The 104,647-nt window shown below is 57.3% G+C and overlaps 3 protein-coding genes and 1 long non-coding RNA gene across 8 annotated transcripts; 2 read left to right on the top strand and 2 right to left on the bottom strand.

Moving 5' to 3' along the window:
* Positions 1–8,262: 8,262 nt before the first annotated feature.
* On the top strand, positions 8,263–15,225 carry HCRTR1 (hypocretin receptor 1). Its single transcript, XM_039233441.1, has 7 exons — positions 8,263–8,467; positions 8,688–8,866; positions 9,976–10,219; positions 10,655–10,770; positions 12,110–12,336; positions 13,334–13,455; positions 15,035–15,225. The coding sequence occupies exons 1-7, from the start codon at positions 8,263–8,265 to the stop codon at positions 15,223–15,225; spliced, it is 1,284 nt and encodes a 427-aa protein (XP_039089372.1).
* A 2,885-nt stretch (positions 15,226–18,110) lies between these two features.
* On the bottom strand, positions 18,111–33,531 carry PEF1 (penta-EF-hand domain containing 1). Its single transcript, XM_039233670.1, has 5 exons — positions 33,455–33,531; positions 24,501–24,804; positions 21,344–21,499; positions 20,756–20,899; positions 18,111–19,137 (listed from the first exon to the last, which is right to left on the bottom strand). Exons 1-5 carry the CDS (start codon positions 33,476–33,478, stop codon positions 18,908–18,910), a joined length of 858 nt encoding a protein of 285 aa, XP_039089601.1. The 5' UTR covers positions 33,479–33,531; the 3' UTR covers positions 18,111–18,907.
* A 126-nt stretch (positions 33,532–33,657) lies between these two features.
* On the top strand, positions 33,658–47,713 carry LOC120232779. Its single transcript, XR_005528643.1, has 3 exons — positions 33,658–33,767; positions 39,488–39,625; positions 47,029–47,713. It is a non-coding gene; the product is annotated as an uncharacterized LOC120232779 (long non-coding RNA).
* On the bottom strand, positions 39,981–89,924 carry COL16A1 (collagen type XVI alpha 1 chain). 5 transcript variants are annotated; one of them, XM_039233635.1, is made up of 72 exons: positions 89,713–89,924; positions 87,828–87,934; positions 85,820–85,894; positions 85,594–85,711; positions 84,688–84,811; positions 84,101–84,367; positions 83,404–83,484; positions 83,111–83,236; positions 82,265–82,318; positions 81,940–81,966; positions 81,363–81,398; positions 80,365–80,391; positions 79,207–79,269; positions 78,877–78,918; positions 78,725–78,769; positions 78,590–78,625; positions 78,110–78,172; positions 77,752–77,796; positions 77,571–77,666; positions 77,270–77,308; positions 76,649–76,693; positions 76,451–76,486; positions 75,872–75,982; positions 75,428–75,463; positions 75,139–75,174; positions 74,951–75,061; positions 74,547–74,591; positions 72,740–72,775; positions 72,536–72,580; positions 72,119–72,250; positions 71,337–71,372; positions 71,032–71,139; positions 70,590–70,712; positions 69,878–69,931; positions 69,616–69,657; positions 69,278–69,313; positions 69,138–69,191; positions 68,898–68,966; positions 66,764–66,808; positions 66,646–66,672; positions 65,836–65,895; positions 65,599–65,646; positions 65,412–65,465; positions 62,162–62,215; positions 61,899–61,931; positions 59,888–60,004; positions 59,753–59,794; positions 59,576–59,662; positions 58,727–58,771; positions 57,863–57,907; positions 56,076–56,129; positions 55,444–55,497; positions 54,856–54,909; positions 53,245–53,289; positions 53,077–53,130; positions 52,713–52,748; positions 52,303–52,365; positions 50,108–50,179; positions 49,856–49,909; positions 49,230–49,274; positions 48,994–49,038; positions 48,601–48,654; positions 48,088–48,141; positions 46,021–46,071; positions 45,593–45,682; positions 44,172–44,207; positions 43,565–43,609; positions 42,476–42,664; positions 42,038–42,104; positions 41,164–41,340; positions 40,912–40,989; positions 39,981–40,363 (listed from the first exon to the last, which is right to left on the bottom strand). In XM_039233635.1, exons 2-72 carry the CDS (start codon positions 87,898–87,900, stop codon positions 40,161–40,163), a joined length of 4,869 nt encoding a protein of 1,622 aa, XP_039089566.1. In that variant the 5' UTR covers positions 87,901–87,934; positions 89,713–89,924; the 3' UTR covers positions 39,981–40,160. The 5 variants fall into 5 exon arrangements, with proteins under 5 accessions (XP_039089566.1, XP_039089572.1, XP_039089581.1 ...); XM_039233641.1 differs by having other exon boundaries at positions 89,733–89,924; XM_039233650.1 differs by lacking the exon at positions 57,863–57,907.
* Positions 89,925–104,647: the final 14,723 nt, after the last annotated feature.

The following is a 104,647-nucleotide window of genomic DNA, read 5'->3' as shown; positions in this document are numbered from 1 at the left end:
ATTAGAGCCTGTGCTCGTGACCATGATACTCTTCTACCCTGGCAGTGCTCTGGCTTCCTAACGACTGCAGAGCCAGCTGACCAGCGCTGGATGGGCTGCGGAGAATAAACATCCATCTTCTAAGGCGCTGTCACTTGGGAGTCTTTTCCAGGGGCTGTAGTTTTTTTTTTTTTTTTTTTTTTTTGTTCTAAAGAAAAATATTAGGAGTACCTGGGTGGCTCAGTTAGTTGAGTGCTCAATTCTTTTTTTTTTTTTCTACACATTTAAAAAAAATTTTTTTCCTTACAAATAGTTGATTGTCAAGTTGGTTTCCATATAACACCCAGTGCTCATCCCCACAAGTGCCTTCCTCCATGCCCATCTCCCCCCTCCCCCCCACATCCATCAGTCCTCAGTTTGTTTCTCAGCATTCAAGAGCCTCTCATGGTTTGCCTTCTCTCCCTTTTCCCCACCATTTCCCCCCTTCTTCTCCCCCATGGTCCTCTGTTAAGTTCCTCCTAATCCTCCTATACGTGCAAAGATATGATATTTGTCCTTCTCTGCCTGACTTATTTCGCTCAGCATAACACCCTCAAGGTCCATCCATGTTGCTACACATGGCCAGATTTCATTGTTTCTCATTGCCATGTAGTATTCCATGGTATAGATAAACCACATCTTCTTGATCCATTCATCTGTTGATGGACACTTAGGCTCTTTCCATGTTTTAGCTATTGTGGAGAGTGCTGCTATGAACATTGGGGTACATGTGCTCCTATGCCTCAGCATTTCTGTATCCCTTGGGTAAATTCCTAGCAGTGCTATTGCTGGGTCATAGGGGAGTTCTATTGTTAGTTTCCTGAGGAACCTCCACACTGTTTTCCAGAGGGGCTGTACCAGTTTACATTCCCACCAACAGTGTAGGAGGGTGCCCGTTTCTCCACATCCTCGCCAGCATCTAGAGTTCTCTGATTTGCTCATTTTAGCCACTCTGACTGGCGTGAGGTGGTATCTCAGTGTGGTTTTGATTTGTATTTCCCTGATGAGGAGGGATGCTGAGCATCGTTTCATGTGTCTGTTGGCCATCTGGATGTCCTCTTTGGAGAAGTGTCTGTTCATATCTTCTGCCCATTTCTTCACTGGGTTGTTTGTTTTTCGGGTGTGGAGTTTGGTGAGTTCCTTATAGATTTTGGATATTAACCCTTTATCTGATATGTCATTTGCAACTATCTTTTCCCATTCCGTTGGTTGCCTATTAGTTTTGTAGGTTGTTTCCTTTGCTGTGCAGAAACTTTTAATTTTGATGAGGTCCCAATCGTTTATTTTTGCTCTTGATTCCCTTGCTTTTGGGGATGTGTCAAGTAAGAAGTTGCTACAGTGGAGGCCAAGGAGGTTGTTTCCTGCTTTCTCCTCTAGGGTGTTGATAGTTTCCTGTCTCACGTTCAGGTCCTTTATCCATTTTGAGTTTATTTTTGTGCATGGTGTGAGAAAATGATCTAGTTTCATTCTTCCGCATGTTGCTGTCCAGTTCTCCCAACACCATCTGTTAAAAAGGCTGTCTCTTTTCCATTGGATATTCTTTCCTGCTTTGTCAAAGATCAGGGGCTGTATTCTAAGACCAGAGTCAATAGCTACAGTATATCATTTAAAATAATGATTTTGCTTTATCTCATTCCTACTGATTTGAGCCTATTATGAGAAAAATGTACTTCTTTTTAGTTTTGAATGTGTTTAAGTTGGAGGGCATGGATATCAATCAATCCACATCACAACCCTGCTTAAACCCTTCGGGAATCCCACTGCCTTTGGGATGAAGTCCAAACCCCTCATCCTAGGCTCAGGTCAGCTTTTCTTTCTGCTATACTTCTGTTTCTTGCTGTTCTTCTTCACGGGAGAACCCTTGGACCCCATGAGCATTGACTGTGGATCCAGAACAGACCTTGGGCCATGTCTGTCCCTCACTTGTGCTCATGTTATCCCCTCTCCCTGGAATCCTATCCTTTCTTCCTCTACCCATTCCCTTTTTTTTTTTTTAATGTTTATTTATTTTTGAGAGACAGAGAGAGACAGCAGGGGAGGGGCAGAAACGAAGACACAGAATCCGAAGCAGGCTCCAGGCTCTGAGATATAAGCACATAGCCCGACGCAGGGCTCAAACCCACGAACCTTGAGATCATGATCTGAGTCAAAGTTTGACGCTTAACTGACTGAGCCACAAGGCGCCCCAATATTAAATTATTTTTAGATACTCTGTACGGATGTGTGAGTCTCTGTCTCGCTGGTACCTAGCGAAGGCTGCTCTGCCCCTCTGCCTGTCCCCAGTGAATCCTTACGCGACTCTGCAGGGCAAAGCTTCCTGTTGCCCCTGAACTCGTGAAACAGGGCCCAGAGAGGCGGTATTAGTTTCCTTCAGCTGCTATAACAGATTATTGCCAATTTAGCGGCTTAAAACAATGCAACTTTTCTTCCTAGAGGCAAGAAGTCCAAAATGAGTCTAACAGCAAGGAATTGGGGGGGGGGGGAATAAAAGCAAGGAATTGGGAGGGCTGAACTCCTCTGGAGGCTCTAGGGGAGAACCCGTTCCTTGCCTTTGCCAGCGTCCAGAGGCCGCTCGCCTTCCTTGGTTTGGGGTCCCTCCCTGTGCCTGTGTCACCCCTACCTCTGCTCCATCAGCACATCCTTTTCTGACCCTTCCGCCTCCTCATTATGAGGACACCTGTGATTCTGTGGGGCCCACCTGGATAACCTAGGATAACTTCCCTATCTCAGGATCCTGAATTTAGTCTCATCTGGAAAGTCCCTTTTGTCTTGTAATGTGTCACAGGTGCCTGGACTAGGATGTGGACATCTTTGGGGGCCGCTGCCCAGCCTGACACAGAAGTGGAGTGACTAGTCCTGGATCACACCACAGTAAGCAGCAGAGCTCGGAGTCTGACCCAAGCCTTTCTGGCTTCGAAGCCTGTGCTTCTAACCACATTGCAACGCGAGACCTCAACAGACTGGGAGGGGGTGCATTTATCTCTGGGTTCATGTGCACTATCTGTCGGTCCCAGTCCTATCCCGTTCCCCCACCCCGACTCCACAGGCTCCCATTCTAATGCATTTGACACCCCCCCTTTTGTTCACATGGGGGGCTCCGCAGCCTAACTAGCAGGGCCCCCATCTTGGCAACTTACTTGCTACCAGTGTTTGTTGAGTGAATATATGAGTGAATGACCAGAGACTTCTGTCTATGGCCCCTTCCCTTTTGCCCCTGCCCTAGCTTGAAGATGCTCTGTAGCTTGTGAAGTCACCAAGGATGCCTGGCCCTGGGCCCTGGGGCCCCTGCTCTCTCAGTGGATGTCCGCCCCCTTCAAGCCACCCAAACCCTTGAAGGAGGGCCAGCCCTTCCTGTGAAAAAGAGGCACAATTAAGCACCTGGTCTGGAGATGGAGGCCTTGAGGTCCCTGGGTCCTCCCCGGGGGCACGGCACTTTGCCCGGAGCTTCCAGAGGTTGATGCTATTGGACCTGAGGACTGAACACCACAGCCTCCTCAGGGGCCTGCCGGACTCAGCCCTCAGAATCTGCAATTCGGGGCCCACAGCCCCGCCCTTGCTGGCCCACCTCTCACCCCTGCACCCACTGCTGCTTGTTGTCTGATCTCTATTCTTCTAAGAGGCCCCTCTGCCCTGCCCAGAGTGTTCCCAGGCACAGCCCAGGCCGGTGGCAGCATTAGCAAGTCGGAAACCCAATTACATTTCGATTATTCTAGTCCTAGCCCAGCAGAGGTTACTGTAAGTCACACTGGAATTGAGAGGGATGGGGAGGCAGACCTGGGGCCGGTGCCCGAGGATAGCACTTAAAGATGTATGTGACAGGGACCCGTGGCTCGGAGGGTCAGGATTAGATCAACAAGGGCAGCGATCGCTGGTTCCAGGAAAGAGGTCATGTGGCCACCAGTTGACAGACAGCCCAGGCAAAGCAAAGGCTTCTAGCTGGCCCTCCGTGGTCAGAGGAGCTGCCAGGGCTGAGTGCACAGCCTGGAGATGGAGGACATGAGGTCCCTGGGTGCCTATGCTTGGCCAGGAGCTCCCAGAGGCCAGGGCTATTGGGCTCAAGGACCCAACCACCACAGCCCAGAGCATCGCTGGCCCCTCCTGGTACCCCACGGTTTTCTCTGCCCAGGGGTCTCGCCCTCATGCCCACCTCAGCCAAACAACAAGCCCCTCCTCGGGCCATGGCTGAGGGAGCCAGACTCAGGACCAGAGGGGCCTGGGGGCCCAGAGCCTCCTCCCCGACCAGGGTCTGATAGGAAGAAGTATTGTTGCCTCGGGGAAAGAAGGAACCACTCGTGACCCTTCCTCCTGGAGGGCACCTCTCTGGGGCACCCAAGGATGAAGGGGGGTTGGCATCTGGGATCCCTTTTAAGGGGAGATGGGACTGGCTTTGTGAGCCTGAATTCCCATCCCCGACTCCTTCCCCACACCGACACCCCCCCCCCAGGGATAATGGTTTGGGGAGCCCCTTGCTCACTCCGGCCCGGCGTGTCTGGGAGGCCCTGGATTACGGTACGGCATCCCGAGCTTTGGGCAGGGTTCTAAGCCTGGGCCGTGCAGGGCTCCGCCGGTGCAGACACGCGTGGGTCTCTACCTGCCGCATTACCAGCTGCACCTTGTCGTTCGCTGTGCTGGCGTTTGAGTGTCCCCGCACGATCTGCCTCCCACCCCATCCCGTGTCATGGCTCCTCCCCAGCTCTTCCACAGCAAGCAATCACAGCTCTAGATGGGGGGAGGCAGCGTGGGGGATGAGATGAGTCATCGCTGTGGGGGCAGACATCCCGCCCCACACACGCGCAGTCAGGGTGCTGCAGACACAAAGGCACGCCCACACTCACATTCCCACGCTCACGGGGGCACGTGCCAGGAGGCCGGTGTTCGTCAAAGCCACAGCTGCACATTGAGACACAGAGAGACAGACATCCCCTACACACACACACACACACACACACACACACACTCCTCATGGACACAACCGCCAATACACACAAAGTTAGCCTCTTACAGACACATCCCATCCAGGTGATCTCCCGCCCCTGTCGCGTCATCAGCCCAGAGCCTGTCCTACGCTCACACACACACTCAGAGACACAAACACACACACAGTCACACATTACGTTCTTCAGACATGCACTCACAGCCCTAACTTCTAAATACAGAAACACACACACACACACGCATTAGTGCACATGCAGTCACACACACACACACACACACACACACACACGTGTGCACTCGCACCAGGCTCTTCTGTCTCGAGTCCCCTCATCCATTCCCCTGCTTCTGTCAGCACCCCATGCAGGCAAGACAGAGTGGGGCAACCACAGGGGCGCTATGACCTGACACCCGCCCTGCACAGAGGCGGCGCTGTGCCATGGGGTCAGCCTCACAGAGGTCGGCTTCCCTTCTCCTGTTCAGGAGAGGCGGAGGTCACTGGCCTGTCCCCCACGTTGCTCCAGCTCCCCTCTCACGCCCTAATGGCCCAGCTCCAGCTCCTCTGAGAAAGGGCCTTGGCTGCCACAGGGAAGATGGAGGTTTCATCTCTGAAATCACCTCCAAGGAGGGAAGGAGTGTGAGTCTCCGAAGGTGAGAGAGAAAGGTGGGATCTGACGCGTTAGGAAGGTCCTGTCCTGAGGCAGGGCACGGCCACGGTGGCCGCCTGATGCCCAGGGAGTCACCGGTCACCTACCTGTGGTTCCCGGAAGGCCCACCCTCCACACCTCTGCACCTGCCCTTTCCTCTACGTGGGATCCTCTCTGTGGCCACCACAGCCCTCCTTGCAAGGTTGCCTTCTCATTTTTCGGTCCCCGTGTTCTGGCTCTAGGAAGTCTGTCCTGGTGCCCCGGCTGAATCAGTCTGTCCTTCTGGTCTCCTCACAGCAATCCTTGTGCTATAGCCACTTGCTGTCCTGTGAGCCTCCCACCCCCAGCCAGCCTGGGCGCCTCTGTCCCGCAGGAGCTGGGTAAACCCAGAGAGGATCACAAGCCTGAACCCCATCTCTGCCTCTGCTGTGTGGCCTCGAGCGAGTCACTGACCCCAGTGAGTCCAGGGTCCTCATCTGGAAAATGGGGACAATAGCAACCATCTCCCCGGAATGGGTCTGAAGAATAAGTGAGATGGCACACGGTGGGGCCTACGTATTATTGCAGCTCCTTGGCTAGCACACAGCTTAGTAAATGTTTGTTGAATTAGTCAGCCCCTCTGGCTTCCCACCTCCTGCCCCCACCTACCATCCATCTTGGGAGGGGGGAAAGTAGGTACGAAAGAAAAGGATCGGGTGCAGATAAGAACCGGGGGAAAGGGGGCACGCTGGGAGATGGGCGAGCAGGGCCTCTGGCCTCGCCGGGCGCTCGCTGCAGCAGCCGCAGCAGCCGGAGCCTGGCGGGAGGCGGTGCAGGCACCGGCTCTCACTCCTGCGACCCACCTGTGCCATCCTCCTCGTGAGCTAGGTGAGGCGGCGCTGGCATCCGCCTCCGCGCCGGGGCCCCCCAGGCCGCCCGGGGCCCGCCAGCACACAGTAGGTGCGCTCTGAACGACCGGGGACCGGAGACGTACATGCCGACTGAACGCGAACCTATGAATGAACGGATGGACGCATGAATGGAGGTGGGATGGAAGCAAGAAGCGGCAGACAGGGAGGAACGAGCGTCTCCCCCGCCCTCCCGGTCTCCGGCTGAGCGACGTGAAGCCGAGCCCGGCTGGGGGCTCCCCTCCCCGCCGGCCCCTCCCGCCCGGCCTCCCCCCTCCCCGCCCTCCCCGCGGCGCGCAGCCCGGAGGAGCCCGCGCCCAGCCAGAGCCCGCGTTGGAGCCGCGGCTCGCGCCCAGCAGAGCGAGCCCAAGCCGCGCAGCCTTGGGAGGGGGCTTTCCCGGACCCCTCCCCCGGCCCTGGCCCCTGGAGCCCGGCCTTCGCGGCAGGGAGGCGGAGTCCCCGGTGCAAAGTCCGGGGACAAGCAGCCGAGGACGCCAGGGTCCCGGAGCCAACAGGTGCGGGGCTTGGGGGATCCCCAGGCCCGGGGTAGGGGTTCCAGAGGACCCTCCGCGGGAGCCAGGAGTCTCGGGGCAAAACCTGGGTGCTGGGAGGCAGGGTCCCCAGTAGGCACTGCCCTCCTCCCGGCAGGCTTCTGCAGAACCCTTAGCGACCTCGCTCCCCCGCCTGTTCCCCGCAGCCTCCCTCAGCCCCCGAGGTGCAGGGAGGTCCCGCTGAGGGAGTGGGTCCGCCGGCTCTGGGAGGGGGTCCAAAGGAGTCCCCTCGCCCTCCCCCAGCCGTCTCCCGGGACCGGCAACCCTCCTACACACGTCCGGGGTCGTCCCTGCCCAGTCTTGGGAAGGAGGGGTCTGAGCGAAAGAGGAGGGGCGGGGAGCGAGGCCCGATTTATGAATGGAGAGAGCGGCCTGCGCGCCGGCCCAGCGACCCCTGGCGGCCATCGGGGCGCATCGCGGGCCCGGGGGTCTGAGGGGCCTGGCCACCGAACCTGGGGCTCGTCTCTGGCTTCCAGGGAGGTCGTCAGTTCCTCCCTACACCTGTCCCCTGTGTGTGTATCCGGCCCGGGAGGGTCCAGGTCTGGCCGGCGGGCCCTGGGTCTCTAACGCCTCCCTTGCCCATTTTTTCAACCAAAAATCCAGGCCTGTGAACTGACTCAGGAGAGAACATTTGCAATCGGGATGGCTTCCCCTCCCAAATCTATGGTGTTTGGTGGATTCAGACAGACCTGGGGTAGTAGCTTGGTGACCTTGAGCAAGGGGCTCAACCTCTCTGAGCTTCTGCAAAGCAGGGTTCTCCAATGGTAGCCAGAGGCGACCCTGAAGCCAGCTCCCCTGGCCAGGGGTGGCGGCGGGGGTAGAGGGGGTGGGGTAAAGCACTGGGTGTGCAGTAGACCTCACAACGCCTCACCGCGGCCCTGTGAGGTAGGTAGTTATTACTCCTTTGGATAGATGAGGAAACCGAGGCTGAAAGGGATGACGTAAGTTACCCCCAGAGCAACTTGAATGGAATTGAGATGCGAGCTACCTGTCTTTCTCAGGCTGCTGTAACCTGACGGCACTATGCAAATTAAGAGGGAGCTTATATGCAAATTGCCAGTCACACTCCCAATGTTCTTTCTTCTTTCCTCCCCTCCTTCCTTCAGGAGGTTTGAGGCTGGGACCCCAGAGACCTGGGTGCCAGGGAAGTGGGCCGAGGCCTGACTGGGAGCTCCACTCCCTCTGCAGAGCCCAGGATGCGCCTCGCCCGCAGCAGCTCCTGAGCCCATGGAACCCTCGGCCACCCCGGGGGCCCAGACAGGGACCCCCACTGGTGGTGGGGGACTGTCACCGTCACCGGTGCCTCCTGACTACGAAGACGAGTTCCTGCGCTATCTGTGGCGGGACTACCTGTACCCGAAGCAGTACGAGTGGGTCCTCATCGCTGCCTACGTGGCTGTGTTCCTCGTGGCCCTGGTGGGCAACACCCTGGGTAGGGGTTTAGGTTCCCACGGTGGTGCTGTGGATTTCCCCTGGGGACTGGCAGGGGTCCTGGGCCTGGCTTCTCTCTCTTTCCCTACCCACTCTCCCCTTGGCTGGGTAGTTTGGGGGATGGGCAGTGCGGGGGCGGGGCTAAGACATGGGCTAGAATGGGCATGGCTCTGCCCCTGGCTTCACCTCCTTTTCTTCCCCCCTCCCCACCTGCCCTGCAGTCTGCCTGGCTGTGTGGAGGAACCACCACATGAGGACAGTCACCAACTACTTCATCGTCAACCTGTCCCTGGCTGACGTGCTGGTGACAGCCATCTGCCTGCCCGCCAGCCTGCTGGTAGACATCACCGAGTCCTGGCTCTTCGGTCACGCCCTCTGCAAGGTCATCCCGTATCTACAGGTGAGCTCTGCCCCAGTGCTGCCCACCACCCCTCTGTCACCCCAAGCGCAAAAACCATGGCCTTGCATAGACCTCAGTGATCCTCAGACTTGCCTTTCAGACAGGACACGGTGGCTCAGTTCTTCTGCAGTGTCATCCTCTACTCTCAGCAAGGGCAGGCCATGAGACTTGACACTTGAGGACACAGACACAGCCACACACACTCCCCCTCCCGGTCACAGCTGCACACCCGCACGCACACAGCCACGTGTGGACGCATGTGCAGTCACCTCCAGGTACCTGGGGACACAGTGGAGGCGAGAGGCACAAGCCCATGGTGACAGACGCAAATGCACACTGAGCCTGTTTGTTGATTTCAAGGGGGTAGATTTGAGGGGTTCGCTGGAAAGTGTCCCACCTCTCCCACCATCCCTGGCCAGGGCCTTCCCTCCCCCAGCGGCCGGAATCAGGATGTCCACATGGGGTGGGTGGGGTGGAAAGATGGCTGGCCAAAGGCTAGAATGGCCCTTCAGTTGGATCCCTGGACCCTCTCCCTGTACCCCAGAGGGCGGAGGGGGGCTCTCCTGGGGGCAGTGCCCACCTCCACCTCTGGCCTAGACTCATGTGCCTCCCAGGATGAGGCTCTTTCCTAACAGCCTGGGGAAGGGACAGCATCCCCTCCGGGCAGAGAGAAACACCTCTCTAATTTCCATTGTTTGGAGGTTTTCCACTCAACTGATTAGCCCCGGCAACCCTGAGAATAAAGACAGGGCGGGGAGGGGGAGGGGTTGTGGTGAGGACATTCACCTCGGGCAAATTACTTAACCTTTCTGGGCCTCCGTGTAGTCCTCTGTAACGTGGGGGATGAGGGTATACACCATGGGGTTGCTGTGAGGATAAAGAGTGCAGTTTCTGTAAGTGTAAGGTATTGCTCATAGCAGGGGAGTACCCAGCGAGGGCCAGCTCTCCACCTGGCCTTTTTCCATCTGTGATTTCATGGATTCTCACAAGAACCCTGCCAGGTGGATGACATATTCCCGCAGGCCCCCTGGCTGCCTGGTGTTTCGGGGCATGAGCCCATGTCTGGGGGTGGCCCTCAAGAGGACTGACATCCTGTCCCCGTGGGGCAGGCCGTGTCTGTGTCAGTGGCAGTGCTGACTCTCAGCTTCATCGCTCTGGACCGCTGGTATGCCATCTGCCACCCGCTGTTGTTCAAGAGCACCGCCCGGCGTGCCCGTGGCTCCATCCTGGGTATCTGGGCCGTGTCGCTGGCCGTCATGGTGCCCCAGGCCGCTGTCATGGAGTGCAGCAGTGTGCTGCCTGAGCTGGCCAACCGCACCCGGCTCTTCTCTGTCTGCGACGAACACTGGGCAGGTAATGGCGGGAGCCTTGAGCAGACATCCCAGACGTGGGCACCTCTGGGGCCCATGCCCCCAGGGCAGGTGTCTGTCCGTGTACTGGGGTGGGCACTCCCAGGGTGGGTAGCTCCCAAAAAAAAGGTCGCCCTAGGGCAGCCTTCTACTGGCTACCCTCCCGGGGTGGGTAACGCCTCAATGGATGCCATGGAACAGCCACCTACCAGGGATACCTCCAGGGTGGGGACCTTCTTGAGTCTAGACATCTGCTAGGGGTCCCTCCAGACACCTCCAGGCTGGGCAACTCTAGGGTCCCTCTGCCATGGTGTCTGCATGAGGCCCAGCTGCTTGCTTGTGCTCCGTGGCTCTAGTTGGGGGGAGGGTGGCATTGCGAAGCAGGATGAGCTGACACTCCCACAATGGGTCCAGCCCTTTTATCTCTTGACTCCTACAGATGACCTCTATCCCAAGATCTACCACAGCTGCTTCTTCATTGTCACCTACCTGGCCCCGCTGGGCCTCATGGCCATGGCCTATTTCCAGATCTTCCGCAAGCTCTGGGGTCGCCAGGTGAGGCCTGCCCTGGTATCACTGTCTGGGCTGGGAGGGGAAAGGGGTACTGGTCTAAGGGAATAGACAGTCCTCTGCCTTCAGAACATGCCATCCTGGCTGCAACCAGAGAGAGGCAAGGCCTAGGGACATGTCAAGGTCAAGACCAAAGTGCTAGTGCCTCCCCTGGATCCGAATAGTGACTGACTGATCTCAGTTTCAGTATCGAATACTTAATAATCGCTCTGGTATCAACAGCTACCGTTTGTTTCTTGCACCCTCTTAACCATCACATGTTATCCCCAACTTAATATGTGAGAAAATGGAGACCCAGAGAGGCAAAGTAACTTCTCCCAAATCCCTCAGCCAGCGAGTAAAAGACCAGTTAGTGGCCTTCCAGCGCGCAGCTCGGCGCCAGCACCACTGTGGTTTTGCCAGATTGGGCACTTTGCTCACAGTGTCTTCATAACTATCTAAAGTGACCAACAGCAGGTTGTGGAGTGGGGCGTGGGGGAGGGAATCGCTCAGAGGTTCCTGGCACCAGCAGGACTAAGTTCTGGGTCCCGTGTTTGGGCAACGAGAGGATACAGACCAGAATACCACCAGCCTGCCGTCCACCAGCACTTACCATTCCCCGCCCCAATAGCTCTGAGTCAGGATGGCGAGAGTCACTGTGCTCACCTAACGGACGAGAAAACTCAGACTCAGAGAAGGACAGTGAGTTGCACAAGGAAGGTTGTATAGCCCATGAGTGGCTGAGCTGGCCCAACACTCAAGTTTCCTGAGCTCTAGCCCTACGCCCCTCTGTTGGGAGGTGATCCAGGTGTCAGTGGTGTGAGGCTTCAGGCATATCTGTGGCGGCTCCAGGAGGCTCCATCACAGGCTTCTGGGCACGGACCTAGGCAGGGACAGTGCTCTGAGGTCCAGGCCATTGGAGCCGCCCACTTGATTGCACCTTGCCCGGGCCTCCCCACAGTCAGGCACAGGCCAGGGGGAGGCACAACTCACCCCACGCCCCTACCCCACCATGAGAGCTGAAGATCTAGAGTCTTCTGCCTCTCTGAGTTTCGGTTGTGTCATCTTTTAACGAAGGGCCAGTGACACCGTCCCAAAAGGCATGTTGTGGGTGGGCTCACCATGAGCTAATGGAAAAAGAAAGTGCTTTGTTCGCCCTCCAGTCCAGAGTGCTGGTCTTCATCATGAATATTAGGTTTCTTCCAACTGCAAGGATTTGTTCCCTTCCCCCTCCTGCACCCTGCCCCAGGGTCCACCCTGCGGGGGCGGCACACAACCCAGCAAAGGGGAAGGACCTTCCCTGGAAGCCCCGCCCACCGCGGCCATCTCTGTGTGTGCTGGACAGATCCCTGGCACCACCTCGGCCCTGGTGAGGAACTGGAAGCGACCCTCAGACCAGTCGGAGGACCAGGGGCAGGGTCCGAGCACAGAGCCCCCACCTCGGGCCCGGGCCTTCCTGGCCGAGGTGAGGCAGATGCGAGCTCGCAGGAAGACGGCCAAGATGCTGATGGTGGTGCTGCTGGTCTTCGCCCTCTGCTACCTGCCCATCAGTGTCCTCAATGTCCTCAAGAGGTGAGAGCAGCAGGGGAGTGGCCGTGAGCCCAGAGGAAGGCGCTCTCTCTTCTTTGCAGGAAGGCGGGCTCAGGGACCCACCCACGGTGTGGTCTTGGGGTGGGTCCTCTCTCTCCTCCGAGCCTCCGGAGATTGTTCCGTCCAGTCACTCAACAATCTGATCGCAGGGGCTGGGAACATGGTGACCACATGCGCAGGACAAAGTCCCTGCCTTTGTAGGGGCTACATCTAGCGGGAGAGAGCAATAAGTCTACAGTACTGGCAGGCAGTGATACTACTATGAAGACAAGTCAAATAGGAAAAGAGGAAAGTGATGGTGACAGGAGTTGGTGTGTGTGTGTGTGTGTGTGTGAACCTTTCTTAAGATACGATCTTTAAAAAAAAAAAAAACACCTCATCTGAGGAAATGACATTTGGCAGAGACTTGAAGGGAGAGACAGAGGGACCAGGCCCCACAGGTGTCCGGAAGGACAGCACTCGAAGCGGAGGGAACAAGGGGCTTGGCAAGTAAGGGGCCACAGGGTGAGGGAAAGAGCATGGCTGCTCATCATGAGACCATCTCGTTGTGAGTTTGTGCTTGGCCACTTCCTGCCCGTGTGACCTCGGTCAAGTCACTTCTCTCCTCGGAGCTTCCCTCGTTGAAAAATGGATGATGTCTTGATCATGCTGCTGTGAGGATGGATGAGGGAGTGGATGGGGAGTCCCAGGGGGTTTGAGAGCTGGTGACTGAGCAGATGTATCCCGGTCCCTGTCCCTATACCTACCCTGGGGCTCAAGACCCCAAAGCTCAAGTCCCAGGAAAGGGCCACCTGGACAGAAGGGGCAGCGGCAACTCTTGCACTTAACAGCCGCTCGTGAGCTATGTCACCTTGGTCAACCCACTTTCCCTTTCTGAGCCTTGGCTTTCCCTTCTCTAGATGCGCCTCCTGCCCCGCATGCACATGAACCCCTGCACCCACGTTTACCCCGTTTCTGACTGTCCTCTCCTCGGTCCTAGGGTGTTTGGGATGTTCCGCCAAGCCAGTGACCGGGAGGCCGTCTACGCCTGCTTCACCTTCTCCCACTGGCTGGTCTATGCCAACAGCGCTGCCAACCCCATCATCTACAACTTCCTCAGTGGTGAGTGCGCCGGGGAGGTGGGGCCACCGAGACTGGCAGCGGTGCCTGGGACCACAGCCTGCCCACCCCGTCCGGGCTGAATAAAGGGACGGCGGGGGAGGATGGCCCCTGCTCCCTCCTGGGGATCGTCGTGAGCTTGCTCTGGGAACTCACATTTGGGGAAGACGCAGCCCTGTCCAGGAGCCCCGGTCTGATGGGAGACAGGCCTCACTCCCAACAGCGACAAGGAACCAGCTGTTCAGAGTATGCAGACCAGTGAGTGGGTAGGGAAGGCAGGGGCTAGGCTAGCTCACCTCCACCACCGCCTGCCGCCTACACAGCGGGCCCTCCAGTCGGCTCGTCTGGCCAACGCAGGCTCCAGAAGAAGCCTGGGAGGGTGACTGCATAACCGAGTCATCTGGGTAAGGGAGGTCACCAGGAGGCAGCCCAGGGCCGGGAGAGGGCTTGCAGCCAGAATATGGGGGCTGGCCCTGGATCCGCCTGCCCCCAAGAGCAGCCGTCTTGCCCCCTCTCTCTAAGTCCAGGCAGCCCCAGCCCCCCAGCCCCACCCCAGGCCACACCGGCCGCCCCCCCTCCCCCTAGACCTCCCAGCCTCGGGGTGGTAACACCTCCATCCTCAGACCCACCTGGGTCCAGCAGAAGAATGGCTCATGAGAATGGCTGTTCAAGCCTGGGCACAAAATAATCTTTGAGAAAAGGTTGAAAGGCTGAAGGAGGAGGGGCCAGGGGTCCGTATCACAACCCTCACTGAGGCTGAAGAAATATTCCCCGAGCTCAGAGGGGAGGACAGAAGAGATGAGGGCTGTGGCAGAGGCAGCAGCAGGCTTCTCACTGGGCATTCCTGTCTGGTCTGCACTAACTGAGCACCTACTGTGTGCCTGGCCCTCTGCTGGGGTCCCACAGAAGCATGGTCAAGGACGTTTCTGCTCCAGATACAATCTATTTCTCTGGTGTCCTTTGGCTGACCAAGGTGGCTGTGGCAGTCCCTCCTTCCCTGCTCATCGTCCCCTTGAAGTCAAGGGCTCTAGAATGAGAATCAGGTCTGAACTCTGGCTGGGTGACCTTGGGCAAGTCGCTGCACCTCTATGCAGCCCCCCTGTGAGGTGAGGATAAAGGCCGCCAAGCTCTCAGGGTGCTGGGACCAGCGGGGGGTGGGGGGTGGGGGGGACGAGGCAGGGGTGCCCTGTGCCATGCTTTGTGCGGGCTGCCGCTGGCCTCTCCATCGCTGCGGGGACAGGTAGTTTCGGAAAGCCTAGCCGCGGCTGGGGAGCCTGAGCCCCTCCACCTACTCGCCCAGGAGGACAGAGGTGGCCCCAGGCCCCTGAGCCAGACACCACGTTTTGAGCCCGGCTCAGAGCCAGAGCGCAGTCAAGGAATCAGATGAAAATTGCATTTCTCCTTGGGAACCGCTCCGGGGCCTCTGTCCTCACTCTCCCTGGCAGCGATGAAGTCCCAGCTCTGCTCTGCCCTCCCGCCCCCTCAAAGGCAGCTTGGCTGGAGCTGCGTGGGTGTCCCTGGGCCCAAGGCCCTTCCTGCTTCATCCAGCTCCTTATGGCTATGTCTTCTGTCTCCAACCAAGGCAAATTCCGGGAGCAGTTTAAGGCCGCCTTCTCCTGCTGCCTGCCTGGCTTGGGTCCCTGCGGCTCTCCAAAGGCCCCCAGCCCCCGCTCCTCTGCCAGCCACAAGTCCTTTTCCTTGCACAGCCGGTGCTCCGTCTCCAAAGTCCCTGAGCACGTGGTACTCACCAGTGTCACCACGGTGCTGCCCTGAGCGAGAACTGCCCTGGTGGCGGCAGTGGGTGCAAGCTGTTCCCTGCCTGAGCTGCTCTTCTGGCTCCTGGGGGACCTGCCTCTCCTCACAGAGACTACTGGATACAGGGAGAGGCTGGGGCTCCAGACCTGGTTTTCTGCCTGTTTAACTCTGGGCAAGTGGCTTCCCTTCTCTGGGCCCTGTCTCCTAAGCAGGATTGATGGGAGGATTAAGCATGCTCGAGAAAGCGGAAAGCTTCTTGTAGATTGTGAAGTGTTGTGGACAGGATTATCATATTCCTCTCCAGTGGCTGTGCCCCACGGTATCATCCATCCCCATCATCCTTCCACGGCTTGGCCTTCCTTCCAAAGATCCCCCCTCCCACGCAATTACAGGCCTTCCCTGGGGTCTGCTGTAAGGGGCCCGGTGGGCATTCCCATCTGGCCCAGCGGCTCCGGCCAAAGCCCACACGTCCTGAGGCCCGCGTGATTGAATCTGGGTCCAGCCTTTTCCCAGCAGGAACATAGCCCCATCCTCACCAGGCGCCGGGTGCCTGCACCATGCACTGGACTCCGTTGGCTTTCTGGTGTGATACAACACTCTCCGTGTGGCCGTTTGGCATGGAGGCCAGCAGCCTGAAGCAATTCTAATTAAAAGCCTGGCACTGAATGTTCCCTTTCCTTGTCATTGCACAAAACCTGTGCTGCTTAGGTGAGGAGAGGGAAGGTGGGGAAGCTTGGGGGAGGGGAGCAAATAGGCAGCACTGCTATTATCTGCAGACCACTGCCACCCCCCACCCCAGCACACTGGATCCCAGAGGGGTTCCTAGCCAGGATTCAGGGCACACGCGGTGCCACCTCCTCAGGCGGTGCCAACCCTCCAGTGCCCAGGACCTGGATCCTTGACACGTCTGTCGGCTTCTGGGCCCGGCGGCCTCTGGGAGGTAAGGAAGATGGGGGCGGGCGGGGGGGGTGCAGACAGCAGGGTTAACAGACTGATCTGTTACCTTCCCCTTCTTGGAAATCGGGCTTGCATTTACTTTCTCTGAACTCACAGGAGGAAAAGAGAAAGCCGCAGACGTGCTCCGTCTGCCACCACGGTGATTAGAGGGCTGCCAGAGGCCCCGATGCCCGTTGCCAGAGCAGGAAGCGGAGTGCAGTCTGGAGCACTGCTCTGCTGAGAGGGCAGGAGCACCGAGCAGGGGCCAGCTCGGCCGTGCGCACCACCAGCTCCACTTAACTTGATTAATGGGGCTTCGGGCTCCCTCTGACCTCACCTGTCAAAAACTGGGGCGAAGCCATGGTCCTGCCAGGGGCCCGGGCCGGGAATGCTGCAGCGCCCCTCCTCAAAGACATCACACTTTCCCAGGGCAGGTAGAAGGCATGGCCTAAGGATGTCGTCCACTCCCTGGATGACTCACCGGCCCGGCGCTTGTGGTCATTTCCACCGATGTGCGGTTATTGCCGGGCCACTGCCGGGCGGGACGGGCTGCCCTCTCCTTCCACGCTCCTCCTGCCCTTAGGATCCCAAGCTGCGTGCGAAGTGTCATGTAGCCAGGCTTGCAGGTGTAGTGCGCAGAGCGACATGTGAGGGCTGGCCCCTGAGATCAGAGCCAACTTCCCCACAGGGACCGAGCCATGGGGACGAACCCAGGCCTGAGGCTCCTCAGCCCCGGCCTAGCGCAAGGCTGACACGACAACTGACACCATTCTGGCGGCAGGTTTCCATAGGCACTTGGCTCAGTGGAAGCAAGGAAACAACAGAACCTTCCCCTCGTGGCCTCATTTCTACTCCACCCTGCTGGCTGAACGCAGTCCCATGGTGGGCCTGAGGCCTCCATTTTGGGGGGCCTCGGATGAACTGGAGAAAATTCAGAGGACCAGGACACCAAGGTGAGTGATGCTCAGGAAAGAGCTGAAGAACCCGGGACCGCCCAGCCCAGGGGACACGTGGTGGCAGGTTCCGGGTATCCAGAGGCTTGGCATGCAGAAAGGTGTGATACAGGTTCCGGGTGGCCCAAGAAAGAAAACCATAGTCAGTGGGTGGTGTTTTCAAGATGGCAGGATTTGGAATCCCAGCAGGAGGAAGTTTCTGCTAGTTGAAGAGGAAGCCGGTTTCCTGGAAGGGCACTAAGCTGCCGCTGGAGGATGGCAAGCAGAGGCTGGACTCACAACGTGGGGCACTGGGAGGATCTAGCCCTGGGTGGAGGCTGATCTTGGGAGCTGGATCCCATGAAAGGAATTCTAGCACACGGCAGCCCTGAGGACAACAGGCCTGAACTGGCCCTGGCCGAGCCCGGCATCCCCACCCGGCTCACTGAGCTGCTCCCCCCAGCCACCCAGCGCCAAGGACAAGAACTTTCTTATCTTTATCCCCCAAAGCAAAAGGATTATCACCCCCCAACAAACCAGAATGTCTGATGTCTTAGCTTTTGATTGAAATTCTGTCAGATCACTACAGACATTGGTGTAGACTGGTTATCACACTGATCTAAGGATCTAGCTGGCAAGTACAGATGTCTGCGCTTAATAAAAATGGGGGAGAAGTTATGACTTAATAAATGCAGTTTGTCTGGAAGATAAAACTAAGGCTTGGGATAATGAAAAGGCCATGCTGTGAAAAGTTTCGGGCGGCTGCGTGTAGCCAGTGGAGCCAGCCTTAAAACCGTTATAAAACACAGTCGGCTTCTTGAGGTGAACCTGGCCGGTCCCTACGCTTCAACTTCACCCTGGCAAACGGGACCAGCCCCAGGTGAGCCGTGTCCCCCCGAGACACTTCTTTCTGCATGGTGTGGTCTCCGGTACGGACTTCGATCCCCGCTGAATGAAGAAGAAACGAGTTGTTGGCCAGGTGCGCACACGCGTGTGCGAACCCATAGCCAGGAAGTGTGACGGAAAACGTGCAACTCCAGAGTTCTGGGCTTTTATTGAAGCTTACAGTTTCACCGGACTTTTGGCCCCGAAAGAAAAAAAAAAAAAAAAACACAGCTGAAAAAAAAACCCCGGCATTGGCGGTGGGAGGCGGCATCTGTCCCCTGGGGGTTGAAACCAAGCAAAGAACAGCAGGCGAGCAAGGGGTCTGCGCTGCAGCCGGGCCAAGGGCGCCCTGAGCACAGGCTGTGCCAGCCCGGAGCGGGGCCAGCAGCCGGGCAGCTGGTCACCACACGCGGACGCGTGGGTGTGGCGGGGGGGGGTGGAACCCAGGCCACTTGGTCCCGCGGGCAAACCTCTCCCATGCTCGGCCAGCTTCCACTCCGGAGGAACTGAGTTCATCTGACAGGACAGTACAGGGGGAGGGGACTTGGGTGCTAATGGCATGAGGCTGACAACACTTACCCCTGGTGTTAGGGTGCAGAAGCGGCAGCCTAGAGCCTGGAGCCCAGCAGACTGGGCGCTAACTCTGTCGCAATGACTGGCATCCCCTGCTCCTGGCACAAGGCTGGGCCACTGAAACGCACAGGGCTCTAAGGATGTTCAACGTCCAGCCCTCTCTTAGGCCACTACCCGTGTGGCCTTAGCCCAGGTCCCCACTGTCTGGTGACTGACACAAAACTCCCAGCCCTCTTCAGGAACAGTGCTGCCATCAGGCAAAGGAGAATCTTTTTCTAGGAGGGGCAGGAGAAGAGGAGAGGCCCGCCTGGCTCTCCCTCTCTGAGGAGCCAGGCAAGGTCTCGGCACACTCTGCTCTCTACAGACGGGCTGGGTCATAGCATCCGAGAAGCCGTCATGGTGACGAAGTCCTCGAAGCTGAGCCGGACGCTGCCCTGCACAGCTGTGTCCTTCTCCCGGAAAGCCTCGGTCAGCACCTGCAGCTGGGTGCACACCTGGATGAAGCGGTCGAGCTGCATGGCAGGGCTGGCGGAGCGCGGGCAATAGCGGGAGACCAGGAGCTGCGTGAACTGGGGGCTCAGGTTGTAGCCCATTTGGGCCAGAGCTGCGGAGGAGGGAGGGGCGCAGAGAGCGGACCCAAAAGTTACCGCGAGCACCGCCATCGACCAGGTCCGTGGAGCACCGCAGTGCAGGGGACTCGGAGAGGATGAGCACCAAATCGGAGAGAGGACAGAAGTCCCCAAGGTCTGTCCACTATGGTGGGAGCACACAAGGGGCTCTAGCTGGGCGCGGCCCTTGGCTGGGACGCTCCCATCTCCTTTCTCAGAATCTCCGGGACTGTGTGTTCAGTTGGGCCCGTGTGGTCCCAGAATGACACGGGACTAGCCGTGCTCTTCTGTGACTCGCATGCATTACAGAGGGATGCCTGTGCCCCCGGGATCACCCTTCGGAGGCAGCTCGACAGAGTAGACACGACAAAGGCCCGCTGCGGAGTTGAGACAGCCCTTCAGCAGGCTGCTTACCTTTGCTAATCCCCTGTTTTATCATCTCTAAAATGGGGATAATACTTACCTTGTAGGTTCTAGTAAGAATTAAAGGAGGTGATCCCGTAAAGCACTTGGCACAGTGCCTGACGCCTAACAACACTTTGTTGTTCATTAAAAATAATAACATCATCTTCACCTCCCCACTCGAGGCTGCTGGGCAGTTCCAAGGTCACAGCCTGCTTGCTGCTCTCTGTCCCTCCACCCGGGAGGCGTCCTTTATTCCTCTCTGTGTATCTACCAGCCCAGCCTGAAGGCTCCCCTTTTGTTATGTGGCCCTTAGGGAAACTGCCTAAACTAAGCCTCGGTTTTATCACCTATAAAAGGACAATAATGAGATCCCTCACCAAGAGTGGTGAACGATAAACAGTAGCTGTCTCACGGGCAGAATAAATGATGTGACATACCAGGCGTGCTTCTGACAGTGCCCTGCGCCCAGCCGGCATTCAATAAATACCAGTTTTGTTGTGGCAGGATCAGTACAGGCCAGCCCTTTATCCTTCAAGCAGGGCGCAGACACAGTGCGCTCATGCCCACCCAGGGCTCCTCAGTCTGACTGAGGTCCACGGCCAAGCAAGGAAGGGGCCAGGCTCTCAGGAAGCCCTCTCCCCTCCCAAAGGGCAGAGATCCCTGTCAGAGTCTCATCGCCCCGCTAACCACTCGCCTCACAGAGTCAGAAACGGAATTAGACCTGGAGCGATGGCCTCAGGTCATCCTACCCGAATGCAACTTGTAGCGTGGTCTGGGGCCCGGGATCGGGAAGGAAACTGCCTTCTGGCAGAGCTGGCAACAGAAACCACCTTCCTGGGTCCCTGCACAGGGCTCTTTCCATTCTGCATGCGAGAAACTAGAGAGGAAAGAGCCAGCCACGCAGGCCATGCATCCTGGTCCCAAAGTGCCCTGGGCTCCCTGCCAGCTGGGTCACTCTCACCTACCGCCACCAGGAGGCCCATCGCTGGGGAGTCTGACCCTGATTCCAGAACCGGGTGCTCCCTTGCCCTGGATCTCAGCTCAGTGCCCCAGCCCGATCGCAAAAGGATGGGGAGGAGACCCGCGCTGAGTTGTAGAGTGCAGCTGGACGTTTAGGAGTCAGAGGCTGGAGAAAACCTCCTTCCCGGCCTAGGGAGTAAATGGAAAAGTCCAGTTCTGCCTGCGCTGAGCCCCTGCCGCGGCCCTCACCTTGCTGCAGCTCGGCGTAGCTGATGGAGCCCGAGTGGTCCCGGTCGTACTGCTGGAAGAGGTTCTTCCACTGCTGGATGAACTTCCACAGGGCCGAGAATCCATAGACGTCGATGCGGCCTGACTTCGTCTTGTCGAACATGTCTTGATGGAAGGAAGAGAAAAGCTTCAAGACTGAGGGCCGAGGGTCCTCGGGTACAAGCCGGCCCGGAGCAGGAGCCTCCACGGAACCAGGGGCCTGAGGCCCAGGTGCTTGTACCTGAGACGTACTCTCACCGAGCGTTGACCAGCCTCTACCCTTGGCCCCCCTCGGCTCTAGCCCTTCCAGACCACGCATTCTCTGTACGCTTGGCAGCTGGCCCCGTCGGTGCCATCTGCTACCAGGGCAGGTGCCCCCACTCTGCAGAGCAGAAGACAGCATGTGACTCAGTGGGGCCTGGAGCTTGAGGAAAGACCTAGGGGAAGGCGCTCTCCGTCTGGAGGATCTCACCTTGAACCCAACTTCCTGCCTGAAATCCTCCCTGGCCAGAAGATATTTCCTCCACCTGGCATCCCGGCCCGAGCCCGCGGGGAAGGGCTAGGACTCACTTATCATCATGAGGCATGTCTCGTCGTTGAACGAGGACCAGTTGGAGTTGACCAGGGCCTGCTTCAGCTCCTTGATGGAGATGTAGCCGCTGTGGTCAGAGTCTACTGACTGGAACCAGGAATAAGCCTCGGGATCCACATTGGGGGGAACGCCACCTACGGGAAGGGGTGCAAACCCGAGGAGTCAGTCACAGGTCTCAAGGCCGCTGCGAAGAAATACTGGGGAGGGCCAGCCTCAGCGCCTCCCCAGTGATGGGCTTTCCTTCCCCACAAAGCCTCACAAGTCCAGTGACCCCCATCTCCCCTGAAGCCAGCAGCTTCACCCTGACGGAAGAGAACCTTCGGTGTAGACTCAATGAGTATGTGCAGCTGGCTTCCATTCTGAACCTGCTGGGCTCCTCCTACAGTGTTCCAGACACTTCTCTTTGATCTTAAGTTTCTGAGGAACCGGGACTTTCCGGCTGACTAAGACTTCTCTGCAAAGGATTATCTCCTCCCCACAGACTGGCAACCCCAAAACATTTGCTGAGCAGCTACGAAGCACAGACCAGAGACAAATATTTTGAGAGTCACAGCAGCAGGGGGCTCTCTGGTGCGGGGACCAGGCCTGACCCAGGTCTGAATTCCCCAACACAGCGACAGTTGACAGGGTCCACTGGGAGTCACCAGGGTTGGCGTGGCCACGAACTCCACCTCCCCGCGCTCCCCCTCACTGCCAATGGGAGGACCGGTCCCTGAAGCTCCCTGGAGACATCACGGACCCCTCCTCACCCCCACACACCCAGACAGCTGCCCGGTTCTGTGAGGTCCACACACAGGTGCCTCCTCCCCATTGCGGCGCACCTGCCCTGGTTCAGACACCTCTCAGGTGGAATCCTGCAATGCACCAAAACACCTAATGGAATCTTCCTTACGGCCACTGGCCGCCACCCTCCCCCTTCACAGTAATCTCTGAATTTAACTCAGTCCTAACCCATTACCCCTCGCCTCAACTCGAACCTCTTCCAAGGCTCCCCACCGCCTAGAAAATACAGTCCAGCACCCTGAACACAGCACGCCAGGCCCTCCCGCGACCCGGTCCGCTCCTGCCTGCCTCTCGCACTCGGCTCTCCCTCACAGCTCTGTTCCAGCCCAGGCGAAGCGTCTTCCTTGCTCTCAGCCACCCCTGCCCGTTCCCGCCGCAGAGGCTCTACTGCTCCCTGCCGCGGAACCCTCCTCCCTCCGCTCTTTGCATCCATCTCCCGTCTCCCTGCGAGACCCAGTGAAAATGCCGTTCCTTCCAAAAAGCTTCCCTATTTGCCACCTGCGGACGGGCTTCCTTCCCCTCTTCTTTGTACTCCTTCTTGCTCTCTTTAATTAATTTTTTTAAATTTTATTTATTTTGAGAGAGAGAGAGAGTGAGGGCACACACGAGTGGGAGAGGGGCAGAGAGAGAGGGAGACGGAGGATCCCAAGCAGGCTCCGCACCATCAGCACAGAGCCCGATGCGGAGCTCGAACTCGTGAGCCATGAGATCGTGACCTGAGCCAAAACCAAGAGTCAGACGCTTAACTGACTGAGCCCCCCAGGCGCCTCGGGATCAGGCTCGACGAAGCCCTGTTCCAGGGGGTCACAGCCACACTGGAAAAGTGGCAAAGGTGGCCACTTGAGAGGAAGCTGCAGCTCGGGGTCTGCGGCACATTTCTCCTCTCTCTCCCCGCAGCCCTAGAGACGGTCTCTGGCCTCAGGCCCTAAAGGGACAGGCCTCACAGAGAGGGACTCCTTTACCGGCAGTGACCTCACGTGGGCTCTCAGACCTAAGATTTTAAAAGGACGAGGAACTCCTCCATGAGGCTGCCGGGCTGAGAGCAAACAGCCAGAAGCTCTGAGCTCGGGCGACACAGAGGCTGCTGACTCAGTGTTTAGGACGCCCAAGGTGGGAGCACCTCCCTCAGGGCTGTCCCCAGGGGACCCGCAGCTGCGTCAGAGCAGTCCCAGGTGTCGCACTGCCGGCTCAGCCTCCTGGAGGTATGTGTCCCGTGAAGGGGCTGACGGACTGACTGACTTTGTGAGGAAACAGGGACCCAGGCACTCACCTTCCCTGGCCCCCATCTGCGGCCACTCAGACGTCTGCACTGAGCCTGAGGCCGCCCACCGGAGTCACCACTGACTCTTCAAGCCCCCCGCCCCGCAGTGTCCAATGCCTCACCTTCACTCTCTCTGCTCTCTACCCTCCCTGCACCACCCTCCTGCCTGCCTCAGCGCCTCTCCGGGCTAAGGCCCTCGTCACACGGGCTGTCCCATGACACGCTGGATGCCTCCTTGCTGACAATGTCCCCGAACGAGTCCTCTCACAGGATACTGGGTACTAAGCCCTTCCCACAGTGCCCAGCATTCGCCTGCACCTTCTCATCCAATCCTCATTAATAATCTTGTCGGGTAGTGGCACTCACCCCGTCTACACATGTGGACAGTAAGGCATAAACAGGTGAAGTAATCTGGTCAGGCCAGCACGTGTTCTGGTCTCGAGAGTGCAGACTTTCCACAACCACGCTCTCACACCTTTCTGCATCTAATGGCCAATCAGTAGCTTCTCCCCAGAGAACACCGCTGTTTGCTAACTCCCCCCCCCCCCACCCGTGAGTCCGCTGCCTGGTGGCTTGTGGAGCCCCTCCACGAGGGGAACAGCCGCTCCTGTCCTACTGAGGTCAGGCCTGAGCAAGGCGTGTGGCCTGGCCCAGAGACCATGGGAGGAGGAGACGTATAGGCCTTCAACGCAGAGGCTGTAAGAGGCACTGGGCGCTCTGCGGCCCTCCTGGTCCGTCCTGCCACATTCACAGCATAGCCCTGGGGCTGCTCCTTCCACCTGGATCCGGAAAGCGCACACACGCGTGGCAGCCAAATCGTCAGCTGCTGGCACGTAAGCAGGAGGGAGTGGGTGTGAGCGAGCGACGGGAACACACGTCTGTTGTCGTAAGCCAGGGCGATGCTGGAGTGGTCGCCTCCGCGGCAAGCTCACGGACACACTCTTCGCTCTGCTGACGCACGCGGGGGCCAGGAGGAGGCCGCAAGGGTGCCGGGGACCAGGCTGCCTGCACACCCACAGGAAGGGCAAGGGCGTGCCTTGGATAACCGAGAACAAGGTCAGAGGTACCTGGAGTCCCAGACCCCTACTCACCCGGAGGAGGTCCCTGTCCGTAAGGTCCCTGTCCGTAGGAATTCGGAGGTGGCTGACCGTAGGGACCCCCTGGGGCCGCACCGCCATACAGTCCTCCTGGAGTTCCAGATGGGAGCCCCCCGGGACTGGGGTGCCCATAGGGTCCTCCAGCGGCTGGTGGTCCGTAAGGCCCCCCGGGGGCAGGCCCCCCTCCGTAACTGCCACCGGGGGGTAGCCCCCTGCCATACTGCCCTCCAGCATGGGGGGGTCCAGGGCAGTAGCTCCCCGGGGGGGCCCCGGGCGCCTGTCCAGCTCCTGGGCAGCCCTGCGAGAAGAGCAAAACACCAGTCAGAGCGGGGCCGGAAGCCAGCCACAGAAGGGCACTGCTACGGGGCGCGGCCACCGGCCCCTTTCGGCTGCGCCCCTAGGCATGGCGGGGATTATGACCTCATTGCTCAGGTGGGCAACCTGGGGCTTCCAGAGAAGATGAAACGTGCCCAGGACCCTACTGCCCACGACCTGTGGTGGTCGGGGCCTGCGCTCCTGGCTGCCCTGCCGACTGCGCCCCGGGGCTCCACGAGGACTGGGAGCATGTCGGGTTTGCCGCTCTATCCCCGGCCCCCAGCGCCGCACGGAGGCTCGGCAAACACCGACTGAACAAGTGAGGCGGTGGGTGAAGCAAAATCCCCAGGCCTCACCCTGTGCTGCCTCCCGGTGCAGACGCGATCTCCACCCACACCCCGGCCCTCTTCAACCAGAGGCGCTGTTTCTGTGGCACAGGCTCCTCTGCGGCACGACTGCCTGACCCTAGGACGGCCTGACCTACAAAAGCACCTCCCCACCTCACTCACGACTCCGGGAGCAGGCAGGGGAGGCCCCGCTCCTCAGGGGCTATGGCACAACTGGGAAGGGAAAAAAAAAAGGCCAGTTTGAGTTCAGGCTCTGCCATTTACGAATGGACTAGTGACTTACCCTCTCTAAGCCTCCAAATCCTTTGCTCTAAATGGGAATAAAAATAGTGCCTACCTCCCCGGTTGGTATGTGAAGGCAATGACCCCGATCTCGTGAAGTGTCTGACACAGGTCTTAGCACTCAATACACATTAACTGTTAATCACAGCACCTGCTACGCAGGAGGAAACTCAAGTCCAGAAAAATCACACACAGACGTATGGAGGGGCTGGGACCAGGACCCAGGTTTCCTGGCTGTTGAGCCCGGGCCACCTGTATGTCAGCGCACACAAGGGGTATTCCCTCCCTTGTCCACGTCTCCACACCACTAGCCAGAGACCCGCAAACTCTGAGTGTTCAGCCGCACCCCAACACATCTGCAGACAGGCCGGGCTCAAAGGCATATGGAGTAGCTGGGCCTGGCTCTGAGGAGAGTAACCAACTGGACATGTTCTAGAAGAACCTAGAAAGCACACCAGTGGCCTAGCTGCCGAGAGCCCAGACTTTCTCTTTTTGCTGTGTTTGGTAGCTTCTGGGACACCTTCCCTCAAGGCTAAGGCCAAACTCACACTTCATCTAAAGGAAGTCTGCTTGCACAAGGAAGGGAGGCTTCTTGAGGGAGGGCAGGAAGAGGTCCCCACCTTCTCCACTCAGCAGGGTGGGGGCTCTCAAGCCCTGGAAGCTTCCAGAGCTGGCAGCAAGACTCCTTCATGGTGAGGTCACAGACCCAGCTCAGTTCCAAACTCTGCCCTCACCAGCTGAGCTCTCACCGTGGGCCCCTGGCTTAACCTCCCTGTGCCCATTTCCTCACAGGTAAAACAATCCTCTCTCCCTCACTGGAAGGTTCTGCTGATCACAAGAAATAAATGCAGCAGAATTTCGTCAGTTTAACTTTTAGCTAAAGACTCTTCTGAGACAATACAATTTTAAAAACTGATAAAAGAAAGGCGCTTTGGACGCAAGGTGGGGGTTCCAGAGCCCCGACCGTACTGGGCCCCCTCCCTTATCAGATCCTGAGGGTGCTCTGGACAAGCCTTAGAGTGACTCAACAGGCAGTATGAAAACCACTAACGTGGGGCGCCAGGGTGGCTCAGTCGGCGGAGTGTCCAGCTTCTGCTCAGGTCACCATCTTGCGGTTTGTGGGTTCGAGCCCCGCATCAGCCTCTGTGCTGACAGCTCAGAGCCTGGAGCCTGCCTCGGATTCTGTGTCTCCCTCTCTCTCTGTCCCTCCCCACTCTCACTGTCTCCTTCTCTCTCTCTCTCTCAAAAATAAACATTAAAAAAGAAAGAAAAGAAAACCATCAATGTAAGAAAAAAGTTCTCACAACAGTGGCTGGCAAAAGCAAGATGATCTATAAATCTTGGGCGTTGTTATTATTATATTAACTATCATCAACAAAGCCCCGGGCCAGATAAATTCTTGGGGAAGGGGGTGTATAAAGGAGCAAGACAGTCTGAAAGAGCAGTTAACTGAATAGTTAACTGAAGAGGACTGGAAACACACTCCGTAACATCTAACAAAACAGCACGAGGAAACGTGTCCCGCGGACGGATGCGCAAGCCATGTGTCATGGGACCAGAAAGGCAGGAGGCCAAGATCTAGGGAGTTTCCAGGAGAAAGCAGCATCTGAGCTGGGACAAAGAGAAGAGGGTCGGAGCAGTGCGACGGAAGGGGCGCCAGGAGGTGGTCATCTAACCTAACCCCTTCAGGTGACAGATGGGGTGACCAAGGAGAGGGGACCAGAACTGTTCAAATCACAGCCAAGGCAGAGGTGGAGCGGAGGCGGACCACTCCCTACCACACCCATGCCCAGTGACTCCCAATGCCTCCTGCTACAGTGCTCTTTTCTTAAACAATAGGGCACAGGATTCCAGCACGGGGCAGGGACCCTGCAGAGTCTGGGCACACCCAAAGAACAGGCCAGACATCAAGGCAGAAGTAGCAGCTTCACAACCATCCCTGGGAGCAAAGTCATAAACTGGACCTGGCCTGGGGCACCTGAGGCACAGCCCCTCCCCCCACCTCCCCCCGGGGGAAATGCCCCCAGACTGACAAAGCAGAGACCGCCAGGCAGGCAGGTCATCTGACCTTACAGCTGTCACATTTCAGGGGCCTGCTGGGTCTGGTAGCAGCTAAACCTCTTCTGGTCTGCGCTGCGTTAGAGCCCTCACCTGCAGTTTACAGAGCACTTTCACACACATACGCGCACGCGCGCAGGCCACAGTGATTCTGACAGTTTGATCCGTGCCGTCAGAAAAGTCTACATAACTGTTATCAAGGAGACATACACAAAGTAATTTGTTCCGTTCACTGAATTATGGATGAGCAATCAAATGAAGAAATGCATGAAGTGGGTCAGGGAAGGCTTCCTGGAGGAGGCGGGAATGATACGGGAGGCTGCCCTGAAGGAGGCATACACATTCCCCAAAAGGAAAGCAGGAAAAAGGACATTCCAAACAGGAGGGAGAAGACAGACGAACGCACAGGACCTAGGAGCGAGCAGAGAGGTGGGGGAATGGCCCGAAACGCAAGGGCGGGGACAAGAAGGCAAGGTGGATTCAGAAAGGCCGGCTCTTTACACACTCCTTGACCAAGCTCCCCTCCTGCTGCCTTTCAGTTAGCTGGTGACTTACTGGTGTCTTAAAGTATTTCCTGTCTGTCTCTGTCTCCTCCATGCAACAGTGGGCTCCCCACGGCCAGACACGGGGCCTCATTCATCGCGGTACCCAGCGTCCAGCACAGTGCCCGGCACCTGCAAGCCTCCATAAATATTTGAACAGATGAATCCCACTCTGAAGAGCTTGGGCTTTATGCCTGAGGGAACAGAGCGCCATAGAAGGGTTTCCAGTGGAGGAGGGATGTGATCGGAGCCTTGTGCAGAGAATTAACCAGCAGCCGGGTGGAGGGGGAGCTAGCGGGGGCGGCAGCAGTCCAGGTGCTCGGCAGGCAGGCCTTGAACCAGACAGTGGACTTAGACGCAGAGCGAGCAGGATGGATTCTGAAGCTATTTCAGAGATAGGCTAGACATGACTTGACGACTAATTTGATTAGGGAAGAGATGCAGGGGGAAGGAAAGGGAAGTGTTTAGAATGACTCAGGCTTCCCACGAAGGCAGTGGGGCTGCCGACTGAGGCAGGATCTAGGCTGCAGAGGAAGTTTGGGGAAGATGGTGTCCAGGGTCACGGAGCTGTGAGTGAAGGACTGAACCAGTCGAGAAAACCGGAGTCCCTGACTCCCTGTCCTGTTATGCCACTCCACGCTGCCAACCCTTTTGAGGCTTTTTCTGAGAGCATTTCATGCTGATCAACACAAGACTGTCAAAGAAAGAAGGAAAAAGACAGGAATAGTCCCTCAACCACAGTTCCCGAAGCAACACAGAAAACCATCCCCAGGTCTTAAGTGAATGCAGATAAACTACATTTGATACACTGGGGCGGGGGAGGGGACAGTTCACATCCTACGGAGGCTCTGCTAGGTGCTTCCAGTTCAAGTGACCCTCACTGCGCCTCAGTCCTGTGAGGGAAGTGCTGCTGCTCCCATTTTACAGATGAGAAAATTACGGTATAGAGTTTACTAATGTGCCTGTCATGAACAACCAGAACAGAGGAGTTGGGGTTCAAAGCAGGGCCTCTACTCTACCCCCCTCTGCTGTGTTCACTCAGTTGTGACTGAACAGGAACTGTCCTCGATGTAACTGTCAAATATGAGGGATTTATTTCTACAGTGGACAGGGCTGAAGGGGGAAGGTGGATGGGGTGATCTTTCAGATGCTTCAAGCCTGGGAAATCAGGAGGACTCAGAAGAATCTTACTCCTCTTTCAGGCCAGCGCCCAGACCTGATTTGAGAAGCACAGGACTGTAAGAGACGCCCAGAGGCCCTCCAGCCCAGCCTCTTAGCAGGGGACGGAATCTTGGAAGCACCATCTTGAATCTCTGTTTGCGTTCATGCAAGTGGTAGGGAGCTCACCTCCCAATCCCCCCCCCATAACCTACTCAAGAAGCTCTGTGTTTTCTTTGGCTCTGAGCATTCATTCTGCTACCCCAAGCCCCTCGTAGAGTTCAGAGAACTCAAAGGTTGGTCCATGCTAAGCCCTGATGGGGAAGGGAGCAGGCTGCCTTGCAAAAAGAGGCCTGCGCTCAAGTGTCGGCTGGAGGAGGCTAAAGCCCGTTCCAAGGGGTTAAACAATCAAGAAGACGGCAGCGGTTTGGGCATTCACCAGCAGAGCCTCCTAAAATATTTAAAGGCCAGAAACCTGCAGCCAATAAACACTAGGCCAAGAACTATCCCTGGACTTCAATTACCGCCTTGGTGCGGACGCTCCAAAATCGTCGGTCCGGCTTCGTCTCTCCTGAGCTGCAGACCCACATATCCGACCACCTCCTAGATCTTCTCTCCAAATTGATCCCTCCCTCTATGTCCCCATCTCAGCAAATGGGACCTCCCACCCAGTCACTTAAACCCGAAACCTCAAACCCTAGTGCTCTCCCGGGCACCTCCTCTTTCCTCCCCTCCATCACCCCAATGAGGCACCAAGTTTTCTCAATTCTACCTCCCGAATGCTTCTCAAATCCACTGTCACCAGGTCGCTGTCCTCTCTAACCAAGGTTGCTTTAACAGCTCTGAAACCAGCCTCCCTGCCTCGGGTCTCTCCTGCTTCGGTCCGCCGTCCCAGTGCCCCGTGGTGTCAGCTCCAAAGCACAAAGGAGAGCAGACTCTTCGGTGGCCCCCCTGGTCAGTCAGGACCAAGTCAGCACTCCCTCGACAGGCATACAAAGCCCTTTAAGGTCTGGTCCTGGCTTACCTTTCTGGTCTCGTTTCTTAGCCCTTCCCTCCTCTGTACTACATATTCATCTCCTGAAATTCCTCCAAAATACTGGGCTCTCGTTTCCTGACCTTTGTGCTCACGAGTCCCTCTGCTTTCTACACTTGGCTGACGCCTCTTGGTGATTCAGCCTTTGGCTTAAATGTCACCTCCTCTAAGAGTTCCTCACCCTCAGACTTAGGTATCCCTGCTAGCCCGGTACCTTACACTTCCTCCCATTTAACTTACCGCACGGATTCTACAATGTATCTATCTGTATCGCTCCTTCCTCGGAATATTTACTCTGTGCCAAACCCCTGGCCAAGTGCTTCACACGGATCACCTCCTTAAACTTTACAGTAACTCCTGATGTAGGTTCTCTTGTGATCCCATTTTAAAGAAGGGGAAACCGAGTCTTGGACTTTTGCAAGAAATTTCTGCAAGGAAATGGCAGAGCAGGGGTGTGCAACCAAATCTCTCGGCCTCAGAGACTGAAACCCATCAAGCTGCCCCCTCCCACCCAGGACCAAAGGTTGCTTGAGTTTTAGGAGTCTGACACCCAGGCCATGCTTGAGGACCCCGCGGCTGGCGGCAGTGGAAAATGAAGAGGAGTTCTGACTCCCAACAACAGGATGTAGTTGCTGGGTGCGTTATGCGTTTACTGGGGGAAGCGAGGGTGATGCTAAGCCCGTGGATGCTCTGAAACAATCAGGTGTTTTCTTGTTAATACTTCGGACCAGGAGCTGGACAGGCAGAAAAGGGTATGACGAGGGGATAAAAGCATTTCTTCTTCTGTTCTAGACACATTTCTCAGGGCGCCTGGGTGGCTCAGTCGGTTGGGCATCTGACTTCAGCTCAGGTCATGATCTCACGGTTCATGGGCTCGAGCCCCACATCAGGCTCTGCGCTGACAGCTATCTCAGAGCCTGGAGCCTGCTTCGGATTCTGTTGTCTCCCTCTCTCTCTGACCCTTCCCTGCTCACGGTCACTCTCTCTCTCTCTCTCTCTCTCAGAAATAGATAAAGCATTAAAAAAAAACACACAAAAAACTAGACACCTTTCTCTTCATGCTCCTTTTCAGTGTCTCACTCTGAGCATAAGCCCAGGCAGCAGCATGGTAACAGCAAGTGCAGCAGCGAGAGCCACCACCAGGCACTGGCCCACACTTGGTATAAGCGATGTTACCAAGGTCCCCGCAGGCTTTTTCCTATTTTGTCTTGATTTCAGCCCTTCATAGGCAGAATCCTCCCTCTTATTATGCCTCACTTTCTAAAGGTGAGGAAATTGAGGCTCAGAGCCCTTAGAGTGTTTGTCCAAAGGCATCTAACTACTAAGAGCTAGAATTAGGATTTTAGCCCGAAAGTCGCTATCCTGGAAGTTCAGGCTCTTCATTTCTACGTCATTGCCTCTAGGATGCATACAAATGAACTCCAGATTCCCGGGCCCTTCCTGGGCACAGAACAGGTTTGAGGGAGAACCTGAAAGTGTGCTTTTTAAACAAGCTCCTAGGGGATTCTGACACAAACCATCCATCGAGAAACGGGGCACATGGCAAAGTTTTCTCAAACTGTGTTCCTCCAGAATACTAGTGTTCCCCCAAAATGACCAGACATTGAAAAAGGAGGGAGAGTGGGGGTGGCAGGGAGCTCCATGGTTAAATAAATTTAAGAAATACTGCATATTCCATCCCTCTGTGGAAGTTTACAAGGCATACTGTCCAATTAAGAACTCAGAGACACCCCATGCTGAACGAACTTATTTGGCTGTTTTTAACGGAATTATTTCCCAAACTTCCCTAACCACAGACTCTTCCTCTATTACCAATATCTATTAACATTTCATAAGATCCAACAAACGGAATGGAGCTTCCGGAAGCCCAGCTAGGTTATACTTCCTCCTAACCTCAGCTCCATGCCTCTTTTTTTTTTCCTACCTCTGCTTAATATGCAATTAACAGAGTTCTAAGTTCTAGCCCTCACTTGCTACATGTGACCTTGAGTAAGCCACTTAACTTCTTCGAGCTCCTTCCTCAGCTATATTTGGGGATAATAACCTCTGCTAGCATGCCTACTGGACCTTCATCACCAAGATAATAAAGGTCCCAAATACTGTGTACAAAGGCCGTACTGTGTTGCAATTCTTCACCACTCTTTTGGCAAGTGACGATACTCAGTTGAGTGCTTTCTAACATCCCATTTGTTTTCCAGTTTCCCCTGCATTACTTATGACCGTAGGCAACTCAGAAGCCCTCCCTGGGCTTCAGTTTCTTAAAATGAAGGTATTTTGAGGAATCCCCCCCCCCCCGCCCCCAACACTGGCCTTCTGTGAGTTTAGAAAGAAATCAAAATACTGTTACACTTTGAGAAGTACTCAATGCCTTACAAGCATGACTTCATAACAGCTCTATGAAGTAGACCCTATTATCGGGGCCTATTGTACGAAGGGGGAAACAGGCTCACAAAGGCAAAATCCCCTTGCCTAGCTGCTCAAAACTATTTATGTAAGTGATGGAGCCAAGGGGTGAGCTGAGCGCTGCTCTGACTCTAAGCTGAACTTAGCCACTCTACCAATCTGTCATCCAACAAAGGATCCTGGCCACAGAACCACCTCGCTGTGATGTTCTTGGCCGGATGAAAATGGGCCGGAAGTGGGAAAGGGCATGTTCTGGGTTCTGCTGCCTGCCTAGAGGCTTCAGATGAGTTCTGTGTCTTCTCTGAGGTTCACTTCTCCCACGCGTGAAACGGAAGCGTTAGACTAGGTAAATAGGTCACTCGTGGCCCCTGCGAAAAACCAGATTCTCCTGCCCGATTCTTGGCACGCAGTATGTCAGGGCGTGCTTTTATCCGACGCCCCAAACGAGCCCGGCGAAACCAGCGCTCTAAATGATCTGCGGGCGTTGGCGAGGCCGCAGGGAGCCCCCGCGGGAGTCCCGAGAAGGTGTGGGGCCCGGGCAGAGCCCAGCCTGGTTCCGCGGGGTCCAAGGTCCCCAAATCCTCGCCGATGCGACGTCAGAGGGGGCGCGACGCGACCTCCCAGACCTGTAGTCCTGCGTGACGTGAGACGGGCGCGACCGACCCGCCCTTTGGCCTTCTCTCCCGCGCGAGACCTCAGGGTGGGAAGGGCGCGGAGGGAGCCGGGAGAAAGCAAAGCAGGGCCGGGGCCTGGATTCCACAAGGCCCCTCCTGGAATCTCCCTTTCCCCCTCCTCCCTCCCCACACTCACCTGCCCGTACGGGTAGCTGGCCATGGCGACTCGACGTCACACCCCGGCGGCGGGCGGGGCTTCCCCGTCCTAAACCTGCCGCCTGGGCCTGGGGGCGGGCCCGCTTCTGATTGGTTTTCCTTGGCTGTCAATCCAGGGCGCACAGGTCGGCGGAAGTGACGCGTAGGGCGGCGGTCGGGTGCCTCAGGGAGAGGCCTGAGTGGCTAAGGCTTGGGTGGCAGTTTCCGGAAATCTTGTTCGCTGTATTCGCGGTGCTGTTGCTCCCTTTCCTGACCTAGCGTAGGCCCCGCGGCGGCCCAGGCCCGGGCATTTGGTGAGAACCTCGGGTCGGCTGTCGCAGTGGTGGCCATGTTTCAACCGGGCAAAGGGGACGCGTTGATAGCGGAGTAGTTGCAGTCGTCAGTCACCCTAAGTTTCCGCCCGCCGGAGGAGGGCTCAGGCGGTTGCCGTGACAACCGGAAACAGACCCAGGCCTCCTGGAAGGGATGGAGGCAACAGCAAAGTATTTTGCTCCGCCGTCAGGGCTCCGCGTGCCAGTTAGTAGCTTTGGAGTGGCATCTGTGGGCTTTGGAGAGGAAAATTCCACGCCGTCAGAGGAGGAAAATTAGATCACATTAGATCACATAGGCCCTCTTCTTGCATAAAATGGGGATACTGAGGCCCAGAGAGACAGTGACTCGCCCTAGTTCACAGTAGGTTGGGGCAGACGTGGCCTAGAGCTGGTGTCAGTGGATGCCCAGTTCTCAGCAGGGGAGTCTTGACGGGTCCACAGAGTCAAATCCTGGTTACTAAGAGACCGCATATAGTAGTACTTACTTGGTCTTGTTGCTTCAGGCTCTACTTGTCTGCAGGCTTATTGGACTAATTTGTTAAGTTCTAACATGTGGGCACAGACTGTATGTGGTTTTGCTTGTCATATCTCCTGTACCTAGTACAGTGCCTTTTTTTGTTTGTTTGTTTGTTTGTTTGTTTTTAATCAATAAATGAAGTGTTGTGAAGTGCTCTCCATTCCAGCCCATCTATTGAACCATCTAGCCAGGCACTTTCCAGAATCACTGTGCTGATCACGCTCCTTGCCCACTGGGCAGCCTACCAGGGCTCCTCTTCATCTGCACCTGCGAAAAAGGCCCAGCCTCTTCATTCCAGTACTCCAGGCCCTTCACCATATGACCCAGTCTCGTTGGCACTTGGTACTGTTACTGTGCTATAGTCCAGCCTGCCTTATGTAAGGGTTCTTTTTGATATTTTCCCCCAAACTCATTCCTCTCCTTCATCTCAGAAAATTCACTCACCCTCCCAGCCCAGAAACCTAGGATTGTTCTAGTGTGGCCTTTGTTTCTCCACATATTTTCCCACTTCCATTTGCTCTACTTCAAAAGTAGACCCACATCTGCTCTTATTTGCACTAACACCTTAGTCCAAGACTCTATCGTCTGTGGCCTGCATCATTGTGGTAGCCTCCCGATCAGTGACCCTGCTTTTGCTCTTTCTCCCACACTCTTCTTCATGGAGTAGCCAAAGTGCTTGTCTTATATGGAAATTAGATCATGTCTTTCCTGGACTTACGTTCCTCCAGAGGCTTCCCATAACTCTTTTTTTTTTTAATTTTGTTTTAATGTTTTATTTATTTCTAGGAGAGAGAGAGAGAGACATCGTGAGCAGGGAAGGGTCAGAGAGAGAGGGAGACACAGACTCTGAAACAGGCTCCAGTCCCTGAGCTGGCAGTCAGCACAGAGCCCGACGTGGGGCTCGAACCCATGAACCGTGAGATCATGACCTAAGCGAAAGTCGGACGCTTAACCGACTAAGCCACCCAGGCACCCCTTCCCATAACTCTTAAAATAAAATCTAAACACAGCCTTATGAACTTCATGGCCCCACGTGACCAACACCTTGCCTGCATCTCCAGCCTCACTGCCTGCCCTTCTGTCTCCCTCCGTTCACTCCAGCCATGCTGTCCTGGTCTCCACCCATGAAACTGAGTTCATTCCCACCTCTGGATTTTTGGATTAGCCCTTACCTCTGTCTGGAATGCTCTTCCCTTGGCTCTTCACTGGCTGGCTCCTCCTTGCCGTCCAGGTTTCCGTTCAGATATCACCTTGTGGGGGAAGGGACACTCCTGGACATCACATCTAAAGTAGCACTGGCCCCACATTCTAGTCACCTGTCATCTTACAGTGTTGTTTTCACTACTACTTGTCACTGTTTGAATGTCCTCTTTAAGGTTTACATCTATACTGCAGGATTGTCCTTTTCTTATTCAGTCCTGTATCCCCAGTGACTAGAACAGTGTCTGGCATGAACTTACTAAATATTATGAGGCATCATCATCGTCATCCTATATTGAATGCTAACTATGTGCCTGATGTTGCACTAAGTACAGTGTGTTGTTTCATTGTCACTACATATTTTGAGATAGATATTTCTGCTCATTTATAATGAGCGGAGGCTGAAAAGAGGCTAAATGACTACCAAAAAGATAAATGGAGACGTCAGGATTTAAACGCAGGTGGACATCTTTTAACTACTCAACACTTAGTAGTCTTGTCTTTAACCTTTGTAAACCGCCTCCCTTTCACCCAGTCCAAAAAAAAAAAAAGGGTAGAATTGAAGTGCAAACTCTCAGAAAGGAAGAAGTCCTCCAATGTGGGCTGAAGGTCAAGGGGTATTTGCTGGGAGAGAAAATAGGTGACACCCAGACAGCAAGCTGGGGTCACGTGATGCGTGCTCATTTCATTCCATGAAAAGCTTAACCCTGTTGCATTCCCACCCCTGGCCGGGCTCTGTTCTGGGTGCTGAGGATTCAATTTCTTTGAAATCCTCAAAGCCCTAACCCCCTTCGCCCAGCGAAGTGTTCCTAGAACGTTCCGATGGATGTCTGTGCTGTTTAGAAGCGAGAGTATCCAAGTCCTCTCTCAGGCACTGAGATCCGCCAAGGCCAACCTCCAGGGCTGTGCCTCTGAGGACCTGGGGCAGGCCCAGGTGTGTTTATTTTGGAGCAGACTGGATAAAAGGGAGATCAGGATCTTCCAAAGACTGAAAAACAATTCCTTTCCAAAACCTCAACTACCTGAGGCAGACAGAGGTGGGTGGGGAAGTTCCTGTCATTGTTTCAGCTTTAGCCAAAGGGGAGCACTTGGATTCCAATCCCTTTTTAGAGCACAAAGTACTTTTCCTGAGTTCATGGGAGCGCTGTGGTTGACCCGTTAGAGGTGAGGCAGAGCTTGGTAATGGAAGGCCCATCCACTGGAAAATATCACTTCCCCTAGGGACACATCATCCCCCACCCCCACCCCCGCACCCTGGCTCAGCTCCAAGCTCCAGTATTGCTTACTGAGAAGGAATACCAATGGTCACCTAATTGTTGTGGAATTAATTCTCTTTGATTCCAACTAGAGCCAGTCCTGAGATTTAAATTGCAGTTGGATGCTATGGATGAGAGGTTGATTTGCAGCTTTCCGCAGAACCAACAGAAAAAGAACCGCAGACGTGGCATTTTGGCCACACTTCTTTTCCATTATGGGATCATATAGAAAGTACACCGATATATTCTATTCCCATAAATGATTCAGGACAACAACAACAAAAGAGCTAGTCTCTTAATGGGGCTCCCAGACCACATGTGAAGAAAGCGTCTAGATTCTGTTGAATTCTGGTGACAGGGGAATCTATGATGACAAAAAGGAAGGTTTAAATTCCGGAAGGCATCAGACTGGGGATGTTTCTCTGCAGAATAAGAGTGCAGCAGCCTTTTCTCCCTCTTACAGAGAGGAGCGTGTCTCAAATTAAGGATCCTCCAATCCACTTTTCAATTTGCTGCCAGTGAACTCCCCAGCAGGCAAGCCTGACCCTGCAGCCCCTTGCATAAAACCCTCGCCTCCCACTGCCTGTGCTGCTCACACTCCACATGCCAATCACAAGACATTGTCCCCCGTCACTCAGCACACTGCGCTTAGCCACCTCTGGCCCTTGACACAGGGGTTCCCTCCGCCTCCATTGATCTGTGTCGAGACAAGGTGAGGTCCCTCAGCCCTGTGCTCTCCTGGTGCCAAGTACTGCCCCACCCTCCCACTTTGTTGTAATTGCTTGTGTAACTGTGCTCTCTCTGTAGACACCGTGGGCGCAGGGGCCACGTCTATCTTGTTTGCCTCTGACTCCCTATGACAGTTCCTGGCACAAAGTAGTGAGAGCAAACAGACTCATCGAGTTAGATTTTACCAATTCGAATGACCTGTGTGCTGCCTTTATTTTTTTTTTAAGTTTATGTATTTATTTTGAGAGAGAGAAAGTTCACGCGAGTGAGGGAGTGGCAGAGAGAGGGGAAGGGAGAGAATCCCAAGCAGGCTCCCTGCCATCAGCACAGAGTCTGACACAGGGCTGGATCCCACAAACCTGTGAGATCATGACCTGAGCCGAAATCAAAAGTCAGACACTTTACCCACTGAGCCACCCAGGCGTCCCTGTAGGCTGTCTTTAAAGCCTGGAACATACTAAGAAATGAAGGCCAAAGAATAACAGGGCAGGAATGTGAGAGAGCCACCTAAAAGGAGTGGAAATCTTTCGCCCCTCCTTCCTTTCTCTTCAGCTACTTAACTTATGAGCAAAATCCATGGATTTTTTTGCTGACCACAATCACAGAAGAGACTATAAAATTCAGCTTTCCATCTGGTTCTTCATGGTCCAAGAAAACGCAGCAATTCCAAACTCCAGAGAGACAGGCACTCAAATCATGAAAGCTTAAACCAGCCTGTTACAGACTTCGCTGAAGAGTAGCCTGAATTTGACTCTGGAAGAAAAGGAAAGCAAGCATCATTTACTATGTAAGGATGGATTCCCTGGGGGCCCTCACAGGGGTTGAGTGTGATGTTTCCCCATTGTGACATTCCCCTCTGGCCTTCAAAGCCAATGCTCAACCCAACAGCTGGCCCTGCTTTCCTCTCTCTACTCACGCCAATGGCCTCTTTATCATGAGGCCAACCGTCAGTTAGCACTTCGCAGACTGGGCCGAAAGTGGAAGCTGGCCTTCCAGTGGGGACGCTTTAACATCTGTCCTCATCCACTGTCCAACACTGGCTGCTACTTTAATGCAAAGATGATGCTTTTGCTTTTTCATGGTTTATGTTAGAACCAGAGTTAGCTGAGAATTGCTGATGAGGGAGAAAATGAGAACCGACACCTTGTTTATCTAAAAGCATCATGGGGGACGCCTAGGCATGCTCCAGAGTCTGCCTGATATCATTCCGCCCCCCAGTGGCACCCCTCTGCTCCTGGCAGGAAGGAAATAGGGTGAAGGGTCAGGAAAGCCATCATTGGGCTGGTCTCCTGGTATTGGAGGGAGGGGAGGAGGGGGTTTTCAGAACCATGCTGGACATGCCAGCTCTGGAGAGATGACAGCCAGTTTGAAGGCTTCAGGCAGTTTGGATAAGCATCTAGACTCTGGATACATTTCTGAGCCTGCTCTGTGATCCCTTTGAAGTTCATCCAACTTGAATAAACCCTCCAGAAAGCTGGGACCAGTAAAAAGGCTTTCTTTAGAAGTCCCTCTGGACGTGCCCTGTTGCTTTCTCACAGGGCAGCCAGCCCATCAGGACAAGAGACGTGAAAAGGACAGAAGGAAGAGGCTCCAGATGGAATGTTTCCATAATATTCAACTTGCTCCCTTTTTTTTTCTTTTTGGTCTTCTTTTCTTCCTGGCCTTTTTATATGTGGAGAAGGAGATGGCAGATAGATCACCGAATTCCCAGTGGACTTTGAAGACCCTGAGCTTAGATCTGATCATGGCTCGCCCATGACCCCTTTGCCCTTTCTGCTGATGCAACCTGTTTCTGAAGGCCTCGCTCAGCTAAGACAGGTGGGAAAAGCACCACACACGTTAGATGAACGAGGTTTAACAAAAGATGCTGTTTGTAGTCCAGGAGAGCTGGGGACAGGGGTGTGCGTTGGTCCAGGCAGAAGGTTCCAGTTCAGTTCCCGGAGAAGCAGTCCCTGGCTGCCTAGGCCGGGAGCTGAAGCTTATCTTTCCTGTCTGCACAGACTTTCTAATGACGGAATTACTGGAGCAGCAAGGGAGACCACGCACTCGCAGAAGCTTCTAGGCACGGGAACACACCTCCGCGCCGGGTGCCATTTCCCCAGGTGCAACCTGGATTGGCTCTGGGCCACGCTCAAGAGGTAAAGAGGATGGGCAGAGGGTAAGGTGGGGTACTGGACGCTGGTTTCTCTCAGGAAGCAAGCAGGGAGAGGCCTTTATGAGTCGTAAGTGGGGGCTTCAAACCTGCTTTTGGTTCATTCCTGAGGACAGGCTGAGTGATGCCCCTTCTCTGACTTTAAGAGGCGTCCCATGAAGGGCAGGACCCGAAGTCCACAAAGGACCGACGCCTGACTCGGAAGCATCTAGAGAGGAGAGCTGAGCAGGGCGTACCCTGTATAGCAGCACCCCACACAACTCCACTGGTTGGCCGCAGACACATGGGAAATGCCCTTTCCTGACCCCTGGGACCACGTGACAGAAGGGGGACGACAGAGAGGCAGTGGCAGCACCAGAGAAACCCCACTGGGAGTGGGGTTGTGGGTAGTTTTATTTATTGATTGATAAAAAAATATTAATAGCAATTAAGAAAAACAGAACATTCACAACCCATCACAGAGTCCTATATGTTTCGGCTAAATTCCCCATGGAGTCCTTCATCTGACAGAGGCTGTGATTTCAGCCGAAAGGCCCCTTCATGTTTTTCATGGGCGGGTACTGCTGCTCCATGGGCATGGCCCCAAAGCAGTCGGAGGGGTTACAGTGGCCAGCCTTGCCCGGCTGGCCCATGGGACCTGGAGGGCCAGGGATGCCCGGAATGCCTTGCTGGCCCATCGGTCCAGTGGCGCCCATCTTGCCATACCCCGGAGGGCCTTGAGGACCTGGGGAGGGAAGAACCAGAAGGGGAAGGTCAGGAGACCAGATGATGAGAAATGAAGAAATCACGGTCACAGTAAATAACACCTTATGTTTGATAAATATTTGTCAGAAACTGTATCTTGTAGATGAGGACGCAGGCTCAGAGAGATTCACGCTCAGAGTTCCAGTGTTCAGTGACGCTGGGTCTCAGAGCCAGGCCGTCAGGCTTTGGTCACTTCTCTTTTAAGCTGTGCAGTCTGACTTAGTGACCTTGTCAAGGTTAGACAGCCAGTGCGGCGCCGAGCGGGACGTGAACTCTCATTCGCCGGCCCCACCATATCTGGCTGTCTTCCTCTGTGTCCTGCTAGCCCAGTTTAGGACTTGAGGACAGACCCTGGGCCTTCCGCTCCCCACTTTGCACACACTGGCATTGCTGTGAATGTTGGGTGATAGGCCTGTAGTTATTTGAGGTTCCACGCAACTGTATTGTGTTGCAGAAGGAGCATAAGGGAACATAAGGAAAGCATATCAGCTGCTTGAGATTCATGCTCTCAGAAATGGCTCTTCGTACCTGGGGGGCCGGGGAGACCATTTTCTCCTGCCATGCCAATACCAATGTCCCCCTTTTCACCTTTGGTACCGGGCAATCCTGGGACAAAAGAAATAAAATGAGTCCTATTCCTGAGCAGAGAAACAACACACCCAGTCAGATTACTTGAAACCCAAGCATCCGTACAAATAAATTCACGACAGACCTCGTGCAATGCCCGTGTCTGTCCCATAGAGTCACACGTGCACCTCGGGAACTCGAGGGCAGAGCTACCTCTCATTCCTGGCACGCCCTGGCGTCCTTCTCTGCCAATCTGACCAGGAAGCCCCGGTGATCCTGGAGCGCCTGGCCGGCCCGGAGCCCCGTCCTTCCCTGGGGGCCCTGGTCGTCCCGGGGCTGCGGCCATCTCCATGGGGAACTGCATCCTGGAGGTGTAATAAGCCATCCTCTCTGCAAGAAAGGACAGGGACAGGTCCCAGGGTGTCCCAGGGACTCAGCCTGATGCAGACAGGCCACCAGCATGGAGTCCAAAACAGCCTTTCTTCAAAGGGGAGTCAGAGCAAGGAACACGCCTCCCATGCCCTCGCCTCCACCCTCCTTTGCACGGTGGCCTTTCGGCAGCACAGACCTGACTAGGGCCTCCCTCTTCTCCAACACCCTCAATAGTCTACCAGTGGCTTCACGAGAAAGTCCAGACTCCTTGCTTGGCATTCAAGGTCTGCATTCCCAAGGATGGCTAGGCCATCAGGACAGGGGCCACGTTCTCCCCAGGCCCTAGCACGGTGATGCCGGAGGGACAAGTGAACAGGGAAAAAGCTTGGAAGTGAAACCACACCAGCTATCTTGAGGCTGCTGCTCGCCCCTCTATTTAGAGCTCACTTCACGCAGACTCGTTTGATTTCAACTTTCTTGTCTGTCTCCTTTGCTGCAGTGGGAGCTCAGGGAGGGCAGGGGGGTTCATTGTATCTCCGAGCGGAGCAGGTGATGAGGGAGGTCTGAAGTCTGATGGAACATATGCCTGTAAGTGGGCGAGGAGGGGCCTGGAGAGGAGGATTGGGCTCTAAAGGAAAAGGAGGCCAGGGCAGGGCAGAGAAACCGCGGGGAAGAGCCGGCAGCGCCCACTGCCGCCCAGCCGGCTGCCAATTACCATCAAACATTTTAATGATCTCTTGTCTGATGAACCTCTTGATTTCATCATAATTCACCATGTCTCCCTGAGAGGAAAAAAAAAAAAAAAAACCTCCCTCAATTATACTTCCAAGCCTGGCTCTCCCCCTAGAATAGACTTTGTGGGCATAAAGGACAAGGAGGGGAACAAAGCTTCTAGGAGCGTCCCACAGGTACTTAATCCAAGGTCCTAACCCGCCCCCGCCTCCCCTGCCTGAAATGGTGCACAGCGTTTTGTGGATCAGTGCACTTTTCTGGGGAGAGTGTCCCCACGCCTCCCCGCTCTCCCAGGCAGGGTTAAGAACCACCTATGTGGCTGTCATGCTCTTTCCCTCGGGGGCTTCTGCAGCGCTCACTGCTCTACCCTGGACGCCCGCTCTGTGGGACGGTGCCCACGGCAGCCAGCCTCTCCCCTTACCATGGAGCCGGGCACCCCGGGCAGTCCAGGGCTTCCCGCAGGCCCCGGAGATCCAGGGTGGCCTCTCTCTCCCTCGGGACCCGGCGGCCCAACAGGCCCCATGGAGCCACTCTTGCCGGGCCCACCGGGCATGCCAGCGCGTCCCTTCTCTCCGGCCTGGCCTTTCTGTCCTGAAGGTCCCGGGTCACCCTACAAGGACGGGAAGTCACATCCAGCATTGCCAAGATCTAATCAAGTCCACCTCATTATGTCTCAGCAATCAGCCTCTCTCTCTCTCTCTCTCTCTCCCTCCCCATCCCCCCACCTGGCCCCTGGCATCTTCTGACTGTGGTCACAGCTTCCTACCAGGCTGCCTGGCCTCACACTCCCCACAGTGGTCCTGGTCCTTCAGAAAGGCAGTTCCTCATGCTGTTACTCCCTGCTTAGAAATCCTGACGGCTCCCAGCTGCTCTCAGGGTAAAGACCTGACTCCTTGGCCAGGCATTCAAGGTCATTCATGATGTGGTTCCCATCACCTCTTTTCCAGGTTCATCGTCCTGCCCTTGAACCTACAGCCGTGCCTCCCTGCTTAGAAGTCTCTGCTTCGCCCATGCTGTCTTAGCCCTCCCTGCGCTGAGTGCCCTCTCCCTCCTTCTACCCGGGACACTACTCCTGCTCAGCTGAAATGCTCCCGTCCTATGCAGAGCCTCCCGGACTCCCCGGGCTGAGTTGGGTGCTATGTCTAATCTTCGGTAAAGCTGGCCACGCCTTAGTGGGAGTGTGACCGGACTGAGTGAGTGGCTCCTGTTCAGAGACCTCTGTTTAACCAAGGCTGGGCCAGAGGACCTGGAACGTGAGACCAAGCAGATGCCGGTGGCATGAATGAATCAAGCAACCAGTCAATGAGTAAATGAACTGGAGATTTCCATCCTCCCAATCAGAGCTGAGAAATAGGCCCCCACAAGAAATTTTCAGAGATGAGGTTGCTGCCAGTCCTGAGATCTGCCCACCGGCCTTCCTGCGTCTCCTCTCCATGGCTAAAGCCATTGCCTGGAGCTGGCCTTAATCACTCATGAGTTTTGCTTCACAAAACCAGCCAGTGCCGCTCACCTTTGGACCAGGGGGCCCATAGAGTCCCTGTTTTCCGGGGGGTCCCTAGAGAAAAGCGAAAGTCAGGGGTCAAGTCCGGGCGGCATCTCCGAGCCGTCCTGGGGAGGCAGGTGTCGTGAAAGGAACACCTTTCACACCCGAGGGGCCCGGGGCTGTGTCCAGCTGGGCTTTGGGCAAGAAAGGGTGACCGCCTCCCTTCTGGTAGCTGACAGAAGGGAGAATGATGTCCCCTAGGGCATGGCCCTGTGTGATCGTGTTGGTTGGGTCCCTTGTCACAGACAAAAAGAGGTGAGAAGTCAGAAGGGAAGGGCCAGTGCGTGGCATACTGGAGGGCCTGGCAAGCGCTGGTGCCCAGGAAGTGTTTGGAGTCCCACCGTCATCGGCTCTCTTTGCCCAGGTACACAGTGAAGGCACAGTGAGGAATAAATGTCACTCATCCATTCCCACTCCCTCTCCGCAATGTAGCAGGGCTCCCAGTTCCCTGCATATCTGCCTGGAGAGGGTCTATGCATTCAGGGCATGCGTACTGAGTGAAGGAAGGGGGGTGGGGGCAAGGCGAGGAGCAGGCAGCAGCACCCCAAAGGGAAGGAGAAACCCAACACAGTACCTCTTTGCCAGCTGCGCCATCCGCGCCAGGCTCACCCTGTGGAGTAGAGAGCAGCAGAAGGGCCATCAGCACCAACCCAGCATGGTGTCGCCTGCCTCCCCTTGCCCACCACGCAGGCCCAGCCCCTGTGCCACCAAGGATCCTCTAGCCCTCACCCTCAGGTGCCCTGGGCACAGGCCGTGGAGACTCAGAGCCCCTCCCCATGCTCCAGCCTGTCCTGGGGCCCCAGGCTGACAGCCGGGCCGCCTCCCTGACACACCATGCAAGGGAAAGGCAGACCGTGCCTGCCTTGCTCCTGGCTTGGTGTCCCAGCAGCTCGAGGATCCCTAGCTCTGAGTGTATATTACACGTTTGCCAGACAAAGGCGGTAGTTGTGAACCCCTGTCCTCCCGCCCCAGGATAGGACAGGCCGCACCCTGGGCCCAGGCTGCGTCCGGTAAGATGGTGGGGAAGAGGAATCTGTGATCACAAAGCAACTGGCAGATTCAACCAGGGACCCTGGAGGCTCCCGAGCCTACAGGCAGGGAGGGACAGAGGCTTGGAGGGACCCACCTGCCCCGGGGCCCAGGCAAGAATCAGAATGAGTGAGACCGGGCCCTCTTGGCGGATACGCCAACCATCACCCCTGCACAGGCTGGGGTCATCCACCCCTTTGAGGCCGTCAGCCCCAGGGTCATGGCCGCTTCTCCCAAAAGAAAATACCCTGTCCTGGGGGCTAGGTGACCTGGGTTCCTGCCTCAGTTTCCCCAGGGGACTTCATCCCTAAGACTGGCATTCCATCCACCTGATGTGGGCCACCTGTCTGGAACCTTTGAAAGAGGGCGGTATTGAAGAATGGCTAAGGACAACGCAAGTTCTGGAATCTGGCAGGCTCTTCCACTCACTAGCTATGTGACTGTAGGCCACCTATTGAACCTTGCTGCGCTTTGTTTTTCTCATCTGTAAAATGGGGACAATTAGACCTACTACACAGGATCGTGGTCCAGATTAAATCTCAAGATGTCAAGCACTTAGGTCACCATTTGGGACACTGACAGTGACCAATATGTCATAGTTCTTAGTACTAAACACTAGCTGAGACCAAGGACTGGTTTCCGAGTTGCCAAGAGGGCTGTGGTAACAGCACAGGATTTCTGGCTCCCGACTTGATTATAGATTTTCTGTGGCTGCCGGCAAGCTCGCCCAGGGAGGGGGCAGGGCAGGGGCAGAAGGGGCACCAGGTCTCCCCCGCCTGACACCTAGTGTGGTGCGTGGTCAGAGACAGCGGCCTGGGGTGCATTTGGCAGGCGCTGGCTCACAGAACCTTCCAGATGTGATGATCCTCAGGCACAAGTTCCACGCTGCCTCTTCCCTGCTAACCGCCTCTCCTCCCGTGGGGGACCCAGATGTGCGGGGCTGTGCAGTAAAGTGTGGGGTCTTACCGGGGGTCCAGGGTGTCCGGGGGTCCCAGGCTGGCCTGGAAGGCCTAGAAGGCCCCTTTCTCCAGGGGCTCCCCGGTCTCCTTTTAGGCCCTGGAGAGAAGAGAGGCGGATGGTGAGAGGGGACGGGAGAGACAGCAGTGAACCCCACAGAGCAGAAAGGCAGGCATGATTGTGTGCCAGGGACCCTCCCCCACCAGGCCCTGTGGGGCAGGATGGCACTGCCTGAACTTGAGACAGGGGCCTGTGGTGGCCTCCAGCCCTCTCAAAAGGCTTTTGCTACATGCCACTTGGGGGAGACCCAGGAGGCAGGAGAGGCTGAAGCCAGGGAAGGAGGGGGATAGGCTCAAATTGTTCTCACCACCTCCCTCTGTGGAAGAAGCCCCAGCCAGAGCCCTAGGAGGGAGGGACGAGGGGAGCATGTCACTCACCACTGCAGAGATCCCAGCGGGGCCTGGCTGGCCTGGAGGCCCTGGTGGCCCCTAAAGAAACATGAAGTCAGTGGGATGGAAAGAGTTTCCAGTAATAAGTCCCCCCAGGAGGCAGCGAGGGACCAATGGCAGGAACCGGCCCGAAACCTCAGCTGCTCCATCCTTTTCCCTAAACCTTCCTTCCTTTCTGGTCTTGCACTTGGGCTTCTCCCAAAAGATTTGTGTCAGAGCTGACACCTGGGAGGGTCCCTGAGCTCACAGGTGACCTTCACACCTGCTGTGCACTGAGTGGTCCATCTGGGGCTGTGCCAAAGGGATGATCTGGGAACCACCAGCCAGAGCCAAGGTCAGAGGGCAAAGGCCTGAAGCTGAACTCTGTGGGCCTGGGGTCTTCTGAGGCCCTCCTAGTTCCTCCTGTTCTGCGGGAGAAGCAGGGGCTCAAGTCCAACCCCAGAGACCCGACAGATAAGCCTGGCCTCAGGCCTTGGGTCTCCTGCTCTGCTGTCCCTGGAGAGCAATGGCTCAACACACAGGGTGCTATCACACTGCTGGGCTGGGGAGGGACTGGAAGGCCATCCTCATCTCTGAGTCACGGCTCAAGTGGCAGCCCCCTGGCCAGAGCTGCACCCAGGGCACACAGGTCTCTCTCCCAGCTTGCCCCTCCATGCTCCCAGATAGAAAGTTCTGGAGGCATAGACTCTGTTCAGCTCATCACAAGTCTTCTGGGGCAGGAATGCCCAGCACTGGGACTGGCACGAGGCAGGGGCTAAAGCTGGGCAGACAGAGGTGAGAGGCGGAAACTTGTGGCCCCTCTCCACAGCCCCCAATGGGTCTGCAATGGGATCACAATCAGAGTTCGCAGCTCCTTTCATCTGTAGTGTGAGCAGGGACTAGGCTAGACCTGGGGTCCCCGATCCGGGGCCGCCAGACCCCTTGAGATCCACACACGCGCTGATGAGGACCCGAGAGTTCCTCTTTTTGATCATGAACTATTTTTATCATTTCCAGAAGCCTCCTGGAAACTGTACATCTGCCACAACGGGGCTGCAATCAAACGCCAGAGTGTTTCCTTTGCTCAGGAACCCCATCAGCTCCGGCCGTCATACTGATCAAAGGCGCCCAATGGCAGCCGTCTATGTTACCGAGGAGTAAATTCAGATGGGAAACTCATTATTGCTTAATAACTGTCCTCTCCAAGTCGTCTTACCTTTGTAAGTGCACCACCCACGCACCCAGCCGCCCACCAACGCAGGAGTCAGTCATCCCCAGCTCCTCTCCCTGCACTGCTCCCTGCCCCTCCCCCCTCCAGGTCATCAGCAAGTACTCCAAACACAGCCCATCTGCCTGCCACCTTCCAGGGATACCTTGCTTCCATCCGTGCCCCTCCCCTTCTGACCACACTCCCAAGGTCCGAGGTCGTCACTAGGTCCCCCAGAAGCATAGTTTTCTGGCTCCCACTCACGCCTTTCTCATTCTGGCCATACTGACCTTGGGGCTCCTGGACACACTGGGCCCCTCCCTGCCTCAGGGTCCTTGCGTCAGCTGCCCCCTCCCCTCCTTCCCGCCTGGACATTCTCCCCCCAGACTGCTCGACAGATGGCTCCTTCTTGTCATTCAGGCCTTGGCTCAAATGCCACTTCTGCAGTAAAGGTCCCTCTAAAGGCGCCTCCTAGGCCCTCCTGGTGACATCACATGGCTGCCTGAAGCTTTCGCATTAATTTGTTTGTTTGTTGTGCCTGCGTGGAAGCTCTGGGATCGGGGGACCTTGTCTGTGTCACTCAGTGCCACAGCCCAGAGCTTGGAACAGTGCCTGGCATGGAGCAGGTGCTCAATTACTGTTTGTTGAATAACTGAATGATCTTTGTCTGATAAGTAAACCTGAATGTGCCCAGAAAATAAGAAAAAGGCAGGAAGCCTGGGGACCACTGGATCAGGGAGCCCAAAGCCCCTTACTGCTCTGTGGCTGTCCCTGTGGCCAGTTCTTTCCGGTCATCACTGGCCTGCCCACCCCAGCCCCAACAGAACCTTAACTCTCATAGAGGCAGAGGAAGAAACGGTTTAACTCACAATATGACCAGGGGGGCCGGGTCTTCCCTGGGGTCCCATGGCACCAGGCTCACCCTATAGGAGCCAGGAAAAAAAAAAAAAGCAGCAATACAGAAGCAGACTCACACACATGGACGGGGTTGCTAGTGGGGAGAAGGCTGAGCAGACCAGGTAGGACACCAATAGTCAGAGGAGCTGAGCTGAGTCCATGCTTTCTGGGGCCCGAGGAGCCAGCTCTGCCCACGAGTATTGTTGGAGACAGAAATCAGAGCGCCTCCCTCCCCCCACCCCCCTCGCCCAGCCTGAGAGGGCCAGCCTTGCTGTTTCGGTGAGTGATCCAACAGCCTGCAGGGAGGACAACCAGGAGGAGGAGGAAGGAGGAGGTGAGGAAGGAAGAAGGTGAAGATGTGTAATTTTGGGCGAACCCTCCCCTAGAAGGCCCAGGAGAGAAGGCAGCCACTTGGCCAGTGAGTCTGGGACTCAGCAGAGCCCAAAGGCTGTCTGAAGGTCACAGGTGTAGACCTTGGCCCTTACCTCTGCTCCCGGCCGGCCACTGCTGCCTGGGGGCCCTGGTTTCCCACAGTCACCCTGCAAGAGAGAGGGCCAACTGGAGCTTGACAGACCTCTACTTGGCTCCTCCAACCCCAAGGTGACCCCACACCCAAGGAGTCCTGCCCGCTGCCCAGACTCTGGCCAGAAGCCACCTGCTGCCCTCGGGCTGGTGGATGGTGGAGCCTGACCCACTCTGCTAGCCCCCAAGGGTCTCAGGAGGCTTGGCCGCTGGGGAGGCTTGGCCGCTGGGGTGGCGTCTCAGCCAAGCCTCAGGTCGCCTGTCTGCCAGTGCCAGGCTGCCACGTGTGCCTGGGGTCAGGCCTTGGGGACAGCTGAGAAAACCCGTTTGGCAGAAGTCACCGGGCCCTTCCTTACCTTTGGTCCCGGGAGGCCAGGGTGCCCCGTTTTGCCCTTGAAGCCCTGCGAGGAAAAGTGGGAAGTTGCCACGGCCCTTGCCTCCTCCCTCAGGTTGAAGAAATCAGACCCGTCCCAAGTCATAACCCGGTCCTCAGAGGATCTGGATTCGGGCTGCCCTGCCCACCAAGGCAGAGCCTACACCTGTCAGCTTTGGGACCTCCCAGCCCCCGGCTCCTTCCTGCAGCTCAACTTACCGGGGGTCCCATGAGTCCAGGAGGGCCAGCGGGGCCAGGGTCCCCCTGTGGAAGAGACCAGGGCCATTGAGACAGGGTACCCACTCATGCCCAGCTGCCTTCCCGCTCTGCAGCCCCTCCCCTCAGCTCTCCCAGGAAGGAGGGAAGAATCCAAGCCGGGCTTGGCCTCCCTGAGTGAATCCCAGCCCTCTCTGATCTCCGATCTTCCTTCTTTTGCATATAGAAGGGGGCTGCCTTTGATGCCCTGCCCTTTGCCATGCATCGCTTCTGTATTCCCCAGCAAAACCAGACCCAGGGATCCAGGGCTGCCCAGGTCCTGCCAGGCCAGCAGTCTGTTTTCCTGACACCCAGCCTAGTAAGTATCTTTAGTATCCTGAATTTCTGGATATAAATCCACCCACTGCCTGCCTTTGGGGGAGACCCAGTTCATCCAACCTGGTTAAGGCTACCGGAAAACTGAGGAACCAAGGGATTCTAGTGCCCTCAGAGAAGTGGGGTGTGGTGAGGAGCAGGTGGAGGGAAGGCAGGGGTGTGGCGAGGGGGATTCAGTTTCCTTCATCGGGGTTCCATTGACTTTGGCTCTTGGAGGAGGAAAAAGAAGGGGAGGGGCGCCGCCATCATCTCACCCTCAAGCCGGGCTTGCCGTCCTTCCCATCCAGACCATCCAGGCCAGCAGGGCCCTAGAAACAGGGGAAAGGGATGTCCACATGCCTGTGCTGGAGCCATAGGAGGTGAGACCCTGACCCAGCCCCTCCACCCTTTCCACTGCTCACCCAGCTCCCACCCCGCCTAAACACGCACACACGCATGTGTGCATACACGTGCCTGCACGCAGGAACACCACACACACCTGGCAGGCTAAGAGGACACACACTCACCTGGATTCCAGGTGACCCTGGTGGCCCAGGGGGACCGGGCATGCCTGGTGGGCCTCGAATGCCTTCACTGCCCTGGAAAGGAGCCGACCCCCGCAACAAAGTCAGCAAGGCCTTGCCCACCACCCCCCCCCGCACTCCCCCGCCCCCACCCCCCGTCCCTGGGGAATGAGGCCCTAGGCTCTGGGTTCTGATGGTTACCAGAAGTCAGGACAGCTGGTTTCCGGCCCCAGTTCTGCTCTGGCCTGACTGGACGCCTTCCACACCACCCGCCCCCGCCCCCCCCCCCCAGGACCTGTCTTTGTCTGCAAACCATCCCTCTCTCTGCACTGTTATGTGAGGAAGGAACAGAGCCTATTCAGTCTAGCACCTTCTTCAGGGCTGACCCAGGGACCGGCACCATGGGGGTGCAGTAACATGTGCCGACTGAAGGCATTCGTTCAGTTTGCATCGGTCTGAACAAAGTGCCAAGTGTGGTCACATGCCTGGGCTGGCTGGGATGACAGGGAGCCCGTGTGACGGGAGGGGTTGGGAGGCGAGGCTGGAGAAAGGTCGAGCCTGGCTGGGGGTTTGCCCGCAACACTGTGCTAGGGTCTATCCGACAGACCGGTGCTTTTCACACTGTACTCCTCAGAGCCCTGGGGGTTCCTCAGAGATGGGGGCACAGAGTGGAAGCCTGGGGGGGGGGGTGGGACGCAAGACCCTTGCTCCTGCCTCAGCCAGAGCGGCTCCAGTCATATCTGTTTTATACACTGAGAGTTTGCGTGAACTTCTGTGTGATGAAAGGGCTCAGGGACTTCAAACTAAAGTCTGGGAACCACTGCTACGGGCACTAGGGAGCCACTGATGGTTCGAAGCAGGGGAGTGATTGAGCACCAAGGTGTGAACTAGAATGTTCACTGGAGAAGGGAGGAGGCAAGCGGCTCGGAGGGCTGCTGGGTACCCCGGTGGAAAGGGGTAGCTGTCCTGGAGCAGAGGCCGTGGAGCTGGCCAAGGAGAGATGATCTAGCTAGAGACCCACCGACCCACCCACCGTGGGGGGTAGAGAGGAAAGCCCCCGATGGCATTGCAATGCCACCAGCTACCAGGAGGGGTCAGCACAGCCCCAGAAAATGTCAGTCCCACAGGGAGTTGGGACAGAGAACCACTGGCCAGAGGTTTGGGGTTCTCTGCCGTGACCAGCCTAAGCAGAGCAGGCAGTACTGGGGTACAGAGCCAGCACAGAGGGCTCTGGAATGGTCTCCCCCTGGGTCCTTCACAAAGAAGGAAGGGAGGTGGCACCCATCACTGCCCCAAACGTGACTGATAGGCGCTGGCTCTGGGGAGGCAGGGAGGCACCTGGGGGCTCTCCTGGGCTGGGAGGGAAGTCTCAGCTCTGTTGCTATTTTGCTTTGTGCCCCCAGGATGCCCCCAGCCTCTCTGAGCCTCTTTTCCTCACTGGGATCAGAGAAGTTAGACCAAGGTAGCCCTTTCATAAGTCCCTTGTAGCTCTGAGAACTGTGCTGTGTGTGTTTTTAGAGCAAAGAGTCTCCATCCAAGGTTGTAGGCTTCCTGCCTCTCCTTTTGGGTCATAAGCACCCCCACCCCAAGCTTAGAAGTCAATTTGGGGCCTCATTACACTACCCAACCATCACATCTGGGGAGCCCAGGGGGTGGGCTGAGACAGGGATGCCAGCCCCCAAACCACGGCAGAGCTAGTCTCCAAACTATCAGGTCAGACCCAGGGCAGCCAGTGTGGGGACCCCCCAGGCTGCTGCTCCTTCTGACCCTTGTCACCAGCTCATAGGTCATGCCTGCCCTCCCTGGGCCCTTGGGGACAATCCGAGCATGCTCCCTTCCTGCTGCTGTCTGACCCAAAAGGCCAATGGCTTCTGGCCGTGGGGGTCCCAGTCTGGATATGCCGTCCTCCTTCGCTCAGCTTCTCCCCCTCCCCCTTGAGTCACCGCCTCTCCCTACGGCCCCCTGCCTCATCCCCACCGGGCCAGGACTCTGGGAGCACAGAGGCCAGCAGGCATCCCGGGCCTGGCTGCCATCCCCGGCTGCTCAGTGGCAGTCGATGAGCCTGTCCGTGCTGGAGGTCTCTTTCCCCACCCTTGACGTAATGAGTCAGTTCTTGAATCTCCAAAGGCCTGGATGGGGTGGGGGGAGGCCTGCAAGGCTTAGATCTGTGGCTGTGGCCACCTGGGGGTCCTGCTCACCTTCTCCGCTTGCGGGCCAGGGGGCCCAGGCGCTCCAGCTTTGCCTGGGAATCCAGGAGGACCCTGTAGCAACAAAGGAGCAGGGGAGGATGAGAGCAGGGCTGGAGGGGGCGCTCCCCTTCCTCCTTCCACCAGGGTTTGCTCCACTGCGGTTAATGCGATGCGTTCGGACTTCCTAGAAACACCACCCGGGAGCCTTACTGCTGGCTGGCCGGCCGGGCTGGGGCCCACCCAGGAGGCCCTGCCCTCCAGGTCCTGGCTCCTGGAATCGGGCCTGGCCACCCAGGCCGTTCCTCCCGTGCCTCTTCCCTCCCCTCCCGAGGCCCCTCCTCGCCCAGCCTGGCCTGGTCAGGCCTAGGCCCTCCCAAATGGGACCACAGCAGACAGATGGGCTTTGTGTCTTCACTCACCGGTGGGCCGGGAAAGCCTGGCTGGCCTTGAAATCCCTAGGGGAAGAAGCGAGGGACAGTGTGCTGAGCTGCCCGCTCTTTCCCGCCTGGCTGCCCAGATGGAAAGAGTGACAGGGCGAGGCTGCCCAGCCACGGGGCCTCGCCCTCCTCTCCGCCCACGATGAGCGGCAGGTGAGGCTCTAGCCACATGAGGTGGGAGGTTACAACGCAAGGGCAGGTGAGGGCTGGAGGCCAGAGCTGGCCACCCCTCCACACAGGCGGGTGGCCACCAGGGAGAGGACCCGGCCCCTTCGCTGTGCCCACCCCCACCCCCCAAGCCATCCCCCATGGCCGGGACGGCCAGCCAGGTCCTGTGGTCACTCACCTGGTCGCCCTTCTCTCCCGAGTTCCCTTGGGGTCCTCGCTCTCCTCGGGGACCCTGTCACCACAGAGAACAGTGCAGCTGGAACCCAGTCTTTCTTCCCTTAGACCCCAGGGCTAGACCAGGACCAGGGGGCCCCATGTCCACTCTCCCGTCTCCTCCTTTACTCACCGATGGGCCTGGGGGACCTGGGAGGCCCTCGGATCCTGGTGGGCCCTGGGGACACAAAGGAGCAGAATCAGTCACTCCGACTGGGGTGGGTGGGAGATCAGGGGAGGGGACAGGGCAGAGCGTAGATGCCAGGGATGTGGTGGGGTGCCCCTCTAAGCCGGCAGGACCCCTCTCCCTGTTTGCTCTGGCTTCCTTTCTGTTGCCTGAGCTCCTGAACCAGCCTCCTCACTAGTCCTGCCGCCTCCTGGCTTGTGTCAATCCAGCCAGCAACTGGCTGCCATCTTTTCTTCTCCATCACAGCTCTGATTGTAACACTCTTCTTGCTCCTAAACCTTCCATGGCTCCCCTCTGTCCAACTGAATGAAGTGCCCAGTTTCCACCAGTGCTGGGTTTTGAGGCATCCTGTGATCTGGTACCAACGACCCTTTCCTGCTTCTCTTCCCTCTCCCTGTCTTGTTTTCTGCCTTGCTTGGTCAGACTGCTGTTCTCTGAACGTACTTTATACATTCATACCCCTGGGCCTTTGCACAGCTGTCTCCTCTACCTAGAATGCCTACCATTCCCCCATCCTTTCTAGGGCTCTTAAAACCTTACCAAGGGATTAGATGGCTCCGGTCTCTTTCTGGGGTGCCCCCATCCATGGCTTCTCCAGGACACATAACCATGTGTCTTCCCCACCCTCAACTCTATTCAGAGCTCAGCTCAAACACCACCTCCTCGGAGAGACCTCCCGATCCTCTAATAGCACCCGGTACACCAGTACAGCCCCCTCACCTTGCTCTATTTTCTCTATTACTTTCTCATAATTTATGTGTATTGGCTTATTCATCCGTTATCTGCCTCCCTCATTGGAATGTGAGCTCTATGAGGCCAAGGGCCCACGTGCCTGTTTTATTCACTGCCACACCCTCAGGACAGAGCCTAGCGCCCAGAAGGCCCATGCGTCTGGTATCGCATAAATGCACATGGGGTTTGCTGTATCCCACCGGGGCCTGATGTGTGAACAGAAGAGAAGACTAAGGTTTGGCAGGTTGGTCACAAACGGACTTGGGTTTGAGTCCAGGCTCTGCCCTGACTAACTCGCTAACTAGCTGCGGCCCGCCTGGCGAGCCATGTCACTTCCGGAGCCCCAGGGATAACCTCAGGGATGTGACATGACGTCCTCCTCCCTGATAAGAGCCCCAGCTCCTGTGCTCCCCCAGGCTGGGGAGGGTCGCTCAGGGCTCGTGGGCTCAGGCCAGCTTCCATGCTGCATCTAGGGTCCCAGGCCCAGCTCTCCCCAGGCTGCCCTGCCTGCCCGCCTTTGCAGGGGAGGAGGAGACCCTCCTGCCCACCGACCCCAGGCCCCTTGCCCCTCGGCAGCCCCAGCCAGCCCCCAGCCCGGCTCCACGAAGCCTGCTGGGATCCTCCTTCCAGCCGCCCCTCTGCCTTCGCGGCCTCCAGTCTGCACTGCCTTCTTGAGCTGCAGCTGGAGGGACTCAGGGGGGCAGGGAAGTGGGGATCCCGACCCCCCTTCACAGGCTGCTGGGAAAGTCTCCTCTGGTGGCAGTGGAGGCAGAGCAGGGACTGCTCCCTTTGGAGCCCTTCCGCCTGCTCTGAACTGAGACTCACCGATTCTCCTTTCTCTCCTGGGGGCCCGATGTAGCCCCGCTCCCCCTTGATGCCCTGACAAGCAAGCAGAGAGAGAGCTGAATTAGCCCCGCGGCCGCCGTCATGGCGCTAATGCAAGGGGTGGAGACTGCAGCTGGCACAGGCTGGCACTTACAGGCAGATGGCACCGATGATGATGGCTGGGGGAGGAGGGGGAGGGGGGCTGCTTCCCACCCGCCGCTGTGGCCCCCAGTGGAAAGCAGGGACACGCCCACCCAGCAGCCTCCCCAGTGGGTTTGGCCTCCTGTGGTCTCTGCAACTCTCCTGCCCCGCCCTCCCCAGGGGGAAGATCCTGGTGCTGGGGTCTGTGTGCTCTGAGCGTCTGGCCTTCCATGGGCAGCAGCTGCAGTAGATCCCCAGAGTGCAGGGGCAGGGCCAAGCTGCACTGCCAAAGGGACCTTGGGGACCCCTGTAGGCACAGCCTGGCCAAGCGACAGGCTGAAATGCCTGGAAGGGAGGGAGCCTGCTGGAGGGATACCCCAGCCCGGTCCTGTCCTGACCCCCACCCCAAACCTCTGCTACCTCCAGAGCTAACATCCCCTTACTCACGGGCAGTCCGGGGGGGCCCATGGCACCTGGGTAGCCAGGTTGTCCTGGAGGACCCTACAAAGAAAAGGAGACATCACGGACCCCCCTCCCTGGGCAAAAAGTGTAGCCGTAGCCAGGATGCTGCCAATTCAGCAGGCACACACACCCACCCCAGGACAGCCACCACCTTGGACCAGTTCCCAAAGGCCCAGGTTTCCTTGGTTGAGACCACCACTGCAAGGCTGGGGCTGAGGGACAGCTGCCGGCCGGCCAAGACCCTGGGAGCTGAGCCAAAGGAAGAGACCCAGGGCAGGGAGGACGAAGACGGGGTGGGGGAAGCAGGGTGTGGAGGGGGCAGCTGAACGCTGCGGGAAGGGGGAGGGAGAAGAGCCCCACCCCCACCCCAGGGTGCTGCCGGAAGCCAAGGGCAGGGCTGTCTGCCCTTTCCAGGGAGTGGGAGCACATGGAGGTCAGCCTCCTTTGATCCTGGAGGGGATGTGAAGACCCCCAATCTGAGGGATCAGGGGCAGAGAGTTTCAAAAGGAATCCCCCTCCCATCTTCCACGCAGCAGCCATCCCTGCGGGCCCACCCTCTGTGTCCCCAGGGCTCCTGATCCATCTCCTTCCCCCCTCTGGCCCCCTCCCCCTCTTACCGGTTCCCCCTTCTCTCCTGTCAGGCCCCTGAGGCCTCGCTCTCCTTGAAGGCCCTTGGAGAGAAAAATCATGAGAATCTGCAGGGGAGGGCAGTCCCCACCCGGCCCCCAACTCCTTCTCCTTGCCCTGCAGCCTTCTGTCCCTGGTCCAGGCAGAGCTGGGCTTTGCTGATGCCCTTCCTCGGGTCCCCAGCAAGGTGAGTCTGGGGTGGACCCCAGAAGGGTAGCTGTGAGAGGTGTAAACCCTCGTCTAGGTGCCTCTCAAGAGCATATCCCCAAGGCAGGTAACTACAGAGATACGCCTCCCCAGAGAGGTGACCTTCAGAGGGTACCCATCAGGCAGGTGGCTGTCAGCGGCATGCCCTGTTTCGGTAACTGGCTGGGGCGTACCTTTAGGAGGCTGCCACGTGTGTGCTCCCCGTGAGGGGCGGCTGTCAGGAGAGGCATCCCTCTCCCCGAATGTATCACCAGATACCCACCACTTACCTGTACAGCCCCCAACCCTGGCCCCAAATCACCTTCTTTGAGGGATACCGGGGGAGAGGCATGGGAAGGCCCCCAGAGCAGACTGCTCCCTCCAGAGCAGTCCCTGTGGCTTTTTAGGGTGCAAAGGGATATCACTTTCAGTCAAGGCCAGAGCCCCCACCCCTCAGTGCTCACCCCGACCCTTGTGGATGCGCCAGAGCATCAAGGGGCTGGGTCTCCCCCTTCTCCCTCGAGAGACGGTGCCCAAAACTTTTTCCACAACACAAGACAGATGGCTAGACGGACAGATGGCCCCTTCACCCAAGCAAGCAGAAACAGACAAGGTCCGGCCAGGATGAGGACGTGGGGACAGATGGAGCTGTGACAGGAGGGGCCCCGCTCCCTGAGCCTCCATCACCAGGCCTGGGAGGAGAGGAGCCAGGCCCCAGGAACACCGTATCTGACAAACAGGAGGTTAGTTTCCGTGACCCAGGAGGGAGCAACAGTGACGGTGGGGATGACTTAAACACACTTGGGACGATGACGGAGGCAGGGCAATTAACGACACCTGGCGGGAGGAGCGGGCCAACGCACCGGGCACGGAGGGGCAGGGCCCCCTCCCGACACCCAGAAACCCAACCGGCGGGCGTCATGGATCAGCCTTGGAGCAGACTGGGCCCGGAGCCAAGGAAGAGGAAAGGAAGAGGAGGAAGCTGAGAGTTTCCTCTAGGACGCTGGGCGAGGTGCGAGCATGGCTACCTTCGGATCCCCGGGGCGCCTCTGGACGGCCCTGCCAAGCGGCGGGGCGGCGACCTGTGCCAGCCTGCGATGTGAAGCCCTAAAGCTTTGGCCTCTCTGCCGGGCTCGGTGCCAGACGCCTGGCAAGGCCCCAAGAACTACTTCCAGCAAATCTTCAGTCAACAGCAAAGGTGGGAGAAGCAGGAGGCAGAGTGGGAAGGGAGGGATGAAGAGGCCCCCAGAGGCACCGCCTTCAAATAAGAAGGTAAAGCAGCTCTGAGGCCTGGAGGGGGGGAGGTGAGGTGGGACTAGGGGAGAGAGAGAGGAGACTGCAGGGGGGGTGGGAGAGAGAAGATGAAAGAAAGCAAGAGCAGGGGGAGAAGGGAAGAGGGAAAGGAGTCAGAGACTTAGGAGGATGTCCAAGGCGCTGGGACCTCGGGGAACCTGTGTCGTTAGGTGCCTGCAGGGGACGGAGACAAACATGGAGGAGGGGGTGAAGGCTCGACATGGGAAGGGACACAAGCAAAAGCCACAGAGACCTGGCTGGCGGGGGGAGGGGAGGTGGAGCAGCGCTAGGTTCTTACAGGCAATCCGGGGGAGCCAACAGCACCAGGAAAACCTGGGGGGCCCTGGTGGGAGAAACAGGCAGGTCACAACTCACAAGCACAGTAACCCTGGACACAGTCGGGGGGGCAGGGGACCATGGGGAGAGGAGGTCACAGGAATGTTTCCAAGACAGCTGGAAAAGAGACTCATGAAGGGTGGCCACTCCTCCCCTTGGCCCCAGGAAGAAGGGCTCCGCGGCAGCAGAGATGAGAAAGAGCCCCAGAGTCCCCCCGAGTCCCGCGGGACAGCCTTGCTGGGGAGCAAGCCCGCCGTGCCTGCCACCTGAGCTCCACAGGCCCCCAGCTGGGTGGCTCCCTCGTTCTAAGGTGGCTCCCACCAAAGAAAGCATGATCTCTAAAGAAAGCATGTTGGGGTCTTCCAGACTTGTCCCAGTCACTGCTCTTTCCCTGCCCTAGCGACACCATGGAGGACGCCAGGGTAGACACCCCGGGTCTGGTCTTTGTAGACCTGTCCTAGAGGTGGCCCCGCAGAGCAATGCGGCAAAGCTGGCCCCGAGAGGTGCAAAGACATCTGACCAGGTTCCCGGCAGCCGAGACCGCGAGCTAGAAACCCAGGCCCTCCCGCTGGGGCAGCCTAGGTCCGTGGTGCAGGACATCGTGGGGACGGAGACAGAGAGACAAGCGGGTGCCCTTGAGGGCCTCCCCGAAGCAGGGCCACAGGCAAAGCGGGACAGAGCGGGCCAGTTCCAGGGGATTCGATGGTGGGGGGGGCCAGTCTCCACAGAACTCCCCTCTCTCTGCCCCGCCCAGTTTCCTGGATACAAAGGCAGCAGAATGGCGTTGAGAGCTTCTCAAGTGGGCCGGGAAACCACAGATACTTACAATAGGGCCCGGAGGACCCGGGGAGCCCCTCATGCCAGGCGGACCCTGCAAAGGAAGCCAAGAGAAATGGATGAAGAGGCTCAGGCCCCACAGATCCCCAGGGTCTCTGTGGCCTTCCCACACCCCCCTACCCCCGGCTCGCCACAGCCAGAGTCAACAGAGGGCTGCGGATTTCAGAGCGGGGCCATTCAGCTGACGTTAAACCTTTCATTCAGCTCATTCAATCCTCCAACAAACATTTATTGAGCAGCTCTTATGTCCCAGGCGCTAGTCCAGGTGCTGGGGACACAGCGATAAACCCAACATAAAAGCCCATGCCTCGTGGCGCGGACACTCTAGGGGACAGGGAGGTGGTAAGGAAGGGAACAGGGGCTCGCACACCCTCAGTAGACGCGTGTGGACGGTTCCGAAATGATTGACATACATGGTATACCGAGGGTGACAATGTTTGCACCGCGTGGAGGGACCGGGGGTTCTAGGGATGGTGTTGGGGGGGTGGCCAGTTTTTGACAGAGTGGTCAGGGAAGGCCTCCCTGAGAAGGTGACAGGTAAGCAGAGGGGGGATGGGGAGAAGGAGCGAGGCCTGGAGAAGAGCAAGAGGAAGGGGCTGGCAGGGGTGGATGGGGGTCCTAATGGGCCAAGAGCAGCCCAAGTGCTACCCGAGCGAGGGGCTCAGAGCCGCGAGAGGCACCGGTGACCTGAGACTCGGCGGCCCCTGAAGGAGCCACTGGAGGGCCCAGGAGGACATCTGGCGGGAACAAAACTGCCCCCAGGAACTGAGGGCCACTTACATGGAGACACCAGCCCCCTTGGGGCCCCGCCCGGATGAGGGCCTGGCCCTGGTCCTACCTCTTCTCCTCTCTGGCCAGGCAGTCCTGGAGGGCCGGGCAGGCCAGGACTTCCGGCACAGCCGGGCTCCCCCTCGCCGTTGTCTCCCTGGAGTGGGATGGGGACAGTGAGCTGAGCAGCCGGGGCCTCCCCGAGGGGCCCCGGGCACGCGCGAGAGGCGGGCGCAGGGCCACTCACCCGGGCCTCCTCGGCTCTGGGGCGCTCCCGCTCTGTGAAGCACTGAGGTGGGCGAGAAGAAGTCCCCCGCCGTCAGGTGAGGCAGCCGCGTGCTCCCCCCACCCCCGCAGGCTGCCCCTGAACCCGGCCTCCTACCCGGGCACAGCTGTCCAGGCCTGGCACGCCGGGAATGCCCTGATCTCCCTTCTCCCCTTTTTCCAGCAGTGCCACCGGGTGGGCCCTCTGCCCCTGGACACAGTCCCCGCAGAGGCTCTGACAAGAGAGGAGAGGGCGGGGGGGGGGGGAGCGTGGGTCCCAGAAGGGCCGGGGTGGGCCGAATGCGGGAACCCCACCCCGAACTCAGCCGGGGCGCCCTGCCCGGCGTTCCCCCGCCCGCGTGCTCCCCTCTCCACAGCCGCGTCCTGGTGGCGGCTCTGCTTCATCCTCAGGGGACCCGATCCCAGCACTGGCTTTGAGTTTCCTCCAGGAAGCAGCTCGGTGGGGCCAAGCCAAAGCCACTTTCCAGACAGGCGCGTGGGAGGAGGCGGAGGGGCCCACAGAGGGACCATCTGTCCCTGCTGTTCCTGCAACTCTGCACCCACTGCGAGGACACGCTGCGAGGACTCGGGCTGGAAAGGCCGGCTCCAAACACCAGCTTCTTGGCCCAAGGGAGGAAAGGAGTGGCTGCGGGAGGAGCCAGGCCCTCAGCAGACACCCTGGGGGGTGGGGTCTGCCCTCCTGCCCCAGCAGATCCCGGCGAGCCGGGGAGCTCATGACAGTCCAGTTTGGGGGGGGTGTCCCTGAACCCCTGGGCAGGAGCACCTGCTCCACCTTCACTGTTCACCGCAAAGCCCGAGGATGATGGGTGTCACTGACTCAGCACCCATGATGCCAGCCACGGTAATAGGCCTGTGCACATTATCACATTCAACCCCCGCCGCGCAATGAGGCGAGTGATCTTATAAGCATTCCGAAGACGAGAAAGTCGATGCTCAAAGAGACAGTGTGACTTGCCTCGGGTAAGGCGGGGGGCGGGGGGGGGGGCCTGTACTGGACCCTGTTGTGCCAAGGCCAGAGCTGATGCACTGCCCGTGGGCCCCGGATTCCTCTGGGGTGGCCTCTGGCCCCTTCTCCAGATAGCATGCCGTTCCAGTGGGGACTCCTCCACGGAGCACTTGACTAGGAAGCCGTCAGATGGCATGTTGCACAGAAACAGGCCATGGCCTGAGTCTGCAGTTGTGTCATCACCTGCCCTGGGGCAGGGCTGGGGGGTACCCCGAGCTTGCAGAAGCCCAAGCCACACTCCCCCGTCATCGAGCTGTAGCCCCTGTCTGGAGGTTAACCCAACCGCAACTGCTTCTGGAGACTCCTGCTGTCCAGAGCGGGGCCTGACAGGCAGTCTTGTGCGTGGCCTGACCTGGACCCACGGGGGAGGTGGGAGGCCCAGGGCACTGGCTAGCCAGGACTAGAAGGGGGCTCTGGAAGGGCTCCAGAGGATGCTGAGCTGGAGGAGAAGAGAGCCCAGGCCTCATCTCAAGGTGAGTGAGCAAAGGAGGCCTGTGTCACCCTTCGGTGTCCGGCTTGGGAGGCCAGGCCGGGCCAGAGCCCTCAGTGTGATCTTGCTGCTACTACCCAACCCTGCCAGGACCCCAGATCCCCACCACAATTGTTCCTGAAATCCCAGCGCCTCCCTGGATTCTTTCTGCATTGACCAGAGGAAAGCTGAAGCCTTCTTCCAGGCCCCCAACCCAGTCCCATCAAAGGACATACAACCTTTGCATCTCCCTGCCCAACGGCTGTTTCTACCCTCCTGCTCTGCTCTGGAAGCTGCTGCACCCGGCCCTGGCATGAGCAGGGTGGCACAGGGCCTCACTGGTGGCACCTGTGGGCAGCCTTTGGGGTAGGAACTACCCACAACGTCCACTGTGTGGCTACCTTCGCAGGACTCCTTCACGTGCTCCCCCAGCAAGTAAGATGGAGGGTCTGGAAGGAGCCAGGCACCGTGCTGGGCCCTCGGACACAGGTGCTTGGGACGCACATTCCCACCAACCGCTCGGTCTGCAGCTCCCTGTGCACCGCTGAGCGCCTCCTGCAACAATCCCCTAAGGACGCTCCCCTGCCGATTGCTCCCCCGCCGATTGCTCCCCCTTCCCTCTTACCCTCTTACCTTAAGCAGGTGCTGTTCAATTGGTAAGGATCCCTGCAAGAGATGAGACAGGAGGGGTCCAGGGCGCGGGCAGGTAAGGGGAAGGCGGGTGGAGAGTTAGGGGATCCGGTGGAGCCTTGGGAAGCCACGTGCCACCCCGGCTTCTCCCTGCCTCGCAGGAGGGAGGAGAGAGGGTCCCCCTGCATCTAAGGGAACTGGCGTGACAAGTCAGCCCTGGGAGGGGCAGAGAGGGGGCTGCCCAGCGACGCCTGGAGGGTACCTACCAGCTCGGCAGTTAGCCCAGGCTGTCCGGGCAGACCAGTGTTTCCAGGCACTCCCTGCAGCCAAGAAGACACATGAGTGAGGGGACTCTTCCCTTGAGCCCCGAGGCCACCCTGCCTCATGCCTGCCGTCCCCACTGCCTCTTCTCTTCCTGCAGAACTGGGGGCCTGGCTGGCATAAGGCTGGCACCCATTCTGAGCTCAGAATCTCCAGACTGTTTGTAGGGATAGTTGAGGAGGCCCAGAAGGGTGTCCCCCAAAACCAGTCCAATGGGAGTTTTCCCTACATGTTAGAGGAGCATCAAGAATCAGGCAAAAGGGCTTCTACATAGTAAGGAGCGATGTGTCTTTCTTTCACACGTTTCCTATGTATTCTCCTTAATCACAGTCGTCTTGGCCAGCGAGGCGGTATCACCTCCAACTTAAAACCAGAACAAAGAATTCAGAGAGGGTAAGTAACTCGCCAAGGGCCACAAGGCGAGCAAAATACGGAGGTGAGGTTCAGAGTCAGGACCACTGGCTTCAACAACCCCCCCCCCGCCCCGCCAACCATGATTCCAGCACCTTCCTCAAAAGACATTCACCAGAACACAACAAGGGGGAGGCTTGGGAGCCAGACCTATGCAGGTGTGAACCCCAACTACTGGGCAACTTCTGGCGGGTTAGTTGGAAAAAAGAAATCTCTGTGCCTCAGTTTCCTTCTCTGTGAAACAGGGACAGTTTATGGTGAGGCATAAAGGAGCTCACAGGAGAAGTCTGCCGCCCAGACTCCCTGATGCCCCTGCAGGCTCACGGCCCACATTTGCATAGTAAATACTCCGTGGAGGCCAGGAGAATGTTCCCTTTTCAATCCCTGGTGCCCTACACGGAGGAGGCATGCATTAAATACGTGTCGAGTGAACGCACTGCCGCCCTGCTTTCCCCACACCGGGATTTCCTTGGCCCGGCTTGAGAGCTGGCCCGCCTTCAAGTCCTGGCTCCCAGTGACAAACACGCCACCCTCCCCCGAGAGCCCACCCGCCCTATTTCAGGCCAGGCTCGGCCGAGGCCCAGAACAGACTGGAGTCGGCCTCCTCCCACAACCCCTGCACGCATCCTGCATCCTGAGTGCGTTACCAGGGCCATGTGCTTGGGACAGAGCCCTGCGCTAGGCAAACACCTCAAACCCGTTCCTGGTCAGGATGTACCTACATCAATTACCCCTGCTCCCCTCACCATGTGTTACTTCAAGCCCGGTACTTGGTGATTTTCTCTCCCTGCCCTCCTGGAGCCAAATGTCCCACCTGTTGTCCAACTGTAGAAGCCAAGAGCTACCCACTCACTAGTTACGAACTAACTATACAGCCTCGGGCACATTGCTTGACCCAAGCCTCCGTTCCCTGGAAGGGGTCTAAGGGCCAACCTGGCGAGCAAGACGTGCACCTTGCCTGGCACAGGCCAGATGCCTATTAGCGGCAGCCTTGGCTTGGTCTCCGGCACTGGCACCAGACGAGGGCTCCAGCGCCTGGGACCAGACTCCGCAGTCACTCTTTCTGCCTTGTTCCCCCAGCGCATCTTGGCAGGGCTCGCACTCAGTCAGCGTGTTAATGGGTCACTTTGAAATGACTCTCCTGCTTCCCCAGGCAAACTGCAGGACCCCTGCCGACAGATGCCTGCTCCCTGGGGGGTGCCCCACAAGGAGGGGGACACTTGGTTAATGTGTGGCTGGCCCATGGGGGACTGAGAGTTGGCTCCGGGGCTGAGCTCTTGACGAGAGAGAACTGGATCCTGGCAGAGCCTCCCATCAGCCAGGGGGACTCTCCAGAACAGATTCTCGCCCTGGGGGCGGCAGCAGGAGACATATAAAAAATCTCTAGGGCAGGGGGAGTAGTTTGTAAAAAGCTTCAATGTGATTCTGCTCTGTTTCTTCGGGAGCCGGGAGCCAGGCATGGAGAAGCCTAGGACCTTCAGAGAACGTGAGCTGGTGTGCAGACCCTTGGGGGACTGTCTCACAGGGCAGTGGCGGGGGTGGGGGGTGGATTTGGGAGGTGCAAAAAATGCTCTCCACTGGGAAGCCCAGTCCAGGGTGGCCGATTCCTAGCCGGCTGACCTCAGACAAGATACTTCACCTCTCGGAGCCTATCTGCCTAGCTGTGACTTGGGGATAACACCACCCGCCTGTTGGAGTTGATGTAAGACTCAAATGAGAGTGCGGACGTAAAATAATAAGAGGAGTCATGGTCCTTAATGATGGCTAAAGCGTTCTGAGCATTTAGTATGTGTGAGGCATGGTTCTACACGTTTCGCATGCATTAACTTGTTTAAAATTCACAAAAGCCCCATGAGGTGCTTGCTGTAATGATCTCCACTTAACGGATGAAGGAACTGAGACACAGAAAGGGTAAGGAACTTGCCCAGCATCACACGACTAGCACAGAGCAGGGCTGGCTTTCAAGGTCAGGTTCATTGGCTCTGGAATGCACGCCCTCATCGCAGTGCCGCACGGATCCACTCCCACTGCTCTCCCCTCACTGTCTCTGGCCTCCGTGCAACTGTCAGGCATGGTCCTGCCTCCGAGCCTTTGCACCTGCTGCTTTCCGCTATCAGGAATGAGCTCACTCACTCATTTCCGCTCAGTCTAGATTCCTTCCAACATGCGTCTCCGACATCTTCCATGCCCTCCTCCCATTTTCTGACCCCACTCCCTGCTTTCTCTCTCTCCTTAGCACATATCACTTTTTAACATACTATATTTTATTTTATTTTTATCTTGCTTATTGTCTGTCTCTCCCACTAGAATGCACCCTCTGAGAGGAAAGGGGTTTTATATTTTTGCCCACTGCTATAGCCCCAGCACCTAAAATAGTATCTGGAAAACAGCAGAGGGGCAAAAATATTTGTTGCTTGAATGAATGCTGGACACCGTTCCAAAACAGGGGAGCTCCACACCAGTGCGCAGGATTATCTGACCCAGATCCTGAGTTCCGGACAGCCGACCAAGGCCTGAGGCTGGCCCGGGTGTCCACAGCGTGGCCGGGCCAGCACACAGCAGGGCATTCCCTGCTCAAGAAAGGGCTGGGACTGCCCACAGCCTGGCCTACGGGACCAGAGCCTCGCCCCCCACACCGCCCTGGGGAGCAGGAATGCAGAGGAGTGAGGATGGCACGCGTAGGTGTTGGGCGGGGGTGCAGCACACTCAGGGGCCTGCATGGAGCCCGAGCCCTGCCACCCGCCACCCTGCCTCCCAAACTCCCATTCTCTTCTCCCCCTTTACCTGAAGCCCCGGCATCCCAGGGGGTCCAGGTGGTCCAGGAGCACCCGGGGGGCCCTGAGGGAGAGGAGAAGGAATCAGACCCGAAAGAAACCTCTGCCCCACCGCTGGGGGCGGCGGCATCAGGGTGGACAAGCCACAGGGCGCTGGCGGACAAGTGGAGAAGACAGAGGAGACAAGCGACACACACCTGCGGGCCCGGCTGCCAGGCGCTGCCCATCCAAAGTCCCGGAGCACCCTGGGTGGGAGTGGGGGGGGGTCGCAAAAGAAGGGAGAGGTTATAGGCAATGTCCACACCAAGCGCAGGGCTGCGTGGGGAGGCAGGTGGCTGAGGCGCAAAGCCCTGCGGGGCCCTGGCAATGTTGAGCCAACGCAGGAAGCCAGGCCTCTCCCCCGGCTGGGGGGGAGAGCTCTCAGCACCACTTACCGGCATGCCAGAGAAGATGGGGTCCCCTCGAGAAGGGCAGGAGCACTCCCCTGGCTCGCCCTGAAAAGACAAGAGCCTTTGTCAGAGGGGGGGCAAGGGTGGAGGACCTTCTGGAAACCAACATCCAGGAGGCAGCACAGGCTCTAAGATGGAGAGGCCAGGATTTAAATCCAGGATCTGCCTCTTACGACTGTGCCCCTGGGCACCCTCTCAATTCTCAGTCTTCTCATCTGTAAAATGGGCATGATAGCACCAAACTCATAGGCCATCAGGAGGATGGATTGGACGGATTTATACAGAGTTCCTGCCACACGGGAAGCACTTAGCCCCCGAATGCTAAGTGCTGCTGCTACTGCCGTTGGTCGTGGTGTAGCAGCGCCTGCAGGTGCACAGATGCTCTGCGTCCGGGATGCTCACAGCTTGGCCTGGCCCACCTTCTGTGTCCTTCTCTCCGGTGCCCACATCTCTGCCCTCTCACCACCAGTCCCCCCCCCCCCCCCCAGCTCCTCTGCCTCTGCCTCGGGCCCTGTCTGAGCATGCAGCTGCCCCCCTGGGGGCCTTGGAACTCTCTGGGTCTCCTGGGATCCTGGCTGAGCCCTGGGCTAGCAACCAGGTGAAATGAGAAGTGTTTCCGGCCCCTGCGTCCTAGAACCGGGGAGCTGGTGGTATCAAGGAGATCAGAATGACTCCTCGGCTCCTGTCCTCCGGGCCACCACCATGTGCATATGTTCCCCTGCAGGAGGTGGGGGGGCGGGACTATAGGGGTTGTTAATTTCTCCACAGTATTGGCCACAGGGCCTTGGGACTTACCTTCTCTCCCTGAGGTCCCTTTTCACCCTGCAGGGAAGAAACACAGCGAGATGAGTAGATAGGGGTGTAGAGGTGAGACCTGCTGGGGCTTCCTGCTGCCCTGAGGCACTGTACTCACTGGCATCCCTCTGGCTCCCGGAAGTCCTTGCTGCCCATCAGGGCCCTGAGGGGAGAGAGCCCATGGTCAGTGGCGAGCCCGGATAGCAGCCAGCCATGTGGCCCACCTGCAGGGGAGGGCATTAGGACAAGCAGAAGCCTGCGCCCCAGTGCGCATGTCCCAGAGGAGAGGATGCTGGCATAGGAGACAAGGAGGGGAAGAAGGAGAAAAACTGGCATTTCCTGAGCACCTTCTGGGGGTCCGACACGGGGCCAAGCACCTGTCAGAGAACAGAGCGGGATCCCCACCCCCAGCCTAGCAGGACGCTACTGTTCTGTTTTACAGGTGAGGAGACTGAGGCTTAAAGAAATTTTGTAATAGACCCACCAGCTATATGCGGCCCAAAGTCCCTTCTCTCTCTCTCTCTCTCTCTCTCTGTCCCTTTGGTGCTTGGCACACGTTCCATCGAAAAGGCTACCTCAGATGACAGCAGGAGATAGGAATTTCTGCCCTTATTTTATCATCAAGGATTTGGCGACTCTGAAAGGCTGTCACTGGCCCAAGGTCACACAACTAGCACGGTGTGTGGGGCCGGGACTGGGGGGCCTCCCAGGTGGGGTTCAGCCTGAGGGAAGGAGATCTGGAGAAGAATCTGGTCTGCCTGGCTGTTCAGGGGCGTTCTGCTGGCCGCCTTCCTGTGGGACACGCCACCTTGACACACGGGGCCCGAAACTCCGTGAGAATCAGGGCCGCCTTCACTTTTACCTCTGCCTTTACCCAGGGGCCCCCGGGACAGATAGGGACCCTGACTGTCCAGCCCTGCTGGGCAACACAGACTGACTGCGTGGATGTGGGCAAGTCCCTGGCCCCTCTGGGCTTCAGGGCACCCTCAAGAGGACTCCACCAGTGGTCCCCTTGGTGGGACTGGAATTTCTCAAGGGATCCATAAACATAGAGAAGATACCTTTCACTGAACTGTTTTCAACATTCCCCAAAACCTGAGAAAAATTACACATTTGCCCACAACCCGGCATGACACAGGCTGGCTGTAACGTAGCATTTCTTTGATTTAGGCTAGAATTATACCATCTCGTAAAATTCTAGTGGGTTCATGGGGAGGAGACGCTAACTATTATACAGGTATTTTGATGAATGAAAATAAGGAAATGCACTTATTATTATTTACCCTATGCAATTTGTTCAACAGGCACATTTTTAAAACATGGGGATCATGGTGGGGCAGGAAGAAAGAGAGGTCTTTGAGGGTGATGACGTTGGAAGTATATTGCTGGTCTAGATAGATCTGTGCTGCCCAGTGTAGTAGCCAATAGCCACACATGCTCATTTAAACTTAAATTAATTCAAATTAAATGAAATCTTAAAAAAATTTATTTTAATGTTTATTTGAGAGAAACACAGAGCGTGAGCAGGGGAGGGGCAGAGAGAGAGGGAGGCACGGAATCCAAAGCAGGCTCCAGGCTCTGAGCTGTCAGCACAGAGCCCGACACAGGGCTCGAATTCACAAACTGTGAGCTCATGACCTGAGCTGAAGTCGCACACTGAACCGACCGAGCCACCCAGGTGCCCCTAAATGAAATTTAAAATTTAACTCCTCTGTCACGCTAGCCACATTTCACGTGTTTGATAACCACGTGGCTCCTGCTACCCTCTCGGCAGTGCAAAAGAGAACATTTCTATCATTGTAGACGGTTCTATGCGTCAGCACCCATTTAGATGAGCCCTCAAGGACCAGGCCTTGAAAGGGGGGGGGGGGTGGATTAACATATGGGCTTTGAGTCAGACAGACCTGGGTTCAAGTCCTGACTCTGCCGGCTCACTCTCTGGTTTCCTCATCTATGCAAGGGGGCCAATAGCCAGGCCCTTATAGGGCTGTCGTGAGGCTTAAGCGAATCTCTGTTGGTTTCAAGCTTAACACAAGGCCTCAGCGCAGTCACTGCTCCAGAAATGGTGCCGATCGGTAATGTCATTTGTGTGCTCTCCCCCCTCCAGACCGTGTGGGTTTCCCGCTCGGGGGCTGGGCCTCTCCACTCCCCAGGCTGTGGGGCCCGGGAAGGTCAGCCCCGTGGCCTCCTCCCAGCAGCACCAGCCTGGCCCGAGCCAGACCTCCAGCACGGAGCACACACAGGAGCCTTACCGGACGCCCCGCGACACTGGCACCAGGGGGCCCCATAGCCCCAGCCGCTCCTTTCAGCCCCGGAGACCCCTGTAGAAGAGAGAGCACAGAGGCGAACAGGGGCCATCAGGCAGGTGAGACGCATCGGGCCAGGTGCTGGGTGGCCCTCCGATGGCCATCACTCACTCCCGTGTCCCTGTCCCCTCCGCCAGGCCACTCCAAAGCACTGCGGGGCTATCGCCCTACACAGCAGAGGCTCACCTTGGTACCTTTCTCTCCAGTGGGCCCAGGTGGCCCCCGGGGTCCCGGAAGCCCCTGCAGACGGAAGCACCGTTTGTTAACCCCTGCCCTAAAGTGGCCCCTCCCCCCGCCAGCCTCCTCTAGGCCAAAAGCAGATGTACCTGAATGCCAGGCAAACCTTGGACTCCAGGTTCCCCCTGCAATTTAGAAAAGACAGACTGGGCCACTGGCCCTGTCCCACTGGCCCACCTGGTCTGGGGTGGGGTATCTGCCAGCCCAAATCCCAGAGAGCTCCCCAGCAAGGTGAGGGTCAGAGAGGTGGGAGTCAAAGCCAAAGTCCCCCGCAGAAGTAACAGGGCTACAGCTCAAGTCTTCAATCCCTTGAGCACTGGAGGGCAGGCAGAGCCCCGTAGTTTTGGGGATGGGGGATAGGGGTGGGCAGATGGTCAAGTGTTGGGGGGCTGGGGGCAGGCAGGCCAGGGGGAGGCTAGAGACTCACCTGAGGCCCCTGGACTCCATTTCCTGGAGGCCCTGGCTCTCCCTGAAGGGACAGAAGAAGAACAGTCCTTGGCTTGAGATTCCCCACTCACCCATAGCCTCTTCCCCAGCCTCTTGTCCTTAACCCCCTCACCACCACCTCCTCCCTTCTCTGCGGCTGATCTTCCCCACTCCACTCCAGGCCCATGCCCTCCCCCCATATCTGCCCCCCCCGACCCTCCCCACACATACCTGCAGCCCAGGCTCCCCTTACACACACCTACCTGGGTGCCCTTCAGTCCTGGGGGCCCTTGAACTCCAGGTAGACCGGGCTGGCCCTAAAATATAAAAATATATTTTTATATATTTTTATTTATTTATTATTTATATTTATTTATTTAATAAATATATATATTTATTAATATATATTTATTATATATTTATTTATATATATAATAAAATATATTATATTTAATATATTATATTTAATATATATTTATATATATTAAATATTTTATATTTAATATTTTATATTTAATATTTTATATTTATTTTATATAAATATAAATATATTTATATTTATAAAAATATAAAAAATAAAAAAAAATAAAATATATTATTTTATATATTATATTTAATATATAAATATTTAATATTTAATATATATTTAATATATATAATATTTAATATATTATTTTATATATTATATATAATAAAATATATTATATTTAATATATATTATTATATATTTATATTTATTATAATATTTATTATATATATAAATATATATAATATATTTAATATAAATATATTAAATAATATATTTATTTAATAAATATATATATAAATATATATAAATATATTTATATTTATAAAAATATAAAAAAATATAAAAGATACAGGTGGCCCTTGGGTCTCACAGGGAAAAGGGTGCAGGTGGGAGAGAAGGCAAAGCTCAGGCAGGGAGAGACCAGAGGGCAGGTAGCCGGAACTCACCGGTTTACCAGGCCGGCCCACACCTTCTGGGCCCGGCTCTCCTTTGGGGCCCGGCTTCCCAGGCAAGGCCGTCATGCCCGTGACCGCCCCCTGCAGGCTGGGGCAGGCGGTGCAGCCATCACCCTGGTCAGAGAGAGGACAGCCAGCAGTCCTGAGCCAGGCAGGCTCAGGAAGAGGCATCGGAAAGGGAAGGGGGAGGGTCCTTGTGCCCCTCTGAGAGCTCTGCTCCCCCCTCCACTGCCCCCACCTCAGTCTGGGAAACCAAAACAACCCCTGATGCTCCTTGCTCTTCCCCTCCCTGCCTTGCAGCAGAGCTGCGGCCTCACCCAGCGATTCGGGTACCCGGCGGGGCTCGCAGCCTGGCTCCGCCGCCCGTCACCTCACTAGCTCTCAGCCTCATTTCTTTTTGTCCAGGCAACACAGTGCCCCCTGCCCGACTGACCTTTTCTCCTTTCGGGCCCGCGGGGCCCCGCACGCCAGGTTCTCCCGACAGCCCCGGCCGCCCCGTGGTGCCCGGCACGCCAGGGTCTCCGGGGTCCCCCGCATCTCCCTGTAAGGAGTAGGGTTCAAGGAGGGCAGAGGTGACCCAGCTGGGCCGCAGAGCGCCTGTTGGGAACTGAAGGCACTCAGAGCCCTTGGCTGGGGTGGGGGCTCTGCAGGGAGTGGAGAGCGGGCCCGGGGCAGTTAGGGAACGGAGGTGGACGGCGCGTCGGAGGCTGCCCACCCAGGCCCACGAGGCTCTCTCACCTTGGGCCCCTTCGGTCCACGCTCTCCGGCCTTGCCCTGCGGAGAAAGGACTTCTAGCACCCATTCACTCATACCGGCCAGCCCTGAGCGTCTGGCACCATTAGACCCAGGGAATTCAACAGCCCACAAAACAGACCAAAGTCTCTTCTCTTGCCCTAGTGAAGCAATACTGTATGGATTAAGAGAGGCGCCGAGCCAGAGTCCCGTCTGGGTGACCCCTGGCAAGCTACCTAACCTCTCTGTGACTCAGTTTCCTTCCCTGTCGACGGGGATGATACGCACGGCTTTGGCTTCTACCCTGTAGAGTCCTCGTGAGATGAGATGAGCTAATACGTGTGAAGCAGCGCGTGGCACCCAGCGTACGCTATGTCAGTGCTCTCGCTGTGAAGCGAGGACAATAATCGTCACCCCTGTAACCGTCGCCTCCCGGATGGCCTACCGTATGCCGCGAGTGCTTCACACACATCGTTCCCAGGCCCTACGACATCACCGCGCAGAGGAAACGGAGGCACAGAGAGGAGAAAAGCAACTTCTTCCAGGCAAAAAGTGAGTGAGAGGCAGAGCTGGAACGTGAACCCAGGCCCGCCCTGTCCCAAGTCAGGGCTCTTTCGTATTCCCTGCCAGGCCAGGTCCCAGGATGAAGGGCTGCGGCTTCCTCGGGGGACAGAAGCACTGACCCTTCCACCTACTCCCACCTACTCCCCACCGTCCAGGGAGCCAAAAGACCCAGGTAGGGTCTGTCCCTTCCTTTGTGCCCCGCCTGCAAAGACCCAGGAACTCACCTGCTTTCCTGGCAAACCAAGGCCCGGGGGCCCAGGCTCTCCCTTCTCTCCAGGAGGGCCGGGCAAGGCCACCGTGTAGCCGTCCCCATCCTCAGGCTTGGACAGGGTGGGGCATGGCTCGCAAGGCTCCCCCTGCCAAGTGAGGATACAGGGTTGGGGGAAACCAGGCCAGGCCCGGAACTGGGGGCTGGGGAAGGGCGCCCGGCCCAACACAGCACCTCGGGAGACATGGCGAGAGGCCAGGTAAGAAATGAAGGCGGGGGCCAAGTCATCGGGGGTCTTGAATGCCGTGCTGAGGAGTAAGATGTTAACCTCGGGCAGTGGGGAGCCTTGCAGGGCTTGGATTAGAGCAAGATAAGTGTGTAAACGTTTAGGATGTTGCCCTGCCTGCAGCCGGGAGAATGTCGCCAGACTCACCTTCTCCCCTTTGATGCCTGTGGGTCCCACTGGCCCTGGTGGCCCCTGTGTGATTAAAAAAAAAAAAAAAAAGCCATGCGTGAGTCCCGGCACCTGCCTGGGCCATGCTGGGGGCACAGTCCAGGGCTGTCGTGCCCCCAGAAGCAGGCAGCACCCCCCATCTGTCCCTTTTCCCAAGAGCTGTTATATCCACGGCACACTTACCGGCCGGCCGGCTGGCCCTGCCTCCCCGAAATTACCCTGAGCAAAGCGGAGAACAAAGGGTCAAAGAGAGGAAGTATACGGGTGCTGGGTCAATCCCCAACCTCAAACCACAAGAGTGGCCTCTTAGGACCTCTAGACTCCCCCCCTCATGTGTTGGCTAGGGAAAGTGAGGCCTAGAGAAGGAAAGGGGTTTCCCCAAGGTCCCCAGGAGAGTCTGTGGCATGTTCCTGCCCCCAGGCTCATGTAGCAGAATCCCGCTCCGCATGCCGCCCTCACCCAGCACACGAAGGTCAGTCATTAGTTCATGTATCACTGGCCCCCATTTATTCACTGGACGCCTACACGGCTGAGCACTGGGCAAGGTGCATGTTGCTACCACGCACAAACACCTTGTGCAATTTACACGCTTGTGGGGGACAAGAAGAAGGTTTTGAGTCACAGATAACTGTGAACAGCCAGGAGGGCTAAGAAGGGAACAGACAGGCAGGTGGGACAAGGGAGGCCATTTTGGAGAAGTGTTGACCACAATTATTATCAGAGAGACGAGGCTAAGGCCATCCAGTGAAAGAATAGGGGGTGGGGGGCAGAGAGGAAGGACGTACAAGGTGGCGGGAGCCACAGTACAGAATCTGAGAGGTGGGGACAGTCCTGACACGTTCCAGAGCGGAAGGGGGCCAGCACATCCACACCCCAGAAACGGAAATGGGGGAGAGGAGAGCAGGAAGGGCCTAAACGCCAGGCAGGGGCCGGCGGTCCAGGGTCTTGTGAGGCATAGCAGGACTTTGCTACAAAGTCAGTCAGGAAGGACTGTAAGCAGGGAAATAATGAAACCCGAGTTCTGACAAGAGACCACAGGCAGGACAGACTGGGGGGCTCCCGTCAGGGTCCAGGTGAGACGTGACTGGGACTCGGATGGCGGTGGTGCTCAGAGAGGTGGAGAGGGGCGCGGGAAGCTGACAGAGAACTGTCAGATGGAGGAGATGACGTGGGGAAGGCACGGGTCTAGGCTGCCGCCGGTTTGGGGTTTGAGGAGCTGGGGGCGAGCCATTACTGAGACAGACAAGCCTGGAAGAGGAGGCAGCTGTGAGGTGGGGGTACTGAGCCCCGTCTCAAGAAATGACAGGTGTGGTTTGCCTGATAGCGCAGAGTCCGGACATACATTCTGGTGTCTCTCACACTTGAACGCTCGCCCAGCCCCGGAAGCCCTCATCCGAGCAATACCCCATCACAAGTTCAACGCTGTCCTCTGTCCCCAACACAGTCATCAACACACATGTGAATACTGGCACCGAAATCGAGCAACCCAGCCGAGTCGTGAAGATTACTGGCTCTGGAGCCAGATTCCTAGGCTCAGGTCCCAATTCTACACCCGCACACCCATGTGACCTTGGGTAACTGACTTGGCCTTCTATGCCTCTGATTTTTCATCCGTAAAATGACAACAATGGAGCAGCTCCCCCAAAAGGTTTTAGGAGGATGAAGCAAGCTAATACGTGCATAAGCGCTTGGAATGGTGCCCGGCACATTGTTAAGTGGTAAAGGAGAATCAAATATTGTTATTTTATTAAAAGGTAGTCTTAGACGTGCTTAATTGCTTCAGATTACCAATAAAATAAAAATACAGCCCTAAAGAGTTCTCCCAGAGACCACAAGCGCTCTTACAAATAAGTTCGTTGACTGCACTCTGCAAAGCGCTCATGAATTGATTTCGCTGTGGATTTAGTTTGGTCTCTTGTCTACATCGTCCGCATTCCCCGCCTCCCCGCCAGGAAACCGTGGTGCCCCTGACAGCTAACGCACACCTCACCTTCTCTCCTTTCAGCCCCGTCGGCCCTGGAGCCCCAACTCTCCCCTGAAAAGCAATCCAGTCACGGTCAGAGCACCTTCGCATTCCCACCCCTGCAAAACCCCATGGTTCTGGTGTCCACCCAGAAAGAGAAAGGCCAGCTTGGAATTGCGAATGCCACAGCGCCACGGGTAGCTGACAGTTACTTCTGTTGCACGGCTGGGCACTCAGAGATTCTAAGAGGGAACTCCAGGGCAAGTGACCTGGGGCAGCAGAGGGGTGGAGGGAGAGGCCAGGCTGCAGGCCTGGGACACCCGCCTCAGGGCCTCCTTCCTGGGCTCTGCCTTGAGACTCAGGGCCTGTGGACCCAAGGAAGCCACTAGTGTGGCAAAGACGGGCTGGACCGAGCCGGGCTGGTCACTCACCGGAAGGCCAGGCAAACCGAAGCCAGGGAGGCCCACATCTCCTTTGGCCCCTGTAGAGGGCCCAAGATGCTGGGCCCCTACAGCTAAGCTGCAGGACAAGCAGGAGTCCCCCTGGGGAAGGAAGTGGAAGAACTGGAAAGGCTCCCAGGAGTCAGAGGGGGGCAGCCAGGGGACTAGTGTTCCCTTACCTTCTCTCCTTTGGGGCCTTGGATGCCAGGGTCTCCCTGCAGGGAGCAAAGGTTTATGGGCTGAGACTGGGTATGTTGGGGCACCCCAAACTTCCTAGCCATATGTGAGGAGAGCAGTGTTCCATACCACAAACCCTTCAAATACCCACGGGGGTCCTATGGGGTTCAAGATTCACACCCAGAGCAGAGCCAGGAACTAGATGGAGGAACCCACGTACCAGAACCCATGTACTAGATGGAGGAGATCGGGCCAGGCTAAGCTACCCTCCTGGAAAGTTCCGGTACGTACCCTATCACCTTTCCAACCAGCAGCTCCCAGGCCCTCCTGAAAGAAAGTGTCAGTGAGGGGGTGTGGTGGGGAGTCAAGGCCAGGATCCTCACCCACCCCTGCCACTCCCTTCCTCCACCCCCAACCAATCCCTAGTCCCCAGGAGGAGGGCCAGCCTCACTCACTATAAGGGTTGGCTCCACCCCAGCTTGCCCAAACGGCATCTTAGAGCCTCCTCCTCGGGAACTCTAGGAGGTAGCTATGGAGACCTGGTGACCTTCTAGCCCAGCCCTAAACTCTATGGTTCAGCCCCCCTCCTGTCAAGCTAAGAGCAGGGACCCTCTGCCCGCAATCTCTCTATGGTCAAGAGAAGTACCCAGTCCCTCTGCCAAGCACCCAACTCCTCTTTGCAACCACGCCTACAGGTTTTTGTGGGGCCCCTCAGTGGCCACCATGGGCCCTCACCTTGGCTGGTGTGGGATCACCTGGCTCCCCCTTGGGCCCTGGCTTTCCAGGGAGCCCCACGAAATTCTGGAACCCTTCAGGCAGCGTTGGGCACACTTCACAGGGGTCACCCTAACGGAAGCAAGAGACCATGAGCGGACAAGTTGGGGCCCAGACCCTGAGGAAGACAAGGAGCCCTCAACATTGGATGTGCCGGCACCCCGCCCCCAACATCCAGGTGCACAGTAGGATCCCTGGAGGGGCTTTCTGGTCAACTGCCTCATTCATTCCACTTATGATCCCTGGACATCGCAAAACTATATCCTCACAACGAGCCACGAGAAGCCACTGTGTCCCATTTACAGATGTGGAAACTTAGGCGCAGAGAAGCTAATTGACCACGTGAGCAGCCGAGGCAGGGCTCAAACCCTGCTGTCTGACTCCCAAGCCAGGCTCTTGGTTTAGTGATTACGCACACACCGGAGGGACAAAGATGGGGCCTCCTAGAGAAGGCCCAGCACCGCTGATGCTCAGGGTGTCACCTTCAGAGAGGAGGTCTCACTCCCGCCCCAGCCTGGCACAACCCGGCCCGCGACTCACCTTCTCTCCCTTCAGCCCCGGCACCCCCGGCTTCCCCTGTTGGAGGAGAACCAGTGAGCATCAGTGCCGGGCAGAGGGACTGGTAGAGGCCAAGAGAGGCCCAAGGACCGAGCCCCCCACCCTCGGGAGGCCATGGTAGACCAGCCCTGGGCAAGGTGGGCAGCTGCACCCCTTTCCCACCGGACTGGGCGTACTTACGGGTTTCCCACCGGGACCTTCCTTTCCTGGGACCCCCGCGTGGCCCTGCAGTCAGAAGAAGTATTAAGGGGGAGGCTCCAGGCCGTGACCTCAGCCCATTCACCCCTCCCCTATTTAGTCCTTTCGCTGATTTGATCTCAGCCAAATCTCTCATCTCTTCCTGGTCCGCTCTCCTGCCTGTTGCCTGTCCTTCTCCATGTCTAACCCAAGTCCTTTGCTTGCAAAAGAAGGAAGAACATGCGGCCCCTGGACACCCCTTCCCTGACACAAGGTCAAGAGGAATCGAGGTGACGCCAGAGGCACCACTGCAGATAAGACGGTCAGACATTTCCAGGGCACAAGATCCTAGAATGAGCTGGGGCCCTCTAGTCCAGGCCTCTCTGGTCACTGCCAGACTTAGGCCTACCTGTCCTCATGTCTGGAACCCAGGCCACGCCTCCCGTGTCCGCAAGCACTGGGATGGGGACGCGCCCTGCTGAGGGGCCTGGCCGAGCGGAACCAGGCTCAGCTGAATGCCCGGCTCTTCCCCCCATGCGTGCTTGCCGCCCCCGGACTGCTCTCCTCTCTCCTGCCACCTCGCAGGGAGCTCCCCCAAGTGCCCATGATCTCGCCTGTGCTTACCTTGTCTCCCTTAGGGCCTGGCGGGCCACCCGGGTCCCCCTGAGGGCAGAAAGAGCATCAGGCAGAAGGCGAGGCTGGACCAGAACCCCACTGGCCTGCCCTACCCCTGGCCACACGCTCACCAAAGCTCCTGAGACTCTGCCTTCTCTCCCTTCCCAGGGGGCCGCACTTCACAGTAAGACCTGCTCTACCCCCCCGTCCCCAACCAGGACCCCCAGACCAAGCCTTATCTCCTCAGCCCTGGCCAGGCAGCAGAAGGGTCTCAGAGGAAAGAATAGCAGAAGGGGTAAGAGGTACTCACCGGGGTCCCAGGAAGTCCTATCCCAGGGGCCCCAGGGAGGCCGGGGGGCCCGGGCTCTCCAGCCAGTCCCTCAGGCCCAACAAAGCCAGGGTCTCCCTGACATAGACACATGGCGGGTGTGAGAGGGCCGCCGCCCCGGCCCCACCGCCCACTCTCCGTCCCACAGATACACACGACTCACCTTCTGCCCTTTGGGCCCCATGACGCAGATCTCGCCTGGCCGGCCCTGTGGGGTCAGGGAAGGTGGGAGAAAAGCCTGAGGTCCTGGGGGAGCCGCCCCGCTGAGAGGGAGACACACACCCATCTGCCCCCCCTCAGGGCCCCTCTCCCAAGCCAGACTCCATCCCCGCGGCCATCGGAGATCAGGAGCCCGGGCTCCTGGGTTCAGGTCCTTTTCCATCCCCTCTTTGCTCTGCTTCCTGGGGCACAGCCTCCCCCTTGCTGGGGATCAGGGCTAGGAGGCTGGGCCCCGATGGGTGAACTCCAGCATATCACTGAGGGACACGGGGCTGGGGCAGGGAGGGTCCCAGGCTCCGTACATCTCGGCCTGGCTTTCCCGGCGAGCCCTTGACGCCTCCGTCTCCCTTCTCGCCTTTCTGGCCCTAGGGAAGGAAAAGGCAAAGCGACTGGGGTTGAAAGGAGGGGCTGGAGGAACCAAAGCAGCTCTGCCTGGAGGAGGGACAGTGGTCTTCCAGACCCCTAGCCTCTGCCCCTCCCCTGAGACTGAATGGCTTCAGTCACTACAAGGAGGTAGACGACAGAAAGAGCTTCCCAACCAGCCAGGCCACTCTCGGGGAGTCTGTGGCATTTCCCTCTGGGTCTGGTGGGAACTTGGATGGGGCAGGATGACTGGGAGGGACAGCGAGTAGTGCCAGCTCTGTGCCTTCCGTGGGGGTGGTGCCCTCCTCCCTCCTCTGGGAAGATTTCAGACATCTCCTTCCTCAAGTCTATAGGGCCCAGACCACCCTCCCCCCCCCCGCCGTCCCCGCCACCCACCTCTCCCAATCCAGGCCCATTACCTTCTGGCCTGTGGAGCCTGGAAGTCCTGAGGGTCCCTAAGATAAGGAGGGGACACAAAAGAAGGGGTGAGGGAAGGCGGGCGAGGCTGGACCAGAACCCCGCTGCCCTGCACACCCCTGGTCTCCCACACTCACCAAGGCTCCCGACTCCCCTTTCTCTCCCTTCGGGCCTTCTGCACACTGACCAGGGAGACAAGGTGTCAAGAGGGTCCCAGGGTCACCCTGGGGCCTTCCCCGGGGGCTGACCCCATACGGGTCTTGAAGTAGGCCTTGCCTCCGGGTCTTACCTGAGGCGGGGCATCCGGGGAGCTTTGGACACAGTCACTGCCCTGTGTGGGTAAGCAACATGGGTTGAAGGGCGGGGCCCTGTTTCGAGAAGGATGGGCCCAAGAGTCCCACAGACAAGGCCCAGCAGTCATTTCCTAGGTACCCCTCGAAACTAGAGGTTTCCACATACGAGCTCCTAGAAAGCCCCTACCCGTCAGCCCCCATGCGGTCTGGGCTGCAGGGTTTGGGCTGAGCTGTCGGGGTGGTGCATGTGCCAGCCCACCCTCAGGGCACAGCCGAGGGGTGGCGGTGGGGGGGTGGGCACCAGTGGGCCTGGCTGGGGCACTTACCCGGGCTCCCTTCTCTCCCTTGGGGCCTGATGGGCCAGGCAGGCCTCGCTCACCTTTCCCTCCCTGTGGACGAGATCCAAATGGGGGCTGGAGCACAGGGAGCACGCGGGAGACTTGAGGAAGCTCTCCCAGTGTGTCTTCTCTACACACCCACCACACAAGGGTGTGTAAGAGAGCACAGACTGCCCCAACCCCCAACCATGCACGCACCATATGGATTCCGTATGCATTCATCCGTATGGCCCTCCCACCCCAAGAGGCTATATTTGGCAAATCTATAGTCTCACACAAAGGGTACTTTCCCCGCGCCCCTCCCCAAGCACGCGAGCTCACACGTAGCTCGCCCAGGGGCACATGGACACATGTGCACGGATACACACATGCAGAACAACAGAGCTCATGATGGTGAGTGTCAGGCCCCCTTAGTTCAAATCCCGCCCCCGCCACTTACTAGCACGTGACCCATGCTAGTTGGAGCCTTAGGATCTTCACCAATATAAAGGGACTCATGTCAGCCCCTGCCTCAGGGGGCTGCGGCGAGAATGGAGCACGACCCCGCAGGCCAGGGGCTCAGCACAGAGCCTGGGACTCCCTCAGCACTCAGGCCACCACAGCCCCGGAAGGTGTGGTACATACTCTTGGGCATGCACAAACACACTGTCGCACGCATACACGTGCACTGTCCACTGCTCACAAGCTGCCTGGTCCCGTCAGGCCCACGGGCATACGGGCTCACTCCCCCCATCACAGTGGGCCACGCACAGGCGAACGCGTGTCCCAGGATACACCTCGCCAGACCCCCACACAATCACTCTGACACCCCCAGTCCCACGGGGGGCACAGCTGGGTCTCAGTATTTTCTGAAGTAAAATGATAGTACCCTTACCCACAGGATGCTCGAGAGCAGGGAGGTAATAGATGTGCATGTGTCAGGCCCAGAGCCCAAAAAGGGGAACTCATCACATCCCTGTATGCACATACCACCCCTTACTCTCTCCAACACACACACACACACACACACACACACACACACACACACACACACACAGAGGGTTGGCTAGTCCTAATATAAACACACAGCCGTGGGGTCACAAGTTGTGGGACAGGCTGAAGACTGCCAAAGAGACAAGAGTGTTCTGTTCTCCATCTTGGACTCACCTTGGGGCCAGAAGGACCAATTGTGACCTGGAAGGGGGGGTGGGGAGGCAAAGAGAACATTATACCTCAGGGATGGGAAGAAAAACCAGGGGCACAGAGAAGGCAAGCAATTAAGCCAGGGCCGCACAGCACTGGGGCTGGCCCAACAATAGCCTGAATTCCAGCCCCTGCTCTGCCTCCCAGGCCAAGCACCATGCTGACTCCATAGCCCAGGCTGTTGGACTTGCAGAGGGGCTAACTATCTGCTCTACTCTGCCTGACTTTGGCTAGCTCCACCCCCTAGTTGTTAGGGTTACATGGCTGCTCGGTTGCCATGGTAACTCCTGCCTATCTGGGGGCTAAGATGGAAAAAGGGCCAGGCAGCAGAGGGGGTGCTCCCTGTGTCCCCCAAGGTCAGGGGGCTTGCGCCCCTCGTGGGCCAACATGGTACGTCAATTCAGAACATCAGGCCGTGGGAAAGTAGTGACTCATGCTGCCCACAGAGGAGGCACAGTTGGGTACCAGCTGTGCTCGCACTGAGCCCCTCTCCCTTGTCTTTCTAGACCCCCGGAGGGAGGCTGGACCAGAGCCAGTTAGAGAGGGCTAGGAGGGGAGATCCTGAACCCACATGTGTTTGGGACCCAGGGCTGGGCTGCAGTCACCCTGAGTCAGCCTTCCCCTTCTAGAGGCCTCGGAGGTGATATGGGAAGCCTTCAAGCAGAGCGACCCTGACTCCTCATGGGGAGCGGAAAGGTGGGATCAGCAACCAAAGTCCCGACGCCACCAGCCACCACCCTGTCCCCAGGGCGTCTCCTCCATCACAAGGCATGAGGCTTCCTTTCCGAGCAGCCTTTGGTGGGGCGGGGTGGGAGTCAAGGCCAGCTCTGGGGGGTGTGCAGGGAGGGAGTGTGATAAGAGCACAAAGACCCCCTTGTCCTTAACCAGGAAGCTACCAGGCCAACCTCTAACCCACTCCCAGCCCCCGCCCACCCCACCCTGGACACCCTCTATTCACTCACATTGCTCTCCCGGGTACCAGGGACACAGGGTGGGCACTGCAAGGGAAGAATGGGCCAGGAGGTCAGTTCTGAGAGCCTGCGACCTGCCCTCTCCACCCCGCTCCCCCGCAGACACACGGCGAGCACACAGAACATCACGTGTGTCCTGTGTGAAGTCTGAGGGAGCAGGAAGATAGGAATCCTACCAAATAAGCCTCATCTCCCAACTCCTAGCAACCCAGAGCCAAGCCATTTCTCCCTGTAGCCCAGAGAGGAATAGCAGTGGGATCTGGGAGACACCTCCTGTGGGGGCAGGGTGAGGCCCCGGATCTGGGGTCCCGTAGCCAAGCCCTGGACTCTTCCTACGACGCCTATGGCCGCTTGCTGCCAACTCAGTAGGAGTGTCCAGGACTAAGCCCACCCTCCACCCACCCAAGGAGAGGCAGCAGGCAGACAGGGCCCAGCACGGAGCCCCGAAGGCATGCTGGGAGCTATGTGGTCATCCCAAACCCCTACGCCCAACCTCCAGAGCCCCAGAGCCCTGTCCAAAGGGTTCATGCTGGCACCTCCTCCTTGCCAGTCTAGATGGGAGGCTTACCTCATCGGCTGCTGTCTCCTGACGGGCCTGGGAAGAGGGAGGGCATGGTAATGGGCAGGAAGCAGAGGGTACGAAGCACTGCTTCCAACACTCCTACCCAAGAACCGCCGGGAGCGGGTGCCCCACACAGTGCCAGTTACTGTCTGTCTCGCCCCCAGTCATCCTGCCTTCTCAGAGCTGGCTCCTGTACCTCCTAAGCTCTGTCCAGGAGTGGGGGCAGGTGGAAAGAATGTGGGAGTAGAGTGGCCTCATCAAGGGGTTTACAGAGGGCACAGAGAGCAGACCGAGGACAGCGGGAACTCCTCCCCTTGCCCGCTATCCCTACCTTTGTTTCCCTTTCTGCCTTCGAGCTGATGCTTCCTGTCAGCTGGGCATCCGCCTGGGCAGAGAGAATAAAAAGGAGCTGTTGAAGAGGGGGCAGGGCAGGGGCCCATGCTGGAAAGGGGCACCCAGGTAGGGGCATGGGCCCCAGGTACCCCCTCAGCTGGCACCTCCCAAGGCATCAAGAGCCTCCTCAGGCCACTGGCACCCCCACAGGCCCCCCTTCTTTTCCCCCCACCCACGTGATGTCGGAGAAAACAAGACCATGAATCAATGGGATCCTGTGTTCCTGCAGCCAAAGGCTGGGCACGGTGCCCAGCGGGCAGGGAGGCTGCCCAGCCTGGGGGGTAGGGCTAAGGGAGGAACTGGGCTTCCCTGTCACCCTATAGAACCCGAGAGTGGGTAGGGCAGCTGGCCATGGTGCTGGGGTGTCGAACCAGCCTGGCATGGTTCGGGGCTGAGCCCAGGACAGCGAGCAAGCCCCGAGGGAAGCAGTATGGCCTCTGCCCTCTGATCCCTGGTACCCTGTCCTGGAGAAACTGCCTCTGGGTGCAAGCCGGGTGTCCTGACCTCACCAGAAGGATCTGGGGTGGCATCAGTGAGGGGGTGGGTAGTGCCAGAGCCAGATGGGCACATCCCTCAATGCCAAAAGGCAGGTAGGCACAGGTTCACCCAGTGGGCTCTCTGCCTCCTTGAATCCTATAGGGGTAATTCATAGATAGGCGGGACTTCTGGGGCCCTCCCCACTCTGGGGACAAAAGAACCCAGGGCTGGACCTCGGTCAGGTCGGGGGAGGAGAGTCCCACTTGTACCTCCCTGTGGTAGGTGCCGCAGGTACCTGCCCACCCACCTTGCTGTTTTGAGGCTCCTCTAGGCAGAAGCAGCGGGTGTAGACCTTGCCCTCAGTCTGCGGACTGATCTCAATGAGCTCATTGCTCTGAGTATCCCGGCGGGCCTTGGAGGTCTCCAGGGGACACTGTCCAGCATAGGGGAAGGGCTGGGGTCAGTACAGAAGGCAGATTGCCCCTGCCCCTCTCATCCTAAGATTTCAATGCATCCCCTTCCTGGTTCCCCAGGCCTGGTTCCCAGGCCCCTGGGAAGTGTCCCAAACCCTCCCAGCTGGGCTAGAGCTGGGCCACTCACCCCTCCCGGTAAAATCTCACAGCATCCTTCCTCCAGCACAAGCTCTGGGTCGCAGTAGATGTGTGCCTGCTGAAGGTCAAACTGCAGGGGGATGCACAAGTCAGTTTCACTTCATTGGACCAAAGAGCTCAGGGTCCTGGCTGCCCGGGGAGACACAGAGATGGTTCTGCCCCAGGATTTGCCCTCAGAGGGTTTCCAATGTCACCCAGGGAGACCATCAAGAATATGGCTGTCACCCATAAGCCACACATGCAGGAAAGGGGGAGAGGAAGGAGAAAAGTTCACGTTGGTCCAGAGGAATGGGGACGAGGAGGCTCCATTTAAGCTGCCCTTGAAGGACCAGTAGATATCCCGCAGATGGGTCTGCAAGGAAAAGCATTCCAGGGGGAGGTGACAGCAAAGGCAAAGAGGTGGGGGTGGGGAAGTAATAGGTGAGACGGACGGCTAGGAAGGAACTGACCACAGCAGACAGCATGGAGAGATGTAAAAGAAAATAATAGCATAGACATTTCCAATGACCAGATCATGAAGGGCCTTGAATGCCAGGCTAATGTGTAGGCTGCATCTGGATGGCGGTGGGGACCCACTAGAGGATTCTGAGCAAGGGAAGGACCTGGTCAGATGCAGATTCCAGTGGCTTGTTCAGGCTCCCAGAAGGTGGGAGCAGAGGCCAGAGCCTGACCTAGCACTCACTCACCGAAACGGGTTTCCCCTGCTCAGCGTCCAAACCCAGAAAGACATGGCCCACAGGCCTCATGGGTCGCCGGGGTCCCAGAGGCCGAGAGGACACTGAGGTGCAGTCCACATGCACGGAGGCCACACGCTCGGCCACACTCAGCACCAGCTTATGCCAGCGCAGGTCAAAGAGCTGGGGCACTAGGAAGATGCAGGACACAAAGTCGCCATCTTGGCCCCGGGCCCGGAACTCCAGGCTCCGCTCCTGGTTGTTGACTTCCAGGGAAATCTGTGTGGAGTTGGAAAAGGAACGGGACAGAGACTCAGAGAGCCCCAGAGCCCCAGTACGGCAGAGTTCAGGGCCCTCGAGGTCATTTCACAAGAGGGGAAGCTGAAAGCCCAGAGAGAGAAGAAAGCTGGTGGGGTCGCAGAGCAGTCCAGCCTGCAAGAGAGGCATAGGTGCTTCTGGGGTAGGGCTAGCCTCAAGGGGGGGTTGCCGGGGTGGAGCAGAGAGACCCCAGGATTCACAGGCTGGGACAGAGGCTGGGCTGGACGGGTGTGCTCGATGCCCCAAGATCAATGGGAGGAGGTGTGGGGGGTCTGGCTCACCTGCGGGTACCCATCTCCATCGGTCACTTGAAATAGATACCACGTGTTCTGGTGGGTGTGTTTCTTCAGCAAGAGTGTCAGCACCAGGGCAAACTCATCAGGGATGCCCCGAGGGAATACTCGTCTGGGGGTAGAGCAGGGAGGGGACCCTGAGGCTCAGGTGAAGGACCAGCTGCCCCCACTGTGGGCCCGCAGGACTGCCGAACCTAAGTGAGACACGCACCGGCCCCCACCTCCAAACCGACACATACACAGGGGTGTCCATTCACTTTAGTGATACGTATGGGGTGCCTGCTACGTGCCCAGTGGGTCTGGCTGCCGGGGATAACAGTGGTGAAAACATAGACAAGATGCCTGCCCTCGCGGAGGCTTCAAGTCTGATGAGGGGGCGAGGGAGGGCCCTAAACAAAGACTCCCCGGGAAGACCATGTCACCATTTCATGACAGTCATGCTTAAGTTCTAGAGTAGCCAGGACTGGGCTAGGAGAAGAGGTTTTGGAAAAGGATAAAAAGCATTCAGCACGGGAGCAGCAAGAAGGAAAGAGGACCATTTTGGAAGATAAGGCTGGAGAGGGAAGGAGGGGCCGGACCTCCGCAAGACTTGTAGGAATTTGAACTTCACATGTGAGCATGTGCACACACACACAGCTCTTGCCAGGTTTCACCCCCATCCTGGGGTCCTCACAGTGCCCTTAGGATATAGACCTGTTCCCCGACGGCTAGCCAGAGAGAGGGGAGATGTCAGGCATCTCCTCTGTGCCCATGCTGTAAGCCCCCAGGGGTGGAGTCCAGGTTACCCCTGGCAAAGGGTGGGAGAAAATGACCCACAGGTGCCCCTGGGTTTAAGCCCCACGTCCAGAGTTGCTGGGGAGTATTAATTCCCAGTGGTCACACTGGGGCCTTTACCGCACGGGCTGGGTGAGCGGGGCTGCCCCCAGTCGCAGGATGAGGGGCCCCTTGGGGTTGCGGATCTTCTTGATGGCAGATGTTTTCATGAGGTTGAGTCGGCGGATGAGATTGAAGCCTTTGGGAAAGACACCAGATGAAGAGCTCAGCTGGGCAGGTGAGGAGGGCATAACAGCCACACCAGGGAGATATAGGGGAGGGACGGCTGAGCGAGGTGGGCACTCACCAGTCACGTTGGTCGATAAATGGCTTCTGTGTTCCAACTTGAGTCCTTCCTGTTGCGAAGGTGGGCACTGCTCGCCTGGAAGAGCAATTGGCAGCGGAGCACTCAGTGGGCTCGGGCTGAACAGACACCCAGGCCCCTGGGAAAGCTGGAGAGAAGCGAGCTTTTATTCCCCATTCTGGACTCTTAACCAGGCCCTGCCTTAGGGTTGTTTTTACCTCTTGCCTTCTGACCCTGGCCATCCCGGGAGCCAGGAGGACCCCCTGACTATACAGATGGGAAGACTGAGGCCCAGAGACTGAGGCTGGGCTCAAGGCCACCGAGTTCACAGCAGCGCAGGCCAAGAACTCCTAGAACCCAAACCCCCAAGATTTCAGGGAACAGGTCAGCAAGATAAAGAGCAAAAGAAACTATGGGAATCCCTAGAACTCAGATTCTAGGGCGGGCGGGGGCTGGATATACACATGTGCTCCATCCTTGACATACCCTAGTACAGGGGGTGCAGAGAAACACTTCGGGGGTAAAGAAATGTCATGTTATAGGCATGCCACATGTTATATACAAGCACATCTGCACACATGTGACTTGTGGATACCCATGCCATCAGGGATGCCATGTGCAGCCGGTACACGTGTTCTCAGCATTGGATGGGGTTTGTTTCCTATGTTTAAAGCAGAAAAGCAGGTCAGACAGAAGACTGAGCCAACAGAACAACTTTTCACCTGGATAACTATTTATGAAACAGTAAGAAGAGACTGAGGGCCTGAAGGGACCCCAAGCTCAAGGGACCCACTAGGACCCTGGGGCTCCAGACAGGGTATATTAAGTGGGTAAAGGCTCCTGGAAAAGGAGATAGCTTAATTAGGGTCTCCAAACCCCTGAAGGGACAGAGAGGCAGCCACGGGGCTGCCTCCTCTCAAGGCTGACTGGGCAAAATGTTAAGAAAGGTGCTATCACAGGAGATAGAGGCTAGACTCCAAAAGGCCTTCACATCAGTGCAGACGGGGTAGCTGGGACAAGACAATGACAGCTCCTAGAAGCTGGGCATCGGGCTCCCTGGCTGCCTAACTGGAAGAAGGAATCCTAGATCTCTAGGCCTGTGACCCCACCGGAGCGCCCCTCCCACCCCAGGTCTGGCCAGAAAGACTATCACTGTCTTCAGCATCGGCAGCAGCAATGGGTGACTCACCCCTTGGCCGTGGGCCCAGATTCCTTACAGATGTTGAAATTCTCTGCCCCATCCCCCAGGAGACCCGGTAAGGGAGAAAGCAAGGCCCGTGCACATACATGCAGAAACACACATGTACACACACAACCCACCGGCAGTCACATGCACCCTGGGTGCACACCCCTCTCGCATCTGCACCTGGGGCTTTCTGCTTCCCTCAGCTCTATTTGGGTTCTAGGAGCTCGATTTCTGCTCAGCTAGGCAGCTAAGCTGCGCGGCCCAGAGGGCACCCAGCAGGGCAGGGCAAGTTGCCCGGTCAACTTCCTCTGGCTTTGGGCCCTGGAAAACTGCACCCTCCTTCCCATCCAGTGTCTGGGCCTCGAGGCGGGCTCTTTATCCAGTATCCAGGGCCAGCCGTGGTGGAGGAGGAACACGTGGGCTGGAGGATGGCTTCTCCACCATGAAAGGGATTGGAAGGGCCTGGGCCTCTCTCGAGACGCAGCTTCCTTCTGCAGGGACCTCACTGCCAACACCCTGTGCCCAGGATGTTTATGTGCTGGGGAGGAGGGTTGTTCTCTCCTACGTGGAGGCACAGGAATATGTTACAGACGCACAGACTCTGCGATGCAGAAAGGCGCACGGACACACAGATGTGCAGATGGAAACACACTCACATACCCTCTAGCTCACGCTGCACAGGCTCACACGTACAAACACCTCGGACCACGCTGAGCCCAGCTTGGGACTCTCATAAATGCCCGCATGACCGAGGCACAGGGCCACACACGTATATAGGACCCCCGTATCTCAAGGAGCCAGTCATAGGCCTATATGTCATCTCACCTGTATCTGCCCCACAGCTGCAGGCGGCCCAGAGGCCAAGCAGCCACAAGCCAGAGACCCAAGATGCCCACATCCTGATCCAGAGAGGTCGGCCACCGCCGCAGCACCTGAAAACCACAGAGACTGTGAAAACGGATTCCGGAGTTGACACAGCACAATACATAGGCAAGTAGCCGCTGGCCCGTGGGGCCCAGGCCCTAGTACTGGGGGAGGGGGAGGGGGGGGAGGCAGGAGGGCTGGCCAGGCATCAGTCCTTCTCAGAGGCCCAACCACAGGCCTTGGGCTAGGATTTTAGCCAGGGGGATATTCAAAATATTTAACCACCGGTATGGCACGGACACCGACCAGCCAGAGCAGAACGCTGGCTGGAGCATTGAAACTGGGTCCAGGCGGCATCTGATGGTGCCAGTGGACAGTGATCAGGTTAAGGAGGGATCTAGAGGGTCCTAGAAGGCCAGGTGAATTGGGATAGTGAGGGGGCTTGAGACAGGGATTATTTACCAAGACACTGGGAAGTATTTAAAGATTTTATCAACCTGTGCATTGTATTGGTATATACTAGGAGCACCCGGGTGGCTCAGTCGGTTAAAGCAACTGACTTAGGCTTTAACCTAAGGCTCAGGTCATGATCTCATGGTCTGTGAGTTCGAGCCCCGCGTCGGGCTCTGTGTTGGCAGCTCAGAGGCTGGAGCCTGCTTCAGATTCTGTGTCTCCCTCTCTCTACCCCTCCCCCACTCATGCTCTGTCTCTGTCTCTCAAAAATGAATAAATGTTAAAAACAAAACAAAACAAAAGATCTATACTACTGGTCCCTGGCTCCCAGATCAGCCAGGCACCCATGAGGTCAGAGGCCCAGTCTCCTGGCAGGCATCAGAGTTGTGTGTGGGCCAAGGAAGCTTCCCCCACCGGCACAGTGGGTGGAGAGCAGGTCGCCAGGCTCAGGACCTTGTTGCCAACCTCCCCTGCTGATGGATGCTCGTCTTTTAGTTTTATTAAACCCTGATGGATGGGCCCAGATAAATCAATGCAGGCTCAGCCAGTGGCCAGGAGGGCCATATATCATCCAGCCTCCCCGGAGACCGGCAGCTCGCGCGTGCACACACAGAGTCATTCATGTATCGGCGTGACACACGCCGATACACGGGCACGCGCACACACACACATCCGTGTCCATGCATGCATGCACACATACAAACCTACCTGCACACGGCCATGCTCCCAGAGACACATGCTCACTGACACACTGGGACATACACACGTGCACATAGCCAGCCTATGACTACTCCAGGAGGCCCTCCTGTCGGGAAGTTCTTGTGCAAGTCTGACCTCACCCCCCCACCCCAGCTGCTATGGAATTCTATTTCCCTTCCCTCAGTCCTGACTGGGGAGTGAGCACAGGAAGGACCCCTCACCTTAATATATTTGGAGACAGGACCCTGGGGCAGAACTGTTCCTCCACTCCTCCTTTCTAGTGGGGTGCACGCCCCACCGCTAAACCCTAGCCCGCCTCCCCGTTTTGCCCGTCAGGGGAAGGACTGCCAAGCGGGAGGCATGTGAACGCATGTGGAGGCGGGAATATCGGTGTACTTGTGTCCGCATCCCACTCCTCTCTAGCCTCCACTGCCCCGGCCCCAGCGCCAGCAGGGGCTGCGGGGATGGCAGAGAAGCTCCGGAGGAGGTGATCCCATACCAACACAAAGGCGCAGGTTTGGGGGCAGAGAGCAGTGCAGAGCTGGGATGGAGTTTAGAGCTCCCCTACAGAGAAGGCCAATGCGGTCCAGAGAGGGGATGCCATGTGGCCCAGGTCACACAGCAGGTTGGGGGCCGAAGCTGGGGCCTTTCAGCGCAGAGCCCCCCGGAGGCAGCCCACTCCACCCCCACTTACCGCGCTGGGGTATCCCCCACCTCACTGAGTAATGCAGGCAGCCCAGGGCAGCCCGCCAGGGGAAGCGGGGCCTGGGTTCCTCCGGCCCCCGCTGCGAGGGTCCTCGATCACTTCTGGCGGGCCCGGGGCCCCAGCTTCCCAGGTCGCAAGCTCCTGGGGCTGACGGCTGCCCCGTGAGCCAGCGCGCGCCTGTCTGCCGGGGACGCCGGCCACTCCGGGTGGGGGAAGAGGGGCGGTTCCAGGGGGCTGGGGACTTGCCAGGGCCGCTAATGGAACACAGCTGGACCCGCCCCGCCGAGCGGGCTGCGGACGGGCGGGAGGGCCCGGAGGGGGCTCCAGCGGTGGCAGAGGCGGCCGGCGGGACGGCGGAGCCCCGCTCCCGGCCTGGCCCCGCGCCCAGGCCCGCCCTGCCCGCCTCCCGGCCAGGTGAGCGAGAGAGCGAGCGAGCGAACGAGCGAGCGGGGCGGGACCCTGCGTGCCCGGAGCTGCCCGGCCGGGGGGCTCCGCAGCTGGCGGGTGGGCGGGGAGTCCGGCCCTTTAAGGGCCCGGCTGGACGTGAAGGTCCTCCCCGTGCCACCCCCTTCCCTGCTCCTGGCCAGGCCTTCAGAAGTGGGGGGGGAGTGGTGCAAGGGTGGGGGTTGGAGACCCTCCTCCCCAGTTCCGTGGCAGCGGTGACGTGGCTGCTGCCCATGCCTCCTCGGTCAGCTTTTTCCAGCTTCTCAGCCTCACAGTCCCAGTTGGTCTGTTCCTCGGTTGGAACTGGGGGGGAGGGACCCTTCGGGGGGGGGCGCTTCATTAACCCCTTCTGCTCTAGCCTCCTTCCTGGGGAAGTGGGACCCAGGGGCTTCCCTTATTCTTCCTGTCTCTGCGAGGTTAGAAGGGCTGCGGGTCTCTGTCCTGGGCTCTAGCTTTGTGGCTTGGAACTCAGTACTGGACTCCCTTTTTTCATCTGTATGATGAGATAATGATCTGTATACCTCACAGGGCTGTTGTGAGCAGGAAACTGAGCAAAAGTCTGTAAAAGCGCTCATACAGAGTCTGGCACAAAAGAGGAGCTCAATGTGGGGCGCCTGGCCGGCTCAGTTGGTGGAGCATGGGACTCTTGATCTTGGGGTCGTGAATTCGAGCCCCACCTTGTGGGTGGAGGTTACTTAAAAATAATAAAAAGTAAATAAACATGCAAGAATAGCTATAAAACCCCCCAAAAAGAAGAGCTGTAAGAAACTAGGTTTGTCAGGCAATAAAAATGGTATTATACCCAAAAAAAGGAGCTCAATAAATAGTCACAGTTATTATTACGGTGAACACCAGCCAAGGGCAGGGGTAACGGGAGGGAAGGAGGCTGGGATTCTAGCATATACACCAGCGGTGGGGCTTCTGAGCAGAAAGGGGCAGGTACAGTGCCCAGTTCTGTCCACAGGCAGGGATGATCAACCGGACCCTCACAAGGGCCCCCTGCCCAAGGCAGCAAACAAATTTCTGGGCACCAAGCCTGAGGAACTATCGAGAATGGGATGCAAGAGGCTCACGAGTGGGGCGCCTGGGTGGCTCAGTTGATTATGCGGCCAACTCTTGATTTGGGCTCACGTCATGATCTCGCTCTTGGTTTGTGGGTTCGAGCCCCACTTTGGGCTCTTGGGCTCTGTGCTGACGGTGCAAAGCCTGCCTGGGATTCTTTCTCCCTCCCTTTCTGTCCCTCCCCCACTCGCTCGCTCTCTCAGAATAAATAAGTAATTAATAAATAAATAGGCTCACAAGTCCTAGGAATGGATGTCGGGGGAGGAGGGAGCTACTAATGTGCCCTGATCAGGGGAAACTTCCTGTAGACCCAACATGGTTGAATGGTAGCCCTGTGGCCCCATCTAACCCGGGAGAGGGGGGAGCAGGCCTGGGATTTCCCGCCTTAAGAGCCAGAGGCACTGAGTCAGCGGAAACCCCAACCAAGGCCACAAAAGGGGCCCCGCTGTGGTCCCATCCCAGGGAGCCGTCCCAGATGTGGCTTCCACAGCGGTGGGGCCTGGGAAATGCTGAGCTCAGCAGGCGGGAAGTGGAGGGGTGGGGCTTTCTGGGCACTCCCGCCTGAGGGGTGGGTAGGCTCTGGCTCTGCCTGCCCCTAGGGTGCTGTCCCAGAGCGGGGCACTTGGGAACTAACGGGCAACACATGCAGGTCAGGGTCTGTGCTAACCGAACTTCACAGAGGCTAACTCCTTTGCTCCTCGCAACCACCCCAGGAGGGAGAATTCTATTCTTGTTTTTTTCTTTTAATTTTTTAAAGTTCATTCATTATGAGGGGGAGGGGAGAGGCAGAGAGAGATAGAGAGAGAGAGAGAGAGAGAGAGAGAATCCGAAGCAGGCTCTGGGCTGCCAGCACAGAGCCTGCCATGGGGCTTGAACTCGCGAAACCATGAGATCATGACCTGAGCCTAAATGAAGAGTCAGATGCTTAACTGACTGAGCCACGCAGGTGCCCCGGGAGAATTCTATTCTTATTCCCATTTTATTGACGGAGAAACCTGGAGCATGGGAACAGCACAACTTGCCCGGGATCACATGGCTAGTAGGTGGAGGAACAGGGACCCACACCCAGCTACCTGGGCTCCAGGCACACATTCTTTTTTTTTATTATTTATTTTTTTTATGTTTATTTATTTCTAGGAGACAGAGAGAGAGAGACAGCATGAGCAGGGGAGGGTCAGAGAGAGAGGGAGTCACAGACTGAAACAGGCTCCAGGCTCTGAGCTGGCAGTCAGCACAGAGCCCGACGCGGGGCTCAAACCCACGAACCGTGAGATCATGACCTAAGCGAAAGTCGGACGCTTAACCGACTAAGCCACCCAGGCCCCCCCACCAGGCACACATTCTTAACCACTGTCGCATCCCGGGCATCTCCCACCCTTCCCCCATTCATATCCAACTCTCCCAGGCAGGCGAGGAGGGCTGGACGCAGAGCAGCCGGAGCAAGAGGGAGCAGAGAAGGGGGAATACGGATAACGCCTGGCAGCACCCTAAAGGCCCTCCAAGCCTGGGGTGCGCACTATGCTGGAGACAGTCTAGACACACACCTGTGCCCCTTCCTCACTCTGACATGCATGTACACGTATCCAGGAACATACAGCTCTGCTCTCACAACACGTGCGTAGACTTTGTGTGCATACGTAAGATGTGAGTCTTCCGCATAGAAAGACACACAGAGACACATATGTGAGCACGTATGAACCCACAGAAATATATCCCTGGACATACTCAAGCACAGGTGCATGCACGCAGCACTGCATGTGCTTGGGTATACAGATACACACGTGCACACACAGAGAGATGCACGCACATGCACGTAGAAACACACGCCTGTGCCCACAGGTGTATTTACACACATACACAGGCAGAGAAGCCCACTGATCTACGGTGCATACACATCTGTGCACACAGACCCAGGCCCCTCCCATGGAACTCCTCCCCGCCCCCCGCCACCGCTCACACACTGACGCGTGTACACGCATGCACGCACACAAGTGTTGCTGCCACATTTATGTGCTTCCGCCCCAGAAAGCTCCACATGCCAGCAAGCGGGGTGTCCTGCGGGGCTGGGCTCAGTGCCCTCACCCCAGATGGCATCACCACGAGGTAATCAACGCGGCTAATCACCACCAGCTGCCCTGGAGCCTGCCTGCCGCTGCCGGATGGGGCCACCAAGGCCTCCTGGGCCCAGGGTGGTATGCTCAGATGTCGCCTTGTGCCCGGGGGCACCCAGCCCACTGTCCCAGCTGGCCATTGGGGAATCCCCATCTGGCAGGAGCCGTACATGAGGCCCGGAGGAAAGAGCCAAGCTGGGGGCTGGTCCCAGGACAGCCAAGCAGAGGTGGTCTGAACGTCACACGCACAGGTGCACGCCTGGGCCCTGGCATACGCACACACAGGTGCATGCACGCGTGCACACACACATCACGGCCACAGGTCTGCCTCTTCCTGTCTTCCTCATTCTGGGAAATGCAACCATAATTCATTCAGATGCCGAGGCCAAGAAACTAGGCGTTCTCCTCGGTTCCTCCCCTTCCCCACCCGGGCCGTGGACTCTACCCCCAAAGCGCAGCCTGCAGGCACACACGCTTCTCCCTGCCCTCACCCGAGCCGCACGCTCTTTTGCCGGGACCTCTGCAGGAGACTCCCAACCCCTACTTCCCAGCAGCCTGTAAAGCCTTTGCAAATCTGTACCTGTTGGGTTCACACTCCTGCTCCAGTCTTCGGGTTCTCGTTCCACCTAGAGTAAAACCCCAGATCTTTTCCTTAGCCTTACCAAGTCCTTCATGAGCTGACCTCTGCCTTCCTGTTCAACAACCTCACCCCAAAAGCGTGCCCGCCCCCCCCCCACTGGCTCCTACTCTCAGTCCCGAATTCACCAGGTTGATTTTCCCGTGGACCAACCCCTCCCTCTGCCTCCAAGGATTTGCCCCTGATCTTTGCTGGGTCTCACCTCAGAGCTGCCTCCTAGAGTGGCCTTCCCTGACCACCAGATCCAGAGGAATCCCAAGTCGCTCCTAAACACGAGTCTGTTTTAAATCTCTGCATAGCAGCAATATTTGTGTGTGTGTGTGTGTGTGCGTGCGTGTGCGCGTGCGTGTGTGCGTGTGTCCTGCCTTTCTCTACTAATAAGCAGGAGGCTCCATGAGGGGCCACAGCCACGGGTACCCACCACCGACAGCCGAGCCTGGCACCCCAGAGGCATCCACTGGGGAAGAAGCAGATGCGTGCCCTCAGGGGGTTTCCCTCACAAGCGTAGGCACGCAGGTACACATGTGCAGAAATACCCACATGCACGCAGCTTCTGTGCCGTAGAGGAGAAACTGAGACCAGAGGGCCAAGGTCACTCTCTCCCTCCCGTGGTTTCTCTGGGTGTCTCTGCTGCATCTCCTCATGACTCTGGCTGTCTCCCACTCTCTCTGGACTCTTTTCTCTGTGCCTCTGTCAACCTCTGGCGCTCTAGCCTGCTTTCTTCCCTGTGCCTCTGGCTCCTCCGCAGCTCTCCCTTCTTGCTTTGCCTCTCTTCTTCTAACTGTCCTGTGTCCCTCTGTTTGGGGATCTGCATCTCTAACTCCAAATCTCTGTCCCTGTGTGTCTCCGGTCTCTGTCCTTTTCCTGACACTTTCTGTATCTTTATTTCCCTCTCTCCTGTCTCTATCTCAGAGTGGCCCTGTTCCCTGCTTCTCTTCGCCCGATCTCTGTCTCTTGTCTCTGCCTGTCTCTATCTGCCCGTGTCTCTGTTTCTGGCTCCGTGTCTCTGACTCTCTGACTCCGTTCTTTTCTCCCTCTTTCCATCTCTGAGCCTTAAATCAGCCCTGCCTCCACATCTCCACGGCTGTCCGCACCCCTGTGGCAGAGAGATCCATCTTTCACCTCTGGTGGCAGCTTTATGTTCCCAGCGGGTGGGCCAGGGCTCCACTCTGCCGATGCCCACCTCCCCTGCGAGGCCGTGGCAGGCCCCACACAGGCAGCCCTGGCCCTGGCAGCATGGACAGACGCCCAGCCGGGGGGCCTTATTTAAATAGCGCGTGGCACCAGACACCGCTTGGTCTGACCGCCCTGGAGCTCCTGGGGGGAGCACAGGCTCTGACGGGCACTGCTGCAGATGCGGAGATGTGGGCTCAGCCCACCTGTTCCGAGGGACCTTTTGGGAGGCGACAGGCACAAGAGCCCTGGATTCCAGTCCTACCTCTACCCACTGTGTGACCCCGGGCTCCTGCCTTCCCAGCGTAGCACCGTGGGATCCCACGTGAACCCACCTGACCTGGCCCGCTGAAGCACCTCAAAGCACCCTGCCTGGTTGCTCTACCTCAGTAGTGTTCTGCCGAGGCAACTGTGCTCCCCATGGGACGTGCGGCAATGTCTGGAGACATTTCTGATTGTCGCACCTTGGAGGGCATCGAGGCCAGGGATGCCGTTAACATCCTACAATACGCAGGGCAGTCCCTTCATAATAAAAGAAGTATCAGGCCAAAATGTCAGCGGCGCGGAGGCAGAGCAACGGCCCCAAGGGGGAAATTCTGCTTCTCAGAATTCCCACGCTCTCTGACCGCCCGTAAATTCTTCCTGCTCTGACCAGGGGTGGGGGCCGTTAGAAGACACCAGCGTAGATCCTGGCTCTGCCTTTAGATAGCGGCGGCTAAGATTTATTGAGCCCTTCTGCAGCACCGGCTGGCACCAAGCACGGAGACACTCATCTTAGTGCCACAATCATCCACAGGAGGCCCAGGCACTGTTGCCGTGCCCGTTCTAAGTGTGGGGACGCAGGCAGAGAGGAGTGAGTCATCCGCTCAAGGTCACGCAGCTGGCAAGGATGGAGATGGATTCGAACTGGTCATTTGGGGACAGACCACAGAGCAGAGCCCTCTCTGGGAACGATCCTGGACACAGGTCCTTTTCCATCTCTGAGCCTCCCCTCCTTGGGGTTTTGTTTGTTTTTTTTTCTTCATCTGTCAAATGGGATCTACTCTCTCATTTAAGCCAGCCAGCAGCAATTGTAGGAGGTAAGGCACTGTTCTCACCTCTTCGTGGGCTAGAAAGGCAAGGATTCAAGATCTAAGGCTCACAGGAGCAGAGATTGGAACTCAGCTCTGAGATTTGAACTCCTGATCCTAATCAGTCACCTGCCGTCACCCAAGTGCTACAAAGCAGGAAGACAGAGAGAGGTCTTCAGGCTTGGAGGACTTGTTAAAGACAGCAGCCCCCAGGGATTCCGTGGAGTTTCCTTCTTTAATACGTTCCCAGGCCATGCAGAGGCTGCTTGCCCAGAGACCATGTAGAGAACTCCTACAGTAGATCTTCTGTCCCTGGTTCAAATCCTGGCTCTGGCTGTCGCTCACTTTATAATCAGGGGCTGTTGCTTAACCTCTTCCTCTGAAAAGCAGAGATAACAGCAATGTCTATCACTTCGAGTTTGCTGAAAGGATTAAGGGAGATAATGACAAACGGAAAGGCACTTTTATGGTGCTGGCTACCTAGTAAATGCTCGCAGATGCTTGCTGGCCAAAGGACCCCCAAGCCAGGCAACTCTGCACCTCCCCAGACGGACTGGAAGCTCCCAGAAGGTAAAGGACTGACACTTCTTCTCCTGACTACCGGCCACCTCCCCAGGCCTGCAAAGAGGTGACATCTCAGAAAAAGCACAGAAAGAACAGTGGGCCGTAGCTTTCATTGATCAAGGCACCCCAAGGGCACCTGGGTGGCTCAGTCGGTTGAGCGTCTGACTTCGGCTCAGGTCATGATCTTGCAGTTTGTGGGTTGGAGCCCTGCGTCGGGCTCTGCGCTGACAGCTCAGAGCCTGCAGCCTGCCTCAGATTCTGTCTGTCTCTCTCTCTCTCTGTTCCTCCCCTGCTCATGCTCTCTCCCTCTCTCTCTCTCAAAAATCAACACACATTAAAAAAATTTTTTGAGGCACCCCAAAGGGCCTCTGCCCCACAGCACAGGGCATCCTGCAACAGGGTGAGGAGGGAGCACAGGCAGCATTGAGGACCCCCAGGCTGAGCTGGCCCCCAGCCTTCCTCCAAGCTCTGTCCCGCCCCCAGTAATCCCTTCTGGGGTTGGGGGGAGCGTTGGCCTCCCAAGACCCTGGTGGGAGAGTTGGTACCAGCACCCAAGCATCCCTTTGGCTACCAACCAAGGCAGGTCAGTCCTGTTGTGCTGTGTGATTCTTGGCCAATCCCTAGTCCCCTCTGGATCTTAGTTTCTTCCCCTCAAAATCAAACAAGAACTCAGCATAGTAGGTAAGGACGGGGTCTCCTGCCCCAGAATAATTGGGTTCAAACCCCACCTTACCACTTACTTCCTAGCTGTGTGACTTGTGGCAAATCACCTCACCCCTTGCGGGGAGCTTCTGTTTCCTTGTCGGTGAAACCGAACTGTTCGCAGCCCACAAGGGTGCTGTGAAGGTTACGCGCGATGATACATTGAAAGCGCCGAGCGTGATTCCTGGAACTCGGGAGATGCCGGCTCTTCGGTATACGTGATGAGAAAGAGTCACCCTTGCCGCCACAACACACACCATCTCTTGGCAGGCTCCCCTGCCCACCTGCCCTCCACACTCTTCACTTTGAGACCATCTTCGCCTTCTTTCAGTCTTTCAGAAGAGGTAAATCTCAACAGAAACTTGGAAGAAGGAGGGGGGTTAATCAATTATCAGCCACTGATTTATCTGAGTGTCTTTGTCCCCTGCGAGACTATAAGCCATACAAAGGGCTGCTTTTGCTGCCATTTTATCCCCAGAGCCTATGACAGAGACTAAGCCGCCTTATAAATATCTGCCGCGTGAATGAAAGAAAGAGTCTAGCCTTTATAAAGGACAAGCTCCCCACCCTGGAGGGCAAGCCAAGGAGTCTCCTGGGGGCGGTGTGGTGAGGAGGAGAGCATCCAGGGACTCCCAGATTCTTCCCTTCCATGCAAAAGCCTCAGACATTTGGACTCGTAAATTCCTTAAATCCTGGAATCTCTGGGTGGAGAGAAGCTTTGCTGTTTTCCAGCCCCACCTCCTTCCAGTGGTGCCTTGGGCCTGGGCTGGGGGGTGGAGGGGATGCCTCGCAACCCTGGCAACCGGGCCAGCAAGGGAACCTGAGGGAGTGGGCAAGGGGAAGGGGAAGTTCAGGGTGAAAATATCACATTTTCCTCCAGGCAGAAAATAAAATCAAAGGTTGGAGAGGGTTTGATCCTGGCTCTGCGACTTCCTGGCTTTGTTCTCTTAGGCAAATTCCTTCACCTCTCTGAGCCCTTGGTTTCCATATTTATGAAATGGGGTTTTAATGATAACCCTAACCACATGGAATTTGGGGGCGGATTAAAAAAGCGCAGGAAATTAAGCCAAGCCCGTAGTAGACACTCAAAAATGTTCATGGTTAACATTACTATTATTGGGGAGTGCTAGTAATTCATTCTTGCCCCGTACCTCACATCCATGTTCATATCTGACCCCACCCTGGCCCCTTCACTATTTACATAGCTGATTTCATGTCGTCTTGAGAGATCAATGACATTTCTGACAGATATAAGTCAGGCTTTTCTTCCCCCCACGAAGCGGCCTAAATAACATGTAATATATAAAGAAAGAAAACCACCTGGAGTGCTGTCAGCCTTGACCATTCAGAGAGCGCCTGACTGACAAAGAGGACAGGTGTTTGGAAGTAGGCAGAAAGAGCCTAAGATTGTGGACCTAGGTTCAAGGGCAGCGTCTGCCTCAATGCATTGTTCAGCTAAGTGAGGAGGTGGGGGGAGTGGAGGGGGGAGGTGTCCCTGCCCTTTGGCAACAAGGGAAAGCTGACCTTGGGAACTCTTGAGCCCCTTCATTCACCCCAAGTGCACAGGTCTTAAACTGGGATTGACCCAAACATGGCCCCTCCTCAGATCTGAAAACAGGCTCAGGTGAGCCAGACCTGTACAAAGCCCAAGATGCAATGCCGCCTCCCCTCCCCCATCCCCTCCCAGAGCCAAGGGTTGCACGTCCATCTCAGCGTCCCTGTGACCATGCCTACACCACCTTAGCTGAGTGGCTCCAAGGAGGGGACATCACCCATTCATCCTCCTCTGCACATCCAGAGGGGAGATAAATAGGTGCCAGAGATGGTAATGAATGTTCTGGGCTGAGTGGGGTTGATTGAACCCAAGTGAACCCCCCAATCTGCCTCTCCTGCTTTCTAAAAAGTAATTTTAATCATCAGGACAATCCTAAGTATCTATCCTCTACTCATCCTGAATGTGAGCACTTTACAATGAGGAAACAGTGGCTTGACAAGAGACAGAACTAGATTTGAATCCAGGGCTCTTAAAGTACAGTCTGCTCTGTGATAGACACCTTCCTCTCTTTCCAACTCTGTTTCCTCATCTGTAGAATGGGGTGGTAGCTCCAGAATCGGTAAGATCCAAGTTGGGACTTTTTGCTGCTCTGAGCTCAGCTCCCCACCCAGAAGCCTAGAACAGCCCGGAGGACCTGGGCGGGAGAGAAGGGCAGGTGTAGACCTGACTGTCGCTGTCCCGCCAGAGAGGTGGGGGGGGGGGGGGGGGGCGGGGGGAACCGCCGCCAGACGCACAAAAACAACTAAATAAATCAGGGCCGAGAACTTCTAATGCTTCCCGGCTGTGGCTGCTACCGCTACGCCCAGCCTGGACTGCCGTCGCCTGGCCGGTTCCCGGGGCCTGGGAGGCGGACGAGGCCCAGCCCAGAGCGCAGGGTCCAACCAGCAGAGTCGGAGTGAGGCCGGGCCGTCCAGTTGGCCTCGCCTCCCAGAGATGAGGGGAGGCCCTGCAGGCAGGGTGACTCAGGCATCCCAGACCCCCTCCTGGGTGGGCACGTTAGGCGCCTAGGTCTATTTTTAGAGCCGGCTCCAGGCCTGAGCTCAGAGGGGCAGGAAAGGGGGGCCTCGTGGGGGCGCAGGGGCCCGACCAGCTCCTCCCACCGCCGGCTCAAGCCCCAGGCCCTTCAGCCTTCTATCTAGAAAAGAATGGAAACACGGGGTTGGGGGCGTGGGGGGAATTGCAGGGGGGTTGGCGCAGGCCGGAGAATGCATCCCGCATCCACCCTCCTCCCTGCAAGGCCTGACAGTTCCAGGGAGCTGGGCGCGGCCTCCCGAAAAATGACCTCTGCTAAGTAAGGCCAGGAGCCTCCCGACGGCGGGTCTGTCTGGCTATTGGACTGGGGGCCAGAGCGGGCGGGGCTCCCCGACGAGCCAAGCGGCTAGGGAGAGAGGGGAGGAAGCTTCCAAGTTCGGGGGATCCCGAACACACCCCCCTACCCCAGCCTGCCGTGCCTCCGGACGACTCTGGCCACGCCCTCAGGCCACACCCACGGGCGACTCCACCCTAGGCCCCGCCTCCTATTTGGCTCCGCCGGGCCCTGGCCAACCTTGCATCCTGTCTGCAGGGTCCAGGGAGGCCCGGATGCTGGGCATCTGACCGCCTGGAACGGGACGTAGGCCTGCCTCTGGGGGCCCGGACATAAGTGAGAGGAACGGGTGCCTCCTCCCTCAGAGTGGGGTCGGGGAGAAGGAGAGCGTCGCGGGGTGGTTGGCCCGGAGGTCTCTAAGCGGAGGCCGTATCCGTGGGAGCCCGCCGTTTCTGAGGCCCAAGTGGCTGAGGCCCTTCGGGACACAGGGTAACACTGCTGTATTCGCGGGCACACGGCGGTATGCCAGGGCAGCTGGGGCAGAGGTCCCCGGGCTGAAACCCCCACTACTGGACCCTAGAGGTTGAGGCCACAGTCCTGGAGAGTGCGGGCCCCAAATACTTGAGCTCTTGTGGCGAGTTCGGGGACGCGGGGTTTGGGGAGGTCCGAGCGAAGGCCCATCCCTCCCAGGGTGAGGTGCCGAGGATGGGAGGGGAGCCGGTCTCTTAGCACCAGTCCCCCATCTAGCGGGAAGCTTGGGAATCGCAGAGGGGATGCCGAGGTGGGGTGGGGGGAGGGGGCCATTGCACCGCAGCTCCTTCCTCTCCCTGGGTGTCCTGTGGCACCTACACGCCACCATCCTCCCCAAGCTCCATCTCAGGGATTGGCCCCAGAGAGTCATCGAAGGCCTGTTCTCCCCTAATCCTCCCCCTCTCCCCCGGCGCCCAGCTCCAGGTCCTGTCCCTTTTTTCTGGTAATGATCTATGGATGGTGTTCTCTTCTGTCCCTCAAGGCCACCGCCCCCGGTTCAGGCAGCCACTGTCCTTGGATCTCTGCAGCTCCTGCCAACCGCTGCCCCTGCCTCCAATTTCACCCTTTCCCTCATCCTTCTGTACCGCCGGCCAAGTGGTGTTTTATATCAGAAATCCGGTCATGTCACTCCCTTGATTAATATCTTTCGAAGGCTTTTTATGGTCAAGAACTCCAAACCTTGGCTTTCCACCACCTAGCCCCACCTCCTTCACCAAGGCCAACTGTCAGTTCTTCACACACCCCTGCTGGCACTCACCAAGAGGCCTTCCCATCTGCTGTTCCTTTCTCCTGGAACTCTTTTCCTCACTCTCTTCAGAGCTCAGGCTGGCAGAAACTCTGCTCCTTGGGAGGCCTTTCCTGACCCCCTAGGAATGGGTCTGGTGCACCTTGTCTGAGCTCCTGCCTGGCTGTCCAGGCTGTGTCCCTGCGGTCTGTCTCAGAGCCACTGCTACAGTCACTTACCCACTCCCAGGACAGGATAATGTATTGATATGTTAATTGTTTTGCTCCCCTCCCTGTTCGAAGCTGGTAGCCCAGCCCTTCGGTTTTCCTAGGGAACGGTGCGGGGCTGAACACAAAAGCTGTTTGAAGCCTGATGCCTCATTCTGACTTTGGAAAGAGCTAACCTTCTGAAAATGACTGTGCTAGGCGTTCCCAAGGGATGGGGAAGAAGAGGGTGGCAGCCGGCGGGAGGAGGGGGTGCAGAGAATGGAGACAGTGCAGCTAGCTGCAGAAGGGGGGTCCTGGGAGTGGTGGGGACATGTGTCCGGCAGCCCCCTACCCACCCACTGGTGGTGGGAGCTGTGGAAGATGACTAGTGGCACACCCAGGGAGGCTGGAGTCCAGGTGGGGGCGAGGGAGGGTCTAGCCTCAGTAACAGAGCAACAGCTAAGCACCTGAACCCTCAGCAACCACGAAAACTAAGACAATGGGCATCTCTGTGTGATCAAAGGTGATACTTCCCCCATGCTTAGGCCCAAGTGGGACAGCAGGTCCTTGCGCGAGAGTCTGGAGGAGGTGGCAGGGGACCCCGGTGATGGTTGAGATTGCATTTTCTGCCAACTCGTAGGAAAGGGCTTAGGGTGAGTCAGACTGGAGTTGACTTAACAAGAATACAGAAACGGAGTATTTCTTGAGTTTGTGCACCAAGATTGCTACCTGCCACACCTGTCTGTTGTAGCCGCACTGCGGGGCTGGGACCGTGTGCCTCATTCAGAATTGAATCATCAGGACCTAGCGGGATGCCTGGCACAGAGTAAGTGTTCACAATGTATACATTGACTTGACTTTTCCTCCGTAGCGACAGAAATCTTTCCCAAACCCAGGTCTGCTTTGGTGATTCCCTGGCAACCCTCAGAATAAAACCCACACCTGGCCCTGGGAGGCCCACTGTGATCAGAAGCTGCCTCCCTCGTGGCCTCGTCTCTGCAGCCCAACCCCCTCCTCTCCTCTCCTCTCCTCTCCAGCCAAACCACACAATTCACACGGCTTCCCAGACCTGCCAGGTTGTTTCATGCCTCCGTGCTTCCTTTGCCTACATGGCACCCTCCTCCTGGAGCACCCCTTCCCTTCCTCTGCCTGCTGAGCTTTCAATTAGTCTTCAAAGCTCAGCCCATGGAGCCTACTGCTCACGTCCATGTCTGACCCCTCTTCCCCTAGCTGCAGCTCCCAGATTGCGACTTCTCTAGTTGCAGGGAGTCCCCAGTGTCCCGCACAACGCCAGGTATACCGTAGGTTTTCCATAAATGCTCACTGTTCACTGAACACTAGCCCTGACCCTCCGATGGACTTCTATGTGACCTGAAGCAACCTCTCTCCCCTCTGTAGGCCTTACTTTTCCTCCCTGCACAACGCAGGTGGGGGAAGGGGAGAGAATGGAACACAATGGTCTCTAAGGGCCCTTCCTTCCTCCGTTGAGCTCCCAAGGGAAGGCATGTAAACGCCATTCACCTGTGTGCACTGCAGGCCAGCTATGGGCAGGGTGCGCCCAGACATGCAGCTGCCCACGTAGCACCCATGCATGGCCCCCTGGGAACAAAACAAGCCCGCTGCCTGTATTGCCGCACGTGACACCCTCGCGCCAAAGTGTACGCGGTCGTCCGGACATCAATACTCTGTCCACCCAACCCCCACCCCCAATCAACCACTGGCCCTGACCGTGAAAGATTCAGCAGGAGCCAGAGCTGCCAGGCCAGCAGCGAGTTAATATGCAAGGAACGAGCCTCCTGCAATATGCATGCCCTGAGGCTGGTGTCCTGTGGGGCTTTCTCCTTTCCAGGCTAGCACATACAATACCCTCCCCCCACTCCCAGGTCTAGACACAGACGTGAAGGGCCAGAGCTTTAGCTCCAGGTACCCGCCCCCCCTCTTCTTGACGTCCTACGGGAACCTTCAATTCCACATTCATTCAACAATATCTATTAAGTTCACATCATGCGCCAGGCAATGGTATGTATGTCAGTGAATATCACCCTGTTCTGTCCTCAGAGGTTCACAGTCTAGCGGCGGGGAGACAGACAATAAACAGGAAACAGAGGCTGTAATTCCTTCCGGATTGGGGGGAGGGGGGGTGCAGCAGTACTATGGAAGGATTAGACTGTTATATACAATGTGCTACAAAATGTGATGTGATACAAAGTGACTCAGAGGGGCAAGGGGTATGGAAGGAAGGCCTTTCTGAGGGGATGGCTTCAATCAAAAAAATGTGGAGCCAGCAAAGCAAATCATGAGGAGAGAGCCTTTCAAGCAGAGGGTGTAGCACACGCAAAGTCCCTGGGCTAGGGGAAAGCTTGAAATGTGTTTGAGGAGCAGAAAGGAGGCCACATAGCTGGAGGTCCATCAGTGAGGAGAGAGTGGCGGGGGACAGATCAGAGCTTCCGGCAGGGACCAGATCAGGCCCCACCTCTCGGGCCACAGCGGGGGAGGCTGAACTTTATTCTGACAGCAAGAGAAGGCCCCTAGGAGGTTTGGGGCCGAGGAAACAAAATCCATCCCTTCCCTCTGCTTCCCTCCTCCTTGATATCCTTCTTAGAGACTACGTCTTCCTCCTCTTCACACTGTCAGGGCCTAGCTCAGGGCCCGGCATGAGCTGACAGTGGACAATGGTTACTGAATATGTGAATGACCACTTTAGGCTCTCCTGACTCAAGGCTTGACTGAGTGGCTCAGAGTGGATGAGCTGGGCCATGGAGGCATCCTTGGGCAGTTCGGGGTGGGAGTCACCTGGGCCAGATTAAGATATCTAAGTGCCCTGCCCACTGAAAAGAG

This window comes from Hyaena hyaena, unplaced genomic scaffold, assembly GCF_003009895.1.
Source record: "Hyaena hyaena isolate Hyena2069 unplaced genomic scaffold, ASM300989v1 scaffold_3, whole genome shotgun sequence".
NCBI classification, from domain to species: domain Eukaryota; kingdom Metazoa; phylum Chordata; class Mammalia; order Carnivora; family Hyaenidae; genus Hyaena; species Hyaena hyaena.
Note: the sequence above shows the minus strand (reverse complement) of the source record. Positions and strands in the feature narration are given on the sequence as shown.

Excerpts from the sequence above, each read along its gene's own strand:
- HCRTR1 (XM_039233441.1), top strand. The coding sequence starts at position 8,263 with ATGGAACCCTCGGCCACCCCGGGGGCCCAGACAGGGACCCCCACTGGT. Across the intron at positions 10,220-10,654 it reads CTGCGACGAACACTGGGCAG|ATGACCTCTATCCCAAGATC; the intron begins GTAATGGCGGGA and ends TGACTCCTACAG. Across the intron at positions 10,771-12,109 it reads GCAAGCTCTGGGGTCGCCAG|ATCCCTGGCACCACCTCGGC; the intron begins GTGAGGCCTGCC and ends TGTGCTGGACAG.
- PEF1 (XM_039233670.1), bottom strand. The coding sequence starts at position 33,478 with ATGGCCAGCTACCCGTACGGGCAG. Across the intron at positions 24,805-33,454 it reads CCAGCTACCCGTACGGGCAG|GGCTGCCCAGGAGCTGGACA; the intron begins GTGAGTGTGGGG and ends CTCTTCTCGCAG. Across the intron at positions 19,138-20,755 it reads CTACGCCGAGCTGCAGCAAG|CTCTGGCCCAAATGGGCTAC; the intron begins GTGAGGGCCGCG and ends CCTCCTCCGCAG.
- COL16A1 (XM_039233635.1), bottom strand. The coding sequence starts at position 87,900 with ATGTGGGCATCTTGGGTCTCTGGCTTGTGGCTGCTTGGCCTCTGGGCC. Across the intron at positions 77,797-78,109 it reads CGGGAAAGCCAGGCCGAGAT|GGCCGGCCAGGCGAGATCTG; the intron begins GTACGGAGCCTG and ends CTGACCCCACAG. Across the intron at positions 68,967-69,137 it reads CTGGAGAGAAAGGTACCAAG|GGGTCTCCGGGGCTGAAAGG; the intron begins GTGAGCCTCTGC and ends TCTCTTCTACAG.